This window comes from Phalacrocorax carbo, chromosome 3, assembly GCF_963921805.1.
Source record: "Phalacrocorax carbo chromosome 3, bPhaCar2.1, whole genome shotgun sequence".
Classification (NCBI taxonomy): Eukaryota; Metazoa; Chordata; class Aves; order Suliformes; family Phalacrocoracidae; genus Phalacrocorax; species Phalacrocorax carbo.
The window spans coordinates 23,260,512-23,404,690 of NC_087515.1; the positions used below are offsets into that span (position 1 = coordinate 23,260,512).

Sequence of the window (144,179 nt, forward strand, 5' to 3'; positions counted from 1 at the left end):
GTGGCTGCATACAGGTCTCAATCATTCTGTCCTTTGAAGTGAAGAACCCTTGAATGCCTGGCGTTGTCTTTTCTGAAAGTTTTTATGTGACAATCAGCTTGTCTTTCACTTTTTTGTTTGATAACCTGCATAGATTGAACTTGCCGGCTCTCGCTGTATTTTGTTTTCCACAGCACTCGAATCACATTTGCAGCCTCTCCAATTTATCAACATGCTTTTGAAATTGTCTCTGCTGAGCAGCGAACATACAGACCCCAGAGGATGGGCATGCGTGTTGCCACTAGTCTTATCAAGATACCCTTAAGGAGCTGGAATTTGTTTACCAGATGCTGCACTTTGTAGTAGCATCAGCTATGACTAGTCTGGTAGTAGTTTTCTGGGCTTGAATTATAAATCTTGCAGGTTTAAAAGCCAATATGTAGGAGAAAAGCTTTCCGCCCAGGCTTGGACTGCCTGTGTTGGAGAGCCCTGCAGGTGTCTGACTGAGAGGCTTGTAGACAAAGAGTTGTTCCTAAGGGACCACAGACTTTGGACTACACTTCAGACCTGCTACTTGTGCCTGAAATAGCTCAAAGCAGATGTTCAATATGCTTGGCAAGAGTTTTTTAGGACTGAACAGAACCAGCAAACTGTGGGCTTGGAGTCGGGAGGAGTTGTCCATTGCTGTCAAATCTAGGGAAGCTGCTCTGTTTGGTTTTGTGGGGTGGTGTTTAAAACTTGTTTCAAGTGCCAGCAACATTCAGGGACAAGGTTTGTCTTACAGTTCATTGGAGTACAAGACCACAATTTGCTGTAAAATCTTTAAAGATTCAGTTTGCTTGCTTTCCCCCACCCCTCCTAACCTACCTTTTCCTTCAGATTTGCTCTACCATTTCTGGGGTTAGTTTTTGTCTTTGGCAATGGTGCCAAAGCATATTGGCCACTTCTTGATCCAATTTAATTTCCTCTCTATGTTGTGCTTTCTGTTTTTACCCTCCTTGCTGATCCATAGGTGTTCCTCTTCTTTCACATATTGTTCAGTGTGCATCATTCTTTTTCTTTCTCCTTACCAATCTGTTTTCCATTCAGCTATGGCACTTACTGAGCTCAGCCTGAGATGACTGTCCAAGCCTATTCATCCTTCTTGTTCAGATTCACGTACTTAGCTTGCTCTTGTTTGAAATTTCACTCATCCCTTTAAGGGAGAAGCTCCAGATACTCCCTAGCTCCAAGACATTAACTGCACAGTGGGCACCTGGATGCCAATAGCAGAAGTGGTGACCACAGGCCATCAGGAATAGGAAACCACATACGCAAAATTTTGGTGGTTGACTAGCTGCGAGACTTTGCTGGAAATCTAAAGAGGCTGAGAAGCAATTTCAGAACATATTTCTGCAGCACTTAGTTGTTGAAAATTCCCACTTGAACTCCTCTCTGTTGATCAGATCAATTAAAGCAATACAGCCTTCCAGGTTATTTGACCAACTGGATTAATCCAGTTGGCAACTTGTCTCCAAGCTGTTTCTGCTGGTTTGGGTCAGTATATTAAGGTTGGAACATCTAACAACCCACTAATTTCTGGGTCTCATCCAGTCATATCCAAAGATTTGTAAAGAAAAGGAATCAGCCCCTCCTTTATGCAGCATTAAAAGTCAGATGATAATGTGATTCCAGTTAAAATACCTGCCTAGATAACTGCCTGATAACACCGAACCAGCTGTTGGTTTCAGCCAGAGCTGACTTGTTGGTTTCAGCAGTGCTTTCTGACGTGGCGCTATTTGTGCCTAATTACATGTTGGCTTGTGGCTTGGGTCCAAGCTCTCCCACCATCCTTGCTTCCTGTTTTTGGCTCATGTTTCAGCTTGGCCGCAGGCAAATCAACTCTGTTTTCTCAGGCAGAAAAAATCAAGCCCCACATGAGGAGTAGCTTGACCTTGAACCATGCCCCACCAAGCAGGAGGAACTCAAGGCAGGTTGAATCGATGACTTGAGGCCACACTTGGCCATGGCTAACAAAGGCGGTCTGGGATCTAGTCTGTGCAGCTTTGGTGTAAAACCATCTCCTAGCCAAGCAATTTCCTGAGCTGTTTCATGTCTATTTACCAGTGTCATCTCTTTCCACAAGAATTTCCGAAGTTTAGATACTCCCTTCTACACTGGAAAAATGCAGTGGAGCAAGAGTGAAAATTTGTCCTTTCATAGCCTTCTTATGCTTTCATAATCTGTTACTTTTATAGCGTTTCAGAGAATTGCCTCATTCTGGCATTTCAGTGAAACATAGAACATCAAATTGAATAACATCACATCCTAGGGATTTCAGGTGATAAATAGCTGAGGCATAATTTTTATGATTTATAAAGTCAGTAGCTGCCTGATATTTGTAACATGCATGTGATTAACATCAATACTTTAAATATCCATATATCTTATACCCTGACATGTATGATCTATAGATTGCTCTTATGTCACCTGACTTATAGTACTCTACACCTACCAGTCATTAATGATTCCTCAGTCTGTGCATAAAACTAACATAATGGGTAGAATTGCCGGTCCAGCTTCTGACTATGTGAAAGGCATGGACAAAGTCTAGAGATCATGTGTATGTGGGCTCTTCCATGGGGGACAGGCAAAAGAGATTATAGAGGGCTGCTGTGTGGCTGTCATACGAAGATGGGTAGGAAGGGTGTTGTGTTTGCTGCTTACACAGCAGCTGCATCCTGGTGCTGGGGACCAGATACTGAACAGGAGCCTGTCGCTTGGTCTTGCCCCTTTAGCCCTGGTTTGCTGCTAAGGAGATGGCTATGGTGATGGAAGTATGCCAGCATTACAGATGACATGTGCCACAGCTAGAAGCACAGCCCCAGTTAGTAAATAGTGGTAAAATTATTTTACCAGCAGTCTCCACATTTTGGGGCAGCAACAAGTCCCCTGTGGTTACGGGGCAGAGGGGTGTGCAGGAGTCTGGAGATGGAGAAGGAGGCTGAGGCGAAAGGTGCTGAAGGGAAAATCAGAAGTGCAGATCCAGCCTTCTGCTTGCCAGGTGTGCCTACACCTCTGTACTGGTTAAGAGGGACAGTAAGATGAAGGTCCATTCATTTACTTAGTGTGAACAAAAATCAGAAGTCAAATGGAAGGAGTGTTTAAAAATCCTGTGCTTTTAACCGCTTACCTGGTAAACTGATTTTACCCTGGGTAGATCTTTAGCTTAGCTTTTCTCTCCCCACCTTCTCAGTGCACTCCCACCTACATGCAATGATCATAAAGGCTTCAGGGTGAGCACCTGTTTGTGCTGAATACTGTGGATCCTGGTCTGTGCTTCAGGCCGCTGCATGGTCAGCATTAGAAGGGTGTCGATATTCTTGGTAACTTGTTTTTGATGGAATCAAGAATAGATGAGTCCGATAAATATACTCAAAACGTTACTTGCATTTGCAAGACACAGGAGGATTTTTCAATAAGGTCAAGCAATCCAATGTTATATTACCAGTTAAATGTAGAATCAGTGATTATTTGAACAAAAAAAATATTTAAAAGGGAGACTGGTAGTGGTGCCAGATCATTGGAAACCCAACAACAACAAGAAGAAGGAAAATTACAAAACCCAGAAGAGCTGGCTGAGGGATCTGGGGCCCAAGGCAAGCTGCAATTGTTTCCCCTTTTCTGGAGATAGAAATACCTTTGTCTCAGAGGAAATAGAGCAGACATTCTTTGTAGCTGATTTCCTTCTGACTTCCTCTGTGCTAGAGATGCATGTTTTCCTAGAGCTTTTTTAGAAACTAAATCTTTCTGCTGTGATTTCACACTTCAGCAGCTTAAGTCCAGCTAGTTTTCAGTGATATCAAATTTTGCTTATGTTAAGGAAAAAACCTACCTAAACTTCACTTTGCTTTCCCTAGCAGACCATTTCACCCACTTCAGAATATTCATATGCTACAGCTTGTGCTTTCCTTTATGATCAAGCTGAGTCTTAGGTTGCTGGTGGCAAAGTTCATGTTTGCATTGTTTTCTCCACTGTTTAGTCTGGCATCTGTTTCAATATCACTGCTTTGTGTTAGAATTAGCAGGGAAAAAAAGAAGCGTATTTATGCAGTACAATAAGTTTTTGTAATAATTTCCAGATGTCAGATCCCATCCTTCCTTTTCTTATGATTCACTGAAACTCAAAACAATGTGTGGAGTGTTCTGAAGGTAAAGAAATAGGAACAAAAATCATCTCAGGGAAAGGTTGGTATGACTTGCTTTTTGTGAAAATCTGTCAAAAGAAAAGAAACTTAAAAATAGGATATGAATCGGTAGTCACTGAGGGAGAAATGTATTGACCACATTAAGTGCAGAAAATGGCCTAGTAAACAGTATAATGGTAAGGTCATCATCACAGTATCATGGAAATGGGCCAAGTCCATAATCTTTCCTTCAGTCCTTGCCCAGATGAACCATCTATGTTTGATAACATACTAACATGCTTGTCCAATGTCCTTTTCTTTCTCTGTCAAGGAAAATACAGGATTTGTTGAGCTCGTGGCAGAGAGTTTACCAGGGCTAAGTCAGCCAGCTTGGAGAGCAGCAGACCCTGTAAGATCCAGGGAGACAGGCTCTGTTCCCACGTATGAGGGCTCATCCACAGCATACTGTTGCTGTTTGGATGGTATCTTTTCACTAGGCCTAAAGTTGCCTCACTGAGGAGTCTGTAAAAGTCCCCTTCCAGGCATGAAGATATGCTGAGATTCCCAGCTACCTGCCCTGCCTGTTTCCCCAAGGACTGCGTGCCAGCATTTGTTTTTAACCATGTCTGGTCTGTGGCTCTTTTAAAGGTTAGATGGCTACTTCTTGCCTTATAGAGAGAAGGAAGATGTGAGCACTTTGTGGATGTGAAGGAGGAGATTAGGAAGCTGCATAATACTAGGGGCATTCAGCGGAGTGGGGTATCTGTGTGGAAAGAGGGACACAAATAACAATTCTGTCTGATAAAAGCCACTCAAGAAAAAGTGTACTTCCTTACTTCCAGATGTTATAGAAATACTATCTCTTGGCTGTTCTTGTAGCTCGTGGCCTCTGACTTTCGATCATTGATACCAGAAGTTCATTTGTATTGACTAATATAGTGCCAAGAAATCAAGCTGAAAGAGGCTTTGTGACAAAGTTGATTTATTTTTCCAATTAACGTCATCTCCGTCAGCTTCAGAGATGATAAAACGACACACAGTTGCCATCCTACTTTTCACAGAGTTTGGCAAGATCTTTCTTCCTGATGCTATGAAGAGGGAAAATGTATTTATTTGTACATGTGAGATTTATTTATTCCCTTTCACTTCCACCTCCCATTCATTTATCAGTCCATGAAAGGAGCATGTCAGTTTAAAACAAACAAAATACCTGATATGTGGGTGGCTCCAGATTCACTGCAGATCCTTACAGAAGCTTTCATTGTGAAATACGCCTGTTTGGATGTGGTGGAAGCTGAGAGTTTTGTGGATTCCTGCTCCCCTCCATTTGGGTGGCAGTGCTGTACTCTTTAATTGACGAGCATGATTCAGTACATTTTGGTTTCTGTCTTGTTTCTTTTCGTGCTTTCCATATCCTCAGTAGCACTATGTTCTTCCAATCTAAAATCTTCCAACCTCCCATTTAGCCTGCAGATGTATTTTACTTCACCATTACTGGAATATCCAAAGAAATTAAAGGCCTCATTTTTTAACTCTTTCATAATATCTCTGTTGCACAAGGCACATCATAAAGAGCTTCGCATGCATAGTATAGTCAGCTTGATCGAGAGTTTTAAAGAAAAGTAAACTCATTTAGTAAAGCCTGATTTGGTGACTTTGTGTCTGCTTGTGAACTGGCCATTTTCAGGGCACAAACAGAACTACAAACTTGGAAGAAAAGGAAAAATAAAAAGAAATGCAAATTCTTCATCATATTTTGTTGTGGAAGAGATGATTTGCAACAAAGACACGGTTGTCGCCCAGGAAAGACTCACTGTTTCTAATTTCTTGAAAGATACTTACTTGACAAATTTGCAGACTGTGTGTGGGCTTTTTTTTTTTTCCTGGCAGAGATCCTGTGAAATACACAAGGGTCAAATGCTTCTCTTGGTCTTCCTTCGAGGGGGCCAGCTGGAGAGCTTTAGCGTAACAAAGCGCGCTTTTCCCTTCTGCGATTTACCTCTGCGTGAACTGGCAGTGGGCACTTGAGACTTGATCTCGTTCTCTCTGACTGCAAACCCTATCTCTCTCCTTCAACACACTGCCAAATGGAGGCCTTTCTGAGCAAGCGAAGAAGATATATTATTTAATGCGTCTGTCTTTGCCATAGTAATGTTATTTTCATGTCTGTGATATAAGGCACTGCTGTGTTTCAGTGTTATTTCAAGTTAAGTTACTTTGGGGTATTTCAAGTAGATGAGCTAGTAGAAAAATTTAGTGAAAGGAAGCCTTTCCTGAAAGTAGATGGGGAAATGCATCCAGTAGTCAGCAACTGTTGGATGTTCTGGGGTATACGTAGGCATACTAGAAAATAAAGGGAGAAACTAGGGGAGAGTAGGGGAGCACTTTTGTGAGAGACTGGGTCAGCTAGGAAGACACTACTGAACGGTTAGCAGGGACCTGCTGTCACTGGATGATCCCCAAGTGTAGCTTGAGGGTGTAGCTGGTATTTATCAGTATTTAATTTCACAATTTTAGCAAGAAGTGTGTCTATGATTGCACTCTTTGCTAGCAACTGTGAATTGGCCTCAGAAGTACAAAATAAGTATCAAAATGAGGACAAAGAGGAGCTTAAGTGAAATGTTAAATGTGCTAAAAATTTTTATTCACACAAATACCAAGACTTCTGTTGTATGTTCTCATTGTCTGTGAATATGCACCTTTCTATTTCATATATTTGGTGGGTTTTTTTTTAAGAATGGCTGGCCACTGACAGCCAGTTTCTCAGTATCTATCTTTCAAATGAAAAATGGCATCAGGAATTAAAGAAGTATCCCTAGAACATACTTGTTGCAGCTCACACTGCTTTCACAAAGAAAGGGGATCATCTCTTGGTGGCGCCTGCATAGACACATCTCAAAATGCGGTTGTACAGGCACCTCTTCTCCTTGGGGCATGCTGGGGGGGAAGTGTGTTGAAACAGAAGAATCTGAGATCTTTTGCTGCAGCAGATTGTTGTTACTTTTTCAGCAGAAAAATCTCTGAACCCCAGATTTAAAACTTTAGTGATGGAAGGCAGAAGAAATGTAAATATTCTCTATTAAATAAAGAATTCCCTGAAGCCTGCTGGGAATAACAGTTGTGTAGGAAGAGACTAGCAAAGCATGAGAGGGATAAGTGCTTCTGAGGAAACCTGAAGGCTTTATGGTTTGAGACTGCTTCAACAATAAATATGCAATCAGTTCAAATTATATGGCAAACTTAAATAACGTCAGTGTACTTTGGCATGATGGTTGAGTTTAAATGCATTAAGCTTTTCAGTGAGTACTAATAATATGGCATTAGAGCATTAAGAACGGGATGAGCTTTGCCAAACCTTTGCTTTAACCCTGTGCCTAAAGGCATGTTTAAAAGGTAATTTCAATGTGGTTTTAACTGGCTGCAGAACTAACCCAGGAAGGGCGAGGGAAAATCTGGCAAGGGCTGATGAAGTTTTGAGGTCTTAGCTTTTTGGATTACTGTCATAGTGGGATGCAGCTGAATTATTACATTAGCAGAGCTTTGTTGCAGCTTGCATGGCTGTAAAGTGAATGGTGTTTCACAAGCAAAGGAAAAGCAACAAATTAATATATAGTACCCGTGTAGGTATACATGGGCCAGAACCTTTCATAGCAGCAAAATAGCCCTTGCACTCCAGTACCTGCTAATGCCCCAGGCTGTGACTCTGCCACGAGGTCCTTTTCATTTTTAGAAAATACTCTTTTAGTTATTAGTTGCAGGCAGGATCCAAATAACCTCTGGATCTGACAGTGGGATAAAAGCTATCATTCATCAGATGGTTATATATATATATTCACCTAGTGAAGAGTCAGAGAGAGGCAGAAAAGGGGGCTTTTTTGGGGGAAGGAGGTCTGGCACTCTGTCTAGTCGGTGCTGAAGGAAGGCAGTTCCCAAGATGTTTTGTAGCTGGAGCCTACCAGAGCCCGAGGCTGAGGTGGTGATCCAGGAAGGCCAGCGCTAGCCTTGGGAATACCCTCTCAGAAAATTCTTAAATTGGAAAACCAAAGCCTCCATAGGAACATGGTTTTGATGTCAAATTAAGTTCCCCCACCCCTCACCCCCTTTTCTTTTTTAAAATATTCCTATTTGAGAGCACAGGAAAACAGGCTTTTTGTCAGATTCTGAAGTGCTACAAGGGTGATTGCATTGGATTTTGTGCAAATTTTCAAATTGGTATTCTGCTTTTCAGAATTTCATCAGGTTCAAGTTGTGCTTTGATTGATTTGCAGAGTGAATCTTTTCAGGACCAATGCAATTGCTAACTGCTTTCCCATCATGGTACCAGTGGATGCAGTACTGCTGTTGTTCAATGTAATTTTAATGGTCTGGCAATCAAAAAACTACACTTGAAACAGCTCCCAGAAACACTTTCAGAAGCTCAAGGTTAATCTTGAGTTTTTTTCTAGCTTAATGAAAATTTTGTAAACTTTTTGGTTAATGAACCCACACAGGATCTCTGCACTCAGCATTTGCAGCTGGCTGTAACGCGACCTGAAGTGTTTGTACTTATTTGCAAGTTCTTTGGGTATCATTTTTCAGCTGACCTCAACAAACTAGTCTACCAGGACTATGAAATGTTGGAGAGTGACCTAATGGCCACCTCTACAGGATCAAATCAATCTTCCAGCCTGCACAGTCAGCAAAGTGAGTGCCAGCACCTCCAGTTTATCCATTTAGATCAATATAATTTCATTTAAAAGAAGAAATTCTGTTGCCAGGATTATCTTGTCTGTTGTGTTACCCAAACTTCCATATGGGATATTGTACTGAGTATTGTATTCTTCCTAGTTTTTCAACAGGACATGATATTCTTGTATTATCTTGAGGAGTTTTCCTATGTGTGTCATCTCACAAATGGCCAGCTTTCACATAGGGTTTCTTTAGGCATGTTCCTAGACTAAATGCTAAATAACATTGTCCAAAAGGTCCCCAGGCCAAAGAGTTAATAATTTACTATAATTTCTAAAATTATTTTGGATTCTTCCAGGATGTAAAATCCTGTAGAAATATAGGCCACTTAAGAACTGCTGAGGCCATGTTGCACATTTAACCCATTTTCAGATACTTTGGACTATTTAGAAAATTTTCCATTATCTGAAGCCAAATTAATGTGGAATTCATGCATAAAATGCTTGATGGATATTTTTATAAAGTCCAAATTAGTGCCAAATACTTTTTTAAGGAAGCTGTTTTACCTGAGAGACCTCAAGCCTTAGCCAGTGCCTGTGCAGTCTACAACATATTAACTCTGAATTCTAATGCAGAGAATAAAATGTCTGTGACTTCTGCAGTGCCCTCTTATGCGACAGGGTGGCATTTTGAACTACTCCTTTAGTGCAAAGTACCTTGAAACATGTCCTTTGAGTCCCACAGTATATGAGAATAAAATAAGATAATAATGAAAAATATAGATTAAATGACATTGCTCTATCTATGTATCCATCCGTCTGTCTATCTATCTATCTATCATGACTGGTAAATCAAGTGTACAAACACTTGATCTGAAAAGGGACTACTTAGATATTTCTTGACCTATTTAGTACAGCTGTAAGAGCATTTCATATGAGAACATATTCTTCAAAGCTTTGAAAGGAATAACGTCTCTTGCTAAAATGACAGAATAAGGACATTACCGCTGATTCAACAACATAAAGAACTCAGAGGAAAATATGCCATAGATGATTTACAGATAGCAGAACCTACTGTAACTGGAAATCTGTTTGCCTGCAGAATACCTTATGGAATTTTCTTCCCCAAGGTCTGAATTACATTCTTTTTTTTTAACACAGCATCTGGGTAGAAAACTTTATTATAGACAGGATATTTTCTGAGAAAAATTGCTTATTTCTGTTGGAAAAGCATCCAATATTTTATGCTACAAGCAGACTTCTGTGAATATACATCTTTTGTGACTGTGAGCTCTTTGGGGCAAGGTCTCTTATCTCTTTCCATGTGTAAGATATACCTTACACAGAAGGACTCTGTTCACTGTTGGTCGTCTTTTCTTTTGTCTACATTGAGCCCTTTAATTAAATATGGAGTCTGCTTGTTTGGTATGCTGCACGACAGAGCTGAGACAGCCTGTCCAAGAGAAATGTGTAAAGTGAACTCCCTCCTGGGGTCTTTGACATTTGTCCTTTCTCACAGGCTGCCTTTCATCTAAAATAAGTCAGCCGGAGTGCAAGTGCATGATGGCACTTTATGCATAAAGAAATTGGTAACTTTCTGGATTTTAACTTCAGTGAACAGAGATTTGTGCACCCTTTTTTGTCTTGCAAATGAAGCAAAAGTAATCATCATATAATTCTATGAACACATAGCAGAGCACCCAAATCTCACCCTGTAATGACCTGGAAACTACTGTACAGGTGAAATAACCAATCTGAAATGTCTGAGATAATGATGGCCAAAACAGAAAAGGATGGGTTTCACAGGTACACCACTTATCTATGAAAAGCATAGCAAGTCCCAAGTTTCCCATGACACTTCTATGATCAAGTCTTTAAAAAAATGTCCTTTAAATCAATTTTTCTCTGGTATTTTCTTTAGCCCTTCATCAGCAATTATCTTCCACTTTTCCCAGTTAACCCAAACTGATTGAAGGCAGTTCCTTTCTAGGCTGTCTGAATCTGTACTTTCTCCTCAGGAAGAATAGCACCTTTTCACAGCTTGCCACTCAAGTTTTGGCAAAAGGTAGAACTGCAGCCATGAGAAGATTTTTGTTCTTTTTCTCCCCCAGTTATGTTCAAGCTTTGTGATTCTGCTGGAGGACACTTGCAGAAGTTACTGAACAGCAAATGGTGGATCAGCTGATTCAAACCTAGAGATACAATAAGTGAGGCAACAGTTTTTGCGAACAGATGATATTTGGGTAGTACTCAGTGATGTGTAACAGATATGAAATCAAAACAGACATTAAGGAGATTCCAGCAACACTCAGGCTCAACCAGCTGGAATAGTGACTGTAGCAAGCAGCCAAGTTCCAGGCAATGGAGAAAGATAAACAATGACCTGGTGGTGACGGGTGAAGTTAGGATGATGCCTATTTAAAATAATATGCCATTATAAAGAGTTTAAGATCAGAAGACGTAAGGAAACAAACTTTAAAAGCAGAGACCACTATGAGATGTTGAAACACTCCCTGAAAATGCCCCAGTTTTCTTTCTGGACCTTCAGTTCTTCCATTATAGGTGGTAGCAATGATTACAAAATGGCAGAAAAGCAAGAAAGACTTCTGGACAGCGTTACTCTACTCTGGTTTACCCTCGTGCTACTTCCAATACTAGAGGGGCCAATTCCCCTTCTGAACGTGTTGGCAGAAATTTTTTCCTCCCATTCCTTCCAACATGAATCTTCTCTGAATGCAAAAGAAGTAACTTCTGGAGGAGGGGAGAGAGAGACAAATAAAAGAGCACATTTGGAAAATTCTTCACAATTTTCATGAAGATATTCTTAAAGAAAGGACAAAGTAAAGAAAGGTAAAAGTGTGAGAACCTTGTGTGGACTTGAAGCAAGCAGCACTCAGACTCAGTCCTGTGAGGAATTTCCAGGTGGATGTTGAAGCGCTGCACAATATAGAGGATATCTGCAAGTGATTTGATACCTATTATGCAGAATCGAGCTTTAATCCACTTGGTGATGTATGGATAAGGACACCTGGCCAACATCTGGAAAAACTTAAAACAGGAGGGGGTCCGGTGCATTCTTTCAGATAGTTTTTGCCTATTACTCTTTCCCCAGAAATTGTTTCCTGTGTGTGCTTCATTTTCAAGTGCATGAAAATAACAATTCACTTTCCAAATCTCCATTTTGGCAGTTCAGATAGAGGAAAAAGGTGTACAAGAGTAGATGAATAAGAGTCAACTGTGAATCTGCCCTTCAACGTTTCTCAAGTGCCAAGCAAAGCACAATGACGTTGAACTGATAAGAGGGCGTAAATGAATGTCTGCTCTCACGAATGCTGGCACACATGAAACTGAGGTACCTGCCCCATTAAGATTAGGCAAAGTTGTCTTAACTGAGGGTCAGTGTGTCCTACTTATGGCAAAATGACTTACAAGTATGGAGACTTATTATATTCCTATAGAAGTAACACAAAGCAGCTTTGGAAGGCTATTGTGTATGTGGTTGGTGAGGTTTTTTTAAAGATGCTGAGTTTTCTGATGCAGTTAATGTGATATTATCCTGAGGAGAGTCAGAGAAGAAATAAATCTCTCCAGGTGGTATTCAGGAGAGCTTGCTCCTTGTGACATTGCTGCCTCTGAACTGGGAGCTGCTGTGGCAGTGGAAGGACGGGGTGGTGAAAATCTAATCGAAAAGGCACAGTGTGTCCAGAAAAGTCGTCTTCTTTAGTGTTGAGATTTGCAAGGTGTGAAGCTTGTCCCTTCTTCATTTCACCAAACTGGGCACAGGACCTGTGCAGCACTTTTGTCCAAAAAGCCAGCCTGCGACACAGAGGTGGCTTTTGTGTTAACCCGGAGTTTGTTGGAAGTACATGGGTTTTAAGAGTAAAAAGACTGCTGTAGGGCAAGAAACTTTTTAAATAAATGTATTTGGTCTCTGAAGCAATTGTTCTGTGATTGCCCGGCAAGGACATCTCTGCCCGAGAGCCTTCCACTGGAAGGCAAAATCAGCTGTGATGTGAGTGGTAAGCACCCCACTGGTAAAAGACTTGCCTTTCACTCAGTTTTTAGGGATCCTGTGCTTTTTAAGTAAGGCAGTCTGTCTTTAATAATGTTATGACACACAGAAGTACTGGGAACAGAATGATCTTTATTTTCTGGCTGTAGTAACGTGACATGGGCCTGAGGTTACAGCTAGTTACACTTTATACAGTGGCTCTTATGGTTATTGTTATAAAGCTTTATCCTTGTTATCATCAGGATGGTCTTGAATTCATTTTTTCCTATTCTCACAGTGCTGCAGCCAACATGGCCCATACCATTCTGTCAGACATAGTGGAATTGTATTGTGTGGTTTAAAGCAGATCTGGGAGAAACTTCAGCCCACATAGAAAATCTTCTGACTGCTTAGCCTTATTCCAGTCTAAACCAGCACCAGTGTTTAAAAAAACAAAAGTGAGTATGCAACTGCATGTTTGCAAATGGAGCACAATGTACACGTGTTTACAGAACGTAAAAAATATCCCATCTATTTTACTAGGCTATATTTACAAGCCACCAGGCACTTTCCTCTCTCCTGGGAGTTTGGAGATAGTCTTCAAATGATCCTTAGCTTTACAAGGCATGAAAATAAATTTGGCACCAAAACAGGCAGATTCTTGGCAGGGTTTTTCTTTCACTCTGCCCTATGCAACTATCAGTGCAAACCAGGGCCAATGTCTTTGGCTGCGAAAAAGAAAGAGCTTATAAAAATAGTACGACAATGTTTTGTGCAGGGTGTGTGGCCATAGTCATGTTAAAAGAATAGGACAAGTATTATTACAATAAGCTGTCTATACAAAGAATTTGCTAAAGTCGAATGATTGATTTTTAAGAGTTAACATTTACATTGGCCCATATGTTCAAGAATGATTGTTGCGTTAGATGAGAAAATGAAAGATCAACTGCTTCTAAGGATTTCTGAAATGTTACAGTCAAATTCCCATCTCTATTTGTGTATGAATTGGCTCTGACGAAGGAGAGCAAGGTGAAATCACTCCTTTTGTGGTTACAGGGTAACAGCAGAGCTGCTTCCTGGAGACCAAGGCTTTATCCAACCTGAACCTCCATGCATCAGGATCTGGCAAGCAAATCCTTGCAGCCACACCCCTGCCAGTCCTCTTCTCCAAGGATCTGCTGCAGTAAGATGGTGCAAAGCAGTGCCTGAGTTGCACCCTTTCCGAAAACAGCGAGAAAAGAACTGAGAAAGGAAAGGTCCCATCTTGCCCCAGGGGAATTGTGGCAGCTTTCTTCAGGGCCTTCTTCAGATGTTGGCAGTTTAAGCAAAGAACTTGCTCTTCCGCAATTAATCCAGTCCTGTTAACTACCAATTTAAAATCAGGTGGATAACTGTAGTTTTACAATACAGGGGACTTCAGGGAAAACAGAGAAATTGGGTAAAAAGATTATCCTTAATAGTACTGTTCAGAGAGAAGGAAGAATTGGAATATGGCCCAAAATATCCTACATTCATCAGTAGTGAAAAGTAGAGTTTATTTTCTATCACAATGATATCCTGCACCAAGAAACACTGTCTCCTGAAGCGACAATTAGTTACGGTGGGGTAAAAGTTGCACATACATTTCAAGAGTTCTCTCAGTGGTTTGCACTGAATTATTTGCTAGGGTGGGTAATAAAATATCATGCTACTTCTCATCCTGTCTGAACACATGTTTTCATTCTTCTTGGAAACATCTAAATTTCATAAAACATGAATTCTTTGTTATCCACCATAATACCTTCTGGCACTAGAAATTTATTTTAAAGAATGATTAATAAGGTTGAATGTTCCAATTCTTCCGCATAGCACAAGGCAATACTCCACTTCAAGGTGGATGGGATCGGATGGTGGGTAATTTGTCCAGTCTCGGTTTTTCTGGGCTGGATGCTGCTAGACCAGCAAAGCAGCAGGGTAATGTTGATTAGACACTTTTCATCTGCCCTCCTGAGGACAGATACACCAGTGCTTCCCTAGAACCAGTGACGTTCAGATATCTGACAAATGTAAATGTTTTGAAGAAATGTGGCATACTGCCCTTCGTACAGGCAGCAACACAGTTTTACTGATAGCAGGCTTAAGCCTCCCCTGGACTTTTGCAGCAGCCCCAAAACACAGCAGTTGCAGAAACACAGCATCAAGTAGCACACCAGGCTGAGAGCAAGGATAGGGAGCAGCAGCTCTCCTGGGCCCTTGTAGGCAGGGAGGAAACGAGGAGACAGCAGGCAGCTGGGGATCTGGGCATGCTGACTGCAGGTGTTGTGCAGCCCAGAGTGGGCTTCCCTTCACCAGGACTGTCCCCAGCTTCCTTTGGCAATGGCAGCTTACAGAAGGATGTTGCACAAAACCCATCCTTGGATCAAGTTAACTTTTCTCCTTGCTACCTATGTCAATAAAGCTGTAGCTAAGGAAGATCTGGGGAAAAAAATTTATGAGAGCCTGCTCTTGAAGGATCATAGCAAACACATTTCACAGGACTGCCATGGGGATCCTGGTGGGACTAATGATATGTGTTTGGCCAAATGCTTGATTATAGGAGAAAAACAAATTCAGAATTTGTTACTTTTTGAAATAAACCAAGAATGTCTCTTTCAAAAAAAAACCAAAGCTCTTTGAAACACAGCTTTCAAAAGTCAAAATAGGGTTTTCTACAATTTCTTCTGTTGCCTCATTGGAAGGCAATGTTGCAGTTAGTTTAAGTGCAGTCGGTACTTGTGTGGCTTGGAGGCAGCTGCCAAGAGGCTGTAAAGATTGACAGAAATTGGAGAGTAAATTGGAGACGAAAAGAAGGACTACGCTTCTTCAACCTTTTTAATGAGGTGCAGCAAATTTACAATGGCAAATACATGTAGAGACTTGTTATTCAAAAGCCTACATTGACTAATTAATGGAAAAATCATGATTTATTTAAAGAGAAGAGGCAAGACTGGAAGATAAATTACTGCTCAATATCCACTTGTACACTGTGCTTTCTGTTCAGTGGGAATTGTTTCTATCAGCAGTAAGAATTAGGTTTAATTAGAAAATTATCTCTTGTGATCATTTGAGTCCTGGTTTATTAAAAAAACCCAAAATGCTTTTGGCACCTGCAGGTGATCTCAGGGCAGAAGAATCCTGGCCTGGTTAGTCCCTGCCATTGCCCTGTTACCAGATACCTTTTATCAAAACAGCAATATCCTTGAGGGGGTTGCGTGGTCTGAGGACCAGTCCTGCACCAAGGTAAGCATGTGTGAAATGAGTAGTGTGATGCCAGCTCCAAAGTAATCATGGTGCCCCGAGCAGTCTCCTGAAGGGTATCTTAACTAAATATCGTCTTGTGAAAAAGATCAACGAGGCATCCTTTGCACAGTTATACAGACCAACAGCAGCTGCTTTAGGTGCTAAAATCCTATGTTTTGCTTTACACTCAGCTCTTCTGGACAAAAAAAAGGAAAGTGCATTTACCCTCTCTCTCAATGATATTGTTTTTGCAGATTTTAAACATGAAGAGCTTTCCTGGAAGAGGTTCTTGGTCTCATGGAGGCTGCGGAGGTGACAAGGGAGCTGCATTCATCACCTTGGGGATGTAGCTCCTCATCCCTGCTGTGGTGAAGCCAGCCCTTCGAGTAACCCTGCACCCAGATGGGGCCCTGCTTCTTGGCTGGGAGAAGGGCTGCACCGCATCTGTGGCTTCTCATACATTCTTGTGTACAAGCATTACAAAATGCAAAAAGAAAAAATGCAACGTGTTCAAAATGACTTATCGAATTGTGAAGTTAAGCAGGTCACTATCATTTGGTTAGAAAACAGTTTATTTGTATGCTCGGGGCTTTTTGTGTCCATATTGGTTTGCACTTCAAGGGCTTGAGTCCAATCCCAAAAGAAGCAGAGGGAAGCACCCATTTATAGCTACTTCAGTGGAATGGGGACAAATGGGAATTTGTTAATTACAAAAGGAAAGTGGGAGGGAATGAAAACCCAGGAAAATATTATAACAAACTGTTGACTCACCTCAACCTGGACTGTTCATGCAACTACAGTCTAAAAAAGCCCACCAAACCACATTTACAAATGCAAGCAATGAAGTTATTCTATTGACATTTCATACCATATCAAAAGAACTTTTTCTGCATTTTCATGGGTGTTTGTTTTTTAAAGGAAGTATTAATTAAATGTATTACAAACATAAGGCCCGCTTCTGCTTGTACCTTTCCTGTTAGCATGGAGCTGGTCCAATGCTGTTAAAGTCAATGGGAGAAGTATCGCAGTGACAGGACTGGTCTGGACCCACAGGAAAATACAGTGAGTGCTGGCAAGGTGTCAGAGTGAACTGTGCTTAGTAAGGTCATTTGCCACCTCTCCATTATGTGAGCAGCTGTGTAGTAGCTCTGTTGCAGAATCAGATCTGTAAACCAGACATTGTAAATACAGTATCGTGTTAGGCCATTGCTGGGAGATTTTTTTTTTAAAGTTTCTAGATTTGATAATTTATAACGCTTAAAATGATTGCACTTTATTTTCCAAAAATAAATGCCCCAAACTGTAATATTGTAAATTATTTTAGAGTTATTATCATGTTTTCTGTAGTTCTTCTTATGGCTACTTATCATAGCCATGATACAAGGGAGCATTTAGAGATGTACTTTAGTGTCTGCCTTTCCAGAGTACTATTTAAACATACTTTTCAATGTTTTTTTTCTAATTAGAGATGCAGATATGAATTAGGGTATATGGGCTGAGTCCAATGCTATTGAATTCAAGAGTAAGACTCTGCAGGGGATGTTAAATCAGTCACTTTAGCCAAACACTGAAATTTCAGTGTTTTCTTGTGAAGTGTTGAAACGCAGGAATCACTCTCAGATCAGATCCAGCTTTCTTGACTGTTTTTCATCCTTGGCTAAGCCTTCAAACAGCTTCTGTTGAAAATACAATGCTTGTTACCGTCTCCAGCATGAACAGAGTTGGTTAATTTCTGAGGAGTCATAGTATGAACAGTCTAGAAAATGAAACTCAGAAGTGAATATTCTTGTGTTGACAGTCTGCTTACAAAAACACAGCCTTGTGTGAAGGAGTGGTGCTCCATAAAAATAAGCATAAACACTATGAACTATGGTTGGCAATATTTAATAAATGCTGCAGTTTAGGCATAAACACTATGAACTATGGTTGGCAACATTTAATAAATGCTGCAGTTTAGGCATGGAACATATGTTTTGTGTGAGTGATTTTCCTTTAGTCCTAAACTAAATGATGGTATTTCTTATGAACTTTCAATAAGAAATCCCTGAAGGGTTAAAACATTTGATTGATTGCTATCTTTTTTTTTTTTTTTTCTGTTTTCCCTGCAGAATGAGCTTCAGAGTGCATAATTCTCATTCCTGGACAATTAAGAAGGCTAAAAAAATGCCCTTTTTATAATAAATATTTTGTAGCACAACAAGTATTCACACCATAAATGTATCGGATAAGAGAGCTGGGAAATTTGACCCAAATATCTGCTGAGAGGTAAGCAACAGTAATCAACTAGCACATTATCTGAAAAGTAAATTATGCAGCCAGACTAACTATGCTAAAATGAGTGGCAGGAGATGTCAAGATTTTTTTCTTTATGACCTCCATTGGTATGTGTTGATTTTTCTTGGCACTGCCCCAGGCCCCAAGCGTATACAGTTGAACAAGGGGAAAAGGCAGCAGATTTTATTGATTCATAATATGCCTTGCTGTAATGTTCTGAGGGGAAACAAAGGGCTTATGTTAGCTATAAGGTACTGTAATATATATTTAACTGGTATAAATTATAAGGTTGTCTCTCCATAAGGGTATAAAATATAAGGTTGTTTCAGAGGGGTCTGAAGTAAAAAATGATTAAAGCACTGTCCAAAGTAGACAAATTCATCAAACAAACTCAGTTATTAAAAGAACACAAACTTATGTATGAATTATTTGGTCCTGCTTAGTTTTACCAAAGGCTGCTAACCATTCCCAGCCCGAGATGAAGGGTAATTTTGTACTGAAGACAGCACCATGGCACATGATGTATTGTAGAATAGACCAGGTAACTTGACTCAGTTTTTTTCCTTGATGCTGTTTCCAGCCAAACTTCCTTAGAGTGGGAGGCATCATTTTCTCTAAAAGTTGGGTTCCTTTTGACTTAATACAGTGTGGGATTTGTATATATCCAAATAACTTCCAGAGATCCTTGCCTCTGTCTCTGTGTGCTGTCCTGAAATGTATCTATTAATGTCCTTCAGTACCAGCAGAGCTCAACGCAGTGGATGCACTGAACAGTCATGGTGCATGACGAGGTTTGTGTATGGGAGGGTCATTGTGGCAGATCTATTTTTGACATTGATCAAAATGTGAAATCATTGTCAGTCAAAGGGAAGTTACAGCATCATTTCTGGGTTTCGGTGGGTCTTAACAGCACCTTCGGAAGCAGAGGCAACAAAGGCTGAAGACTGGAGTGGATGCTGCCAAGTAGTCACACCGATCCAGGGTCTTGGTGCGTCAGGGACCCGCAGCATGGGGGCAATCAGTGGGTTGCCCTGGGACAGGCATAGGGCAATTGACGACCCGAGACAAGACAGAAGCCATTGTTTGTGTAAAGTTCTTGATGAGCCTGGGGTACCAATATTTTAAACAGTTTGTAGCCATCCCAAAACCTATGCTACTTCTTCTAAGCATCAAGAAGATAGTATTTCTGTAATTTGTCACATGCACTAATAATTTTTAGGCTGGAATTAATATGTGACCAAAGTAAAACGGCTCCAAACCTAATCAATTAAACATAAATCCCAAAGTTATACACACAGCATGAAGCACCATAGAATTTGCCAAACTAGCTATCTAAAGTGTAGCTAAAAAGGGTTATGAATATCTAGGGTGAAATTTTGGCTCAGTGAAAAGAGTGGGAATTCTGCCATTGATCTGAACAAGGCTAGAATTTCTCTCTCCTTAGACTTTCTCCCCTGCATCTTTTCATTTTATTAGCCATTCTGCTTGCTGTTTGCATGCATTTTTATTTTACATGGAGAGATTATATTATGTCAGAATATAATATTTCACAATTGGCAAGACACCCCGCATCCTGCAACTGCAGTTGTAGTTGCCCGTAGGGAAGCAGCGAGTGGCTAATAGCCAGCAAACTGCAGTATTGAGGAGGGGTTACAAGGGAAACAGAGTAGCGATGGAGCAGAGGAGGAAAGGGGCCCCTGCCTTGCATTCTTCTTGTGAGAGTCAGGGAGAAGCTGCAGCCATCTGTGCTCTTAGACGCTTCCTTTATGTACTTTGCAATGGTAAAACTGGCTGCTGCAGTGGTCATTCAGGCTCTTTTTTTCCCCAGTCATTATCCAGTGTGAGCTGCAGCAGTTTGAATCTTCCTCCAACCCACTCATTGCATGTGTTAACGGTGGAGCTAGAGAGCCTGCTCCTAAAGCTGAGAGGTAGGTGATCTGTGCTCCTTCTGCTGACATCTTTTACAAGGGATGTTTCACACATGGTGTCTGATACTTCACTGGTGACTGGGGAAACACAGGTAGTAGCTGCATGCAAAAACTACTTGTCTGGATCAAGTCCAGCTTTCTGACTTGGTGGAGAAAGATCCCATCTCTCCTTTTGTCAAATCTTCCAACCCATCCACCCCTATTCTTATTTCTTTACAAGGGAAATGTTGCCTTTAGTAAAAGAAGAAATTCTGTGAAAAATGCGCTTGGTATGTTTACTACTGATGTTTCTTTGCTAGCTTTTGTTAACAGTTTCAGGAAAGATTTCTCTGAGTACAGAAGGCTTTCAGGAGGCAGGCCAGCCCTCCAAAGGCACGGGCTAGAATGCTTTGTGCACCCCTTCGCTCACAGCTGTGGTCCCAACAAAGCTGCAGTCCTCTGTGGCATTCCACTGTATCGTGTTATATTTCCAGTCCTTCTGGAATGCTCTTTTTCCATATACTTTATCCAGAGTTTGGTCATATATTATCTGCCTGACAACTCGACACCTATAAAAATTTATGAATTTGTATTAAAACCAATACTTGATTATGTCAGTGTTTATGAGGCTTCCCATGAGCCCTATATTCTTCAGTTGAATCTAGCTATAGCCCCTCATAATAATAATAAAACAGGCCATATTTCACCATTTCTCTGTTAACATGACTCACTGCTAGCAATTACAGTAGCTACCAGCTCACACTTTCGTTGATTTTAAGGATTTGCTGCCTTGTAAGGGTCTTTGCTGATCTAAACACACATAGACATATATTCAGTGGGCCTCCTTAACTGGGCTAGAAATAGCTGTGGGTGCATTTTTCAGCTTTCAGAGAACCATGTCTATCTACAATTATTCATGCAGAAGTGTGTAGTGACTCATAATGAATGCGTAATTGTGGGTTTATGTACTGATAATAAGAAAAAATTGACATTACTAGGTCCAATGTGTTTGCAAATGCTCTGGATATGGAGACCGACAGAAAAATACAGAAGAAAAAGCAAATATGCTTCTTCCTCCCGTGGTAACCCTCTTATTTCCATCCCTTACTTGTCTGGATCAGCCTTAAGTACTTCATTCTGGGGCTTGATAGAGAACGTGTGTGGAGTGCCAGCTGCAGCCCATACACTTAAGCAATATATGAGTCGTCTTCTGGCTTCTGCAAAGGAGGGTGTTTCACCTAAAGTTAATATTTTACAGTCTGGTTTTGGTATTGTGCAATTCTCCTATCTTCATTATCCTGTTTGTAAAGTCAAGCCAATGCATACAGTGAGACCATAAAGGAGAAGTAAGAATCTGGCATTTTAAATTAGAAGTCAGTGAGTCTGGGGGATTTCTAAGCTTTAATGCTATCAATGGTAACATACTGCTGCTGTTAGGCTAACCATAGGCTGTACAACATGCTTGCAATATAAAGATTCTTGCATCCTAGGAATGATAAAGTTCTTTTGAAAAATGAATCAGGGAAATAACTTTTTATATAGATAAATACATACATATAAAATATACATCTATAGTATCTTAATTCAGGGCAACCTAATTACTAGAGAGGAAGAACATGGAGGGGCACAAACAGTATATGTGAAACACAGGAGCAAATATCTTTTAATTTCCATTTCTTTACTTCCTGTAACACATAACTATAGTATTTCTGTAATATGAGAACTCCACAGGGATAATTTTTGCTGGTTTGAAGGATGAACTTGATAGAAGTTGGCTCCAGAATTTATAGCTGTACATAAATTTAAAGCTCTTAGCAATGAATATGTAACATGCACACAACTTTTAGCCACAGTTATATAGCATTGTAACATATTTTATGGAGATGTAGAACTATGATGATTCTTGAACTTTTTAGTTCCTTCTGTATCAGATTGTATCTCCAGAAAAAGAGCAGATGACTTATGCCCAAGTTTAAATGATTTTGAATTTTTAAATTTAACAGATATAGGTAACACCAGTACTACTCCCCAGAGATTTTTTTCATGTCTCAAAAGACCTCGTACGACATAATTGTCTCAAGATAGTGCTGTAAAAACCCATCAGGATGATAGGTCATACTTTTCCAAGTCAGATTAAATTCCACTCTTATAGAAAGCATTTATTGAATTTGAAAACCTTGAGATTGCTGGCAACAGAAGTATGATGCATTTTGGAAAGTCCTGCAGGACGTATCTCCGTAGCCTATACAAAAAGCAGGATTTAGAAAATGGAGCAGACCATAGAAACTGGGAGACCATTCTATGGGTATAGAAAACCCTATCATTCATAGAAGCTCCAGTGTTCTAGAGCAATTCTATAAACCTCTTCTGATACTTGTGCCAAAAATGTGGGCAATGAAAGATCAATGTTTTTGAAAATGATAAAGATAAGTAATTCAAAAGTTGGGTTCTAGATTCACAAAAGCAGTTAAAAATCACATAGGTCAGGAGAAGGTGGTGGTTGCTTCTTTACATCTATTGCAGTAGAATAATTAGACAACCTTCTTCTTTTATTCAAAGCAGAGTTTGGAATCTGTATCGTCCATTTTGAAATAATATTTCCTAACTGGTCTGGTGGTCAGGATGTTGTAGTCAAATTTCTACTTTAAAGATTTAAAGAAACTGTATGCACATTTTCCTCACCTACGTAGTACTCTGACTACTGAGTAGAGAATATTAAAATGCCAGGGTTATTTATTTCTCTTCCTTATCCTTGTGAATGTGATTGATCGATTGTGAGTCTTGCCTTTTAATTCTTTTGAAAGTTTTCTCAGCGTGATGAAATTCTTACCCACAGTTCCTATGGTGTGGATATGGGAAGAGGTGGTGGCATTCACTCATACAGATGTATACATCAGAGCTGAAATATAGCACACTCCAGCTTGTGCCCTCACTCTCTTTCTGCTTCTCTTCCTCCTGCAGTTAAAGTCAAGACAGTTTCTGCATGGCTGTGTGAAGGTCTTAAGGGATGTTTGGATGACTGTGCAAAGCTGACTTGTAGTCTAGCTATATAATTAGCAAATACACAATTTACTTCACTAACATAAATCATGTTCCATCATAGAAAGAAATAATCAAGTTCGTAATCATTAAATTTTATAAAATATAAGGAACTAATTTCAAGGTCAATCTAGAAATGGCCTTCCTTATAATTATTTTGCTATTACAGACTTACTTTACTTTTATTGCACTATAACGGTTAACTAGAGACAATGGCAATTTACAATGTGATCCTATTTCCTTATTTAAAAACTAGAAAAATCAGTATTAGGCACTATGCTTTCTATTTGCTAGTAAGAGCTTGTAACATCTCCACCTTGTGGTTGTTTCTCTGAGTAACGAGCCTAGAGTGCTGCATCTCAAATGGTAGGTTATTTTGGCTCTGGGACTCCGGGTTATCTGAACACAAATATCACACATGAAGGAATTTTAGCTAAGAGATTCATGTATTAAAAATGCCTGTTGTACTGACTTCAGATTACAATCAGTTCCTTTTTCATGCTTTTATCAGACATTCTTAAAATTTTATATTTTAGACAACATCAGTAATTAAAGTCTTGAAGTCAGGGGTAAGTGGCTAAAGAACACTAAACATATAGAATGACTGAAACTGTCCAATTTGAAAAGAAGTGTTTTTTACGTAAAAAATGCCATCAAATCAAATAATAAGGTGACCCAAGAGTTGGGTCAAGAAGATGAATTCTGTTTTACATATCAAAATATTTACAGGTATCCTCATATTTGATGAAAAGAATGCACATTACACACAAAAATATTCTGTATGTCGAGTGGGAAAGTGTTACTGTCTCTGTCTCACAAGGGGAAAGCTAAATGAAGAGAGAAAGTGCCATTTCACAAGGTCACGGAGAGAGACAATGATGGAAAACAAGAGTAACCCAGACTTTCTGTTTTACAGTCCCTGGTTTTACTGTTAGATCTGCCATCTATCATCTTGATTTGCTATAGTAATAACATCAGAAAATTGTCTCCTTAGCTCTAAGAAACCTCAGATCACAGGTATTAACTCAGCACTAGTTGCAGAAGTTGAGCTGCTTTCTTTTTTTACTTTTTCAATTTACAAATATAAGAAAAATGTTCCATGATATTTCTGGTAATTCCCTCATCACAATCAGCCAGAAAAATTACAACATAAGCTCTTTTGTGGTATTTTGTCATTTCCTGCACACACCAGAATTTTAAACTGCCAGGATAGGCAAATAAATAAGTGTAATTATGTTATCTAGGCTTTCTAAAATGTCAGAAATACTTCAGCTTGGTATTTTAGATGAAGGTGTCCCCACCTCGTTTCCAAGTTCCAGTTCTCATTGTAAGCATGATTTTATTTTCTCTTTATTTATTATTTACAGCTACTTCACCTTTCTCCGTAGAAATCTTTCCTGGTTTTATTGTAGTCATTGTAACTTCCTCTATATCGTATCATTTGCGAAAAGCTATTCAGGAGCCTTTTGTAATGCATCATATAAAGGGAATATGAGAAAGTAATCTGACATAATATCATGACTATAAGCAGCATCATTCTTTTTCCATTTGTAGAGATACTTTACATCCAGAAAAGCTGCATCAGCTCTGGTCATTGACCTTCTATCTTTTGGAGGGGTTGGGGGGTTGTCCTTCTCACCGCACTAAAAGTTACTGCTCTTAGTGAACTAGTGATTTTAGTGAACTAGTGATTTTAGTGAACATACTGAACATTTCTTTAAAGAAAAAGTGCAGGTCCTGTAATTGCTGAGGTAGGATCTGAGGCCCAGGATGCCCCTTCACCCTCTGCTGATGTTTCTTTCTGTCTCTGTGACTCATCCTGAGACAGACAGTGGTACCCAAAGTGCCCTTTCTGTTCCCCATTCCTACTGGGCTCTGTCCAGTCCCTGAACTGAGAGGAACCATGAGCAAAACCATGAGTGAGAATGAGTACTTGCCTATTAGTAGAAAAAATTAGACTTTTTTTTTTTTTCCTATCAGAGCTGTTTTCTGTCCTCAGTGTCCCATTGAATATTTACCCAAAGAAGGTCTAAACTAGGAGAGCTCAAAGGCTCAGATACATCTCTTCTAGCTCCAGACACCACAGGTAGCGACAAAACTACCTCTAGTCAAAAGACTAGAAATTGAGTTTTTTATTTTTTTCCCTATCTGAATAGCCTTCTGTAGGCACGAAAGCTTACATGGTATGATTCTTTGTGGCAGCCTTGCGAAAGCATCAGTTTGGGTACAACTGTGGTTGTATACTCGGAGAGCTGATAACAAAAAAAGGTATTTTATTCTCCTGTCAGAAGTGACTTGTCCCAGTGAGTGTGAATAAGATTTTGAATAGCTAAAAAATGCTCAATAATGACAGTCCAAATTAGTCCAAAGTGTTAGAAGAAATGGCACTCCATAGGGAATGAGACTGCAAAAGATGAAGTCTTCGAGAGCTTTTGTTAGATTCAGAGATCAGCTGAGATAAATCTCACAGAGGAGGAAAGGAAGAGGTTTTGACAACAATAGCAAGGGGTATATCATGTGCATATGTAGTCTGAGCAGGAGGTAGAGTTTTGAGGTGGGGAAGAAAGCTGGAATGAGAAGTTGCAGAGGTGGTGGATGATGAGGAAAAGTGGTGAGTGTGGCCAAACATGGAACAGATTAACCTAGCTAAATATAGATGTCTTCACTGTAGGTGTCGATATCTGAGCTAGTCATCCCAACCTCATTCATGGGGCATTCTAAAGAGATTACTCAGAGAGGATGTATTCTTCGCTCATAACTTCACACAATTGCTTTCTAGTTGTCAGCATGTGAACTGGTCATTGACTTTACAGTCAGTACAGAAGAGGAAGCATTCTGAATGCATGGTTAGTGCTCCCATGAAGTAGCCATGTAAAATAAATCATGGGCAAATTATTCTAAAGTTTCTCTTTTCTTTATTGACTACAAAGAGAATGCAGATTGATAGCTCAGATGCAACATCTGAAGAGTGGTCTGTGATTTAGGCTAGAGAAACCATGTTCTGCACAACTAATCTCTGGAGGATCCAAATTATGCTCTTTTCTCACCAGTGAAAAAGACCTAGAACTTGCTGAAGGACTTCAACTCCAGAGCTGCAGTGCCACCTGCCCTGGCTGCCCTTCTCCCCTGGTGCTGGCTGCGTAGCATGGTGTAACCCCAACGCTGGTGTTCAGAGCTGTCCAGACCATTCAATAGTCTTAAGGTTCGGTACTGATGATAGGAGACTGAGCTCAGTGACACAGTCTGATTTCTGAAACAGAATACCCCAAATAGAAAATGTGGTTCTGGTGTGTGTTCCTTCATGTGCAGTACAGTTTTCATCACCATGTGGTGACTAAGCCATACTGCCCTGTTTCGCTGGTATGATTTCAGAATGCTACTGTATTAAATAACCGTGGAGCTTTGAAGAGCAGATCAGTTGAGGGATGGGTGGGCAAACTTTAAAAGGCTTAAAAAGTGTGCTCAAATAACACATTCAGATGCTTATTGGGAAATAATTGGTTGGGAAATCAAGCTTCAGTGCCTCCTCGTCTCAGACTTTTGCAATGCTGAAGGAAAACCACACCTTTCAGACTTGTGCTCTGCCGAAGTTCAGTGAGGCTCCAAAGAGTTTTTGAAATGTTAAACTTTTCAGCATTTTTTCTGAGAGAGAAAGTTTTGCCCTGTTCTGTTTGAAGAAGTCTGCCTGTGACTAATTAAAAGCAGCATGTAGCACACGTTGCAACAGTGCCATTGTTGCCGAACCCGCTAGGAACACCCTGAAGACCACAGGCATTTGCCTACTGTGGGCTCCGGCGGGCGAGGGCTAGTGGCAATGGTCCCATGAACAAGAACGCCCCAGCAGCCCTGACTCAGGCAGGACTGCCGACGAAGCCAGCTGGAGCCGTGCCTCAGCGAGGGCTGCGGGGTTTGGCCCTGAACACTTCCAAACAGGACGGATGCTTCAGCCCAGGAAACACAGTTCGCAACAGGCTGTCGCCCCCAGATCTGCTTGGTGTAAGTGGTATGCGGATACCACGTTAATCTACTGCCACAGGGTAGAATAAAGTTGACAGTACTGCCAACTGTACTTGCTTAGCCAAACCTCACTCAAGTCTTACTCATCCTGTAGACTGAGAAATGCTTATAATGGTCAAAATCTAAAATGTTTATTTTTAATCAGTGAAAGCATCTTCATTAGGTTTTAGGGAGTCATGGGCTGCGTGTACGTACGCACAAAATTCTATTACCCAGAGCATGAGCTAAGGAAATAAGAAAAGTCAACTCTGTGGTATTCAGAATGATCTGATGGAGAGCACAAAGGCATATAGCTTGTTCTCTGACTCCATTCAGCTGTCTGTAAAGTAGTAATAGCAGCATTTCCCTTCCAAGCTGTTCTAAGGTTTAGCTGGTCACCTACTATAGCACAATTTGCAATACCCATGGTGGGCAATATTAACTGGGGTAAAGCAATATCACTACAAAAATTTGAAAGCAGACTTTTTCTTTGCAGTTGAAGGAATGTTCTACTTAAAGCAATTGTAGTGTGACATGCAACTGCACTGATTATGGAGATATAGATCGGTTATCCTAGTTTTTACTGAAAGCCACGCCCTGCAGCAAAGAAAACACAAATACTGTTTTTTGACATTTACTTAAATTCGTACTTCATCTGCTAGAATACATATTTGGAAGTAATTCAATAAACCCATGAAGTTCAGAATTTGAAATTTTCTGAAACGGGATTTTTATACAGATGATTCTAGGAGTCCAAAACAAAACAATGTTCCTTTTGTAATTAAGCAGAGCAGCTATTTATACTGCTGGCTGCAGGCTGCATTCCAGTACAAAGTGCACTCATGGCATCAATTTAAAGGGCATATGTTGAAGGCAAACACACAAAAGTGGTTTGGAAATAGGTATGGAGTAAAAGTTTCTGGAGTGTCTAAGTCTGTTCAAGGAGTAAGACTTCAAGGACGCTTAGCTGACTTTGAAAGTTTTACCCAGGCTTACCAGAAACAGAAAATGACTTAAAGTTGGCTGCAATCCTCTGTAGCTGCAGAAAATTCCACACATTTGGGATAGGTTTTATCCCAGTTACTCCAGATATACGTGCCCTTATTCCTGTGTTAGAAGGAGGTCCAATTTGATTTAAAAGATTTGCTTTGACTTCAACAGCAGCAGGATTAAGTCCTGAATCATTCATTGGTAGAAGACTCAGAAATTTCTTTACCCCTTTTAATGTGAATATTTTTCTTGCAAATTTTAGCTTCCATACTTACTCCTTTTTAGGTATGTAAGGTGCATTATTAAAAAAGCTTATCTTTAGGAGAGCAAGGCATTTTTGCTCTAACATTTCCAATTTCCACCAGCCTAAAGAGGAAAAAGGCTAAATCTGCCCTCGAGTACATACATTTTACTGCATAGCTGAAACCAAATTCTGCATGGAAACATTTTATCAAGTACCTTATTATTCTACACATTCCTGGAGGACCTGCAAAGGAGGAGCTTGTCAGCTAAATTGAAAACATACTAATAAAGTTAAAAAGTTAATGGGAGACGTTTGCAATTTCCCAATAATTTTCCTAGTGACTTAAACTCGAAATAACTGTGTATACTTCTGCTACTGTTTTCCTTACATCTTTGTATCAAATGACATGCAGAAGAATTAGTGCCGGATATCTACCATTTGTCGCACACCTATCAAATTATAGTTTTGCTAGGCAAACTTACAGTTCAGGTGGCCAGATCTCTGTTTGTCTGGGAGGCTATTTTCAATTACTTATAAGTAATAATGTGTGTTTTATAACTCAAACCACTTGTATAAATAGAGCTTAAAACCTTGTGACTGAGGCAATAAAATAGAAGCAAAGGTTTAGCTGTTGTAACCTACTATGCAGTCCATTTAAGGGCAGTGGCTGAAATATAGTTCCAGAGTCTGGGCCATTTTTGTGCTAACTAGACAATATAAAAATAGGGATTTTTTTTCCTGTAATTAGGATGATTAAAGTGGTTGTAATGATTGCTGTTTCTTTCAGTGAGCCTTCGTTAGTTACTGTGAACCAAGACACTTTCACATGCTCTGCTAAAGGGTATGGCTGACAGTGTTACCTTTGCCTTCTATCTCCAGGCTTGCAAAAGGGTGCCATTTAAATACACAATTTTTATTTAAGGCTACACAGAAGGATAAATCTGTGGGACTCGGTTAATTCTGTCTCATGTTCTTCTGTGTCTTGTCTCCACCTCTCCATTTACTATGACTAGATTGTCGTATCTGAGTATCACATGGCCAGTCATGTATTTATACCAACTAATGCTGCATATCACTGGCATCCTGATTGAAAGGTCAAAAGAGAAATAGTTTTGTTGGACTGACTAGCTGTTTCAAAGGATATCTTTTGTTTTTCTTTTCCATTCCCTTCAGAATAAAATTTTCTGTTCAGGCACCTATTTTATAAAATTTGTGTATTTGCTAGATCTTTTTCACCTTAGGAAAAAAATTAAAATGACATCTTATTCCTTTCTTTTACCTGTCTCCAAGACTCCAAGAACATTCCTCTGCATTCTTGCCTCTACTGATAACATCTTTTCTAGCTGCTAAAGAGCTGACAGCATATTACAGGGGTTGCACAGTGCTGAGCCCTCCCCATTTAGATTTGGCCTGAATGCCAAAAATTTGACCTTTTCTGTATTTAATATGGCTTAGAAGAGGCATCTTTCCAAGTCTTAATATAATCTACTGCTGAACCTTCTCATCCTCCTCCACTTCCCCTCCCCTTCAATCTTCTAGAACTCCTAGTTCAATGTATGGGATATGGACACCCTACATTGCCTGGCATATCCTTTTACTTATATCCAGGGGATTCAGGAATTCTTTTGAATTCCTTAAGTGCTGCTGTATTTGTACTACTAGTCAGATTCCTTTATCAGTTTCTGATATCGGTCTCTGTTTATCTTTAAGGATTTAATAGTCTGTTAGTGTGAGTGGCTCATTTCTTTCCCACACAACCTTTTCTTGACCTGTCAACTTTTGCCCATGAGCTCTTTTGAGAGAAATTCTTTGAATAAGGACTTGGCCTTCTCATAAACAATATAGAATAGATGCAGGAACATACAATATAGTTTAACATTTTAACTTCTCTTCGCTATGAATGGGTACATATAATAATATCCCAGGCCAACTACCTTACTTCTGCTATGTTTATTTCAATATTTTATATACAAGAGTGTTCAAAACAGGCAAAATTGAATTATGTTTTATGATCTGGATCGTTTCTGAAACATAGAGGTGACCCATGAAAAGGCAAAACAGTTTGAATAGCTGCCTTTGGATTTGGTCAGATTTTGCAGTTGTACTAGATGATCATTGCAGGTCCCTTCCAACAGAAATGTTCTTTCCTTTCCTTTCCTTTCCTTGACCTTCCTTGCCTTGCCTTGCCTTGCCTTATCTTTCCTTGCCTTTCCTTGCCTTGCCCTTTCTAGATATGACTAGATATAAGTTGCCATTTTTGGCTGTATACAAGGTGGATGATACACTAATTGGCTTGCTAAGCTTTTTTTTTCAAGCTATGAAATCAAATTAAAATAAAGTTCTAGAACAGTTCTGAAAATTGGCATGTACCATAGAAATTTTTGTAAATAGCTTCTATTTATCATTTAGCACATGACTGACTTTGTCTTCACAGTTGCAATGTATTCACAATGATGTTTGCTGCTTACCTGAATGCCAAATTGATGCCTATTTTAAAAGCAGAATCTGGTTCTCATCTTGAAGAACAGTTCCTATAATATTCCTTTATAAAATCCTAGCTCAGAGTGGACCAAATGTTATAACTTTTACAGCTTTTATCCCACAGTCTTCTACCTGATTTGCCACCCATCCTGGGAACTGAGAAAAGTGGTTTCGTAAGCCAACAAAACAGAGCCATGTCCTGGGCCAGCTTGCTTCAAACAGCTGTCCCCCGTGAAACAAAATACTTAGATAATGCTTTCAGATATACTTTTCTAAATATCAAGATGCAGTTCTCAAAAGTCAATCCCATTAAAACTTATTCTTTTGAGCCAAACCCAAACCATGGCAGTACTGGGAGTGTACTTTCAACCAAACAGCACCAAGCCTATTCTTATTCTCCACAGGGTTTTGGAAAACTCCCTGATAAAGGCAGGAACACAGCCCATGGGAAAACCATGCCAAGCAGATGCTAGGATGTAATTTCTGTTGAGAAGTCCTATGGCCCCCAGAGATTAGTTCCTCATTCACTCAGCATATTCAACCTTCCTGATGGAACAAGCAAATATAATACAATGGAAGGGTTCTGCCCTTCTCTTTGTACACAGTGTAAGTTTGCCCTATTAAATCCTGAAAAAGAGACCCCTTCTCAAGCACAAAGACAGTCAAGGGGAAAGACATCCCTTATTTTAAATTACTGTATTATGCTTCAATTTAAAATGGCAGAGATTTTGGGGACTTCAAGCTGGTTAAAACTGGGGAATGTAACACAGTGGAGCTTCACTCTTTCAAATTTTCTTTTCATTGTTACCTTCACATATCTTTTTCTCTTCCATATCCTCCTTTTCTCACTCCACCTATTTGCCTTCTTGTAAGGCTGATCAAAAAAAATCACTTTCCAGCTAACATGGAGTGATCATCCCATGCCAGCCTCTGCCAGTGTTACATCAGTAAAATTCCAACAGCATGGGATAAACTTTCCAAAGAAAATTCTGTTTTGCAATCTGTAAAACTCACAAAATTAATTTAGCAGATGGAGAATACAGCCTTGTGTGTTCCACTGACAGTGGACTGCTGTAAGGTCAGCAGTTACCTTTAGATTAACAGCCAAGAAATGTATAAGCACTCATGGATGAGTCCACATGTGATGATTCAGAATTCGTACTAGGCATTATCAACACATTTCAGGTGTATTTCTCTTTCAGCTAGCATCAGGGTCTGTTCTTTCTAAACAAGGAGAGCAGGAAGTAGGGAGGGAAAACTCAGTTCTAGCTGTAAATTCTACCTTTCTAATCCCACTGACCCATGATTATTCTTTCATGCTGGGCAGATACATTACTTTTGAATTGTGTCCATCATATGATTAAAACCTATGGAAGGGCTGTTGCAGTCCAAAAATACTGAAAAAAAGGACAATAGATATTTCCACTGTCTTTACACTAAAAAGCAAGGTCTTGTGCTAGTTAAACTCTGATGCAACGTTTGGATTTAATTACAGTAGGCCAAATTCTGCCCTCAGATACACCAGTCAACTTGGGTAAGACTTGGCATGGAGGGGACATTTTCAAATCTAGTACCATGGTATTTTTATAATACCATGCCAAATAGGGCATATTATATTTTTAGAAACTTTCTCATTTATAATAATAAAATGCTCTTCAAGATGATTCATATTAAAAGAAACAATTATTTTGGCTTACAGGCCATATTTGTAACTATGTGTTGACACTTATTTGGATGCAATTCAGCAGCATGTAAATTCAGAACATGGATGTATGCCAGTGGCAGGGATGAAGAAAAATCTCAACGAAGTGTGCTGTTACTCAGTAGCTGTTGCTGTTTCCTTTGCCTGCTAGCTCAGAGCTCCCTATAGTTTCACAGAGATGAAGAACTGGAAAGGGCCTCTAGAGGTCATCTGGTCTATACTTCTGCAGAAGGACAAATTCAAACTGACAAGGACAGACATCTGTCATCGATGGTTTAATATTGAAAACATTTTAAAACGGCAATTTCCATGCCCTCCCAATTTCTTCAGTATTTTTGCAGATAGACAAGCTTTGCCTAATGGATATTTTGAATGGCTTTTGACACAGATTAAGCAGATTTCTTCTTTTTCTTTCCACTGTGGTCAGGAGGAACAGCTGAGCATGTGCTATCTCTCACTGGAAAGTTGTCAGTATACTGCCATTCAATCTCCTCTTTTAGAAGAGACATGGTAGAGAACCTTCAGCTTTTCCATCTCATTTATGTCCACATTAAACCCTCTCTATACTTGCTGCTCTCCTTGGGGTCCTTCCCCAGTTATCTCCATCTCTTTCAGTTGCACTGCCAAAAGCACCAGCTCAGATCTGACCATCAGTGAGGAGGGTATGATAATCATAGGTTGCATATAACTTTTCTCAGTTTGCAGTAGCTTCACGTTGTTGACTCACATTTAATCCATAATCCACCATGAACCTCATGTGGAACTACGTGTACTAATTGTTTTCTTCAGATTTTAGACCCTTTCTCCATCTTGTCAAGACCCTTTGAATTCTAATTCAGTCCTTCAAAAGGATTTGTGACACCCTTCAGGTTATGGTACTCCAGTCCATTATCCAAAACATTAACTTTTACAGAAAACCGGACCTAGGTAGATAATGCTTGAGTGGTTCCATATTTTTAAGAGTGAACAATGGCTAATTACTATTTAAAAGTAATATTTCAGTCATCTATGCAATATGACATTTCATTATAATATGTTTTCATTTATTTAATATATCATCAAAAGCCTTTCTAAGGACATATTTATTCTGTGTTTTTCTCGTAACCGGCAAAAAAACAAATTATTTCTTTCATTGAGTGGATGCATCATTTCCAAGACAAAATTTAAAAAGCTCTATACTTTAGGTGCATGATCCTAAGAAATAATGTTGTTAAATCAAAACTGTTACTGCTTATACTTTGTTAACTTGAGTACAGGCAGTCTATATATTAACATGGGTGAAAAATTATTACAGTTATTAAGCTGTAAATCACTGGTGTAATATGTTATTCCTTGTTATTCATTGTCTGGGAGGGTAGGGGAACATAAACAATATTTTAAAACTTATTTGTAATGCAACTTGCCATCTTTCTGTCAAAGTCACAAAGAGACTGTAAGGACAGCAGTTCTGATTTATCATTTTTTATCCCCTTTTCACCAACCTGGAAGCAGGGAGCACTCATATTCTGGGCAGAAGAAGTTGTTCTGCCTCAGGCTGTGTTATCTCCCCTTTCCCCTTCTGCCTTCTCACGTCATTCACAACAACAGAAGCATTTTTAAGCCATGTTTTAAGGAAAACTGCTACAGTATTATCCTGTGGAGAACATGGCTTGATGTTCAGCCCAGAAGGTCACAGAGCTACTGGATCAGCAAATGGTCTCTGATCCTACAAAGCTTCTGTTTGAACTTCTGACTTCTCCCTCCTGCCTCCACTTCACACATTCAGCTTAAAACATATTTGATGAAGGTTTGGGGTTTTTTGCAATGATTAGCTTTTTGTTTTTCAAAACCGGTTGATATTTTAATGCAACAAGTACTGAAATTAGATTATATTAAGCATCCCTGGCATACTAGACAATGTAATAAGATTTTCTGATGCATTAATATGTGTCCAGAATATTTTATTATTCTGTTGGAGTTTTATATGATGATGCACTATCTTCTCCTGGACAAAGTTTCCAGACAAGTAATAGCACCAAGCCATTTCTCCAGTGATTTCTGGAGGCAATAATTCCTCAGACATAGATCTCAGAGAATTAAAAGTCTTTTTTTTTTTGCAAAGTCTAGGATTTAGAGGGTGGATCCTATCTGTTGGTAACCCTTTAATGTCTGCAAGCATTCCCCAATGTGCCTCAGATCAACAGACCATGTTAAGTCGGTATGTTTATTTAGGTATGTGTAAATAGAGATATAAATATAGAAGAGGATAGAGATATATAGATACACATAGATATATCTCTTGTTTGTGTGTGCATGTGCACGTATGTGAATGAGGGGTGTGGAGAAAAGGTAGTGTAATGGAGGCCTGGACTTCTGCTTCTTCTGACCACATGCATCAACTTGCTTATGATTTTATTTTTATATAGACACAGGGCAGGAAATTGGACACCAGTCAGTTATACTCCTTTCAGTCAAAGAACGAAATCTGTTATTTGTGGGTGCTCTGCTTCAGAGACATGGTTGAAAATGCGCAAAGCCCAGCTGGGCAAGGTAGGCAGACCGTTCAGCTCATTCCAGCAGGGGAGAAGCCTGTCAACACCATCTCTGTGAACTACAAAGTGCTGATAAATTTGGGACTTCCCGTACTAGTCCACTTTCCTAGTGCACAGGCAAGTAAAGCAAATTAGGGAAAACATAGACATTTTTGTGCAAGGCAGTGTAGATTTAGAGCAAGCATAACTGGAGTTTTCTAGTTGATATAAGTCTGCTTAATGATGTATAAGGGATGGTATGGAATTTGCTTTGTTTTCCCATATATCTTCTTTGGGAAGTACACATAAGTTTCAGTGTATCCTTTCTGCCAGTCTTCTGAACAGACCACCTTGCCTCTCATTCAGCCTCTACCTTAGGAGAAGAGGAACTTTTCCAGGAGCACAAATAATCAGATCTCTTGCAATGTGTTCTCTGAAGAACCCTTAATTTCTCCTCCATCCTTTGGCTCCTCACTCCTTCATTGCACTTTCAGTGTATATTTACTTTGGTAATATGTATTTCAAAGCAGAAAAATTACAACTGATTGTAGCTTTTTAATTTCAGTTACACACCAGCAATAGGCATCAACTTTGCACTGTAGTCTCCTTCCTGTGGCTGCCCGTGGCTTTTCTCCTAGCACTGTGGCTTTGTTTCCGTCACTGTTTTGCCTTGCCCTCTTGCACCCAATGGTAAATGGGTCTGCTGCTGGCATGTCTCATTTGCTTCCGAACTCATGGTCCAAGAATATCCTTTTAAACCAGCATCCGTTTCTCCTGTGAGAGCTTCTAGAACAAGCATGACGATGTCACTACCTTTGCCTGTGCTGTGTACTTAACTTTGCTTCTCCATGCAGGAGTGTTTCAGATACTGAGTAACATTGGACAACAGGTTGGTAGGGAGTTATTAAGAACGAGATGATGAATGTTACTTTAAGTTTCAAAAGAATAAGAGTCCATGAATTTGCCAGGTGGACTTTGTGCTGGTTTGAGGTAGCTTCATACGAACATCTAGCAGATTAATTTGCCGACAGGAGTGGTTAACAGGGTCCTGAAGCTGTAAATGCAAGGGGATCCCCTTATGTGATGGGTATGTCCCATTTGCCAAGCATGCCTTGCATTTTGGATATCAAATTAACTTTCTAAAACTTGCAGGTTTTGGGGACAGAAATCATCACAGTGACACATTTGGAAAAATACCTAGCACATTTTGACTGTTGTAATATAAAAATATATGACAGTACCCACAGGCAGATCACATTACCTAGAGAGCAAGAATTTTTCACAAGAAAGATTTAGTAAATGTCTCAACATATTGAAGTGAACCAGACAAATAGATAAAGATAAATGTATGACATGTATTGGTATGTATAGCACTGTGACATGGGTTTGTAGCTATAATCTTCCCTGAAAGATTTATCAAAAAGAGGAAACATGGATGAAAGTTCAAATTGTTACCTGTTCTCACATACTGACTTTGAAAATGAACAGTGGAAGGGTCCTAGTACAGTTTACAAAAAGTAGTAGATGATAATATTCTCTAGATCATGAACTTTTTAAACCACGAGTCATTGGGCTGAGTTATCAGTAGCAGGTTTTCTGAGGGAGCCCTGGGGCTTTGCTGGCCCCAGGGTGGTCACAGAGTTACCCACCGTTCCTGGGCAGGCAGCCCCTCTCCCTGTGCCCCTGCCTCTGCTGCACACAGACCAGGGAGGGTGGCTACACAGGCACCTCGCTGTGGTCTTTGCTACTATTTCTGCTCTGCCATCATCCCATACTACGGCACCCAAGGTCAGTTCCCGGTGGCCACAGGCTGATGGGGGATGTACAGCCTCCCCCACCAGCTACAGCTTTCTCTGGGGCTATCAGTCTGTGAGAGAGAGGGCCTCAAACCTGAAATTCAAAATACAGGATTTTTCTTCAAACATGGCTTTATTGATAATTGCAATAGAATAATAGGGCCTAGGAGTTTTTCCCTGTGTTTGCCCTTTTAAAGATCCCACAAGGTGTGTGCAGTGCTGTTGTCCTGGTGGGGGCTTGCTGGAGCCACTCGCTATCATGACTTGGCACTGATCACTCAGGATAATATGTGGAAGGCTCGGGACCCCCAGTTTAGAGTTATTCAACCAAAATGCTGCATGTTGAAGTCTGCCAAAGTCTTGTGTAATTCTAACAAATTCCAGCATTGCTGTGGAAAACTAGAGGACATTTAAGAATTTTCTGGAAACCTTACTGTTTTCTTTTATATTCAGCTTTGTTTTCTGTAAACTGCCTGGCAGTTCTTATATGTAAGTTTGCATTACCTGCAACTTTGCATTTTAAATTTAAATCAATGTATAACTGAGTTTCTGGGAGCATCAATTAAATGACAAATTTTTTTCTTGTGTGTTTGCATGTCTTTAGACAGAGATACTTCTATTGATATCCTGAGGGCCAGCAAGCTGTTTGGATGGAAAGCGATTGAATTGCTACCTGTTTCTCGTGCTTCACCCCTCTCTGCAATAACAGCCAGGCTCAGGGCTAGTTCTTGGCTAATTGTTAGACAATACTTTTTATTATACTGCTTTCATAGTGAGCTGGCATCTCACCCATAAGTAGCATCTAAAGGTGAAGTATCAAAGAAAATTCCCTCCTTTGTTTCATGCTGGGAAAAGAGTAGAAGAAAATAATATCCCTTTTTCCCCCTGCTCTTTCTAATCAGGAGTCTCATGGCATATTAGATTATGTCTTTACCACTCAGCGTGTGGGCTCAAATATGCTACCCCTGTAGCAATTAATATTGCAGGGTTATAGTAGCAATATGGAAAGCTGAACCATGAGATGTCACAAGTGGAAAGAGGAATCTGACCTAACCCAAAACCGGTTTCACTCACTCAGACTCTGTCACCCACATACTCACAAGACCCAAGTCACAGGTGTCCTCGTAATCCGGCCACCACGCAGACACCAAAGCACTCATGTCCAGGCTGTCTCACCGTGGTTCCTGGCAGTGACCCAGGGGACAAGAGACATCAGCTATTGAGTCTTCATGAGACTTCCTGCTCTTTTCTTTGGATGGCAACCACATCTGCCACCATGACCTTCTGTAGGTGCAGAAGGTCTGTACCTGCCATGCAGAGACTGTCCTCACTGTCTGCACACATGGAGGGGTTTTATAGTGACAGGCTGGGGGTTCCTGGGTTGTTCCCAGCTCCTCCATGCTTGGTAGGCTGGTCTCAGTCTGACTACTGGTATAATTGCTGCAATAAGAAAAACCAAAAAGTACTAGTTATAAGTCTATAAATAGATATAAATCCATAAATCTGGATGCAAATCTGAAGTGAATATGCTGCTGAATCTGTTTTTATGCTGTTTTCCTAACCTCTCCCCTCACAGTTTAGATATAGTTCTGTGTTTTGCCCAATAAGACCAGGAGTGGAGTTTGGTTTCTAGCACATATAACAAACATCAGTGAAAGGGTCCCTTTGCTTTCTGTTTGACATACCAGTCTTGGGATTTGGTCTCATTTAATATTCTTATCAGAATTTGAAGTTCTTCAATTTATGATTGATTGATGCTTCTGAGCTTTAAAGAACACTTATGTAGTGTGATCTTTGTTGTTAACACGTCCCAGAGGGTGACCAAGAGATCCAGACTTTTCCATTTCATAGGGTGTCTTTTGTAACTGTTCTTTTGGTCTTTTGGCAAGAGGAGCTTAACTGGAAATCAAAATCCCCCACTAAAAAGCATGTAGAGTTTCACACTTATTAGTGTAACTTTAGAAACCCTCTGTCCTCACCAGAGGCCTGCCTGAGTTTGCTGGATGCAGCTTCTAAGTGTGAAAGTCCCTAAAATACTATATTCTTGAAGTCTTTCCCTGAGACTCTTACTGCCCATGGCATAAGTGGTGGGCTATACAAGGTTGTCCGATCTGACTGGTACAACCAACTTCAGGAGAGCTTTGCTCTGTTAAAATAGATTATTGAAAGCTATTGAAGGGCTCCCAGGTCCTTCGGTGGCTTCCAGGTCAGAGTTCTGTCTTAAAGAAGGAACAAGGAGTCTCCGTGGGCTTCATCAACCTGTTTTGGTTTCGAACCCTTGAAGGTGTTGCGCTGCTGCCCCGTCTCCGCCGTTAGATGGCAACAGCTCCCCGGCTAAACCCGCCGGGGCTGAGGGCTGGGGCCGGCGGATGGAAAGCCGAATTTCCTTCCCTGTTCCGAAATGCCTGCCAAACCCCGGGCCCAGGCCTTGTTTCTGGTTCGGGAGCGATTCTCAGCCCCTCTGCCGTGGGGCTGTGTCCCATTCCCTGGCCCCTCCGCCCCGGTGAAGCGCAGCAGCCTCTCACACCCCGCTGCAAAACACGACAGCCAACATCCCCCCCCCCCCCCCCCCGAATTAGGCGAGAGGTGGATTATCTGTGCTACTGCCTTTTTTTTTTTTTTTTTCCTAAAAGAACCTACACTGCAATAAAAGGAGAAAAATGTGCGCTGGTATCTGAGTCATAGAATTAATTACTTTTTCTTAAATTGAAAACACATAATTTATGCGTTTTGTTGCAGTTTGAAGCAGGTTTTCAGCCTGTGGAAGCAACAAAAAAAGTATCAGCTTTGAGGTACAGACTATGAATGTTTCATTCACCAAGTAATGGAGCTCATGAAAAATGGCATTAGTTGTTGTGGTGTTTTTTGTTTGGTTTTTTTTTTTGTTTTTTTTTTTGTTTTTTTTTTTTTTTACCTTGCATGCCTTCAAATGAAAAACACTAAGTAGCATCAGAGAAAATATGGTTGGAAGGAACCTAGAAAGTTCATCTTAGTCATTCTGCTACCCAGAGGTCAGATTGGCTATACTAACCTCATGAGCATGAAGGCTCCCTAACCTCCCAGGTAGTTGGGTCTTCCCCATGGCAGTGACTTCAGTAGCTCTCAAAGACCATTTCCCAAGAAAAGGTCAAGAGCTGAAGATAAAACATGCAGCCAAGTTTGACTTTCCAATGCCAGCTGCTCTGATTTTTCAAAATGCCTGAAGATATAAGATGTTTGAGTGTCTCAAATCATGTTACTGTCAATGAACTGAGAAGTAACAGAGTGCCAACAGAATTCATGCATTTGATTATATTGACATTTTCACAACACTTATGTTTTATTTTTTGCCCAAGACAGGCATTGATCAAAGCAGCGATATATGTGGTCAAAACAAACTAATACCACAAACACCTTGGTTGCCAGTAGTAAAATATGCAGGTATGTACAATGAATAAGCATTTTAAGCCTATACTTCAATATTAGCAGCTTTTCCATTATGGCTACTACTTTCATGTCTGGCCTGGATAAGACAACGAGGACAAGGTTTTCAGAAGTTCCTAATTTTCAGTGTTTAGGAAGTGTATTTGCCTTTCTATCCTACATGATATTATTTTGTTCTTCATCTTGATTTCAGCGTAGCTGGGTTATTCTCTCTCTTGCCAGCTCATTCCCCCATTCGCATACTCCTGTTTCAAGGCTGTACTACAACTTCATGCCCTTAATGTTCAGAGACATTTGGCTGTTCCGCAGTAAAACTGAGTTTGTGTTTGCAAGCATTATCTGTCACTTCTAATAGTTTCTGAAGCATTGAGGTGTTTTTGAGATGATTATCCACAACTTCTCCATTTGGGAAGGGTAATTATTCACCTGATCTTACAACATCTTTTAAATCATCAAACAGAAGTGCCAAATGATTGCACAATATATATTTGCTTACTTCTGTTGACACAGAAATTTAGGGCTTCCTGTGGAGGGAAGTGCTTTTATCACAATTTTTATTACAGTGTTCCACCTTCTGTTCTTCCTCTTTTAACTTTCTCTTGGACCCAAGGATACCAGGCAGAGAGCCGGTGGTATAAATACCACTTTGACCATCCTGAACTGGCTATATATTTGAGCTAGATTAATTGCTTGAGTTGGCTTCAGTTCTTCAGGTATGATACTCTCCTGCACCACCTGGATTTTGGATATACCAGCTATCTTCAGCAGCACCAGCTGACCCCCCCCCAAAAGCAAAACATAACGATGACAGAAATAACATACTGGGCCAAGAAGAGGCCCCAAATGTGATGTAAATATTTAGTTTCAATCACAGCAAGGAGGATAAGAGGAAAGTGCATTTGAGAATTTGTAAGTAATACCGCCTCTAAGCAGGATTTGCTCTATTTATAAAAGTTAATCATTAGATCAGTTCTAATTAATAATAAACACTCAGTTAAGCATTTCTCTGCATTTAAACTGGTGCTTGCATTCCCTAGTAAATTAATGTACTTGTTTTAATGTACTCCACAATGTATTGGCAGTCTCTCTCATAAAATTCGCCTCTTATCCGGAAGATAGCTTAGCTGCTGGCATGCTATAGAATGGGTTTTATGGAGTCATTTAGAAACAGTTCCTGCTACTATTAATTATTGTTGTGGGATTGCCATAATAATGAAAAGAGAACTGTTCTTTTTATAACAGCTGTTGTTAACTGACCAGCACAGTCATTGTGACAAATAAGAAAACAGCAGAGTGTAAAACATCACCCATCCATCTCAGGACTGAAGAGATGCTTGTGCAGCCATCCTTCACAGAGACAAACCCTTGACTAGACCAGGTAGAGGAATGGCATTAGAGGAATGGCATCCTTCCAGGGGATGCTGATTTACAGGACTCAGCTAATTCTAAGCAAATCTCCTGTTCTACAAAAGAACAATCTCACACATGTGAATAAAATATTAGGCAGTGCCCATTATTTAGGGTGTTAGGTCTTTCCTCTGTGTGTGACTGTGTGTGTACCTACAGACAAGCTGTGGAAACAGCAAAACTGGAGCGTATCACCACATATTTTTCCAGACTAAATATTCTGTTGCAACTGCTGGATTGATTTTGCCTTATTTTTGTTGTTGCTGTTTTTGTTGGTTTTTTTAAAGTGTGCTTTCAATTTGCTTCTCACCAAATAAACATAAAACCTTGTCAACAAGTTTCTCTTCCCCTACCCTGCAATCTAAAGTAAAGAGAAAGAAAAAATGCCCCATACTCCCTCCTGTCTCCTCCTTCATCGACAGCAGAAAGCTGAGTGAACAAATAATTTGCAGTGAATTACTTGGCAATCTTTGTCCCATGTCCATTGTCCATAGAAAGCCTGTGGTTTTCTAGAATATCTTTGTTTTTCAAAAAATATTCTCCAAATAACTTTGGCCAGTAATCTAGTTACCTGGAATACTTGTGGTAAATGAGTGCTTAGTGACAGCAAATATAATTTACCTTTGTATTTAAGTGAGTGCTTGTGGGACATATTGTAGGTATTTGTACGGGACAAAGCCCTTCATAAAGAAGGCTGGCTACTGAATCGCAGTCCTTCATGCAAGGCAGCTGAATGGGGGGCGTTATCAGTCCTCTGTCTGTGGACCTCCCACAGTTGCTGCAGTGTGATAAGTTGGCAGTTCCTCCTCGAGTGAGCCTGGCTGCCCCCAGCCACCCCTCAGCTGCCCCACAGTGGGCTTTGCCACTGCACCAAGCGTCACAGGGGAATGCAGCCTCAGGGCAGCAGAGGCTGAGGTGCAGCAACTCCTCTTCTGCTGTCTCTGCCACCAGTGTCTGCACTTGGCAGAAAATGGAGCAGGCCGCTGAGGAGCACGGGTGGCTGAAGGAAAAGTATTAATGTCATAAAATACGTAACCATTTGCTACAACAGAGGTTTCTGTTGGTTTAGTAGAGGGCACATTTTTCTGAATAGTCTGAATTCTCCAAAGGGTCACAGTATAGTAAATCCATTACTTCTAGCACTGGAACAAAGATACCACAGCCATTCGGTGCAAATTGCTGATGTAAACTCACTTTGCTGTTTCAGATTTGTTCGGTAACTTTTGATGGGTTAACTTTGCAATCACAGACTGCACAGATCAGATATTCCATGTCCTTGTGCAGCCCAAACAAAAGCATAAAGCTGGCATAAATTTCAGCTCTTGTTACTTCAAGAGAAATGTGATTGTTTGCCTATTTCTGATGTGAGTCAGATCTGTTGTGCCGTGATCGAGCAGTGCCCAATGTACAGCATCAGCAGTTGTGGAACTGCAGCCAGGGGATACTGGTGGGACCATCCCGAAGGCTGTGTTCGAAGTGTCTAGACAACACTTTACATCTGCTCTTGCTTTTGAATCACTAGTATGCAGAGTCAGTTTGCAGTTCTTACTCTTGTTGAGAGACTTCATATGCTTTGAAGCAATCTAATTAGATAGTAAATTGGTTCCTGTAAGCAATTACTTCAGAATCTGACTCCTCACACTAGGTCTTCCAAAGATGACCAAGTCAGACACATCTTCTTCCTGACTCCCTTATTCATGTGGAAAAACTTGTCATTCCTGTGCATCTGCTTTGAGCATTGCTACGATGGGAACTCAGGTGGTTGTAATTTATTTTTTTAATATAATGCTAAACTTGGCATTTTAAATAATACCATCACGTTGTATGCAGCATTATCAGCAATAATCATGTGTTTATTATTTCTTAGCAGTATTTGCTATTTCTACATTAGCAAGCAGTAAGGACCAATACGATTAGATGTATAGAGCAAAACAATGGATGTCAAGAACCTGACATCCAAGCTATACATGCTGCAAGGTGCTTAATTTCACACAAACTCCAGCCTACTCCCATTGACTAAAAGACAAGTCTTAGCTGGAGTAAATTAGGTGCACTCCTACAGCACATCTTTGAAAAGAAACTCAAGAAACCCAGTTCATGCATGCCATGACTACTCTGGGATGTAAATGAAAACACAGTAACTGGGGCAACTCTTCTTTACAAAAATAGGCCTAATTGGAACTAAAATACTAACATAAAGGTACTGGCTGATGACCACGATGTGGGCAACTCTGAGGTGTTCTATCTGGGTCGTTTGCTTAATATGCAAATAAGTGTTGCTGTCATTTAATTACTTCAAATCCTTTAAATTTTTCTCCAAGCTTTACCTGTACGGCTGTATGCTTGCTCCTAGACAAAGTGTAACTTTCTCCCTATATTTACGTTAGGGAAGGTTGACTAGCTTATAGGTTAGGAAAAAGTGATAAAAAATTTTTTATGATGTAAGAGATTTTAAGATTTTTTTAATGACTCTAGCACCTCTGCAAAAGGTAATGGAAACTTGAAATTTGGCAAGAGTATCACTCCCATGCTGGAAATCAGCTTTGTTCAGCCTGCAAGTTAACTGTACCCTTTTATGCATCACCTTTGCAATATGGTTTTTACTTATGCGATCACCAGGTATTTTCCTCTTCCAGGAGAAAGCACTGTCTCATTCACTCCATGGCAGAACTGGCTCATTTGCTGTAAATGTGCAGCGGCTAAAGAGCAAGTGGGGAGTCTGCAGAAATAGAAAGGTATGTCCAAGTACTGGGTTAAAAATTGAAAGTCTGGGTTCTGCTTCTTTTTCAGGCATCCTACCTGGCCTTGGATAAGTTGGTTACAGCTGACTCTTGGCACCTCTGCCAGCTCTACCATGTGGCTAATATGAGGACTGGGAGGGGGGCTGTACTTACCGCTGGCTGGGTGAGGGGTGTTCTCATGGTACCAACCCCTTCCTCAGCCAGTGCTGCACACCAGCTGCATCCGCTGCTGTCTTTATAACTACATCAGGCTTTGTGAAACTAAACTCGTTCCAGTTTGCATGGTGTTGGGCCTGCATGGGCAGCCTTGAAAATGCTTTTTATTCAAGCCAGATTCTGGTTAGTGTGCACAGAACATGTTCTGAACAGTGAAAATAAAATGAGGAAATTTCGTTTATAAAAAACCCTCTATGTGCGATCACCATAGCCAAGATTTGCAAAAGCACCAGTAGAACAATCTGCACAAAGATGTAGTAGCACTTTGTCTGTATTTGTAACACTGTAAAACTGCATCACACACATCTGTGATAAGGACTATATTTCTAGGACTATCTTGCACTTCAGGGAATAAGGGGATAAGCTATATTTTGAAAGCAGCAGAAGTTTGCCCACTTCAGTGGTTCCATCAGCACAGCTGCCTAGGGAAAACACTGATTTCCCTAATCAGCCCAATTGTATCAGTGTCAAACAGAAAAAGATTCTTTCCAGGGGCTTCCACATTACCAGATGATACTCAGAGGATGGCTGCTTCCCCTTTAGCATTGCTAATACATCCTGTTTTCCCCTGAAGGAACCTGATATGTAAAACTTCCTTTCTTGAACAGGTCAAAATAGTTGTCCTGAATGCAATATCTGATGGGTGACTGTCTATTTCTTGAGCCTTACAATGCTGAGTGTCATGATGCTGAAGTGCACTGATGGATCTACGGTTTGATTTTTGAAAGTGCTGTGTCTATCCACCTGTTTTTTGCAGACTGCTGTGGGGACACCTTTCTGCCACAAGTAGAAGCAAAGGACCAACTATAGATTCTTGACCTTTATATCTTCATACCACAGTCTGCCTTGTAGTTACATTTTAGTGTTACCCCATGCAACTCTACAGGCTTGGGGAAGAATGGCTGGAAAGCTGCCCAGCAGAAAAAGACCTGGGGATGCTGGTTGACAGCCGTCTGAATATGAGCCAGCAGTGTGCCCAGGTGGCCAAGAAGGCCAAAGGCATCCTGGTTTGTATCAGGAATAGCGTGGCCAGCAGGAGCAGGGAAGTGATCGTGCCCCTGTACTCGGCACTGGTGAGGCTACACGTCAAATATTGTGTTCCGTTTTGGGCCCCTCACTACAAGAAGGACATTGAAGTGCTGGAGCATGTCCAGTGAAGGGCAATGAAGCTGGTGAAGGGTCTGGAGAACAAGTCCTATGAGGAGCAGCTGAGGGAATTGGGGTTGTTTAATCTGGAGAAGAGGAGGCTGAGGGGAGACCTTATCGCTCTCTACAACTACCTGAAAGGAGGCTGTGGAGAGGTGGGTGTTTGTCTCTTCTCTCAAGTTACTAGTGCTAGGATGAGAAGAACTGGCTTCAAGCTGCATCAGGGGAGGTTTAGATTGGATATTAGGAAAAATTTCTTCACTGAGAGAGTGGTCAGGTATTGGCACAGGCTGCCCAGAGAGGTGGTGTAGTCACCATCCCTGGAGGTATTAAAAAAAATATGTAGATGTGGCACTTCAGGGCATGGTTTAGGAGGCATGGGGGTATTGGTTTGATGGTTGGACTTGATGATCTTAGAGGTCTTTTCCAACCTTAATAATTCTAAGATTCTATTCTATGATTCTATGATTTTTGTTCAATAGAACAAAAACCACACTGGAAATCAGATCACGGAATAGTGTAGGTAGGAAGAGACCTCTGGAAGTCTGCAATCCACTCCCCCTGTATAAAGTTTAGGGCTTTATCCCCAGCTGAGGATGGAGGCTTCACAGCCTCTCTGAACTCCTGTGCCGGTGTCCCGTTATCCTCATGCTAAATAATCTTTTCCTTACATCTAGGGAGAAATTCTCATGTTCCAGCTTCAGTTCTGCATACTGAATTTAAGACTGATATAATTTTATACCTTAATGAGGGCTAATTAAAATGAACTTGATATTTTTAACAGATCTCAAAAACTCACAATCATCTTCAATAAATGCCACTGCTGGTGGCAAATGGAAGAGCCTCTAGAAGATAGTCACAGAGACAGAAGGTATTCTTTGTCCCTGGAAGATTTCATGTCACATGTGATGTATACTGTCAGGACAGAGTGCAAAACTTGTGCAGAGAATGTGAAATTTTAAGGCCACCAACCTAACCAGATTTTTGGAGGGCATTAATCAAAGTATGAATCCAGTTTTTAAAACAAGCAATGTAAGTTTTGAATCAGAGAAGCTTGACATATTCATGTACCAACTAAACTGACCTTTTTGAAGTTTGTGATGTTCCTTCATGACTAAAATAAATTTCTCATAACACCCATCTCCTTCCCATCTTGCTGCATCCATATTCCAGGTGGAGCTGACTTTTTTGAGTTAAATGCCACTGGAGAGTCACGGACAAAACCAGAAAGCATGATGCTCGCATTTGAGAAAGGGAGGAACCAATTTTATATAGAGCAGGTGGAAACCAGATGTTCTAGAAACTGGGGTGAAAAGAAGCAGAAGTGTCCTGACAATTGAAAATGATCGTTTCCATCAGGTTACACAGCTCTGTATTTCCTAGACCACATACCTGGACTTAATTAGGGCTTTCCAGAAAGAACATTGCTCTTTCTAGTCTAATTTTTAAAAAATTAACTTAGTCATAATACTTTATTAGAAAATGAAGTCTGATATTTTTTCACAGAAATGACTGGAAAATTTATAGGTTTCCTAGGATTCTCATTTAAAACCTGGCTGCTGATTAGTATGTGGATCTGTGCCTTATGGGAGAGTAAGAGCTCTATTGTAGTGTAAAAAACTTTCTCTTTATATGGCACGTTTTTTTTCTGAATGTATTTTTGCAGCTTATTTTGAAATCTGGTGCCCTTGGAGGTGTTCTTGGTCCCAAGGTGACAGTTCCAAGGTGACAGTCCCAAGGCAACAGTCCCAAGGCAACAGTCCTGGATTAAAACTCTTCCTTAGGTCACCAATTGCGTGACTGTTCAGCAGCACTTCGCAAACCAAGCTGTAGCCCAGTGGGGCAGCAGGCAGCCACGGGGACATGGTGTTGACCTCTGTGCCGTGTAGGGCTGGCTGGCCATTTCAGTGAGCAGCCCTGAGCAGACCACTGAGTGAGGGGGTGGGCTGAGCGGTTAGCATGATGGCCATTGGCTGACCAAGGAGTGGGTGAGATGCTGTCCCCCACCCAAGCCATTCCTTCCACCCCATGGAAATGAAATGAGCCTGTCCCAGGGCAGGGGGTGGGTAGAGGGCAGAGAAAATCAAAGTTGCCCTTTACATTTTTTCTGGGTATGCCAAAAGCTGGGAAAGCCAGGGGTTCTAATGTGTTTTCAGCTTCCCTCATTCCCTCTGTTTGAAGTGACACTGGAAGATGACCTGATATATTGCAAAAGTTACCTGAGGTGCCTATTGGTTTTATTATTTGTTCTTTGGGGGAAAAGTGATGGAGATGGAGGCAGACAGGCGGAAGGGACTGACTGACCTTTGGGGGTAGAAAGAAGGCAAAAATGACTGCAGGGGCAAAGACATGTTTGAGAAAATGCTTGAGGGTTTGCTAGACCTTTGCTGAAAATAAGTGTGTAGTCAGTCACTCTGCATATCTGCAACCAGGTGCTTTGGATTTTGAGAGATCCAAGAGGCCTCTCTTGTTGCCTGTCCTCATAACAGAATAGTGTCACAGTCTGTAATCCACAAACAAGGATCTTTTTGTAGCTTATTTGTTCAGGTTCTGTTTTCATTCTTAATACTGAGTTCGCCATATTCACTTGAAAGGAACAACCTCACAATGAAACCTTAATACTGAGAACATTCTTTACAAAGGAAAGTCCTTCCACTGCATTTCTGGAGGGCTGATGTGACTGAAGCATCTGGAGAGAGCTTCAGTGCTCTGCTGTGTGAGAAGAGTCCCCTTGTAGCCTGCAAAAGTGGAAGACAGGGGAGGGGGGAGACAAGGGGAAGAGAAAAGCAGAGGCAGAGGAAATGCAGAGTTAATGCTAAAATGCCATAACCAACCTTTTGAAAGATCATATTGCATTTACTCTTGTCGAGTCAAACAGTTTAGCTCTGACCCAAGGAACCACCACCACTACAGTTAAGAGTAGGAAGAAAGGATTTGCTTTATGGACAATGCACAAGCGAAACAGTGACAGGAAAACACAGAGGGCATATTTGTAACTGTAAAAATAAGGGAATCAAAACTAGCTGTGGAGGTTAAGTTGTGTATTTTTATCCACAGGTACTCTTGCAACTTCTCTTTTGACTTAGGGTGATTGTTTTTATTATTGGACCTGTACAGTAAGTTCACCCAGAAAAGCAGCAATATTAGCCTACAGAAAAGAGCAAGCAGCACTAATCAAGATACTGTATAGCATTACATTATCTGGGCTGCATAGCAAAAGGTGCAAATGCTGGGCATATTTTGGAGCTGGACCACCCATCGGGACAGAGCAACAGATGTTCTGTGATTACACGTAACAAATATTTATATTCCTGGCACCCTTTATTCCTTGCTAAAACCTTTACCTTTATTACGTGCATGACTGGCTTTCTGCTAAATATGAAATGAGGACACACTTTCTCATTCAGTTACACAAGGAGGTTGCCAGAGATATAACTGGGTAAAGCTGTGGCTCCTCAGTAAGCATTCGTTGAGCAAAAATAATGAAGCTTTTGCAAAAATCTTATCAAAACACAGTTGATAAATGTGTCAGCATCTTCTGTTGCTAATATATTTCCTTATGTACGTTGGACTGAAGCTGGCTCTTACATCTTCAGGAGAAAACCAGAATTCCTTGTTTTCCAGCTACATCAGGACTATCACCTCAAAAATTAAAAATTATAATATTTTAAAAACATACATTTAAACAATAGCTATTATTTATATATTATATTTTGATAATAGCGTTTAAAAATAATTTTAGAATATATCCATATAAATTATATTATTAGTATATAATATAATAATGTTAATAATTATTTATTAAATTTTTTTATATTTTCTTGGATTTGTGGATTGACCTAAGATCTTGGCTCTGATTTTTTTAAAATGTGTACCTAACCTTTACAACTGACTGCAGAGAATATATTGAAGATATAAACCCCTGCCCTATTTACTGAAAAACTGTAAAGGAAATGAAGACAATCTAAAAACATGAGCACTTTTTAAAAGTAATGTCATGTTTTTGTTGCCTAATTTATGCCTTCTGAACTCTGGTTCAAAATAATAATGTTGAGAATTAAGTGAAAACTTACCTAAGTTCCACCATGTGGCACAGATTACTTAATATTTACTTTAATTTTACTTTATTTATAATACTTTATTTATAATTACTTTAATATTAATTTTATAATATGAGAAATTATATTAATGCATGGAGTCTTGCTCTTTTCCATAGCTCTTGTTCATTGTTCTTCATAAATGTTACCTTGTCATGGTATTGAAGATGACTGATTTATTGCATAAACATAATTTCTTCCCTGTTTCCACATTACTCACAAGACACTGGCATAATAGTGTCTGGTAAACATTTTTAGTAATTTACAAACTGTATTAAGATCAAATGTTTCCTACTTATTTTTCCTTACTTGTAAACTTCTCTTTACTGTTGTTCCCTATTTGTTTGGTGGTATTATTTCTGGTGATTAATTAAATCAACATTCAGAGAGCCTTGAAAGTGATGGCCTATAACTTTGGTTTCTGGAAATAAATACTCCCATGTATGAATAATATGTTTACATTTCTTCCTTGTGTGACAGCTCTTGCAAATGATATTCTGAATTCATACAAACTTCTGCAGGCCATGAATAAATTTCAACTCAGGCTAGATGAATGTATTTTTTCGCTCAGAAGAATACATATATAAAAAAACCACGCAAACCCATCTAATATTTGTCTTGCTTTAACTGATAGAATACCAGCCACTGGGAATTCATCTTCTAATCATGCACAGCTGAACAATGGTTACTAAAGAAAAAGTAAAAAAGCAGTGAAGAATGACAGAATTGGTATGACTGGAAAATTCCTTCTCCAGTCATCTGAGAAGCTGTGTATGTTCACAAAGCATATTTTTGGGAAGGTATGAAGTATTGAGAGAAACAAAAATGACCCATTGCTCTGATCAAAAATCTCAAATAGGTTATGATGTTATCTGTATCTCTATATAAATTTGCACATATATATATATTTGTTCAGCTATAGAAGAGGAAAGAGGGAACAAGAAAATTATATTTAAACTTCACAGGAACAAGCACTTAGGAAAGAAGAATACCCAGGGTTAGGGTGGAGGGAGATGGAAGAGGAGGAAAAGATACAGAAGAGAAAGAGAAGATATAAAAGAAGAAAACACTTTGAACTACCACAAGAAAAAAACCAAAAGATGCAAAGACTTCACTTATTCCCTAGCACACATTCACATCTTCTCCCAGCGGGGCAGGGATAGAAAAACTTCATCTTACTCTTCTGTCTGCCCACCTGGATTCAAAGCTCAAAGAAGCCATGCCAGAACATGAAATTCAGTCTTATTCCTTCATGGACACACAGTTTAACCTGTGGTCAAAGAGTAAGTGTTTCTTCCAGCAGTCATATCAACACTGCCTTTCCCTGACTTACGGGTCTGCTGGTGCAGATTTTCTTTCCTGAAAGGAATAGACAGTTCTTTAGACACAAGTGCCTGAGGTGGGCCTTCTAGTTCTCTTCTTGTTTTAAAAGAAACGAATGCCTTTTTTTGGCAGCAGCCCTTTTTCTTTAAAACAAGAAAAAGTTTGGATTGGTTATTCTCCTTAAAGGGCAACTGTCTGCTGCAGTTTTACTAAGCTTGGTCTTACTTGCTGTTTGCAAGCAACCTCAGATTATTCTATAAATTTCAGAGTAACTCCTGTTTTGCTGATTTTCTAGGAAAACACAAAGAGGAAATACATCTCTTGTATTTCAAAGCTTTTCATATTCTGAAAAATGTGTTTAAAACTTGGTTATTGTAAGACTAGAGTAGGAGAGTACTATGGGACACACTTGCTCTTCGAGCCGGCTAAAGGGCAGATGGCAGAAATGCCCTGCTGTTTCTTGGTAAGTGTCCTGATGACTGTGGTCATTCAATGCTACTTCTTGTCATTTGGTAGCTGTCATTCACTCAGAAATTCTGCAGCATGCTACTGTGACTGCTTTCTAAACTGTGAATGTGTTCCTCAAGTGAATGTCAGGAGGTGTGTCTTCATAAATTGTGGTGGTTGGCAGATGGAAGAAAGAAAATCAAGGAATGCTGGTGGTTTTTTTTTTTTTCCTTTTTCTGGGACATCCTTTAAATCTCTGAGGTTACCCTAGGGATTCTCACCTCATGTGCAGCTGAATTAAACCCTCCTAACAAAACTTATCGTTCTTCAGATCCTCTCCAAACACATGGCCTAATATTTCAGCAGTTGTTCTCTTGTTAGTATACATTAAACCTCATTAATTTCATGATGGATCATCTCTGCAGCAGCTTGGAGTCCATGACTCCATATTTGTTGATACAGCCTGTTGAGATCTAAGCTCTTTAATTTGCAATTGTAATATGCAATTTTCTAGAAATAAAATGCAATTCAGTCACAGGACATTCAGAATCACTCAATTCTAATCTATAATGTCAGCAAGCCCATTTCACTGACATTATTGTTTTGACACTGAGTGTAATAGAAATTATTAAGCCAGGAAGAGAGCAGCACTTACTTGACTGCTGTCAGCTACTGAACCACAATAGCCCAGCACACAGACTCTATTCAGCTGATGAAACGTGAAACTTGATATGCTGCTGCAAAATGTTAGTAACCACAATGCTATATTTCAATCCCTACTTGATTTTATAAATGTTTAGTCTCACTCCGTTAGACCCAGCCTCATACAAAAGCAATTCCTGTTTCACAACTGGAAGGAATAGCAACCAAACTTCTTTTAAATTTGCTGTATTCAGGCATGTGTCAAGGCCTTTTTTTATTTTTATTTTTTTTCAGATGGAAGAGTGTATTCAGATGTGGGATGAAAATGGGAAGGATACGAACAATAGTAGCCCTTGTGACTTTAATGTGAAGATTAAGATTCATGATGGTAGGAATGTAATGTGATAGAAATATATATCATGGCCCTTCCACCCTTCCAGCAGAATGTATACTTTGTTCTGAAATAATTTGTTATTGCTAAGCTTGGGGATGTAGGCACTTGAACTGAGTGCTAAGTGGGTATTTCTTCAAAATAGGTGTTTGCTTTCCTTTACATTTTATATAATTTTATATCATTATGCTGTCAAGTGTCCGGTGGTATAAAGCTTACAAATTGGGCACAGATGAAGCCGTGTAATGTTATAAGTAAATACCTCTGTCTCTCTTTTGTGTCTGAAGAGAAAACTCTCTTTTGCTCTCAGTTCCGTGCACAGCAAATCCATAGGGTTACTTCAAGATATTTCAGATTATACTTGCAAGTCTTAATGTTTTTTTAGTAATTTCATAGTTGAAAGATTTTAGTTTAGACTGATTGGTTGTTCACAAAAGTATTATCGACACATCATCTAAGGCACTGCAGAGTAAGTATTTTATTCACTGAATCCAGATTAGATTAAGAATTTGGAAAGAATAGGTGAGAATGAGACATGGGACAGCCTGTGAGACAGAGCTGAGTCAGAAGGTACTGAGCATCCTCTGTAGCAGGAAGAACTGTCACCAGTGGAGGTAGGCACCGTCTTGCCATCTCCACAGACCAGTGCTTGCCATCACCCTGGCCTGTGGTGCCCTTCTTCTGCTACTGCTGATAGAAAGGATCTGACTTTGTATGCAGAGGAATCGAGTGTTTGAAAACAAAAAAGCTGCATGCAGAACTTTCAGCGGAGTAGAAGCCCTCTGGTTTCTTATAAAGCAATTATATGGTTACATAAATGGCTTTATAAGCTTACCCCTTAAATAAAATATCACCTCAGGGAGGAATCTAATTTATTTTACTGCTTTGTAAGTAACAAATATGTTTGTATTAGTTAGATCACATATATAAGAACAACTATGATTGCTGTCTCTCCATGTACTGTAATATGTTCAATACTATAAATATCCAAAGATTTTCTTCTTGATGGGAGTGTAAGCATTTCCTACTGACCTGCAATCCACCATAAGGTGTTGTTCATAACTTCAATTCTTCTTAGCTTTGTTGTCTTCTCATTACCAGTACTTAGCCAGACAGTTGAAACACTGGTCCAGAAAAGAACGCAGAAAAGTTTCTATCTTTTACACTGTGGTGTATTTTTAGCATTATTTGAGCAGTGCTGTCACAGACAGAGGCAAACTTCAGCATAGGCTTAGTAGGTTTGGATAGGTATAAAACTCTGGATTAACTGGAAATGCTATAGTTGTGTAAATAATAAAATTGTTTACAAGTATCAATAATAGAAAGGGATACATGCAAGTGGGCAGTGGATTATATATTTTGGGATATATAATAATTGCCATGATTTATATGTTAAAGAAAGTAGAAAAGTACTGGCTAAAGCAGGGGAGCAGCATGAGTAGGGCATGAGTTCATGTTTTGGAGCAGGGAATTTTGAGTTTCATCACTGGCTATTGCTATACTTTTTGGAATGCCAAAAGTGAATAACTTAATTTTCCCTTCTGAGAAATGGTCATCGTCCTATGCAATTTCCAAGGCTGTAATGGGACTAAAGGAAGTGACAGTTATGAAGTGATATAAATTCTTCACATCAAAGCTTATGTAGGAAGGATCTTTCCTTCCATGACAAGTGATCGTAGCAGACCATAAGAGTGCTGGACTCTCATCAGAGGTGGAGCACATGCAAGGGGACATCGGGTAACCGTGCATGCCATTGCAGTGATTTGGCAAATGCTGCTGAGAGACCCAGCCTCTGTGTGGCTTTGCTCCCACGTCGACTGCACAAATCCAGGCAGAGAAGAGAGAGTGCAGTCTGGAAAGGGGCTGACTAGAGCTGGGTAGGAAACCATTCCTTCTTCCCTTTCTCTCATCTTGCAGTAATTTTTGAGGATTAACAAAATAGATCCCATCCCAAATGCAACTCAGTCTAAAAAAGAAAATTAAATGCTGAGCTGCATGTTGGCAAAAATAATCAGAAATGCTGAAATGGTTTACTTGTATACCCATAGCATTTTTAGGTTTAACTTTTTAATCTATTTCAACTTTTTAAGATATTTTATACATTTTCTTATTGTAAGTTAACTCACATATGACAATACATTCTGAATGAAAAGAAGGAACTTTTGCTATGGCAGGAATAGCTATGAGAAGGCAGCTATACTTTTCCTCAGTGGCTTGTGTGAAGTTCCTAGCTGAGAACATGCTGATATCTGTGTCCACATACACTTCTGTGCATGCTTTCAGTTCCCAGACATAATATATTGTTAGCAAAGGTTTGGGGTTTTGTGCTTTGGGTTGGCCTAGCTAGGAGTGAAGAAAGGGAGACTTACTTTGTGGTTTCACAATTGGCTAAGCCCATCTAACTGTGGGCTGTCACCGAAAGCAGTGCTCCCTCTCTTCCCCACTGTGGGAGCAGGTTGCTTTGCAGCCAGCTCTGCGAGCAGACTGCGCTTTAATCTTGCAGTATCTGCATTTTTTCAGGCAATGAACTAAGTCAATAGCGCTTTGGTAGGGACAAAGCACTTTTTGAGCGAGGAATCAGTAGAATCAATATTGGCCATGGATATGTCAAATTCTGGAGGGATGCAAACAGGCACTGAAACAATCATAACAACAATAGTCTGTTGCTTCTTGTCCTGGGCAGATTGGTTTTTACTGGTTGTAGAGAGCTGAAGTCTCAGGAGAATTTTGTGTGCATGTGTGTTGCTAAGGTCAGAGATTTTACAACATGGGGGAAAAAACAGGCTTTAGTCAGAGAGGTTTTAAAGTGGGTATCGAGTTTATTTGAACAAGGCTATATTGAGGAATTGTCAGTTCTAATAAATGAGAAACAATTCTAAAAAAACATTGTATGATGGCTTTATGAGGTAATAATTTCATGTCCGAATGATAAGGATGACAGAAGTAATGCTATTTTACTGATACAATACTATAAAATAAAATAAAAACTTCTAAAAAGAAGAAAGTAGCAACACAAACTGCAGACTCTCTCCTAATATCTCTTTGCATGTGTAGATTTGTTTCTTTTTCCCAAAAGAAAGATATGTAAATATTTCTAATGTATCTTTTAAATTCATGGTGCTTTTTTTGTCTGGTTTCCTTGGGCTTAGGTGTAGGATACTGTGTGTGTCACTTCTATTTTCAGAATTTGTCTTTTACCTCTGCTTTGCAGCTTCACACCAGTATTTTACATAGTATTTTAACAAAGGCTGGCTTCCCATGATATTAAGATATAATGATGTGTTACAGACGAAATGTCAGACAATTCGACTTCTTATTTATATTTTTGCCTTGTGCTTTCCATATGTATTCCTTTAATCTTGGTGCAAGTAAAATGCAGGGATGGGATTTTCATTTAAAATTGCAAAGCTGCAGTCAGCGCAGCTGAGGCCGTAGTCAACCAGCCAGGCTCAGTAGTAAGTGTACATGCCTGGTATCTTGCAAAAAGCTCTCAGCATCTTACAGAATGTGTTGTGTCTATCTAATACCACATAGAAAAGCTACACCGAATTTGTAGCCTTTAGCAAAAGTGACCATCAATGTTTGCAAGTCATCCACAACAAAATACCCCTGCCTGTGACTTGATAAAGCCAAAGGTAAGGCAGATATTTAGAAAGAAGATGGAAAATCTTGTGCTTTAGAGAGCAGATTACCACTTTGGTGAGCTGAATTCGGTCCCTTGCCATGCTAGTGAGCTGTTGGCAATGGTGGGCAAATTCCACACCAACACTTTCACAGGTGGTCACCGACTGTGTTTTCCTCAGATTTGAGCACCCAGCTCAAGATACCTGAGGTCTGACTTTTAGAAGTGCTGAGCTCTCAGAAAGGCAGCTGAGTCAATAGAAGCTGTGCTGTGAAACTATAACATGCTATAAAATGTTAAGTACTCCAAAATATCAGGTCCAAGTCATCTCCTATTAGGTACTCAGCCGCTTTTGGTTATTCCCATTTTTAAAACAGGAACAACATTATGCCTTACATTGGTAGATGCTGGATGATAAATTCAGTCATGCTCATAAAATGTCTAGATCCTATGAAAATAAGCACTTCATAGTGGAATTAATAGTTCTTCATTTTTCTCAAAGCTTGAACATATGGTTAAAACTAGGAAGAATTCTTCCACACTGGGTATTTATATTCTGCACAAACAATCCCAGTGTCTAGGAAGGCACTTAGAGTGGATGCCTAGCTATGAGTAGAAGGATGACTCCATTTCATACCAACAAGAAATGGATGCTTTTTAAATTTTGCTTCCTTTAAGTGCTTTTTAAAATGAGAATCTAAACATTTTAAACTGAGATTTTTACAGTCTAGTTCTATTTACAGTCATGTGATTATAATAGATCTGAGATTAACTGGGTATGGCTTTATGTTGCAAGTTTGTCATAAGAGGTATAAGGTTTTTTTTTTGCCTATGTTTTAAACTGATAAAAACCTGTTTCAAAATATGTACATTCAAAATATGTACATACATGCTAAACTCAGGACGGTACAGCATATCGAGGACCTGGTGTTACAATACTAAGTATTCGGTGTTGATGTTGAGTGATGATACTAGTTTAAAATGTTCCTTCTTCCCCTTTGTTCCACCCTTGGCTGCCAGCTGCACCTTTGCACAGGGAAGCTGTGTCCCCACCCTTGGTTGCGCCAGTGCAACAGTTGGTGCAGATTCTCTGTGAGGCACGTCTGACTTAGTCCAGCTGAAAACAAAACAGAAACATTTTTTTCAGAGGCAATTTCCTTGCTCAAAAAAATTGAGCCCAAACTATTGAAAAATAGCTTCTTTTAGACAGGGTCTGTAAGCGTATCCTATACGTGTTCATCATATTTGAATAAATGCTTCTCTTAATACTGATACAGACCTACATTTTCAAATCAGTCTGTATGCTGTAGGTAATTTATATTATGTCCCGTTATAATAAGTAGCTAGTGTCTATACATGATGGTTATTCTTTTGTTACTGTGTATTAAGCTGTCTGAACAGAACAGGTAGAACCTCTTCTCTGTTGAGGAGGACCTGGGAGTGCTGGTGGACAACAAGCTGACCATGAGCCAGCACTGTGCCCTTGTGGCCAAGTTGGCCAACAATATTCTGGGCTGCATTAAAAGGAGTGTGGCCAGCAGGGTGAGAGAGGTTATCTTCCCCCTCTACTCTGCCCTGGTGAGGCCACATCTGGAGTGCTGTGTCCAGTTTTGGACCTCCCAGTTTAAGAAGGACAGGGAATTGCTTGAGCAAGTCCAGCAGAGAGCTACAAAGATGATCAGGGGACTGGAGCATCTCCCTTATGAGAAAAGGCTGAGAGACTTGGGTTTGTTCAGCCTGGAGAAGAGAAGACTGAGGGGGGATTTCATCAACACCTATAAATATCTGAAGGGTGGGTGTCGGGATGGTGGGACTGGACTCTTTTCAGTAGTGCCCAATGACAGGACAAGGGGCAATGGGCACAAGCTGCAACACAGGAAGTTCTACCTCAATATGAGAAAAAACTTCTTTCCTGTGAGGGAGGCAGAGCAGTGGAACAGGCTGCCCAGGGATGCTGTGGAGTCTCCTTCCCTGGAGACATTCAAAACCCACCTGGATATGTTCCTGTGCCCCCTGCTCTGGGTGTGCCTGCTCAAGCAGGGGGGTGGGACAAGATGATCTCCAGAGGTCCCTTATGATCCCTACCATTCTGTGATTCTGTGATTCTGTAAATATTGCCTGATCGCTCTGTATCAATGACAAAGCTCCAATTAACCTGGAGCAAGTCCCTCCCTCCCTCCCTCCCTCCCTCCCTCCCTTCCTCCCTCCCTCCCTTCCTTCCTTCCTTCCTTCCTTCCTTCCTTCCTTCCTTCCTTCCTTCCTTCCTTCCTTCCTTCCTTCCTTCCTTCCTTCCTTCCTTCCTTCCTTCCTTCCTTCCTTCCTTCCTTCCTTCCTTCCTTCCTTCCTTCCTTCCTTCCTTCCTTCCTTCCTTCCTTCCTTCCTTCCTTCCTTCCTTCCTTCCTTCCTTCCTTCCTTCCTTCCTTCCTTCCTTCCTTCCTTCCTTCCTTCCTTCCTTCCTTCCTTCCTTCCTTCCTTCCTTCCTTCCTTCCTTCCTTCCTTCCTTCCTTCCTTCCTTCCTTCCTTCCTTCCTTCCTTCCTTCCTTCCTTCCTTCCTTCCTTCCTTCCTTCCTTCCTTCCTTCCTTCCTTCCTTCCTTCCTTCCTTCCTTCCTTCCTTCCTTCCTTCCTTCCTTCCTTCCTTCCTTCCTTCCTTCCTTCCTTCCTTCCTTCCTTCCTTCCTTCCTTCCTCCCTCCCTCCCTCCCTCCCTCCCTCCCTCCCTTCCTCCCTTCCTTCCTCCCTTCCTCCCTTCCTTTCCTTCCTTCCCCAACTAACAACTTCAGTGTATAGTTTTATGTTTGGAGGTCATGCTTAATGATGTACTAAAAAGTCTCATGCATCCTGACTGCTTTCAACAATCAATAAACAGTTTTTGATCTCTTACCACATATATGCTTTGCTAAAAAAAGGGCAAACCAAGAAAACCATCAGTGTGTTCAAATATGACAACCTTTGCAAACTTTTTCTTCAATAATAGCACTTCAAGACTTGTAAAGCCTTATCACATAAGTCAGATCACAGATTCCTCCTTTGTATCTAAAGGCTCAGTATCGTTTCCTAGTTATAATAAGAATGTATATGGGACAATGGTCACATCTGTGTTTCCCTAAATAACTCAGACCTCAGACAGGTTGATACAAATCAAAAATAACAGGTAATTTTTAGGATAAACTTTAAGGTACTTGTGAAGACTTTCTTTTTTGAGCAGCCATTGACAAATAAGCTGCCATTTTTCCTATTTAAGTTAAAGAAATGTATGTCAAAACTATTATTGTGATTCCTCTTGCTGAAAGCAAAACTGTTTTCCCTTTTAAATTAAATTTTAAATTCAGCAATCAAAAAAAACCCCTGTCCTTTGAAAACTCGAAGGGACCACTTCACGAATACACTGTCAAATGTGCAGACTTTTTGTATTGTCACGGATGGGGAGTGACTGGTTATAAGGTAAAAAATTTCTTGTAGATTCTCTAAATGTTTAAAGGAAACAGATAAAATACAGATGTTTCTTCACTATAAAACCAGTGACCATGACTGGGTCGTTAGTAGGGTCTGAATTTTTTAGATATATACTTGTGCACAAATCTCTGCTGCTTTAATGAACTGTATAAGTGGAAACAAATTTTGCAGCAATAAGCTGTTCTGCCTGAATGATTTAAATTCAGCAAATTAATAAATATTGAAAAACTGGTCCTTACAATGGGAGGTATGTGGGAAATCTAGCTCCTGTTGGTTCGACAAGCTCTGCCTGAAGAGCAGAGCTGATGCTAACCACTTGCGCTCCAACTTGACTCCAGCTGTCATTCACTGGCATTGTGTCCACTCATTTGAGCATTTTGGCCTCTGATTAAGGTACACAATTATAATGAACAGATGTACCACATTTTGGTACTGATAGCACGGGGGGAGTGATTTTAGATCTAGTTTTAACCAAGTCTAAATTAATGCTAAACTCCCTTATCCCTTCTCTGAATTGGCCCAAACAGCTGGAACCACGGACGATTTCTTCATCAAATCTGCACATTTAGGCTGCCATCTTAGCTGCCGAGAGGCTAATTTCTGGCTTGATGCTGGCCAAAGTGTGGTTAACCTCACAGAAACGTAACATTCCAGCAACAAGAATTCGTTTTTACCCACTGTTGCCACTAACCAAATGCTAACATTTTACTTTGGAGAACACAATATTATTCAAGCTGTCTTGCAATACTCCAAATGTTTGTACCATTACAAACTGATGACAAACTGATTTGTTCATTACATCTTAAATATAACTGCCAAATATTCAATCCCCAACTTAAATGCTGTGTTTTGAGGATAAGCTAACCCAGCCTGTGTGTATAGGTAGGCAGCCAGAAACAAGGACAAAAATCTGGCTTCGTTCTGAGCGAAACCTGCTATTTTTTTAAAGCTCTGTATGAAGGGAAAAAGGCTTTTTCTGAATGACTGTGGTGTTTCAGAGCATCCAGAGATCTGTCCCTGGTCAAGGCTCTGAGAGCTCATGTTGGAAGGATGCAGAATGGGCCATCCTGTAAAATACTCTGGGAAAAGGCAATGCAGTTCCAGGAGGCACAAAAGGGACATTGATTCTCTTCTCCTTCTCAAAGGTGGTCTGTAATTTCTTTCCTTCTAGCAAACTTTGAAAATACCAGACCAACCCTGGAACTAAAATGGGTAGGCAAGGTAAGAGAGCCTGAGCAGTAGAAATACCTGAAGAGAGAAGGGATCACAGGGGATAAAAAAGCCCATGTTATATTTATTCTTTGTCTTCTGTGCTGTTCTCTTTTATCTGATGAAAAAGCAACATCAAACCTACCAAACCAAAAGGGATACTTTACTGACAGTCCTTGAGAAGCCTTCATTACTAGTGTTTCCTGTAGCACACACTATCTTGTATATGCCATTTATTTCCTACTGTTATAATAGGGAAATCAATTTCTGTGGACTGGAATTTGATCTTTTAATGGGAATGTTTCTGTATATTTGGGAACATTCTGTGTTAGCAATGTGTCAGGCTCAAACCTGCTCCACTGAAGCCAACAGCCAATCCCCCACTGATTCAGGCTCTATCTCAGCCATAAGGAACATGGTGACTGTCTTTGAAAGTGTTTTCTCTTCTTCAACGCATAAAACTTTCTCATCATTTGGCTTCTTCTTTTATTCTTTACATGAGAAGAAGGTAGAAAGTGTGGTCAGGTATGCCTCTGTATTAGGCCTATCTAAACACTGGGCACACAGGTTTTCACACTTGAACTTTTGTGCTGGGGCCATGTTAAGAGACCAGCAACAAAGTGTTGTTTGGACAAAATGTGCTGGAGCATCTGAACACCAACTGTTTGCAGAGGCCCCGGGGCTGCCAGCGTCAACACCTCCAGGTCACCCCGGCTCCCAGCAGCACACCGAGCCCAGACCCTCCCAGGCTGGAGCTGAGGGACTCCTGGAGAACCACTGCCACTGCCACCCATGAACCCTTCTTCTCCCCTCTGAAATATGTGGTATGTGTTTTGCGGCTTTCAGCTGTGCAAGGGTTTGGTATGTATTTTATAAGCTCGCTTGAAGGTTGGGCTTACTTGAGCTATAATCTAGTTAAATGCTGTTTCTTTTAACTATCTTCCTTCTGGAATGTGCCAGGTTTATCACTACATGCTTTTCCAGCTCTGCCACTTTATGTAAATAACACCCAAACGCAGCACGCCTGAGTGTCAGCAGAAGGGACATGGCATACAGCAGCCTCAGCACTGAATGCCAGCCTGGACAGCCCTCCATCCAGATGACCCAGAATTTGGTGGCTACTTTGCTGAATGCCGCTCCGAGCTGAAGCATCTGCTTTGGCTCTGCTAGCAGTGAAAGTTTTCACAGCTGCCAGACTGGGCTCCATTTACTCCAATTTTACATGCTTTTTAGGAGCTGGCCTAACTTGCAACAGCACATAACTTTAACATTAAACTTATAAAATGAGCCTTTGATGCTTTGGAGCTCCATGTGTGTACTCCCTCCTCAAGAAGGAAGAGCTGAACAGGAAGCACAGGCTGATGGGCAGTATTACTGAGGAAGTAATATTAGTTGCTCTGTCTGTTTCATAATGTTTCTGAATGAAAGAAACAAAGTATTGACGTTCACAACAGAGAACTGAAGCGAAGGATATGTATCTCACATAAAAAATGGAGCTAGGTCTTGCTTTCCCAAAGGAAGAGACATTTGTACCTGTCATTTGTTCTGCTCAGAACAAATTACAAGTTACCAGACAGAATATGAATATGGTACTTTAATTTCTGTAGGGCAGAATTATGGTGAATGTAGGAATATATTAATTGTAAGTAATTTCAGAACTGAACAATTCTTGCAGTTAATGGTACAGTCCTTTTATTTTTTGTCACTGTTACATTGAAGTGGACACCAAAGATGCTGTGACTAATTGTATGTTTACCATCTGTTAGCAAGATCTCCATGTGAATTAATTAGCAAGGGTCTGAGAGTCCTCTGTTTACAGTAATCCATGAAAGTAATACTGATTGGCACTGACACAGTATTAAATCGCTTCCCCTTCTAATATGGCCATTTTGGCAAAAGATTAGCCCTGCCACCTGTCTCTGCGGCTGGTGATTACTTTTCTCAAGTATTTCTTTTCTGAGCTGAAACCTAATAAATACAACAACTTTTTACCAGTGTAACTGTTTATCGATACTGAAAGCATTAAGATGGTCCTCACTATTGCCAGCGTGCCACTCTGAGACTACTATTCTCTTAAAAACTGAAGATAGAAAACACTTTCAGCTAGATGTCAATGTTCCTGCCAGCCTAAATCAAAAGCATCTCTTACACTGAAAGTGCTTATTGCTTTATCTGAAAGGCAAACAGCAGAACATTCAGAGCTGAGGCTGCTTTGAGCAGACACCTACAATCTCCTGGTTTCCGGATGAGCCCGATTACTCTGAATAGTTTCACATGTGAGCACTTGCAGTCCTGAATCTGATGTTCTGCAAATATCCTGTGATACTGATTTACAGCCTACTACTCTGGCAATTGTTGCTGCAATATATTTCCAGAAAATGAAAAACGGTCAAAACCACAAACAAGGCAGGTTCATTAACCTTCCCAACACCCTTCCCCCTTCCCCAACCTCAGCTGAAATCCTTAGATGACTTTCAGCAAATATTTTTTGAAGTATTCCTTCACCTCTAATCAGATGGCAAAAGTGTTTGTTTTATTTAATCATGGCTGTGAAACTGAGCCTTTATTTTTTTCTTATCTTCTTTTTTTCATAAGGACCCTTTTGATTTGCCTCTCTCTTCATGACCACATGAAATTTGGCTAGTGATGAAAAGACCAAACGGGCCCCACTGAAAAATTTCAGAGCATGCAGAGTTCAGCTCAGGGGGCTGGCATGTCCCTGGAGGAGCTGCAGATTAACGACTACTCAACTTATACCCAGAAATCATGCTAATTTCAGTATGTGCAGTTACCTACTAAGCGTACACAGCCATGAGGGATCTTAGTAGAGAGAATGGAGTTACGACTATTTTGTGTAGGAAGTCAGTATAGTCACATAACTGACAATATGAAAATCAGGAGGAAGACTGTTTGTCTTTGAAAAGATTGAATTCTGAAAACTGCTTTTGCAGAAGAAGAGGTCACAGCCCTGAATGAAGTCTAGGAGGAAAGCAAGGTTGGGGAGAGCTGTTAACATAAAAAGTCCACCTCCTGAGTGCTCTCTTCAGGAGGCATCTGGTTTGGGGTCCCAGCTGAGTTGCTGCTTAATAGCTCATCTGGGTACCAAAAAGCTGTTTCATGACATTCTTGGCTTAAGCATTGCAAAAGCAGTGGAACGCTTTTTCCTAAATAGAGCCTTTAATCTTTAAATCATTGATTTCTGATTGAAAACCCAAGAAGGTTGAGAGCAATGTCACAATGCTAAAACTTTAGTGTTCGGTCAGACACAGTTTTGTCCTGCATCTTGATGGCTGGCTCCAAAGTTTCCTGTTAGCAAACAGTTGCTGTTTTCTATGAACAGTAATCTGCCATGACCTCTGAGCATCATGGATGAGCTTGTGTTCAGTCAAGCACACCTTGAAACACTACCTTAAGCTCAGCTAATGAATCTTGTGTTACTTCTAACATTAATACTTGGGAGACTTAAAAAAATTCACTAAATGGAACTTGCCCAATCTGCAGCTGGAAAAATCAGGACATATTATTCTTCTGGAAAAGTAATAAAACCTTGGACATCTTTCAGCTATATTTCCGTGCAGGATGGATCAACTGTTCTGTGCTCAGTTAAGAATTCTAGTAATGCTCATGAAGTCATTCCTGATAAGAGGAGCATAAACTACTTATTTTGCTAAACTCCTGTTTGCTTACAGGTCAGTTCAGTGACCTCTCATTTACTGCATGTGTGTCCAAGACACTTTCCAGTAGCAAATCTTTCATCATTTTCCTTTATAACTTTTTTCAGTCCTTCTGAATGCTCTGACTATAAGATTCAGTGCAACTAATGATGAGGACAGGGCGAAGGCATGTGGCGTCTTTTGGTCCTGTGGGGAAGAACGAGAAATGCACATACAGGGTTGGATCATTTCATAAATTAACCAGACAGATGGAAGTGACTTCCCCAGGATAACCCATAGCAGGAGGGTGCTGAACTAATGTTTGCAGGCTAGACCTCTTCTTACCAGCATTTTGTCTATAGTATTCATGTCTTCCATATTTTTTCACACTGAAGTTGTTCTCAAAGAAGAGCAACTGCACAGCAGTGTTTTAACAATTTCATATTGATTTGTGGGTTAAAAAGTTGTAATTAGTAAGACAAAATATGTTATCAATTTCACTTTATTTCCCAGCTGTGCTCACCTGTCATTTTTAATTATTATTTTGAGGACCCTGGTGATGATGTCACCCCCCTAAATTTCCCAAAAGCTCCCCAGTGTTCATTCCAAATGATTAATGAAGGTATGAAAACTATGAGTGTTTCCAAATCAAATATGTGTATAAAGGTAAGCAGTGCACAGGAAAAGATGATTAAAATAAAGAATTGTGTGTTTCCTTGAAATTCACCAGCCCATTGATACTGCAGCAGTTCAGATCTCAGTGGGACTTTTGTTCAAACCACTGAATACTTTTTCTATGGGGGAAAAATATCTAGACAAACTTGACTGTTAGACCTATTTGAATTTAATTTTGTGGCTGTGGGTTTCACATATTTGTGACATTAAAAGGACAAAAATGGGCTCTGTGCTAAAGTGATAGGTCTGGCAAATCCATACATCAATTGTCTTGAAAAGTGTGGGCCTTGACACTTATTTCATTTTGAATGTGCACTTTTAATGAAGGAAAATGAATAAATTGATATTCCGAAGTTTTGGCTTGCTTTAGGAATCTAAAAGGTAAGCTGTTGCAACGCAGTGTATTAATAAGCACTCATGAGTCAGATTTGTCAGGAGAGAAAGTAAGTGCAGTGCTTTTTATTAACTGAATGAGCATTGTATTTAGCTGGGCTTTGCCAAGGCCTCTGGAAATGTCTAATTCATGTGGAAGCAGGCTCAGATGCTTAACTACTAAAGTAGCATAGTGTTTTCCATTCAAACACAACATCACCTTAGAACAGTCATTCTCATTCTAAACTTTGTGTCTATCCCCCTCAATGTACAAACTTCAAATGAAGCAAAATTGTTTAAGTCACAATAAGAATGGAAAACCTGGAAATTATTATTCCTTTAGCAGGTGAAACATCAGATTGGTCCACAATTTCTATCAAACACAACATACAATTCTTCTGTATGAAATACATACTTTCACAGTAGGAGAGTTTATATGCCCTTTTATTCATATATCAAAATGTTCATCAACAAGGTCAGCAAAGTCCAGGAAAAGCCTTAAGTGGTAAAAGCATCATTTTTTTAGAACCAGAGGGTCTAAGTCCAAAAGTATCATTCAACAGGGCCTGTTCAGCTGCTGTCTAGCAGTAAAGCAAATTCAGTTCTGTATATATCTGGGGAGGGATTAATCACAACATACTGATGCCTACATTGTGGATAACAACATCCAAGTCAGACTGTCTTCAGTCAGTGGAAAAAACCAAAGTTTTTTCAGGACATGATTAATTTCCTAAAGTAGGTGCTAAAAGAAGTAAATGATACAATGGAAAAAAAATCCCAATGAAATCAGGTAAATACAGTGGATAGATAATTTATCATCCTAAAGCATTGAATGCCTAAGAATGTCTATTTCTCTGCAGTAGCCTTCAAGGGTCTCAAAAGCTTAATTCTTTTGGTAAAAATATCAGTTTTCCCTAGAATTTTGTGCCGGTCTAAACTGGCCTGATGTGACCAGCTAAATAATTGTGTCCCCAACCAGCACATATGGCATCCTGAAAACAGGTTTTGTTCTACTAAAATCTCTTGAGGGGCTTTATCTTGTAGGTATTTCCAGAGATTCATGCAGTGAAATAATCTGGTCCTTTACAAAATGTTGTCATGGTCACTTTCTCATGGGATGGTCATGATGATGGTACGTGGTGTTTCTGTATGGATGCTGTGGTGACAGTGCGTGCCCAGAATGGGAGATAAATAACCTTTATGCTTTCCTCATTTAGAGGAGGTTCAAATCCACGTCTTTTCACTTTTAAGTGTGCCTAAAAACAAAGCCATGAGAAAAGCAGTGGCATATAGCTCTATTAATGATGCTGAATGGTTTTACAAAAGAAGGGAATTAGAGAGTTGATGATCCAGAGATATGAAAGGAGAAAAACATACCTGTGTAACCTATTGCTCAGGTTATCTAAGCAGCAGGGTGAAGATCTAGTTTCCTGCCCCTGTTCGAAGAAATGTTTATGATTTTTATGGTCACTGATTAAAATGTGCAAATAGGCATTGGAGCAGAGATGCCCTCTTCTGGGTGAATTTCCTAACCACAGGCTGTTTCATGTGGGAGTGCTTTTGCGTGTTTCATAAACACCATTTAAAGAGTCAATAGCAAAACGGGGCCCCAGGCTCTTTCTTTTAAATGTAGCAACAACCTGCTTATTGAGGCTGAAAGAAGGTGGGCCAAAGATATATTTGCTCTGCTTTGTTTAGGAATTGGGTTTGCTGGGTTAGCCTTTGCTAATGGCCAAACACCCACCCAGCCGCTCGCTCACTCCCCCTCCTCCGGGGTACAGGGATAAAATACGATGAGAAAGTTCGCAAGTCAAGATAGGCAGCTTCAGTGCATGGAGCACCTCCTCCCCCTCCTCCTGCTCTCCCCTTGGGGCTCACAGGGATGTTTCTCACACATTTCCCCTCACCCCTCACTGCCTGTGTGGTGTTTTGCCCTTTCTGACACAGGCTTTCCCCAAGGCGCCAGTACCTTGGCTGCGGGTCTCAGCTGTGCCCTGTGGTGGGATGGTTGGAGCTGTGTCCTGCACAGGGCAGCCCCAGCCACTCCTCACAGAGGCTGCCCTGCAGCCCCACGCCACTGCCTGGGCACCCGCATCTGGTACATCATGGAAGAAGTTTTTATATTTGAGTTTAACCTATCCAGGCATGGCAGGATCTTATTCTATAAACGGTTCTCTACAGTTTACAGTCACTTGTGCAAATAACATGTCTAACATTTTGTTTAAAATTTCTGTTTTTCAGAATCAGAATTCAATAGCGCTTCTGAAATGCATGTCAAATTTAAAAGCTATAAAGCTAGAAGATTGTTTGGACTTCCCTTCATGTAAATATGAAGTGATGCTACTGTCTTTCCTGGAGCTTCTCCATTAACCACAGCTAGAATTCTGTCCTACTGAAATATATTGTTGATAGCTTGTTTAATACAGCAATAAATGACTGTAAATTGTGGCCCACTGGACCAAACTAGGTTATACTCCTGTAGCCCTGTCAGTATTTTCTACCAAAGAAATATATGATAAATAATTGGATAGCAACAGGATTTGTCTCAGTTGTTTACTCAGCAAGCATTAGGGTGGCAGACCTGGCAACCCACCTCTTCATCTTCTACAGAACATGACTAGTGCCAGTTACAGCGTCAACAAATGCCCCAAACCAACAGAGTGTCATCGAGGTCCTGACCAATCAATCATCTTACACAATTTTTTAATCATTTTTTGAACAAAGATGAAGAATATGATCCTTAGAAATTAGTTTGAGGAGTCAAGAAGGGGAGATTTTTGTTTTATTGTATTTTCATCCTAAGCTTGCAGGAGAGAAGGATTACCTAAGTGGAGACCTGAAGGTGATTTCCATTTCCTCTCACCCCCTCACGCATGTGTGACTTTTGGCAAACCAGCACGTTATGAAATCCAAACATTCACCTGCAGGTAGAAATCAGACTCTGTGTGTGCCACCGCTCACCCATCTGCCTTACAGACCACAAAGCCTTGTTGCACGGGTAGGTATGAGGTCAAATATCTCACTGCATTAGAAAATATGGTCCGTGCTAATAAATAAGTAGCTTCCTGTTGCCCTGTCTGATCTGTGCAAGCAGAGGGAGTCACATGCAGGTGTGACTGAGGACAGGTTTGACCAATTATTCCTAAGCTGTGTATGTTGCACAGCATGTAAGTACTATGGTCTCACAGGAACACAGTTATGTCCACGGCGCCTGCCTTCCCAACATGGCCTAATTTAATCCTCTATAAATGTCTGTGTAAACTGTGTAAAATAAAAAGGTATAAGCTGCAAACATTTTTCATTCAAAGATCATAGGAGAACCCTGGGGAAATGAAAAAGGAGTTTTGAGGGCCATGGAGGTGCATCCTCGCCCTGTGATTGTCCTGATGTGTGTGAGTTTCTGCAGACACACATTGCATTTCCTCCTGCTATATCGGAGTGAGAAAGCTAATGGAGATGCTAGGTAAATTATTTTGTAAAAAGCAAATGAACAAACCTGAGCATGTGCCAGAGCAATAAATATGGAAGCAGACATTGAAGTGGGCTCCAGTGGGCTGTGTGTTCATTCCCCTCTGTGTTTTGTGTTTGCTGAGCTGGAATAGTCTAGTACCAAGTTTCCCAGCAGGAACAGTCATGGAAGCAGGGAACTGCAGAACTGTTGCAGAACGCAAATGTTGGCTTTGTGACTGGGAGCGTATTTTCTAAACCATGATAGTTTGACAGAAAAAAAACCCCAAAACTAACTGGAGCTTGAATATCGGGTAGTACAGTGTGACAAAGCAAAGATATAGGAGCCTGTAAGGTCTGGACCAGGCTCTGAGAAGAAGGAGAGGTCAAGTTAAAGGAAAAAGGTGTACTCCCCTGTTCTGTCTTAGGTAGGAAGAATGTGGGGGAGCTGTACCCCAGACAGCTCAACTGATTTTGTTTTCCTGCTAATTGGTGGAGAGTAGCTTTGTCTGAAGGGTAAGGCTGGGATCTTTACTGCATTTTTTGCTTAACTGTAGCTACACAGGCACTTACCGGCAATGCCAGCACATAGTGGGTGAACTTTCTAACAAAGAATCTGTTGGAGGAAAACAGAACATAAAAAGAAGGTAAATTTGCTAAGTAAATTATTCATTGTCAATTATACACACAGCTTTACTAACAGTCATCTGGAAAAAGTTAACGAAGGAGAATGACTGAAGCAAGTAATAAATATAAATCAATCGAAGAGGCATGTAGGGTTACTTGTTGGTTGTGGAGAAGGATGGGATTGATTGAGCAATGCAGTGAAAAAAGCAGAAAAGCAGATAAGATAAACAAATAGGGGGTGGCATATTTGGCTAAATGGCATTTTCCTGTTCCAGAATATCTTATGGCTGCACTAGTGGCAGTTCATTCAGAGAAGTTTTGCTGATGGTTACTATTTTACACACACGGTGTGAAACTGAAAGCATGGCCTCCATTACTCTGCTTTTCCATGAGATTGACTGCTTTAATTTAGAAGTCAATAAACACCATGCATGCTCGCAGCATCCCAACCCAGAGCTGTTGGAAATTGGCACACTTGAACTTCCTCCCACTGGGAAACCGAGGCTTGGCTTTCAAAATTCATATTTTTATGTCCTTGGTAGTTCTGTTTTATTAAAACAAAATATGTGAATTTTCCCCCCAATTGGACGCTGAAAGCTGCTTTTGTTGAGGGAAAGCTAATTTTAAAAGCAAGGTTATATTCCATTTTGAAGGCAAGTGCAGCTTTGTGATAAGAGCTGAAAATGTGTTAATTAAAATTTTGCTTTTACTTTATCTTTAATGTCACGTTAGTGTTATCTCCAGCTCATGCAGGCTCTAGATGGTTTCATCTGGGGATTTGGCCATCTTTTGTTTTTCATTTTATTATTTCCACTTAAATATTTACGGCTTGAGCCCAAACCCATGAAACTCCATGGTAACACTCTTTGGAGTCTCACAGACTTCCCAGCCTTGGAGTAGATCCTTGCTCTGAAGGAAAAAAAAATTACAAAAATGAGCTTGTGGGTTTGTACAATTGCTATCTTCCAGAGATCTACATACAACACTATAAATAGGAGTCTTTTAGCTGCCAGTTTGATAAATGCATGTCACCGAGGTTACGTGGCATTCTACCCCCTCGGTCATCTTTAACAGCAATAAAGTGCCTGCAGGCCAAAAACTGCCCTCTGACACCTGTGTAAGCTCTGGAGTCTAACGGATTGAAATATAGTAAACAGTTCCTTTTAATGCTTTGCAAGAAAGAATATAACCCCTCTTATTAATTCTGCAGGGCTGAGAGGAATTGGGAGCTGTAAGAACATCTTCGGTACTCCAGTTTGCAAGTGCAACCCAAGAAGCATATAAAAGAGTAAGTTTCGAGTCACTTTGAGTTCCTTCCAGATTCTTTCATGCCATTTAGGCAATATTTATCTCTAGAATAATTCTACTCACAGACACACATGCTAATAGCATCACCATCTTCAGAAAATATCCCTGTAGACTAGGGCATTCTAGCACTGTTTTGCGTTTTGCATATTTGAGATTTTTTTCAGGGGGAAGCATGACATTTTACTGAAATTTAGAGAGAAACAAATGACAAAAAAGTAGGCACTGGGCCAGACAATAGCAATAGAGTCAGTGTCATATTTTTTCAAGGAAGGTAGGTATCGAACTTAGCTGTTAAGCTACAAAACATGGCTACTATATTTATCTTTTAAACATAAGTAGGTTGGGAAGATTTTCAAAAAAGGAAAGAAAGTCCTTGGATCATTCAACCTAGCTTTTCTTTTCCTGATAATTAACAGATTACGAACACTTTAGGCATATGAATACATTTTGTACTCAGGGAGAGGTGCATTTTCTTTAGTTCTACTTCACTGATTGTTGTATGAAGATGCAACACACTATAGTGCTGATAAAAGACTGAAATCTATTTCCTCTCCTTAACCAACAATCATGTGTCAAAAATCATTAAGTTAATTTTCCATTAAAAATATCCTGCCCATTAACTCCAGTTGTAAATCAAACAAGAAACCGATACAGACATTAAATTCTTAGATATCTCAAATTAACCATATCAGTGCTACACTGTGCCCATCTCTAATGGAAGGAGGCAGAGTTCAGCAGTAGGCTCAGCAGCAAGATTTCTTTGTGGTCTCGCAGCACCTTCAGGTGCCCCAAAATAGTCACAAGGGCCATGATAGATTGTAGGGCGCTGCAGGAATCTTCAGGCCGCCAAAGCCATGCTGGAGTCGCTTGGGCAAGGACAGCAGGAGAAATATGGAAACATTTGTCCATGTCCAGTTTAAATCAGATACAGCCTTTGGACAGATACTATCTTTCTGTCTGGTATTTTACAATAAGTCCAGTGTTCCTGCAGTTACAGCCGGAGCTCTTTGATTAGTACCAGCATGCAAGTGATCAGTATAAAAACAATGCAGATATTGGAAATACAGTATGTATATGATGTTTAATCAGGTGTGATGACAGAAGACAGAAGGAATTTCATACTGTTACCCAATAGATGCAAGCACACACTCCAGTAAAAGAAATGTTTAATTGGAGGTAATTTTGCTTGAAAACCCCCAAAGCAGATGAATTAGCTGATTAGTGTTTTGTGGCTATTTTTAAGAAGAGCTGTGATGAAGAAATCTGAATGAGCAGGAGAAGCTGTGATGGTTTGAGTAGAACATCCAACAATACTAAAAGGCTAAGAGGGATCAGAAGAATCAATAAATTACTTTTCTTCTTCTCTGTCTGGCCTCCTCTGTTTGTGACTGCTACCTTCTCAGCTACTCTCTGGGTAACAGTAATTGGAGCCAGGGGATTGTTTGGTTCAATGCCGAAAACAGGTTTTAGTAGCTATAAATACCGATTAGTAGATGACCCGTTAAAAATCGAAGGGGCATGTTAGATTCTTTTGTTTTGGTAAAGGAAATGTTTTCGTAAAAGAAACCCATTATATATATATGTATATGTTGAGTTTTTCATATAGTTATCTGTTTTGGTGTGACTAGTTTTGATGAATGAAGTGTTTTCAGCATAGCCAGCTAACTCGTCAGCTATTTGCCCCATTTGAGACTGGAAACTATATTCATACTCCAAGAGAAACTTGCCCTGAAGAAACTGGCTAAACATACAGCATCAAGCCACAGACACTGTGTCCAAGGTGCTCTACTGTATACGTATCTCCTCTGGGGGAAGATGAAAAAAGAAACGACACCAAAGGGATATGAAGTCATACTGCTTAACAAGCATTGGAAGGCACTCAAAGACTACAGTAATTATCATGGTGGAAGGACCAACTTGACTAGTGTGGGACAGGGTCAAAAATTATACTCTCACCACAAAGGGTGTCACAAACATTAAGAAGATGTTTGTGTGGTTTTAGTTTTGTACACAAGGCTTGGCCCCACTGGAAAGGATTAAATAAAAAAAAAAGTCTAAACCCAATTTTAGAGTGTTCCCTAAACCAATAGCCAGGGATGAATAAACACGTCCTGCTGCTGAAAGCCTGAGCTGAGTAATGTATTGGGATACACACAGACTCCAGACAGCAGTCCCCAGGCAGCTGAGTTGTGATCACACGGACACGCTCAGTCCTGGAAGCGGGCGGGTGAAATCAGTGACTCTGGTTGTTGCTCATGGTAGCTCAGCACATTCCCTGCTGACCTGGCTGAAAGAGTGCTTTTATGAAACACAACTGATTAAAGAAACAAATGATGTAAAATGAAATGTCATCATGGGTACAGGGTTTAGGGCTATACAAACAACTGTGGATTGAAATCATTAGACTCTCTCTGCTCTGGAATGGTTCAGTATTTTTAGAGGATTAAAATGCCTTTTCTACCCTTTGGTCTCCTGTACTTATTTGTATGTCAACATTAGTATTTGTCAGTGTTTTTCATGCTTTCCTAAGTCAGGAAATCTGTAAATTCATCATATAAAGGGACTGAGTCTTAATTTCTGGGCCTGCTAGCCCTGGATCAAAGGTTTTGATGTATTATTCCTAACTTCTTTTATTTGGAAAAATGTAGCCAATACCTCTAGCAGACAGCATGGACCTGATCCAGAATCCACTGAAGTTATTTAAAATACTCTGATCAAGTTCCATGAGTTTTGGTTCAGGTCCTGTGGCTCCAGTCCAACACAGCACTTGAGCTCATATGTAATTGCTCAGGAGCTTAACTTTACATATAAGTACCAATGCTTTACTAGAGCGACACATTCATATCAGCTGGTACAAGTAGACAGGCTCTGCGTAACTACTCAGATGGCAGATCCAGTGGCAGCCACTGGATATCATGCTCATTTGCAAAGTCTGAAATAGGATTTTTCACATGTCAGGCTAGTAAGTAGCCCTCTAGCTGATAAATCTCAGCAAGTCTTTTCTACAATAAGCCATGTGGCATTGTCACAACAACATAAGATATGCTTGTAAGGAGTGTTTCCATTGAGGGCTGGGGCACTAGAAAAAGCCCTGAAAATAAACAGAGGGTAGTATAGGAAGGAAAAAGTTGTTTGCAGTTAAACTCTTAAAAAGTAGCGCAACTTTAAGAAGTGAGCACAGTTTTTATGAACGTCTTTGCGGACGGTGGCAAGATTACGTTCTGTCAACTGGCAGCCCTGGCTGAGTTTCTTCTCTCTTTTTTTCCTAATTATGCTTTGATCTTGGCTGGGAAGAAACTGTATTTAAGGACAAAAGTTCTCTTTGGTACTTCCAATAAACATTACAGTAGTTGCCTCATTCACTGTAATGATCCGTTGCTGCTGTCTGTAGGGTGTAAAGAAAGGAGATTACAAACCCATGGTGAGCATAGCTGATCATCAAATAGCAATCAGAGATAATTACACTCTACTGGGTGCATAGCTCAGAGACACTGCTAAATCTGGTACATCATTATATTTTTCTGTAAGAGATTGCCATCAGACCTCAGAAGCAGCAGTTGTTCGTACTTACTCAGGAAGTCCTTCTGCAGTGTAATGCTGGGATTGGGCACTAGGGATGAACTCCAAACTGCTGGACTGTGATTCGTTAGCCACTGTGGGAGAGATTACCAAAACACAAATTACTGGGAAACATTAGACATCTGTTTCTCTTTAAATCTACCTGAAGGTGTCATTTCTGTTTCCCGACCAGATGAGTTTAACACAGAGAGCCTAGTGAGATTGCAACCAAAGTCAGTGCTCTGGCTGACATCGGCAGGTGCTGATCTCCAGGACGAAGTTACAGCTGCAAATCTTTCCACAGGGAGGTATCACTAGCTGTTTGCTGCAGGCTGATAAACAGGACTATTCTATTCTATAGAGTATTGTAAAATATTTTGAGAATTTCAAGTTGGGATGTTCTAGAAATGTGAGTTAATAACAACTGAAAGCAAATAATATAGTGTTATTCCTGTGTTTTTCCTAGTTCTCAGTGTAGTGGTGTAAGGGACCAACCTCAATCTTCAGGCAACTTTCATTGGTTTTAATGAGGTTACTCAAGAGGTGCATTTCATCTTCTCCTAACAATTTTTAGCCTTCAGAAAACTATTTACGCTTTGAGACAGAGGGCTTAAAGAAGTAATAGCAACATTTAATAGTGTAATTACTTCCCATTATTTTGCATTCTCTGACTCTGCTTAAATGAAACACATTGCATGCTGAAATAATCTTGTAGGGAGGATTATTCAAACAAGATAAAGTCCCTGCTGAATGTAATGTCAGTTCTTTTTATGCATGCTGAGTAACCTGCTGTGCTTTGGCAGCTTTAAGACTGAGCCATATCGTGCTCATATTGGAAGCACGCAAATGTCTGAGCTAGCAGTATGAAATGTGGCCGAGCAGTTATTACTTCAGGAATGTTAATTATTACTTTTATGTGGATAAACTCTCTGGAGCTGCATGCATTTAAAATCCAACCACAGACACTATGCACAACTTTGATTCAGTCTCAGCGTTATAATTTTCCTTTGTTTATATATTGGTAATGGTACCATGCTGGTGTCAACAGACTAAGACCTTATGAAGTGAATGTAGAAATAAATATTATTGTTAAAGAAAGGATGAATCATTTGCAGTCAAGCAAAACTGAAGATTGTCTAGCTGCAGAAAACCCTGACCTGAGGCACCAGAATACACAGAATGAACATCAAAATGTTAAAGAAAATTAATATGAATACAAGTGTGCAAGTACAATATTGTTAAAGAAAGGAAAGCCAACAGAGAGCCAGGATACAAAGCCCAAGCTGCAAAAGAACGTGCCAATCCAGCAAGTTTCCTTGAAGAGTTAGAGTTTCAGCTCCCCCAGGCTTCGACCTGACAGGTGGTTAGCGCTTGCAGCTCATGTGGAGTCCTGGAGATTTCCATAACAGAAAGTACTAGCACTAATGAATCATTATGCCCCAAGTTTTCAAACATGGATTTTATCTGGGTGGCTTAACGATTCAAGAGAGGCAGATGAAAAAAAGAGGTAATTTTTTAAAATTTGGATCCAAACCTTCTATCTCATTTTTGTATATTGTGCGCTGTGTCTGGATGTGCTTTCAGCATGAGATGTTACTGCTTGTAGTTTACAAAAAGCTCTTTCACCAAGTCTGGGAAGGTTTTGGAAGGCATTAGTGATGACCCTACTGTAAGTAAGCAAACTGTATAGGAAAAGGCGAAAAAGAGTAAAGGGAGCTAAGGAGAAAGAAGAAAGACATTTTGACCTACGTCGGTGGGAGTCCATAGAAGAGTTTCTTAAAATTGTTTTATCAGTTTTAGATTTCTGTACAAACCTCCAGGTCAGCTGCATGTGTATGCTCAACAGGAATTGCTTGTGTCTTTGCACTGCCATTTAGCTGGAAATAAAACCAGGACGCTGAAGCCAGAGAAAGGAGCACAGATCAGTGCTAATGGGGCTGCGTTAGAAAGGACCATTCTGAGATTGGACAAGAAGCTTGACTGCAGAAGAAGCTGAGAATGGCGCAGAAACAAAACATTTTTATGTCTATTTAAATGGGACCTAAAGTAACCGTGATAGTCATATTCCAAAATAATTGCCAATTAACTGATTAACCTCTAAAGCTACTGGTAATCTACAACAGAAAGTCAAGTCCAAGGTTTTCAACAGGCATTTCAACAGCAAACTCCTTTCACGAACAGGTGAGTTGTTGTGTCTGACACAGTGTAAAAACACCTACGGTGAAATGATAATTCTGTGATGCTGTTTGAGGCACACGATTAATTGCAAAATAGAGTAACACTACACACCTGTGCCCAATTTCACTTCTAATCTAATTTGCACTTTCTGTACTAGACCCCAGTGAAGGGAAGCATCTCTCCTCAGGAAAGTCCTTATACATGTTTGAAGTTCTGTGAAAATTTAAAACATATGTCGTTGTTGTTCAGAATAGATCTGGTTTAATAGCCTGAGCTCTGGCCTTTTTTCCACATGGGCCATGTTCAGAGCGCTTAAAGCAACTCCGTTATACCTATGAGTATTTTTGCAAATGCTGATTGAGAGATCATGACCCTGGTGGAACACAGATCAAGAGCACAGATAGGTCATTAAAAAATCCATGTAGAGTAAGACCTTACTTAATGTGGTAAAATCAGGCCTTAAGCATGAATTTGTGATAGCCGTGTACTGAAGAACGATAATAGAGTTGGTATGTGTATATATATGCATATTAGCTATAAATACATTCATAAATACCTGTATATATACATATATATACACATGTGTATATACGTAATACATAATAACAAATTTACCTTTTATTTATTTATTTTCAAAGTGATAAGCAAATACCAAGCCATTGCTACTTTTCTCATAGAATTAGAGTAAAATATTATAATTTTAAAGTTTTATCCTTAAAACATGAGCCAACCCCTGATGGGCTTTCTGACCTCCTAATACTGCACTTTTTCTCAGAGATGCTGAAATACTCTGCTGAATTCTCTGTGGCTTAGGTTGTCCTTGTTTGGACTTCAATACTTTCCTCAATTTATTCATTATCCTCAGAATACCAGGTCCAATTTTGGCTTATTGAACTTAGAATCTAGCTTAAATTAATTTCTCTTAAGTATGCCTGAGTCCCAGATTTTAACTGGATCCATACCCAAATGGAACTGGGCAAACTAAGATTGCCCTTTGCTGATATTATTACCGCCCATCTGCCAAATACATTTAGGTTGTGCATGATGTACCCATGAATGAACTGTCGTGTCAATGTGGTCTCTAGGTATTTCTAATAAATAGTCTTAGCCAAGAAGTAGCTATATGAAGAAAATATATGGAGGAGAAGAAGAAAGGGGAGGCTTTGGTCTCTTCTCTTGTACCAACCTAACTATGGTAGGGCAAATGGGTTTTGCAACACAAACCTTTTGTTTGCCCATTTGCATTATTATGATAAAATATAAATTCCAGGAGAAGGAGGAGAGCATTGTTTCAGCAGAGTTAAAAAGAGCAGTGGGGGATTCTCAGACAGGCGTTTGCACATTCCCAGGTCAGGAATGCTCTTTCGGAAAGCAGCAAGCTGTGAATGTGCAGCTGCAGACTTCGGCGTCCTGAATAATCTACATTCAGAGACTGCAAAGTCATCAATATTTATGGACTGGCGGGATCATCCCTGGCATGCAGCTACATCTGCCAGCTCTCCTTTTACTCCACATCCTTTTCTCTGCAAGTTTCAGGTTCTTATTTCCTGTGACTAGTAGGTTTGCACTTTGAAGGAGAGCTCCTCCAGTGAAACAGAGAAGACACTTCCTGAATCACACTGAGCAAGCATGTTAACCATCCGCCTCGAGAAATACCCACTGCAGCAGATGTTGTTGTGAGAAACGGGAGCTGCCACTTTCTACAGTTTCCCAGACTCAGCCCTGCTTTAGTGGATGCAGCATGCTTGCTCTGACTTATTTTCTCAGAATTGCTTTAAAGTAAAAGGCTCCCACACCCTGTTTCAGCAGGACCTGCCATTTTGTTTTCAGGCCGAGCCTGCTGCGGGACAGAAATGTCCATACAGTTGTATTTTCTCTCAGAGGTAGAGTCTATGACACAGACAGCATTTGGCTGGATCCTACAGTACCAAAGTAGCACTTGAAGACAATCACATCCAATGGGCCAGTACAGTTCATCTCACGTTGAGCCAATTAAATAATTCTTAATTTTCCAAATAAAGAAAAATTAAAAAAATAATTTTTATGTGGCCAAATCTGCATAGTTTCAACAGAGGACATTCATTTAACAGCCTTATCTATTAATCTCAGAAGGTTTAAATAGCAGGTTAACAATAATGACAAATTTTATTGTATTTTTTTTTAAATTAAGGTCATCAAGAATGGCAATGCATTATTAATCTTTGCAAAATATAAAAATATAGCATTTGTGTTCTTGCTTGCCTAAATTTGCATTTCAAGGCTGTATAAATGTAATTTGAAACATAGGCTATCCAAATAGCACTGGATCAGTAGTGAAAAACTTGTGCTACATCTGTCATCTTAGATTCTGGAACCATTTGCTTCACCCGATTGCACTTTTGTCACATTTTCCCATGAATATTCAGGTAACAGAATTCTACTAGTACAGGTCCTATGTATAAGGAGTCCTAATCTTGCATATTAATCACTCTCCAAAGTCCATTTTCAATTAATTTCTGTATTAATGTGCAATGTACTTTCACCTAAGACTGCCTGATCAGAAGTAAAAATTGAACCATTTGTCCAAACACAACTCCTTACTTCCATATTCTGTGCTTCTGATTTTCTCTGTAAGAGAAATGTCACTGTGTATAACAAAAAAGAATTTCTTTAACATAAAATATTCTGTGCAAGTAATTAATGTGGCTTCTAAAAGTCATCAAAATTTCATTACTCAGGAATTATTAATGAAATTTCAGAACAAAAAAAGAAGCAGAAGAGAAATAATATCTCTACATTTCCACATATTCATGTGTTGGTTTTGATTTGGTGTTTTTGTTTTGTTTTTATTTTCTGCATGGTACTATGGAGTAACTTAGTTTATCATTCAGAAGACAGAAAGACTGAAGGGAAGGCAATTTCTGTTTTCCCTGGCAAATAAATCTCTGAATTTGAGTTTGTGTGATCCAGTGGATGTACAGCATGGTACAACTTAAAAATCCTTCTGCTCAGTTCAAGTATATGATGCCAGTTTCAATCTGTTTGAGTCCTGAGTTCATACGGTAGTCGGGAAACTTTGCTTATTACATCAAAAGGTGCAAACACTATTTTTTAATTTTTCCTTTCTTATGGGACATTTCAATGCAGTGTGCAGGTGGCACATAAAATGAGCTCCAGTTTTGATAGGGTAACATGTTATATGTGAGTTGATATTGAGGCCTGGGATACACAGCTGACCTGTTGGGCTTCAGAGTGTCAAATATATTGATATACTCTGCTCCTGTTGACATGGGGCTGGCAAGACTTTGAAGTCCCAAGAAATATTTCACTAATGTTATGGAACATTCTGGATCATGCGTAATATTTTTGCTTTGTATAAATGATTCAAATTATGTTAATCTCACAAACAGAATAATAATTTATGACATATTCTTGCTAAGGTCTCTATAAAAAGATTGTAAATGTAGCTGCCTTGTAAAAGGGGGGTGCTAGCATCCCAGCTTTTCTGCCTCCACCCCAGCAGAAAATACCCTAAAGACAGGGCATATTCATCAGCATCTTGGCAGGTGTAACAGGAACATGGGAGGATGGGGCTTGGGAGCACAGCCCAGTGTGTGTGGGTGCTTCAGCAAGCTGCGTGGTATCTAGGGCACCTTCTAGTGAATGTGGGTACTATGGGGTCAAATCCTTTTTGACAGAAAAGGGAATGGGATTTTCCACAGCTTGGGAATGTGCCCTTGCCTTATCTGAAACTTCAGTGAATCTGACTCCAGTTCCTGGCTAGCTTCGAATTTACCAAAACTGCAATTTAAAAAAAACCAAACAATTCCTGAACGTATAACTAAATCACTGAGCACTATTTAAGAGGGGTAATCCTGGAACAGGACTGAATGCCTGCACCGGGGAGGAATTTTTTTTTTTTTTTAGCTGAATCATCCTTTATTAGCTGGATGTTTGTGGTACAAACAATGTGGTTTGATCTCAAGCTTATTCTTCTATTCTAAAATCCTCTCAACATGCCAAGTTCTAGCAATTACTGTTTTAGATTTTCTTTCCCTCTTTAAGTATTGACTTAGAAGTGACATAAACTTTCAGCCAGAAATCTGTTTAAACTCTCATTGCAATATCCTCATGTCATTCATATTGTCTGCTGGGATGACTGACAGATGCCTACAAGGTAGAAGAACACACAGCACAACAGTACCTGAGCATGACAGAAGAATTCAAGGCAGCTGCAACATAAGAGTCTTCCTTGTTTTTTTCCTTGGTTTTATGTTCTTTAAAAAGACCTTGCTGTAATGCAGTATTCTGTGGTTCAAATTAATTTGCTTTTTTAAGGTGGCATTAAAATTAGCTCATTCACCCACACCTTATGTGCTAGACGGTGGAGGGCAAAAAATATTTTAGTGGCTACATCAACTGTGTAAGAGTTGGGATTCCTGGGATCCTAATTCCATGTACTGAAGTTGTGTGGTGAAAGGAAAGAAATGTCTTTCTGGCAATATTGACTGGATTTATCACCAACGTGTGTGGGAATGCAATTGCATTTCCTACCTAGACAGAGGAAGCTATGATAGTACATGATTTACTGATGAGTAAGTTATAAGAGAATAACTCCTAATATTCCTTTCTGGGGTTGGTAGGAGCTTCAGCAAAAAAGCTGAAGATACACATATTGAATCAGAGCCCATTCTAGCTGCTGGCTAATGTCACACAATTTGTGGGCTGTCCAGCCACTTTTAGGGCTAAAAAAATAGTGAGGCACAGCCATGTGCTTTCACGTACACTCAGATCAATGGTGAAGAGGTTTATTTGTTATCACCGCTCTGAGTACTTTTCATTTACCGATGAGAGGAATTTTTTTTTTCAGTATCCTTCCTCCTCATTCTGTCTTGTTGTTTGATGCCATATGCAGTGGTTTCTCCATTAAATTCTAAATGCATTACAGAGTTTATGGTTATAAAACCCAAGTCTGGAGCCATCAGCTTCTTATGCTTTCTTCATAAGTCTTCAACCCTTGGTTTTTATCAGTCTTTCCTCCTTCTTTTCTATTTCATCCCCTTTTTACTCAAATCATGCAGTGCACTCTGATTTTCATCAGCCCACTCTGTACTTGAAGGCTTTTCAGCAGTTTGGCTTCTTGGTTTTGTTCCAGTAACTTTGTCTCTTTGTTTTCATGGTGTCAACTGTCATGCTTTGATCTGCAGCTTTTTTTTGTTAGTAAAGTGTGTGCTTTAAAAAGGTTATAACTAGAAGCTGAAAGATCATGGAGAATGATATATCACAAGTGCTCCTCAAGTATAATTCTGACATGTGAGAAAGGAGAAGGAATTACTCCTAGTATTATAATTTTCTTTTTCACGCTCATGTCATTCCAGATGATATCAGAATTAGACTGCTTTTCCAAGTATGCTTAACTGAGACACAGAGATTGACTGCATGGCTTTAGATTTAAACCAGTTTACAGACAGTGAGAGAGTCCTTATTTGTCCAAGGATTTTCTGTTGCCTTTTGCTGTAGGATCTCCTGACTCAATTCTTGACCCTTTTGTATAGATTTTATACAACCTGGGAAACTGGTTAAATTATGACTATTGTATGGTAAAAAAGCAGGCATGACTAATAATTTTTAGGAAAAGCATTAAGCAGTCAATGGCAATATTCCTTCAATAGCTGGGGAGAGCTAATTGGACAGTTTCCAACAGAGTCCATGGAAAAATGCAGATCATATCAAGCAAGCATTAGCTGTGAGAGTATCCAAGGTTAGAGGGAGACTCATGCTTCATTTATCAGCCAGGATTAAAGGCAGTGGAGAATGTTCATTGCAACTGTGCAAACATAAAACATATTAAAGGGCCAAGACGTAGAAAATGTCAACCACTGCTGTTCTGAGCCTATCCATCACAGCGAGCCGGGAGTCATCGCTGTATCCCGCAGCGAGTCATGAGTGAAGCAAATGTTACATAAGCTTTTTTTTACCCATGGGGATTTCAATTAACTTTTGAAATAGAGATGTATTGTGTTGAATGTCATGCTGATATTGAAGACCTCCACAATGTTGTCATGCCCGTAGACATTTTCAGATTATTTAATCAGCCTTGTCTGGAAGGAGTAAGGCAATGGGACTCAGATTTAGACAGTTTTGCCAAAGCTGTAGCTAGCGGCCCCCATATGATGGGCAACCCACCACAGTTAGCCTGATAGTCACTGATCATAATCCAGTACCACATGGTGTGGAGAATGAACTCACACAGCTTTGTGGTGATGATAGCTTTACTTTTACAGTCCTTACTGGGGGCCTTATGTCACCTGCAACTTGAAATCTCACTCTATCGCATTCCCCAAAAGGCTGTATCACTGTGCACCAAGGGTTACGTAGGCTGGAAGGTGTTAGTCATTCCTCTGTTACATTTCCCTAAGTTATTGGGAGGAATAACTTGAGGAGGACTCAAGAAGAAAGTTCTCAACTGAAAATCATGTAGTGTTCATGAGGTGCCTTATTGTAAGCAAACACTGAATGCAGTATTGAAGGAGATGATATAATTGTTTGACAAGGATGCCCACCTATCTTCTTATAGGAAACTTCTGGTGAGAATCTTAAGCCTTGTCAAGTGTGTCATCTGACAGACAGGAGGAACTTCACTGACTGGTGGACATATTTTTTTCTTCTATGAAACAGCCAAAATGGGTTACACGTCTTGATGTAACAGGGAGTTCAAGTTCTGCTTTGCTGAACAAAAATTCCTTAAACAGTTTTTGGGGTAGTCTTGCTTGTACTGCATCAAACCTTAAAGGAAGTTTCTTAAAGGCACTCTCAGTCAAAAATAATTATGTGGCAGTGCATTTTCTTTTCCAGAGCAGAAAACAAGAGCTCTTCTCTGCAAGTTCTAAATACATAGTGAGATTGATCCCATTTGCATACCAACTTGAAGGCATACTGAAGCAAAGAAAAGAAGAGGTAGTTTTAGCCCATGTCATTCTCCATGTCGATCAGCTTCACTCTCATTACTGATCCCTGAATCATGACCTCGTATGCTTCCCGTATGCTTCTTATCTCTTTTCATTCAGCTGTTGTCCTCATTCTCTCAGCTTGTCCTTCAGTTAGCTATCTCCTTCCCCTCCTTTTCTGCCAGAGGTTAGGGCATGGAGTGGGTGGAGAGGCAAGATTCAGATGCCAGTGCCATAACCCAGCAGCTTTCTTGAATGTAATAGATAAGGATAGCATAGCGTTAGGGAATAACAAAGAAGAGAAGAAACAATGGGGAATTTTTTAAAGCAACAGCCAAACAAAGGAGAGAAGAAAATGGTTTTAGAAAGGTTGTATTTGTGAGCAGAAGACTCTAGAGTGCACAATCTGATCAGAGGTAGAGGTATGTAAAGAAAGCTCCATTGGATGCAGATACCATAAATGCTATCTGTACAGTTACAAGGAAGTTGTAAAATACCTCTTGCACTGTTAACCACAAGAAATAGGGGTTTTGGGCTTGTTGTTTGTTAGGCTTTTTTATTCCAGACCTTCAAGTACTTACTAGTTGATTCATTTTAAGTGTAAAAGTGATCCCATTAATTTTAAGTTTGAGGGTCAGGACTTGATTTTGTCTACCCATAATCTTTCCTTATTAACTCCAGTGTTCAAAGAGTTTCAATGTCTGGACTTTTAAAATCAATTTTTGACTGCTGATTTTGCAAAAAAAAGTTTTCTTTGCCTGCTTCTCAAAAATAAACAACTGAAATGTCACACAAAATGGTTTTCTGGGTAAACAGGTAGTTTAGGATGTTCAGATGTATAGCAATTTGTTGAGCATTTTCTCTGTCCTCTCACGCAAATTTCTCTGCCCTTTTGTGAGTATTAGGATAAACAGAAAACACACCTCCCACATTATGGAATAAAAAACTTACTTTTTTATCTAATCAACATCTTTTTATAGTGAAATGTCTATAAGGAGGGTGTTGAAATTGAGCATGGAAACAGCAATGCCTCACAGGCACATTCTAGCACTATGCTGCAATTGTTTTGGGTTTGACAATGCCATTAAACAGTGAAAATTCTTCTTAGCATTTGCAAGGCAGTAGAAATAAATGTTATAGGCTTTCTTATTAGTTGAGAAATAGCAGTGGACGTATTGCTGGTGTTTTTTCTATTTTAGGATCTTCTGAATATCAGTATCATAATACACTTGAGCCAATGATTTTTAAAAAGTTTTTCCTTGGATTTCTCTCCCTGTTTAAATTCCAGCTGAATTTCATACCAGTTTCAAAATATTCTATCCTCCAGCACAGCAGGGTATACAGGAAGTCTTGTAGATTCGACTTCACTGTTCTAGCTCCCTGTCAAAAATGCCTACTTCAGGAAGGTTGGCAAGAAAATAATCTTTGGCTTCCTAAAGGAAACATTAAATTGGCACTGTTGGAATCTGTACAATTGCAACCAGGGTGGATTTCAAGGCTTAGTAATTGTGCTTTCCACACTGATTGGTACTCCACAAAGCACTCAAAGGGAACAATACATCAGACAGCAAGTCATCAAATCTAGAAAGTATATCAGAGCTAATTGCGTTGTCCTTTCCCTACAAAGCCACCATTCCAGCGAGGTAGGACTGATCCCTACAGATGGGGTCTGTCTGCACAGATGACTGTGCAGGTGTCAATGTCTTTAGAAGTACAGCTGTCTTTCCATCCAAATCTTTTCCAGGTTCTTCTGTTGTTTATGAGGTTCCTTCACCTGACCAAAGGCTGCATGAGCCAGGTCAGAAGTTTTTTACCTGGAAATCAGGTAAAAATGTACATGTATGTACGTGTGTCCCGGGAGAAGGTGTAAAGCTCTCAGTGTGCCTAACAGAAAACATCTAAAGGGTGATGTTATAAAATGTGATTACACTGTGCTGTGACAGTGGTCAGCAGTTCTGGGGGTAAGAGTCAGCCCGGTTGCCCCAAGGGTCATCCAGCTGACCTGTCCTCCTACGGCCCCGCACTGCTCCTAGCACCATTCAGTGGGATGAATGCCATATGGATGTCAGTTTATACCAGCCTCCATGTGAATACTGCAGGGAAAGGAAGGAGAATCAGTGGATTATCCTTATCAGAACAAAGAGAGACAACATGCCTCAGAAAGCTAAAGAGATAAATGCATGAGCTGGAAGAGAAGCAGGGTAAAGCAGAACCGCCCTGTCAACAGTCCACTTTAAAAGCAGATACGATAAATTCCCTTATTTTTCCTTCGAAATAAACTAAAAGTGTACACAAAATTGGGCACAGGTACAGTGCTGATTTTGTCTTCTCTCTTTAGGCAAAATTCTGTGCTTTAACTCAGAGTGGCATCAGATAAGTCTGCCTGTTGACTATAATTTCTATCCTGTATATATATATAAAAAAGAAGCCTATTAGGAGAAATGGTTTTCCGTGGATTAAAAAGAGAAAACCCTAAAAAAAAAGTCTTCCAGCATCTTCCTTCATGGTATTATCCATGATTTTGCTCAGCAAATTGAAATATTATAGATTTTTTGCAAGTTATCTACATATTCAACTGAAAATCAGAGGGGAAATGTAAATAAAACACCAGAGTTATTGACTTCCAAATTCAGTTTTGAATTGGTGCATTTAGGCTACCTTATTTTTACCTTATTTTCTAGGATTTCTGTGTTAGTTTGTTTTTTATTGTGTTTGCATGATATATATTACACACATCAGTGCATGTAGCCTCACATCACTCCTGTGAAAAGAAAAGTAGCATTAAAATGATCGGGATAGATACAGGGACCAAGAGGAATTTAATCAGCACACTGCAAGTGTGACCTGTGAGTTAGAGTGCCTGCTCTGAATGACCTCCAGCATACAAAAACACAAGGCCTCAGGGCATCTTAGCGAGGCTGAAAGTCACAGCAGCGGGAACACAGGGCTGTCTGTTAGACACAGAATGCCTGAGTCTTCCCCACTCCTTTACCACAAGATCTTCCCTGATCAGTAATTGCCTGAAATAAAACACAGAACCATGTGACCTTGATGCATTGTTTGCGGTCTAGGTTTTTGTGGCGTGTTTTGCCAATATTTCAGATAACAGCAGTTCTTAATTTATTTCTTGTAAAGAAATACTTCCTTTCAATAACTAAACAAGCTGGTCTCTGCTGCAATGATCCCCAGGTATCTTTATGTACAACTCATCTAATTGTGTAAGTGAATTGAAACAGTAGCATGCTTTTCATGTTGTTGAGATGCTAGTTTTTAACCTTAATTCCAATTCAAATAAATTATTCCAGTGATCTATGATTATGGCACGGCATGCCAAGAGAGCTATGACCTGCTTCTGAGAGTGAAGTAAAGACTCAGGATTCTCCTAATTCTTTCTCCTGTTGAGAAGGTCTGTTTTGGAAAATACCTTTCACCTGCAAGTTCCATAACACTAGCAGAAAAAAAAAAAGAGTATTGGGGGAGAAACAAACCCCCTTGGGGGAATATTTACAATATAACTCCATACAGTCTCATTCATCTCTGCACTACTCTTGTTTATTTCTGTTTTAACCACTGGTGTCAGTGGTTAGACTAATAGAAAACTGTATTTTGCAGTATGCAGAAAGGAGGGACTGATTATCCCCAAGGGCAAGGAAATTATACCACATGCTTTACTTTGAAGGCAAAACAGAGAGTTGGACTCTCTATTTGAGTGTATCTGCAGTGTAGAAATACAAAGTTTATATGACTCCTGCTATACAGCTAGCAAGTGTAGGTAGTTGTTATAATCATGAACAAATGACAAAATCAGCCAAGGATATGAAAACCAGAGCTATTACAATATAGACATTTTGGGTTGCTTCAGAGCCCATCTCATCCTTCTGTGATATGTGACATTCAGACACAGCCAGGCGACATGTGTGCATCTCCCACTGTGATGGGCAGAGCTCTTTGTTTTACAGGATAAAAAGAGATTTAAAAGATGTTATCCCTTTTGAGAATATTTTATTGAAGTGTCACTTTAAAGGATTGGGTTGGATTGCTTAAAGAAAACAAAATAGAGAAACCCTTTTAAAGAATTTTATTTTTCCCGAACAAAATGCAGTTGGTTGAGAGTTCTGCCTTCCCAGGACCTTTGTTTAGTAGCTGTAAGAAAACTCTGTGTGGGCAAAGACTCAGAAAACAAATACTGTATATCCAGTGTCTGATCTGTCTAGGTTTCCACAGCACACCCAGCTTTGTATTATCTCAGCATTTGCGTGTTATGAAAAAGAAGCTAAAAAAAATTAATGTTTTTCTTTGTTTGCACAATCCTGAGGCATTTTAATAGGGCAATCAGTTAGAAATGCATTTTTAGTTTGCCTTTTTGTTTCAAATGTTCTGAGGAAGAAAGCTTTTTCTCCTGCAGCTGAGCAGAAACCTGCACAAAGCACAGCCTGTTCGTGATAGAAAGAGCCAAAATTCAACTCAGGTGAGCTCCTCCCATCTGCACACTGGGTGACTTGTTTTGGCCTGCACTAGAGGAAAGCTGTCATGTAGGGCAGTGAGAACTGCCTGGCTGCTTGTCTTTAAAGCCAGCTGTGAGGTCAGTCAGCTGCCCTTCTTGTACTGCCAAAACAGCGCTGGTTTTTAACACATAGGAAATGTTAAATATTAAATGTATTTGTCCTCCATGAGTAGAGGTAATGAAGCCCGCAGACACAGCAGCTCTCCTGCAGCCTGTGCCCTTCTTCGCGAGGGTGGCCTGAGGGGGTCTCGGGGCAAGCTGGCTGTGGAGGAGGCAGCAGGGGATGCCTGTGGCCTGGCTCTGCGGTGGGGACAGGCACAGCAGGAAACCGGCCTTCTTCATAGCTACTGCCAAGTCTGCTTCCGAGAACAGTGCAGATGTACCTAGAGAGTCCTTTAATAAAAGCAAACACTCTCACCCTACCAAAAAAAAACACAACAAAACTTTTAAAATATCTGAATATGTCTCTTCATGACAGGAGCTCTTTCTGATCTGTCTGAGTACCCAAAATGACAGGATCTGCAGTCCTAGACGAGGCAGAAAGCTACATTGTCCTGTTTATCTTGTATGTTTATGATACCAAAAAGCTTGAAAGGCTTGGAAAGCTTGAAGCCAAAAAGCTTGAAAACTTGCAGGTCTTTCCTTTGGAAGGTTTTGTCTAACTGTTTACAAAGAGCAGACAGCCTACTACACTCAAATAGCTGTTTCTTTTATCAATAAGAATGAAGCATTTGGGGAAAAAAGATTTTTAGGTGCACGTATTTATATTATATAATACTATATATTCGTATAGTAGAAAGATATAGTCTATAATTATATAATATATAGCTCTTTATACTCTATAAAATTGTATTATCTTCTGTCAATAATTTGTGTAGCCTGACTTCTCTGAACACCCCCAAGAGGCCTCTCTTGGGCCATTTTTTTTTCCTTATATACCCATTAGCCCAAGCAATATATTCAGACAGTAAACATCCCAATTACAACATTAGCAAATCATACTAAGGAAATATTACGGAGCATTTCTCTTTTCATTCCAAGTGTTACAACAATAAAGTCTGACAAGCTACAACTCTGAAGAGCTTTATGTCAAAGCATATAAAACTCAGATCAAATTGTGGAAAAGTCTGTAGTGGCTGATGTTTAGGTCTGACCTTTTTATATACATTATAATCTGCTTTAGATCATTGTTAGAAGTTTTTATGCTTTCTTCTGACCTCATATAGTTAGATTCTTGACATTTAAGGTTTTACAGAAAGAAACATAAACAAATAAAATTGAATTTCCCTTCCTCCTTTTCTTAAAATACTTCCAAATAATTTTTCCACTGCTTAACTGAAAGTTACTGAGCATGTGACTCTGTGCTGTAAAGAAGACACATGACCTATTTGGAAGGGCCTCCGTCTCATTTTTTGCTCATTCAAACAGTGGGCAACTTTAAGTTTTCATTTAAGTGTCAGGCTTGTTTTCCCATCACACCATCATACAATTCACCCTCGTCCGCACATTTTATGTGTATGCAAGGAGGTGAACCCACACATATGTGTATATGTAGATAGGTATGTGTGTATACATTTGTTTATACACTTTTAAATAGATGCAGGTAAAAGCTGCGCGGATTACAGAATGACCACCTTGTTCAGCTTTAGTTGGTCACACAAAAGTTATAGTGCCTGGGGGGAAAAGGCTGGTAAGTACACTGCTGGCAAAATCTTCTTTCTGTTTTCTTTCCTCTGGCTCCCAAACTTCATTTGCTGTTATGTTGAAGCTTTGTTCTAGATTTGTAGCCTATGGCAGAGAATGGGATGGGTGAGAAGTCAAGGGAAAGCAGGACTTAGCACAGTGAAGCAAATTGAAATGCCAGAGATGTGTTGGCAGCCTGTGATACAAGCAAAATTAAACCCTCAGCTGGACAATAGATTTTATACATATCCACAGTGAAGTCCCAAGCATATGAACTCCAAAAATGTCACCACTGATGTCCTCGTTTGCTTTCCAAAAACCCAAATGCACTAATAAACATAAAGTAATATAAGTCATGGAGGGGTCTAAAGGAGAAAGTTTATTGATATTGCTGGTCCTTGGGATAGAAATGAACCTTAGTGAGTCAGAAAATAGTCTCCAGGAGAAGGCTCATGACTTTTATGACATGTAATATGACATGAGAACCACTTTGTGTGGAGGTACACAAACAGTTCCCAGTTACAGCTTACCAATATAAGGATGTGCACTTACCACAAATAGCTTCCACCGAGGTGGCACCTGACCGTGCCAGGGGTAGAGAGAGAAGCTGAGCTGCCTGCCAATGACAATGGCTGCGCCAGCAGCACCCAGCCCTGCCAAGCCAGCCGGTGTGCTGGATTGCATGACTGTCCTGACATGAAACTCCGAACGTTTACCCCCCACAAAGTGAAAGCAGAAAAATGGCCAAAATATGAAGTGTTAGGATTACATAAGACACAAGAAATCTAACCAGCGAGTTACAGCAATCCACACCAGTGGTTTTACACCTTCGCTGCACAGAGGGATTTAGTCCTAACCATTTGGAAAGTTTGTTAATTAAGAATTGTTTGGTAGGATGACAAAACATGGTGAATGACTGCAGCGGAGTGCACGTAGTGCTCCTTCTGATAACTGGGGCCAGCAAGAATGCTTTTATTTGTCAAAGAGCTTATTCAGCACAGTTAAGCAATGGATAAACACTACACCTACTGTATTTGTGAAGAACATGTTTCAATGGGACCCCCACTGTGTCAGCAGGCTTATTCACAGAACTTAATGAGTGTAAATTGGTATTTGCTAGTGTAAAAATACTTTCCCATATACAGAGAAAAAGAACTGATCTTTTAACTGATCTTTGAACTACATTACAATTGACAGTTTTGAGATGCCAGTGTGCAAAGTTAATTAAGTTGTCAAAGCTATTTTAAGAAGCTGAGCCCGGTTTTTTTTTAATGTCTCTGTCATTTACAAATTTGAGAGAGGCGCTGCAAAGCTGTGGGTGACGCTAGTGTAAACAGAGAATGAAAGAGAAGCAGTGTTATCTTTGTCAGGTTTGTTCTTTGTTGTGGGTGAGGATCATCTTATTCTGAAGCACAGAACTCCTACACAACGCCAGGACTAAAAGTATGCTTGAAGTCTATAAAACTTTAAAAATAAAATTCCTAGCCAGTGGAGGTGAGCAGAGAAAATGGACAGAGGGATTTTGTACCATCTCCCAAATTTCACATGTGTTTAGCAGAGGAAAGGAGAAAGGGAAACTAACAGAATTAAAACAAAAAAAAAAAAAAAAGGAAGATTAAAATTGCATTTAGACTTGTACCTAGCTTTTTGGGACTAGGGCCCTAGACATGCATTCCTTGAACATTTCCAACCTCTGCTTCCCTCTTTTGTGCTTCCATATTTAAGAGAATGAAATTTAACTGACTTTATTCAATTACTACAAATATTTGTGGAATGCCTTCCAAAGTAGCCCTAATACTTCGAGACTCTATCAATTTTATTTCTGTATGTGTGTGAGTGAGTGTGACTGCAAGGGTGTGCCCTGCGCGAACAACGTCTTTCACTTGTAAGAATAGTTGTCAGTTTGTGGTTGGATACAGTTTTCTTTTCTCTGATGGGTACAGTAACTACGCTCTTTAGTTTTATTGTCCTCACTATAATAAGATCATTCTGGCTGAATCAATGTGAAAAATACTTTTCCTTGGAAAAACAGAAGATTCACAATAATGTGTCCATCCTGCAAATCCTTCATGTGCAGAATTCCTTCCAGCTTGCAGGAGCTCAGTGAAGAGTGGGTCTACAATGTTTCTGATGATATAGAACTAGAAAATCAGCAAGAATGAAAGTAATATAATTTATTTAGAGAACTTTTTGCAGAGAAAGTAAAAAGCCAGCAAAATGTATGGACTGTTCAGAAATCATTGTTTGGCAAGTCAGAGGTGTAAGCAGAGTAAAATGGCAGGTTGAAAATGGAAAATCAATGCTCTGAATAATTGTTTTCCAGGGGTGCTAATAATGAATGAAGATTTAATTTCCCAAATTTCTCAACAAATGACCCATCTTTAGGTTAGAAGTATTTTGGGGGTTTTTTGATAGTTTCAATGACAAAAAAGTGCTGTAAAGGTGTTAAATTTGTGAATGTCTGCTTGTAGAGAAGGGCTGGGGTAACTCTAGCAGGAAAAAGCAAAAGTAACAAGGACTGTGTTTTGTTTTGCTGGTTAACAAAGAGCCACCCCACCATGATAAGGCGAGAGAGAAAGCCATGGTGTTCTTTTTCATGTACATTAACAGATCTATGCTGTTACATGTTTCAGTGAATACAAATTATGAAGGATGTTTGCAACACAATATTTGGACAACTTCACTTAGAAATTATTTTAACACCTTCAGATAATACAAATCCCTTGAGCTCCAGGAGATGAATAAATTCTTGTAGGTGGAGGCTTCTGGTGATGCATAGCAGGAGCTGTTTCACAGCTGTATCACTGATTAGCAGGACTCTCACCTTGCCAAGCCTTTAAAGCCTTGCAGAAAATGCACCAATTAAGTGTTCAAATCCTTCAGCCTTAAGCCATATGTCAGGGGAAAATAATTCACTGGCACAGGGCTTTGGGTCAAGCTTCTTAGCCCAGCAGTTGATGTGATAATGCTTTAGCATTGTGCTGCTTGCCCACCCAGGAGGAAGGAGAGGGAGACCTGGCTATTGTTTCTCTAAAGCAGAGCTCTGAGGAATATGAATGTAAGGGTGACTCATTAATAATCTCAATTTTAAGGAAAGGTAATGGAAGAGGAGGGTTTTAAGTATTCTTGGCTCAGCGAGTATTCATTGAAAAAGTGTTGCTTTGCTCTGCCTCACAGTTCTGCCTGCAGCTCAAGGCTCTTGCTGCCACTACCCTCTACTTGCACCAAGTAACAGTCAGTTTTGTGGGTAGATTTTGGGAAATGGGCAAGGAAATCAGATTTACTTATGGAAAGAAAAGGTTGATTTGTTAGGGGTTGGCAGAGAGCATGTAAGTGTTCGCTGAGGATAACCACATGTTTAACTGCAGGCTGAATTAAGACAGTCACTAAAAGTCCATGAAAAGCTCCTCAGCTGCCAGAGTTGCAGGGCAAGACTGTCTACCTCTGCCCCAAGTGCACCATCTTTAGAATGGGGCCACTAACCTTTGAGGAGGCAAAGAAAAACCCAGAAAACGTGGCTGAAAACTCACACTGACTAAAAGGGATTTCTGCCATGTCTCAAAGGTACGAGAAGAGCCCCACTATTCTGAACTGTAAAATTTGTTGCTTTTCCCAGCAGAGAAAGGGCAAATGCCTGGCCACATGGTCACTGCAGTGTTGCCATCTGAAGCCCCTCGTGTGTGCCCCAGCATCCGGACCCTGCAGTGGGATGCTGCAGCCTCAGCTTTAGAGAGCAAGAGGAAGCCCAAAAGCTTCATTAAAAAGAGAAAGCTAGAAATATTTCAGGCATCCTCCAATAGGAAGATGGCTGCTTCTGCACTGAGATGAATATTGGGTGTTCAACTATCACAGGCCACCTCTTCCCTGTACACCCACCTGCTCTTGTAGCTCAGCATCTCTGAAGTGACATGGGTCAGGGTTGGAAGGAGTCTGCAGTCACACAGGGAACTGAAGGTGGGAGATACCAAGTTTTAGGCCTATGGCCTAGCTGATAAAGCAACCTCTCCCAGAGGTCATATTTGTCCCAGGAACAAATTTCCTCTTAAGTATGTAGCAGCTCTAGCTCCAAGCAGTGCCAGGTGTGAAATCTGTATGTGTAGAGGGGAAAAAAGAAAAGGAGATTAACGTAAATTAGGCACAGACACAGAATACAGAGTTTAGATATTGTGAACAAACACTGAACATGGGCTTGGTTTAAAGTGAGTTTCTCCACCTGCCTATAGTTGTCTCATATATGACCAAAATACTGGGCATGGTTTTGCTTTTACAAGGTTTCTGCATAAATGTTTATGTGCTGTGAATTAAATCATGCACTTAAAGAGGGAAAAGGATGAAATGGAAAACTTACTAACCCTAATGATGGATGGATTGCTCATTACTCATACTAACGGATGGCCAGTCCAGGCAGGAAGTTTCCATCCAGTAAATGTATCTCTCTGAAAATTTGCCAGGTAGAGGTAAAGAAAAATGTTACTTTTGCCATTTTGAATTACCTCTTGAATGGTTCTGGACTCTTTCTGCAGAAGGAATAAAGAATAATGTATAAGACTAAGAAATATTGAACAACTGGCATAATCTGAGCTCAATAAACAAAGTTTTTTTATTTGTCTTTCTCTATACCCTGTTCTGCCTCCTGGTCTATCTGCTAGAAGTATTTTATAATGTGTATGTCTATCTTCATTAAAACTGATATTATCAATTAGCAGCTAAGGTAAAACCTTCATAAACCTCTCAGCTGAAAATGTAAGTAATGTAAAATGGCCAGTCTTGCAGTCCTCTCTGTCAATTATTCAGTTTATTTCAGTACTTTGGAAGATGAACTACAGCTGTATCTTCAGCCAGGCCCTTTGTTAAGCTAACCTCAGCTCTGCTAGACAGCTGCATTGAAATAATAATTTAGATCTTGGAAGTTAAAGCAGTACTTTATCTGTTGAAGTGAATCTTTTGAAACACATAATTTAGACTTTTTTTTTTTTCAAAGCAGTGTGAATTGACCCATAAATTTTAAGCATCCTTTGGTTATTTTTTTAAGAGACCCATAGTAATTTTTACCTCTGTATGCATGTGTATTTATACAGTATCTGCACATCAAGAATTCACAGGTACAAATAAATACACTCTACTCATTCTTCTATAAGCCATCTTTTTGTTATACACTTATACAGAGGGAGCCTGTTCTATGAGTGGCTTTTAGGTGAGAAGGACAAGGTGGGACTAGTCCAGGTTTCACACATCATTAAACTCTTTTAATAAATTGATAAAACTCCACCCTACAAGAAGTTGAATTCTTTGCCCAGACTACTTCTACTGGAAGATTATGGAAGAACTAGAGCTCCCATATGTCTGTTTTTCCACAGACATTTCCTGTTTTTCTACCTGATTTTTTTTTTCTGGGACAAATTTGCAGATTTCTTTTTCATGTTTTTTCAGGATTTCTGGCTGTCTGGCAGTCTGAACAGAGTATTGCTCACTTCTACACATTTCAGGCATTACTGCAAAGCCCACACTAGCCAACTACAAAGAACTGGTACCATAAATAATTTAACAATGATAAAAATAACCATCAACCTGAAACTCCATTCAGCTGAAGACCTCAAATGCTCAACTAATACAGGACCTCGAACCACAGTGCCTGAGAAAGGATATCAAGGAGAGGTATATACGGCAATCACACCAGCAACTGACCGATAGATACTCTTAGATGTTCTGTGCTGTTCTTACAATATTTGAATTGAGAGGGATGCATGCTGTCATGCTTCACTTTTACTTCCCTTCAAAGACTTGAATTTAAAGGATGTGCTGTTTAAATCCCTGCAAATATCTTTGAGTACAGAACTCTTGCATTTCTTTTCCAGTCATTAAGCATAAGCACGGGCAATTTTCAAAGCCTAGCCTGTGCAGTTTGCCTTTTCTACAGAACATGCTCTAAGCCAGTAGCTGGGGTACCCCACCCCCTGAGCTGAGGGTGTGAGTGGCCACAGCATGTGGGGATGCACTCCACACAACTCTTGGGGGGGACTTTGCCCCACACTGCTGGTGCTAGTGGGGAAGACCACTGTCTGCCCTCAGGTCATGGGGTTACAGAGGAAGAATAGCAACAGCCGGATTGAATACTACCTGGGGAACTAGAGGGAGACTTCAGTAAAAATTAAGGAGTTAGCTAAAACTGAAGTCTGAAAGGAGCATGAAGATTTGCAGCTGGTGGGTGAGACCTTGGGACTGAAACAGCAGCAGCCTCTAAATTATGTCTGATGAGCTACTTTGTCAATGAGATGGTATGTTTGGTTTGATCTGTGACTCCATAGCGAAAGCTTTAGGCAGATACAGAGTAAAGTATATGCTGGCCTTTTTTGTTGATCATGCATAAACCTTGTTCCCCAGTTGATAATGTGCAATATACACATGTATTTACATACATTTGTAAGTTTGTATGTATAAATCTGCATGAGGTTGGGAAAGACTCTGTTACTTCATGTATAGAGGGCAAAACCCTTAGGCAGTAGCAACAGCAACATTAGAGCTAAGCAGTAGTTAAAATATGATGAAAAAATAAACTATTGCAAGGTAAGCATTAGATCCAAAAGCATTACTGTTGAAACTGTGCACACTGCTGTTATCTAGCAGTGAAATTTGGACTTAAATCAGGCCTGGGCACAGGATCACTGTTCTGTCAAATTTGGCAGAGCACATGATACAGAGTTTACTCTGGCTGTATGCTTTCCTGATAGCTTTATGCTGGCAGTGTGGTGAAAGTTGGTACCTGATTAAGCTTAAAGCCTGTTGCTGCAAAGATAACCCATCAGAAATTGCATTAGTCAAGTGAGTTTGCATCAGACCAGTGATTTGTGTCATCTGTTGTTGGTGTTAGGAATTAGAAATTTAAGGTTGAACTTGTACCATTGAACCATGGCCTGAAGCTGGTGAGTTCTGGCCTTCACCATCTAGCCTGCATATGGGTCTGCAGCTCTAGTGAAACAGCTATTGAATCTCTGCAGTATCTAGCATTTCTGCCTTTTTTGAGTCAAAACTTGGTCTGCCCTTGGTAGTTTTTTTGAGAAGACAAATGAAAGAGTTTGAAACTTGAAGCAAGTAGTGCTTCTGATGGAAAGTATCATCTAGGAGGAAGGTTTTCTTTCTTTTTTAAAGATGGTCAGGGGGTGTATTCACCTGATGTTCATGGAAAGTTTTTTTCCAATGATGGATTGCCTTCAGAAAAACATTTTGTCCCTAGGTCCCAAAGGCTTCGTTCTGAGCCTCAGTGGGTTTGCAACTGCAGCAGGACTTCATATGCCAAAGGCCGTAAACCAGCATCAGGAATTACCTGGAGCTGAAAGAAGGACCTGAGCGCTGGCCTGAATTGATTACAGTGATCTAAGGCAGGCATAAGGCAGACGGCCTCCTTCTGCCGCATCTGGAGCCAGCGCGTTGTCTTACATTCGGCTTCAGAAACAGAAGGCTGTAATAACACAGCCGTCAGGTAACAAATGCAGAGGATATTGTGGCCTCAGCGGGAGGAAGGGATGAAACTCCCCATAAAGCTAAAGATGTGAGAAGGTATTTTTGGGATGCTGCCCAGTCATCCAGACTCAGCAAGGAGTCAGATAAGACTCCAAGGCTTCACACAACCTTAACAAAAAAAAGCTTGCAAGCCTTTAACGGGAGACAGCCAGCTGCACTTCCAACAGCATCATTTCAGCCCTGCGTAGGTTCGAGCTGAGCTCTATATTTGATTAAAACTGGCAGGCAGGAGGAGTTTCATGTTTCATTTTTGTAGCCAAAATTTCTGCTGTACTTTCAGAAAATCATATGTAGTGCTAATAGAAACAATTTAGAGATTTTTAATAAGCGATCCTTTTCATTCTAAGACATTCATTGCCTGAGGCTTCCTTTGCTGTTGAATTCTGCTTTATTGATGTGGACCTTCAATTTAATTTTCCTCCTCACAAATTCACGTGCAATCATTATGACTGTGTAGCCACAGTGGCAAAGGAGGTAGTCAGAGTTTTGCTGAGTTCATTTCATTTCTGTATGCAAGAATTCTGGTCCAGCCTGATGACTAGCTCATTTTCTCACATTCCTGAGGAATGTCCCAACCCATAAATAATACTCCATATGAATGATGTGTAATAACCTGAAGGCATCAATCAAGTATGGTTTAGAGGATATTAATCCTGGACTCCTACGTGTTCAGAACTTTATTCATGCTTCCTCTCTCTTGCTAACTCCCAGCACTTCTAAGTGAACACTTTATAATCCTAACTGCAAAATGCAGTGTCCATATTAAAGTATGTATTAGGGTATGTGAATTGTACGTATGTGCCTACAGAAGTATGGACATTTGTTTTAAATGCAATTTTTGTGCTTTCTAACAAACTGCAGTTGTGTTAATTTCAGTTGCTAAGGTATACAATTTAGTACACCCTGTATTATAAAATTTAAGTTCTTACATCCTTTTTTTTTTGTGTGTAACAAACCCAGGACTAGTATTTTGCCATCACTGCCTAATTTCTCGTGTCCCCCAGCTCAAGTTGCCATAGAATCACTCAGCAGCTCCTATTCCACTTTTTCCTCTCTCCTCTTTCTTAGTCAGAGAAAAACAGACCCACCACACTTGATCAATTCAAAGCCATTTTTTCTGGTATCAGAATATAAAACATTACAGAAATTTGAAAAATAGAGCTGATCTGACTAACTGCTGCAGTAGTGGCATTGTCCATGAAAACAACTGCAGTCTAGTCTCAGGATACGAGCTTGATGTAGACACAAAACAAACCCACGAGCACCACAGGAGACTGCTGCTGCTGAGTTCATTCTCCTCTTCCAGAGGTGTAGCAGGCACAAGTTCAGGCTTTAATCAGGTGTGAGATGGGCATCAATGTCCTAATGTGAAAGCAATCTTCTGGGGACACAGCGGTACAGGGCATGCAACAGTCCCCCAGTGTCCTTCCTCTCAGGGATGGGGACCTCAGAGGTTTCTGCTGGCCTTCAGGAAGGACATTATTTGCCTCTGAGCCTGGGATCACAGTCCTTCTGACTGGGGAGGGGTCTGAAGTAAAAGCCCAGGGACATGTTCAGTGCTGGGAAGTAAACTGGATCTTTAGCAAGTGGTGCTTAAAAAACAAAGTTAAGTTTCTGAAGTGGTTCACGTTGCAGCTCCACGCTTTCCATTTCACAGTTACTTCTGTAATGACAAAAATGTGCAAGGGCATCCTCTGTAAATTCACTCCAAAATTAATGTCTTACAGTAAAACAGAAGATGGCAATTCTGTAGCAGTTCCTTATAAAATGAAAAAGAGGACTGAACTATAAGAATGCGCTGCTAAAAAGTATAACATTTTGAGAAAGTATTAGAATTCAGAAATTCTACATGTGAATGGACTTATAGCTTTTTGTACTCCCTTTCACTGCAGACTGTCATACCAATTTTCTGGGTTTTGTTTGTATCAGGTCCTCACTGAACAGATAATTGTTCTGATAGATACTACATTTGGATAACATCAGCAAATTTTTGTGAAGCCTGAAATGCTGATAACCAGCAGAGTAACCTTATATTGCATGTATTTTCCAAGTATGGAAAGTTTTCTTCAAATAGTGGGTGGCTTGTGGCTTTGAATCTATAAATGAGGCTGTTATGCAGCCCAGTGAGTAGGTTTTGGTAGCTGCAGATGACACTACCTGGAAGACCAATTCAGTCCTTAAAAAACGACTCTAATAATCATTTTATCAGTCTATATTTACTGTTTCCCACTGAATACTTACTACATTTACTCACTTTTCATCTAAAAGATATTTTTCCAAACTAAAACCTCCCCAGGCTCTCTAAGAGCTCTCTTTATTTCATGCATCATCACTGACAATAAAGATAACACAAGCCAAATTACACTGCTAGCTCTATCTCTGTAACATCAGCTGTGGTTAGAATATGCCTTCAGCAACATCTGAAAAACCACACTGTTTTGCAGTGTGCTTGTTCGGCACATGAGATGGTAAGACTTGACTGACAGGTCTTTGTGAATTTGAAACTGAAAAACACCTCCATTTGCCAACTGAGCAAAATATATAGTGTAATGGATGAGACTTAATGAACCTGCATCTATGAATTCTGCACCCACTCAGGAAATTTTGGCAGTTAAACCTCACTCCAAGTTTGGCTTTCATAGTGGATGATATTAAAAGCATGACATGCACTTTGATCAGAGTGTTTTTAGCGTTGAAGGCAAAAAGCTTGGAGATTTTTTGCAACATTTTGATACAGGAGTATAGCAAAACCTCTCTAGCGAATACTTTCAACATTTTATTCTCATGTCCTCCCTCTTATTTATCTTTTAAGTTTTCTTCGCGAGCCATTGCATTTTGCTTTTTAGGTTCTTCTTATACGCCAGTCAATCAATCAATAATTCATTTAATTCATGAGAATTAATTCAAGTTTCAGGTCAGCTAATATCAGCCCAGTCAGCCAGAGATGCACATTGTGATCTCAAGGGCACTAAAGGCTTTTCTTTTTGTGAGTTTCTGCTTCTTTAAAAGATTTGGCAACATGTGAAACCAAAGGTTTTCACTTTCAGTCCAAAAGAGTCTTTGGATGTTATTCCAGGATTTCCTGTGCGCGCTACATGGCAAGAGATCAAGTCTGTAGATTGCATTCAATTAAACAGACCATCTAAATGAGATCATGAAAATAAGTGTGTGGCATGTATTTGTACAACAATCACTGTAGACTAGTCAATCCCTATAGTTAACAAGCACCACAGATTTTACTGTTCGTTTAGCAATGAACTGTCAAGAAACCAGGATCACGGTGTATTTCAGTATCCCAAAAATCTGGAACGAAAGTACCAACTGAGAAAAAAATAATGGTTTTTTTTTCTATGGATAGTAGTTTTTGTTTGCCTTCAAAGGTGCTGTCCTTATCGTTTACCCTGATATCGTGTGTGCAAACACTGGCAGGGTCAAGCTTAAACAATGGGAAACCTCCTTGTAAAGGCTGCCCATTGTGATGTTTTCCCTTAATGTGAAAAGTGAGCAACCACAAATGAGTGACTTGTAAGTTGCTTGTTAGGGCAATAACTCTTGCTGACGAAAGAGCCCTGAGTTGGATGGGGAGGAAAGACGGGGAAGTTCCGCAACCTCTTTTGTCTCAGTACAATGTGCTGGATTTAATAGAGGCTGGAAAGGCTGAGCAGAATACTGCTGATGTTTTGAAAAAAATGTAATAGTTTATTTCTAGCAGGGTTGAGCCAAAAAGAGATATAGTGTTTCTCCTACTTTTTTTTTTTCTTCCAGAGCAACATTAAAAATATGGACCTCGGAGCTGATAGCCATCACTGCACAGAGTTTATCATTTTCCACCTGCACGGATGCTTTCTCTTGTGCCGTCCCACTGGATTCCTGCCTTTTGTCTGCCAAGTGGAACTAAGTTAAAATACTTTTCTGCTGATTTGGCAGGATTAGGAAATAAATTAAAGCACCCTGACTGCCTAGAAATCTTGTTTTACCAGCTGCTTGAAAAAATCTACTAATGATTACATTTTAAGTCCTTTTAGCACTTTGGGTTCAGCAGGTTAAATCTACTGGACCTAGTGGCATGGGAGTCATGTGTCTCCTGTATCTGAGAGATCAATGTTTTTTAGCAGGTTGGCTTAGCAATAAACAGTGAAGAAAGAACCATCACTTTACACCTAGTCCTAGTAAACATACAGTACTACCTCTCCGATGTATCTAAAGGCTAAGTAGTCTCTCTGGCAGCCATGGTCACTGCTCAATGAGCTAGAGCTGTCATGTGAACTCATATAAATCTGTTCAATTTGTGGAAAATTAAAAACTCAAGAACCGTTAGAACATAAAGTGTCATTAGGAAGTCATTTCACCATCCATAAGGGGTTACTTCATTAAATTTAAACATATCTCTGCACACATTTCACTTAAAATCAACTTAAGAATAAGATGGTTTAAAAAGGTAGTAAAGAAACCAAAGCAAATATGCTGACCAGAGAGTCTTAAAACTATTTTTCTCCATTATTTTGCCACAGACTCCATTTTGTCTGGATCATTACCTCATATGTGTAGAGTGCCTGAAATGGACTGCAGTATTTGATAGAGTAGAAGTAGCTGGTGTTTTGTTCATGGGAAATCCAAATTAAAAACAAGACAGCTAATTTTACTGGAATTTGAAAAATTCAATGGAAAAAATTATTCTGTGCATCTATGCAAGTTTACGTGAGCTTATGCAGTTGTAGCAGTCCAAGAACCTTTCTCTCTAAGCTCAGAGTCTGTCTTGGATGACTCCATGCTCAAATTCTTAGATTCTTATGTTTGATTAGGACTGAACAATTTGCAAGTAGTTTGTGCTAGAAGATCTGTTTTATTTCAAAGCAGTTTTGTCAGAAACAATCAACAACCACAGTATCTTTGCCTTCTGAAATTAACCTGACTCTGAAAACGATATGCATGACTTCTTTGGACTTCTTAAATATCTGATTTTCAGAACCGGGATCAGTTTGGATAATTTGGGAAACCTGAGTGACATTTGCCAAAAACATTTCCTGATGGCTGAGCCTTTCAGAATATGCTAAGCATCCCTTCAGGTTTTAAGATACCCCATGGCTTACTGAGGCCCACACTGATGATTATCAGTTGAATGGACCCTGTCAGGAGAGATTTTGACCCATAAAAAGAAGGACTTCCTAGAGAATAGATAACAAAAACCAAAGGTTCATCCAGTCATATCTGTTTCTGTAGCTTATAGTAAACAAAGGGGCAATGTAAGCTGGCTGCTTAGTACCTCTTTTCTCCCATTTTCTTCATTTGAATTACCTACGTAGAGCTGAGTTGGTAGTCTGGTTGGCCTTCCATAATTAAGATGCATTTCTCTAGATCAGAAGCGAGATGTCTTAATTTGCTGCCAGGATTAAATGAGGACCGTTCTTGGTGATAACTTTCAACCACTGTGGTGAAGGACTGTTTTGAGCAATTTACTGACCTGGGACCTGGTGAAACAGAGGGTTGCAGGATAAGAATATGCAGGGCATAAAACAGGTCACCAATAAAAATATTAATAAGCTGTTTTATTTTCTTCACATTTTATATGTCCTACATCATTCATTTAAGAGCACTCCCTACAAACTATTGCGCTAGGTGATTACCACTGCGGTTTTCTGTAACAACCTCTTATTGCTGCGGCCCCATATTTCAGTAGTCCAGCACACTACAATAATGATGGTTGCCTGGTAATACTTTCTCAAAACCTCTTTATTAATAACAGTGAACTTGGGTTTCTTGCAGACAACTTGTAAGAAACCCAATAGGGATGATATATTAAAAGAAACCCAAACCTTTCACTGTAGATCTGAGCTTGAAAGTTTGCATCTGCAGAAAAGGGTTTTCTGAATCTGAACTTGGCCCAATATAAGAAGTAAAGATTATTAAACTATTTGGACCTGAATGTTGATAGTGTGTGGTTATATGCAAACACGGAGATTTAATTTTGGCCCAATATCCAATTCTCAGGCTTGCTGGAATTGCCTTATACAGTGTTAATAATAAGTTTCTCTACTAGAAAATAAAGTAGTACCCTCTGTAATCCAGTATAAAATAAACCAATCCCTGTATTCAGTATGTTGTATGGTCTTCCTCCAAATGTGAAGAAGGCTAATAGTTTCATATCCTACTGCATTCAATACTTGGACTTCTTTAAAAATCTTAAATCCATTTTGCATTTTCACATAATTTCCGAATGTGTTAATCCTATGAGCTTTTCTCCTGTAAAGAGGTGAAACAAACTCTTTTGGGTTATGTGTAACAGTACTGTTGGGATTTCTATAAGATTCTTTTTTAAATATGATTAAAATAAATAAAATACAGTGGTGTTGGGAAAAATATTTCCTGTAGCAGCAGGATATGCTTTTTTTTTTAAACGCAAGTCCCAAGCTGGGCTGGAGTCTGTGAAAATCAAAGGCATTTTTTTAAAAGATAGAAGACCATGTAGATTTGGCATGCTGACAAAATCTCACTTATGGAATCCATTCAGTGTCTTAGCCACAAAAATTGCAGAAAGAACACCAACAAGATTTTTAGCTTCCAGAATACTGCATTTCTTCCTCTCTTCTCCCTTCTCTGTACTCATTTCCTGAAAGTTGGCTCATTAAGGAAAGGAAATGATATTTTTTTTAAAGAGCAAATAATTAGCTGTTCCTGAAATTCCATCCCATGGGTTGTCCCACTGTCTTTGATGTACCTACAGTACCATAATTTCACCTGAAGGTCTGATTCCATAAGTTTGATTTTGTTATATAAAGTGTATTTCCAAAAGAAAACCATCTCTTTTTTTTCTCATATAGCAGATGCATCACCCTGCCACTTTAAAACAAATATATTAGGTAACTGAATCTTTTTTTAAAAGCTGGATTTTAAAAGTCAGTCTGGGATTACACTAAATGATGAATAAACAAACAGAAAGAAAACCTCCAAACGCTTGCACCTCGTTACATTTTTGAGAGGTTTTAGTGAGTGGATGAAAATAACCACAGAAGCATTCTAAGGGTAAGAAAATGAAAACAAAGACCTGAAGACCCTTTATATTCAGTGTATTTTGCTCATTTACTGACTTAATCCTTCATATTTTGTGTTTATAGTCAGGCAGCTTCAAACCACTTGCCTCTTCTGTTTTCAGCTGAAAGCATTGGGAACTCTGTAACTACCATCAGGCTTCAGCTCCATGAGCTTTTGAAGCCAGAATAAAGTGTAATGGCACCCTTCCGCTGTCTTTCCCCTGTCCCCGGCTGTTCCTGTGAGCCTTCCTCCCTTCTCTAGCTGGGGCTGGCAACGTGGATTCTTTTCAGGGCAGGAGCAGCCCTTGCCAGCTTCAAGGGTCCATGGGATAATGGTGTGAGCCTCTCACCCATATTACTGCTTCTTTGTCCTAGGTGCTAGGCGAAAGCATACATGGGCACACGTGAACACAAACCTCCCACCATCTAATTTTACTTGCAGTGGAGAAACCTGACAGTGGGGGAAGGATAACAGTAATCAGATCTCAGAAGCAGTTGCTCCAAATTATTCAAGAAGCTTTTCTTAAACTTAACAAATGTCAATTGTTTGCCACTGTCAGCTTATTCCTCTTCCACTGTCTGGTGGATAACGCTAGATGGCTGACCAGGTTAATCAAATACAAATGCTTCCAAAGTGGGTAACAAGAACCTGTGTGGGATACAATTGTTAAGTTGCACAAGTTAAGTGGCAGAAGTTCCTCTTCAGTTATGTAGGTTTTCATATTTAGCACTTGATTTTCAAAGCAGTATGGTGTGCAGTGGGACACAGAGGCAAAGACGATCGTGTCAAGAGTTTGTGGTCCTCCTATGTCCTTGACAACAGAATGATACTGTTTTGGCTATTGTTATTGAATGTGTACATAGAAAACTGAGCCTATAAACAGGTAGTTCGGAGAACACTGGGACCAAAGAGGCCTGATTTCCTGTAAATACTCATGTTAAGTTTTATAGACCTTTGTCCTTTAGTTTTTCAGGTGGTTGGAGCATGTATTTGGGCTCTTTTCCATGTGGATTCTCTGGTGTCTAACAACATTTGAGCTCACATTACCCTTTTTCCCTCACCAGTGGCATTAATAGGGTTTCTCTCCTCTGTCTGCTGCACACTTTCAAAAAAGTGGCTGGAATCTGAGACTCTGAAACCTCCACAAGTGTGGTTGAAACTGTGCTTGCTAACACAAGGTTTGAATTTGTCCACGAACACAGAGCAGTTTTAACTGGGCAAGGGAGCTATAATTCCACTGACTCCAGTGTGGTTGCTGAAGTGGCCAGGAGGCAAATTTGTACATATGTGAAAAATCTCAGGATTTTAGGAAATGTTCCTTCCAAACTGCAGTAATAAGCAAAAACACTGGAACTATTTCACGGAAGTGAAATTCTGTAACATTTTGTTACAAAACACAAATATTAAAAAAAAAAAAAGGTGCCTCTGAAGTCCTTTGTGGCAGGAATGGGATCAAATTGGGACCCTGGAGGCTCTGATAATCCTGCCTCCTACTCAGCTGACCAGGGAAGCTGATGGGAGTATGGTATACAGGTTGGCCACAACTATGAAGAGTGTGTTTTTCAGCAGAGAAGTGTTTAAAAAAATATAAATAAGTCGCTGGGTCCAGCAGTTGCTCCTAATTCACACAGTATATTTATGGGTAATATCAGACTCCAAACAGTGCCAGACCCTGCTGGCATCTCACATGATAACTTAGCAAACGGGGGAAAAAATGGATGATAACAGAGTACTAATATTAACTTTGTAGGAGAGAAAAAAGATCTGTTGCACATTGATCTCATTAAGTAAATGATTTACTGGAATTTCCTCTTGCTTTGCAACTTGCTTGAGAACATACTCGATCTCAGCTATCTAAGGGCTGGATAATTTCATCTGGTTCTCTGCCAACTATGACACAGCCATTTAACACTGTCACTTCTCTTGGCCACCTCCATTCAGTGTTTGTTGTCGGCCTCCGTTTCTAAAGTAACAGGACAGTATTTTCCTAAGATACCAAGGACATGTCCAACAGGGAGGTCTCATCTGGCTCTGCTTAAAGCTGGCTAATCATTGAAAATTTGGTCTGAGTTTGTAAAGGACAGCCGTAGCTTTTTGTTCTCTGTATAAGATTTGTTTTTATATATGCCAAGAGCTAAAAAAAGAAAATGTCAGGAGAAGTAACAGAAACTGTATAACCGTGGATGAATCAGACTTGATTAAGTTTGGTTATCTTAATTCCTGTCTTCAGCTAGTTGGACACAAGAAGCGAAGATCTGTTACCAGTTTCCTTGCAATTTGGAGCTCCTAGCAATAAAATAGAGTGCAAAAGAAGGACGAAATAAATTTGTCAGGGAGCTGATTTAGCATGAAAAATAATTAACAAAGTAATTTAATGATGAACCTGAGACTCTGCTGGCTGATACTTCACATTCTCATGTCTAATCTCCCTGAATATATAAATGTGCATTTAACAGTGCTGAAGACATAATAAGGATCGCAGGTCTGTGGGGAGGGACACACACATGCAGTGCATATGTGGTTTCAGTCCAGCTCCTTAATTGATAAGATTCTGGCATCATGATATAATAAAGGCATAATCAAGATACATTAGAGTCACTTTGGATATCCGAGCCGTGGGATGCCAAGAATTTAACAAATTACCTGATATCTACAAACTAATCACTTATGCATGTTATTGGATTAGAAATAGAAACAGACCTGATTACTAATTTGAGAATCAATAATGGTTTCTAAAACAGCTAATGAAATTACTTTAGTACTTGCCTACTTATCTTGTTTATGACACTGGGTAAAATTAGTTGCTGATAATAGAGGGACCCTGGCAATCCAGTGTTTGTGAAGATTGCTCTGTCTGCTTTTGCTAGTTAAAAAATAAAGGTATTATGTGAAATGACATTTTTATCACCAAAAGGGGATTTTTATGACTTGCAAATATTGTACGTTGGACAGAGGGAACATCTTTACTGACAAATACATTCAAACAGTAAAAACGCCTAATTAGTTTATAGTACCTGTATTTGTCTAGCAGAGAGAACTGATTACAGGGAGATCAATAGGCAGGACCATTCACTGCAGCAACACAAATGCAGTTGTGCCGACGGGAGTTCAGAATGAGCCAGGAATGTACCTTAAAGCCAACTCCCTCGCTGCTGGACATTGCTGTCTCACATCTAGCACTGACTGAAGATCTGTCTATGTATTAGCTTCCCCATTATTTATTACAGACCGCAACTCAGAGGTAAACCCAATATTTGAAATTATCAGTGTGCAGGGCAACAAGTTATGGCTGCAGCTGTAGCAAGGCTACTATAACAGGGGCAAATGGACTACCCCCATAAGTGGAGGGAGATAAAGGAGCACAGTGCTGTCGTGGGCCCCTGAGAGCTTAGACCTGCTCAGGCCTGGGTGCTCTCCAGCATTGCTGGGGGCACTGGCCAGAAGATAGAGGTGGGGAAGAGAATTTGATTGAGGCTACGCTAGCGTGCTGGGCAGAGGTGTCCTTTGAAAGGCTGCAGGGGACATCTCTTGACCCCTGCCCTCCCTCTGCTTTGGGCTTACTGTCGTTGCCATCAGAACTACGGACCCCAAGATTTTGTGCTGAAAGAGTGTGAGGCCTTTCCCTCTGCTCTTGTTTAGCACCTTTATAAAGCAAGCATAATTTCACCCCATGTGTGTTGTTTCCAGAAATTAAAAGCTGTGGTATGTATACTTCAAAGTAAAAGAGTATTTTTTGCAGCCTTTACTGTTGCTACGTTGACTGGCTTAACCTTGGGCTGTGAAGCCCCCAGACACACACTGCCTTCTTCTGTATCACTCCAGCCTAAAACATTAAAGAGATCCACTTATAACTTCTTATCAGCACAGCATGAAGACAGGAAGAAAATCACTTTTAAGAAACAGCATGCCTTTTAAAATAATCAGCTCAGACTTCTGGTTCAGATTAAGCACAATAAAGCTTGGGTTGCACCCGTCCTATATCCTTTGGGGAAGAAAACACCACAGAGGCGTTGTTCATAAGAATGGATTAGGCTTGCAAAGATCAGTAACTAGTATAATCTGGAACCTCAATTCAGATGCTTTGTTTTTTAAAAATAGGGTTCACTGGGGCAAATTTATGCCAGATGTAACAACCATGGCCAGAAAAACTAATTATTTCTATTTAAAAATTCCATTGCTAACACAAATGCTGCCTGGAATGGTGTGGGTTCATATTTTCAGCATATGAAAGGGCTCTGCAACTGCTGACATCTCTGGAAGCAGTTTGACCAGTAAAGTCAGGAGCCCTCTGTGGAAACAAAAGCCCTGTGATTCTTTTATTAAGTGTATCATGTTTTCCTCTGTGCATGGTAAATAGAGTTAGGACCCATGAATGTGGGAAAACACCCATTGGTGAGTCCATCATCAACTCATTAAGCTACATATAGCATATAAAAGGGCATTCTTCCCATAAAAATGTAAATTACAGCAGAGATAAAGTATTCCCTTTCTCCATAAACTTTTTCAAATGCTCCAGTTAGTTGTGCGTGTCAGCACATGCACATGTATGTGTGCACTCGCAGGACATGCAAGTACAGATTTATGGGGGGAAGAAGAACTGCAGAGTTTTATACTCTGTCCATTAACTCTGGCTCCTGTTCCCATGCCACACAATAGTACTGTGGGTAATAAAATCCCTTCTTCCTTCTCTCCACCATTTATAGCAAGGCCAGTCTTGAGTACAGAAGACAACAACTTCTTGACTTTTGACCATGCAGTCTACAGTGTTTCATTGCATAGTTGAAATATTTCACTTACAGAACAGGTATCAAGATGAACTTTCCAAAGTTTGACTGAAATTGCATTTGCAATCTATATGCTCTCTGTTTCAGTTACAGAGTGGTTAAACTGGACTGGCTAAGCTTTATGGATGGAGGTCTGGACATGTGAGCTGGTTAGCAGGCTTATAGATTTAGGCCCAGGGACCCATCCTAGCCCAACAATTTAGGCTTGGTTAAGGACACTTGAACTTGTTATGGTCGGTTGAGTGCCAGGTTTTCTTAAACTGTTTTCTCAGCTGTATTTTGCACTGAGGTAGGGCTCCAAAACTGTCAGAAACAGGAATTTGTGTGGCTTGCACTTATATACTCATTATCAAGGGTGCATAAAAGTTATGAAGAATATCAGAACTCAAGGTCCAGAATTTGTTTTTTAAAAAATCCTCAATAAAATCTATAGTTTTATAACTGTAACACAGAAAAACAATCTGAGAACCACCAGTGGGCAACTGTGCAAGCTATTTTCTTTAGATTACCTCCCATAATGTTTCACGAGTGGGGAGTTCTGTTTAGCCCTATTGACAGACATCTGCGATGGAATGGATGCTGTGTGCATGGCCAGAAGAGAAATAAGAAAAACTGATTCCAGCTCTATTGTCACTTCCCTCAAACACATTTGGACAGTCATTAGAAAAGTTCTTATCTGATTTTCAGGATGTTTCCTCTCAAATCAACAAGATCATGTCACAGTATTAAGAAATCCTTTGCTATCTGCCAACAAAATTATTAATGCCCCATGAATTCTTACTAAGACCTTGAATGGGAGTTTTATTTCCATTTACTGCCATCTAATTTAAAATCTTGCCAGACTGGTAACATTTTAGTTTCATCAGGTTTGCTAAGTCAGTGCTTGCCTTGCAGTACATATTGCTGTTCCCACAGGGAATGGTCTGTCACTGATAACCTGAAAGCAACACCTCAGGTTGTGCTGATACAGCTTCACTGGCAGCAAATCATAAACTAGGTGAAATGGTTGGATGACCAGAGCAATGATGAATAGCCCTCAGAATAACCTCATTACCTCCCTTTAGAAAAGATGATGAGGGATCAAGGCAAAGTGCATTTTGTTTGCGTTCTTTTCTTGACCCACCATGACCCAACTTAGACAGCACAGAAATTTCAGAAAAAGGCTGATGTTAACTGAGAACAAGCAATACTACTTAGAAATCCTATGAGAAGGACTTGATCAGGGAAGAATATTCTGAAATACAAAGTTGCATATTTGAAAAACAGCCCCACCCAGCATCGGAAATGTTGCCCAAATGAAAGAGTTAGTTAAGGAGTCTAGTTCAGCCGCCTGTAAAAATTTTTGTACTTTTAGATTAGTGAATTTGATTTTTCCAGTCAGTTGTTCACAGTAAGAAGTGAGATAAACTACTGTATCCACATCCAGAGCTGAATTCAGAATTCCCCCCAAATTCGAGGATATTTGGGGCTGAGATTTCAGCTCTTGTCCAGAAAAATCCCAGATTTGGATATCAGTAAAAAATCACTGGTCATCATATGCCTCAAATAATTCCATTCTGCCCAATATCAGTTCTTTAAGCATATAGAACATCTTGTAGCTGTGTGATTATTCATTAAATAGGGTGGCTTTGTGCATTGCATCTTAGCTTTCTAAATCTTGTCAATCAGAGTCAGACAAATAGTCTGGACACTGAACAGATTATGGCTGAGAATGCATAAAGGATATCCTCCTGTAATGTCTCTTTGACCTTCCTGGTTTGTTTTGCTTTTCATACAGATGAAGCATCACTCAAAAACTCTCTGGGGACTCCTGGGAGAGTATGAAAAAATGGAGCTCCCATTCTCAGCTGAGTGGTTGTGCTGATGGGGAACAAGGGTACAAAACCTGTGGTGAGGTTACCGCAGATGGTTTCTGGATTAACTGTGATTTTGCTAAATGGTCTGCTAGCAAATGCTTTGCCTCAGCATGCATAACTCGAAGGATTTCAGGCCATGCAGAGGTAATTAATTTGGAAAAAATTAGGAGTCATTTTAATCCAATCATATTTGAATATCTAATGAAAAGGAATCCTCTTTGCTTCCCCCTTCTTTCTATTTAAGCCGTTACTTTACTCCTGCTGATATATTTATTCCTGAAGCATGCATAGCTTTCATAGACTGAGAGATTTCTCCAACCACAGCCTTTCAGGGCAAAACCTAGTAATTCAAGAGATACTACACTGCAAAACTCTTCAAAGCACTTTATACGTGGAATAATGGGCTAGTTTATCTTTGTTAGAATAACAGCAGAATATGATAAAGCTATTCAATGCACTAAGATAATCAAAACAATTTTTAAAGCTCACTTTAAATAGGCTCTCGTGTTTCAAAGCATAAAGATTTATACCAGTACCCAACAGCAAGCACTTCTTCTGTAGCACACTTTCAGATATCAAATATTCTGCCTGTTTTCTTGGAAGAGGTTGAATCTAGTTCTCTCCTCACTTCCACCCTCTTTTTCCAGCTTGAACATGCTCTTTCTGCAGTATCAGCTCCAGTTAAATTAATGCTACTGACAGGAAAATCTGGTTCACAGTCTCTGTGAGGACTTCACTCTGTTTCTGCATAGAAGGAGGCCAATGCAAGGCTGAAATCTGCACCGCTTAGATTAAAAACATATAGGTAGCCCCATCAGAAGCTTGGGGAGACAACACTTTTTTTTACTCAGCAATAGATTGCAAAGCCTAAATGTGTTAAAATGCTACTTTTACAGGAAGGAAGTTCTAGCCAATAACACTCTCAAACAAGCTTTATTCTTTGCTCTTATCTCAATGCACCCACCTCCCCGGGAGGCTCCGTTCAAACCTCAGACGACTTCCCTGCAAAACTTTGTTTACGCTCACTTGAGATGCATAGTCCAAAATATGGCCTCTCATAAGAAATCATTACAAACCCTTCTGTAGCTGAAGAAGTCTAGCAAGAGTTTTCCAACCACTTGCTGCAAGTCTCCAGGCACAGAATTAGAATCTAGAGGAGCACAACTTGACAGAATTGATCTCCAAAGACATCTATCACTACCGCTCCGGTGACCCGAAAACTGGTTTTAATGTGACACTCAGCTTAAGCTATGATAACTTTATAAACGCCACAGACTAGAAGTGTAAGCCTTTATTTGTAAGAGCAGTGGTTCCTGAAAGAAACCAGAAGGTACCACCCCTGTTAATTTTCTAATTGGCAGATTCAGAAGGTTTGTCTGAACTGGAGAAAGTGCATCGCCTGGTTTAGTCATTAATAAATAATTCAAGACCAGATCCAAAGTCTGTGAAAATTTATGGAAAAACCTCCCAGTGATTTCAGTAAGCTTTGGATAAGGGCCTATGCATCTGTATATCTTCCTGTAGGCATTTTCAGTTTGAGGGTATCATAGCATTGTCCTTATTAATTTAGTGCATCATAAAAGTATATTGTCATCACAGGAATTTTAGCAGCTGAAGGTAAGAATGGAAGAACTCTTTTGTGAAGTATAGGGGCAGAAAAAAAGGAAAATTATCCGTCCAGACTCACTGTAAAGCCCCAACACGCTCTCTCACTACAGGAATGATACTGTCAAGTTAAAATTATAATTGCTGATGGGATTTATGCCAGCAGTTGACCCAACTAGCAAGTTGGTCATCCACTGAAATGGGGATGTAAACCTTAATAAGAATTGAAAGAACAGAACTGTTATGAGGAATTCCCCATGGAGCCCTTGAACAGTAGACAGTGTTATCTTTGCAGCTGTGCGTGGGAAGAAAGCATAGACATCGACAGCTCTCCAGGCTTCAGCATGCACACAATGGTGTATTTTAGATGAATGCATTTTTCTGTTATGGGCTACCACTAACACGGATCCATCCTTACATCTGGTGCATCTGTCCTTTTTATTTTTTATAGCTGATGCAAAGCGTACTCAGTAAGGAAGATGCTATCTTTGAAATCTTTTTTTTATTCTTTCTAAGGAGCAGTACAGTTATACCTTCATACGCCTACAAAGAGCAAGTGCTTAGTGGGTGGTTTCCTACACTCATCTTCTGAAATTACTTTAAAACATGCTATTTCAATGAATAGTGCCATCTAAAAGGCTTTCTCAGATATAGGTTATATACTCTTTTCAAGTCTTTCTCCAGTACACCCACTGGTATATAAATTGATAGTCTCCGTCACTTTGTAAAATTTTAAAAGCTGAAGCTTACTATAAATTAAAATTATTAGATATCAGAATATAAGTACCAAAGATGATGATTGAAGTGTATTATAGAGCACACAAAATGCCTTACTGGGAGGCAATTGGGTACCTTTGATTAATAAGAGACTGAGAACCAAATTACAGCCTGGCTATTTTCCACCACTGCAGAAGCACAAAGAAGTCATAAACTGAGGTTAACCAACCAATTAAATTGGTTTGTAGCTGTTTTCCATCACTAGAGCTGCACAAAGAAGCCAAGATATATTAATGAGTCTAAACCAAACCTTTAAATAATATTTTCAGAAAAATGTTTAAAAACTGATACCAGTATGCTCTCTTTAATAAGCAGCTTTCCTAGCACAAGTACCAATTTTACGTCATCCATAAATTTGTTAGTACTAAATTTAAAGCCTGTAAAGTTAGAAGTCTTTAGACACTGTTTGATTTTAGCAGTATATGAAAGGTAATTCCTATATTGCTATTTTCTTTTTTAAAAAATATATGGATAGTCTTATAGATACAGTGGAAAATTTAGTGGAATAGCTAAATAACCTGCAAGAAAAATGTGAAAAGTATCAGCCTGGTTGGTGTCCTACAGCTAAACTCCTTGGATATCACGAATAGTTCTTTGGGCAGAACATGTCAAATCACCACTTACTGTGGGTAAATGCTGCGGATTGCCTGAGCTATGTGCAGAACAAATCAGAGGCACAGGAGGCACAGCCCAGCCATCTTTATATGGCCCCCACTCTGATTATGACCACTATCCAGTTATATCCTCAAGATAAATTAGGACAGCTTCAGCGCTGCTTTATCTCAGAAAGTCCCTCAAGGGGCTGTTGCACTCGTCAAAATTCACCAGAGCTCCAAATCCTGCTTATCTCAGTGAAGACGAGGGTGGGCTGATAGGAAGGCAGCTACACCATCTTCCTGTTAACTGAAGATTTCCTCTGTCTGTTAGCACACGGAAGAAAGACTGAGTGGAGATGTGATAAACAGTATTCAAGGATATGAAAGGTTGTTGCAAAGAGGAAGGGAATAAGCCAATCCCCACATGCAAGGCAGATAGGACAAAAAAAATATATATGTGTTCAAGTAGGAGCATGAAAGACTGTGGCAAGAAAGATTAATTGTTTTGGGTGGCATTTTCAGTGAGGGAAGTCAAGTGCAGGAAAAGATTGCCTAAAGCAAAAGTGGAGTCTCTTCATGGAGCTCTTTAAAGGCAGGTAAGTAAAACTTCTGTCTGGAGTGAGATGGGCATGCTTTCCCCTGCCTCATGGTTCCTGACAGGTCTATTTTTGTTACAGTCCCTTATCACTAGAGGAGTTGTGTATACTTCCAGCTAGAGATCAATGACCCTATCTATTGGCATTTCATTGAGTACGTCACCAGAGTTAACTTAGCTAATCCTTGATCTGCAATTACTTTGTGGCTGCAAGAAGTTGCACAACTTTCTATGGACAAAAGAACATATCCTGTTAACAAATTCAACCATTACTTGTTCTCCCTTTGACAGGCGATCTACCACATCAGCAATTTAAGCTGTCCTCCATGGACATCTTTACAAAAATGCTGTATCTAATAAAAACCCAGCTGATTCTATCAAGAATATAATTATATTAGTGGAAATGTTTTCATTCAGGGCTGAAAATGACTGTGAGAGTGGGCTTGGTTTCAGTCTTGAGGCTCAGTTCTGAATGGTAAGGCTTAAATTTGGAAGGCCTTTTCTTATAGGCCTGCCAGCCATGTTTGGAAAGCTTTCAGTACTCGCTAAAACTAAAGTAGTAGGATCAAGTGAATGGGACCAGGAGAACTCAGCCCATGTTACTTCCCTCCCCCCCCCCCCGTACCTATAAAGACAAAAATTAAGGGGCTACAAGGAAACTTGAAGCTGAATGGATTCCTCCTCAGTGCTGGCAGAAACATCAGCTGGGATGGACACCTGGAGGTCCCACGCTTACAGGAAGGGTTTGTCTGTTTTGTTTCCTAGTCAGTGTTACTTGGACTCCATTTCTTCTCAGACAGTTGACATTTGGCTACATGTTTTGTTGATATTCAAGTCCAAATGTGAATAACATCTGATAATGGAAATTTTGGGACAGACTGCTGCTTTTGGGTGTGTGTACATCTGGACCCAAATATGACATGTATTTCTTACTCATAAGCTCTCAAATAAATAACAGAAATGCAAGTTAAAAGTACATGAAATGTATCTCTTTTCGTTTCTCAATGCCCTTAACTAAAAAGCAAACTTACAGAAGTGACTAAAAATCTATGCTGGCCTCAGGTATCAGACCACAGCTATTTTGCAACTAATGAAGCAACCATAGTGAGTGGCAATAACCAGGGGAGCACTCTCTTTCCTTTAGGCAGATGTTCAGGTTACTGAATCAGGCCAAGTGAGGTGGGATTTCTTCTAACCAAACATTCTGTCTACACCATCATTTTTTCCTCCTTACCACCCACTGAGTCTTAGCTTTCCACATCCCCCAGCTGCCAGCTACCACAGTTAACCTTCCCAGAAGCCAAGTCCCTCCCTCGACCCATGACTGCTGTCCATCATTGGCTTTGGAGCAAGTGTTCCAAACTTGTTCCCAAACGTGGGTCCCCTGCATGGTATGCAGCATGTTTTGCTACTAGCCAGGACATTGGAGTGGCCTTTTTTGGCTATCTGTTGGATTGGTTAATTCATTTCCCCACTGCCCTCAGGAGCCTTATGATCCCCATAGGCTTTCTCGATGCTTAGCAGGAAAGCAGAACTGAACAAGTGCAGACCTCCCTGCTGCTGAACTCGGACAATAGGGCTGCTCATAATACCAGCAGATGTTTTTGCTTTTTAGGCCATACAGGGCAAATTTATTTTCCTCTCAGGAGCAAATTCAAGCATAGCCAAGACTAAGAAGTTCAGAGCTAGCTTCCGGAAACCCAGTATTGACTTATGCCGCACAGCAGTACTTATGCTTAAGGTCCATCAATAATGAGGGTCTTCTGGTTAGTCCACTCAGCTGCTGGCTCAGCAAAAAGTGATGTGCCTTAAGCATCCAAGCTGGGCTTAGTTTCATACCAGGCTCTGCCTAAACGTAGCATACCGGATAATCTCTCTGCTTTGTGTATCACATTTGTAATGGCATAGAATTCTCTTCGCCTTAAGGCGTTGAGGTGTGAAAGCTGTATCCCTCTGAAGTCCCCATTAACATTATACATACCCAGCTAATGTATATCAATTTTTTACATTTATTAAAAAGGCGGTACTTTATACACTTTTTTTGGTCTTTCTTCTACCTCTTTGTGTTCATAAAAGCACTAAAGGTAAAGCAGAAAGAAAAGGGGAAAGACATTAAACTGTTTAAAGTCTAAAAACTTTTAACTGGATTTCTTGTTTGGATTCAAAGAGGCAAAGCATAAGACTTTGATGTTCTTCCTGTGCCTGTTAAAAGAGAGAGAAAGAGACCCACCAATAGGAAGAAGTTGGCATGAAGCCCTCTTTGACACAGCAAGCACAATGTAAAGGATTAAAGGTCTAATCTAGAAGATATATTGCACACTAAACAGCGGAACCATTTAGGAGAACATTAAATGGCACTTAAGCTAAACAGTTGTCCTTGGGAACTGCAGTTTATATGTGACTGCTCTAATATCCATTTTGAGCTTGCAGGACTTTGAAAACAAGATGTCATTGTTTTATGAAAACACACACATTTAATCTTCCCTTGTGAGGCTGTTCTTGAAATATCTGGCTGCTGGACTGGCAAAACATTTCAGAGGAAACAAATGGGGCTGGTGTCAAAACTAGTACTGTTGCACTTTATTTCTGAATTATTTGCATGTGCTCAGTTGATTTTTTTGATCCAAGTAAGCAAACCACAAACTTTTTCAATGATAAAAGTCCCATTTAATTTTTTTAACAGTATTCCCACTGTTCTATAAGCAAATAATAATAATAATACAGTTTAAGTAATATGAGAACACCAAGAAAGTGGTCAGTTCTACATTCACTTGTGTTCTGCGTTCTTCATAAATTAATATTTATGGAACTATTAGAAGGCTTCAGCCAAAAATAAAGACCACCCAGAGCAAGGTTTCAATTTTAGTATTCTAGGCACAAGTCATTAAAAAAAAAAATCTTACAAAAAAGCCTTCTTCTGGCCTAGGTACAGTTCATAGGTTTTCATGCACATCACTCAGTAGGTGTGTGAAGCATATTCCATTCCTAAAAAATTACAATGCATGCTTTTATAATTCATTTACTATTTTTCACAAGGGAGAAATCATCCTCTCCACCATGCAAGCCAGAAATAGAACAAGAAAAAAGGCAGCAGGGAGGGGATTGTGCCTAGCAGAATTATTCAGTCCAATTTAAAATCTTCCAATTTTTTACTGATGATCTAAAAAATGAAATGGAGAGAAAAAATATTTAAAAATTGTAGCTGTGTATCTGGTACCTTCAATCTTGTTACTTGCATCAATAATTATATTAATCCTTGGCATAGTGACTAATCAAGCCAGGATATCCCCTGGATCAAGTCATTATCCCTAAAAGCTGTCTGAAAAAAAATAGTACTATTGCAGCCTTCATGGATAGTTTTGGTTAAATGAGCTAGTGGTCTCCAGACAGTTCCTAGCAGACAGGCAATCCCGGCTGGTTGCCTTGCTAACTACTCCAGAAGAGAGTCCAACTGCAAAACTAGTGAGGAGAGCAACCATTTCCAAAAGGGCTGGGGTGGCTTGAAGTCACAAATGGCTCCTTGCTGAGGAGCACTCTACAAGGCATTGCTGGATAGACTGTACAGTGTCATAGCCACAGAGCAAGCAAATAGAAACCCTCTGACTCCAAGTAGCATTGCAAGATGGTTGCAGGAGAAAAGTTAAGAGTTATTTTTATTATAACCTGCCACCAGGCTCCTCAGTCACCAAGCCCGTTATGCTTACTGTCGTTGCTAGCATGTGATTAACTGCTGTAGTATCGATGAAGCTGCTCCTCTCAGGTCCGGTAGGAATCCACTTAACTGGTATTTAATTAAAAGCAGCAGCTGATACCTCATGGAAAGCATTCTTTGTGAAGACAACATGGACTCTGTCTGTGCTATGCGCTCGCCATAATTCTCCATCCCCATTTGACATCATTAGGTAGATTTGCCTGAACGCCGTGTTGAGATGGGCAAAGAGCAACAGCAGTCTGAGGCAAGCTGAGCCTTTGGCTTGTGTAGACCATAAACAAAATGATATCCAGGAATGTTATAAAGGCTTTACTAGAAAATAGGTTTAGATTTTAATTTTAAATGGTTCCAGTCTGAAATTTGGTAGTGGGGCAGGATGGTGTTCGTCCCGGTAGATCAAGTACTTCAGCCATCTTCCTATCTCTCTCTTGAGAAGTCTTCTCATGGTGATCTATTCTTTTCATTCCTTCTAGATATCTATGCCAGATACCACCCCATTCCCAAAGCCATAGCTTTCTTCTCAAGTAAGACCACTTCAGCAGCATGAAGGCTCTGCTGTGGCTGTTTCTATCTCCACCATGGACCACCCAGGCCTGAACTGGGCTCCAAGGAGTCTCCTGACATCTGCCCTGGATCCAGCTACAACACAGAGAGATCTCAGAGATCAAGAGAGAGCTGTGTCCTTAGCAATGGTAAGTCTTCTTCTTATAGAAAAATAGGAAATATCCGAGAACAGAAATAATATATTTGATTAGAACAATCAATATCCTCAGAGCAAATGCCAAACTTGCAGGTGCATAAGGCAGCCTTTCTGCAGGTCTGAAACAGAAAAAAAAAAACTTCAGAACAAAGGAGAATTAAATTTGATTCATTATGATATCTTAACCTGTAAGACAGAGAGAAAGTTAGTCTTCTTCCTGTCTACAGCCACTTGACTGCTGTCTCTGCAGCCTTTAGTAGTCTTTCCTCTGCTTTGCAGTGTCTGACTGAAAAGCCTCATTGTTAAACTGAATCTCAGCACACACAGATGAGTCTTACAAGTTCCTTGTTTGGTTGGTTTGTAGGACAACCCAGGCTTTTCTTTATTTTACCTTTTTGTTTTTACTTTATTTTTTACTTTATTTTTATGTTATAAAATGCCAGTTGATTGCAATTTCTGTTGCTTTGTACATATTCTGCATCAGAGTGATCTCTACCCCTGATCAATGATTGCACCAAAAGTTCTGGAGAGAACTAAAGGGCTCCATGGGGTAATGGGAGGGGTTGGCAACAGGGAGTCAGGGGGAGGAAAAAAGTTTGGCTTAAACAGGAAAAAATTATGCCACTTAAATGGAGTTTATTTAGGCAGAGTTATTCATTGTGGACTACGTAATTCTGGACATTGAATTTTAGAGAAATTAGACAATCTCAGAACTTCTCCAGATTCAGAATCTGGTAAACACTGGAGATAAAATGTCTGTGGTGAGCAAAAATTTCTCCCAGCTGCAGCTGGCTGCTCCCATGCTGGAACAATGCGTACCCACAAATAGCAAGTAACCAAAACACTTTCCATTTCTTAATAGGCTGTCTGCTGTTAATTATTTTAGTTGCTTGCTGGGAACAATGAAGGTGGATTGGAAATGATGGCTTAGAAATTATGATAAATAAATAACTATTGTTAATGTTTTGGACTTTACTAGTATACTGCACCTCTCATTAGAAGATCTCAAAACACCTAGAAAAGGGTAACTACTAGTATTATACTCAATTTACAAGCTAGTAGAGAGGGGCTAGGGAGTTAGTATGGTGTGTAACTTTGAACAGGGTGAAGGCATGGTTTTTGCTACAGCTATTTATAGAGGATTTACATGACTGCAGTGTTTATTGTGTCTTCAATAAAAAGCAGCTGCAGAAACACACAGCTGGCAAGCTTCAGTACCTGTGAGATACTGAAGACATTATCCAGAAAGCTGATGCACAGGTACAAGGAGATTCACATGGTCTCTGCAGCATAAGTATTGCTTTTCTAACAAAAGTCTGAACTAATTTTAAATGTTTATGTTGTTTATGTTCAAAATTCTCTTCCTCTGCCTGTTTAAAGCCAGATCCTCATCCTGATATAAATCATCCAACCGCATAATTCAAGCTCTTCAGCTAGGTCTTTCCTGTGGAGTTCTGCAGGCTCTGGTACAGGTATTGCTCCTAGTGATTCTCTCATCCATGCACAAAAATATTTCTTCAAGGTTAGCAGTGCTATTGACCCACATTTGCTTGTGTAGCTATGCATGTGATCTAGTGGCTGCGTACTGATTGCGCTGTAACTGACATGGGACCTTCTTTCTCATGAGAAAACAATGCAAAAATTTACTCTAGACCCCCTTCAAACCTCTTACAGACCCATCTTTCTATGAGTCCATGATCCCCTTCACTTCTGTCCACTAGCAATGTGGGCTATATACTGTATCTGTATATATATTAAGAGAGGTGCAAAGAAGAAAGGATCAAAGATGTGGCCATAAGCTAAACATCTGCTCTGCCCATGATCTGTTTTCCTTGACATTTTCTTATCTCAGATGCCTTTCATAAACTCCAGATCTTTCAAACCAATCCCTCCTGTCTTCCACTGCATTATCATGTCCCATGCTAAAAGAATGAATGCAGTTGATATGTATCTAGAGATTAAGACCGCATGGAGAGGTTGCAAAGGAGATATGACCACTGTTATAGCCAAAGGGCTAGAACAACACTGATTAAATTGCTGCCTAAATAAGAAGATGTGGTAAGTTTTATGTCTCTATTTTATATTGTTTATATTTTTTATTTAGGTTTCTGTAGGAGATGAGTTGGGGCTTATTCTTTAAGGGAGTCTCTTGTGAGAGGCCATGTAAAGGTCAGCAAAACTTGCTTTATTAAGAACGAATGAAGAGAAAAAAGATAAAAAGGGCCTGGAAATGCTTTGATTGAAAATTGCACGCTCAGTTGCAAAACTGCATCATGTCTTTTTATCTGGTAAGACAGTGGCTTCTGTGCTCACTGACTCTATTTCAAATCCTAATCCTAAGATTTCATAGTAGGGCTTATCCAAAAGCCATCAGGATCACTTCCACAGTTTTCTGTGAGCTTTGGATTGGACTCCGTCCACATGCATCCAATTAAAATGGTCACTCAGACTCTTGAGATCATCTTCCTTTCATCCTCTTGCAACAAGAGTTAGGGTTTCTCAGGACAATACGATATGCACTCTCATCAGCAATGCTGAGAGTAGTGGATGCATAAGAAAACCACTGGCACCAAACAGCTAATGCATCAGATTTTGCCATAACTTCACACTGTGTTCAATCCTATTGACGTCAGTCCTGTGCAGTGTTTGGCCCTGGATTTTCCCACAATGGGATCCCATTCTTCTTGCATGAGAATATGTCTTGGACAAATTGCCATGTCACATGCATTCAAAGGGCCATGATAAACCCTCCATCTTTGCACGGGGCTCCCAATTACATCAAAGGAATTTCTGCATACAAAACAAGGGTAAAATATGCCTCTAATTTAAGGTTAAATTATACCGTTAAGGCATGGGCTAAAATAAGAGAGAGCAAGGAAGTTGAACCACATTAGGGAGCACATCCAAAGCACTGTGTCTCAGAAAAAATGCAATCCTTTATACTACAGGCGTTTGGCACAAATGGGGAAGAATTCATGATATGCCTTTTCAGGGAGAAAGATATCTCCTTTCCTTCCTACCAGGCAGCACCACTGGAATGCAGAGAAAGAGAAGAAATTCATTATTTCGTAGGCTCTTTACCTCTTTTCACACTGATTCCACGCAAAGACTTGTGGGCCTGATCCCTGATTCCCGCACTTCAGCAATTCACAGACTGTGAAAAGACAAAGATGCTCTTACTCTCTTCCCCCTTTTACTGTATATGCGCTTCTGAGATGAACAGTTTAGCTTCTGGGGAAAAAATCCGAAGCTGGTTTAGCAGGGAATATTCTGATGATTTATGGGATCATATGGAAGAAATACTATGCATGTATGCGTGTTCCTTGCATATGTAGGTATGATTACAAAAGTAGAGATGAATCTGTAAGAGCCTGTGATGACAATTTAAATAGATGTTGACAACAGCACAAGCTTCCTAAACCAGAGTAAAATTTGAAATGCAACCTTTGGCTGAGAATATTATGAAAACATAACTGAGAAAGAGATTCTGCAGGGCCAGGTGTTTGCTGCCACTGTTCAAAAACTGTGTGCAAAGTAAAAGTAAAGGCAAGGGTGGCAGAATCAACTCCCTGCTCAGTCTTTTATTTCTCTTTTCTTTCATCTTAAATACGTTGCCTAGATATCAGTAGCAGGTACCTCAGGAGTTCACCTATGGCAGCCTTGCAAACAGCACTGTGCTGGGAGCTGCTATACTTCCCTCAGGCTGCATCTTATGGAGTAAGGGAAAGGATCTCTACAGCCCATGAGATTTCAAAACCATTCATGGTAACTCAGTTTGCTCATTGCTATCCACAGAGCTATAAAAAAAATATATGGATTTGGAAGATTTGGTGCAGAAGACTCTAAACTGTGTTACAGGAGGATTTTAAGGAGGATTCAGTAATTTATGATTGCATCTGACCTTAATTGGGGTATCCCAAGGTCGTACATATGAAAACCGATGCCTCTTTCCACGGCTTTGGTTTTATGAAAAACTCCTTGTATAGTTCATGACAGTTTTAACTTTTCACAAGACACTCACAAATTAGAATCATCTTCCTTGTAGGCCTGCTAATGGAAATCCCCTCATACAGTTATTAGTCACTGTCTTACAATAGCTTCTTGTCTCTAAGTACTTTGATGTTGTACATAAGAGCTGTGGATCAATTACATTCATTTTTCCCATTACCGGGCAAATATTTGGACATCTTCTGTTGAGTTGATTCAAGACAGAACTGAACCAAAGAAGTTGCATACTGTGCAGACATTTCTAACCTTCAGAAGCTGAAGGTTTTGTGACCTGGGAGAATTAATAGATGTTTATTCTAGCAGGATAAATGGAAAAAGACCATTTCTATTTTAGGGGGATAAATGAAAAGCAGGGAAGATGGGGTTTGTTATGACAAAATTGTTCACAAGTGGCATGCTGAAATGAGGAAAAGCAGTTATGTATTTATATTATAATCCTCATGGAATGTTTGTCAAGTGAAACTCAAGAGGCAAAATGCATTAGTAATTTTTGTGTTTCCTCACATATCAAAACAAGTATTTCCACTAAAACTAGTCTGCTAAGGTTGTTGCCGCTGCCAAGATTCGAAATACACCTATTTTCTGCAGTGAAAATCCAGAACTTTTTCATTAAGATGTGATTTCTTCCAACAAGAACACATATAGCTATTTCTTCTTGCCTGTTTCAAACAATAGCTGTAAGTCTTCCACCACTGTGTCAGAAACACATTTTGAAAATATTTCACTTGCCAGGATTCTTCTGCAGAACAGAAGAAGGAAGGCAAGCCAGCTGGCATGCCCAGCAGTGGCAATCTCAAGTGCTTACCACACTCAGGAATGTTATAAAGCAACAGCAAACAGACGGCATTCTCCAAACATGGTGCTGCAGTTATTCCTCAGCTGGTACTGCTATTCTAAACTTACTCAAGTCCATTACTACGCTTATGGGAACTTTGGCTCAAGCAAGGTTTTAATTGAGAAGAGACTAGTGCTCAATTTGGTCATCAATGTTTCATTAAATCTTTTTTCAGCAGACAAGATGGATTCCCTGAAACCACTTTTTCCATTATCCAGAAAGGAATTTCTGTGACTGTGGTATAGACAAACTCTGTGTTAATTCAGCTGTATTACCGCTCTGGTACTGGGGGTCAGCTGTACGGGAAGACCGAATGGCAGCTTGTATGGGCTTTGCTCTCTTCCTTCAGAGGTCATGAAGAGCCGAATGGCAGGGGTGGTGAATCCTTAGAAGTAAGCCCAAAAGAGGATTCCTCCCCAAGAAGACTAGAGGCTAGTCGGTGAGGCAAAAAGACATTAGTTTTGTCTAAAGGTTCAGTACATTCAGACAATGAAATTATTGTCAATATTATCTAAATAGGCAATGGATTTAGAGCCATTCAAAGAATGGACATGTGAATGGATGACGTGTTTCATGTTCACTGCAAGAACATGCTTATTTTTTTTCTGATAGAGTTTTAATAATTTTATTTAAGCCTTTCTGAAATAATTCAAGTTTGTATTGAGTATTTCCATTTACTGAAAAACTGGTATTCAGCCAGAAACCCTTCTTTGAAAAATGACAGCATTTCAATCAGTCTGTAAACTATTTCATTAATGTTGTGTGTTTGGAATAGAATATTAGGCCAGTTTGAACCCTGAAAAAGAAAACAATCAAAAACTTAGACATGCAATTGTTTTCAAGTCCTTAAAATGCATGGTACAAAATTATCGTATCTGTCATTTCCAAGAGAATATCTTATATCACGAATGTCAATGTCTTTAAACAGGAGAAGGTATAGTTTAACCCTGTTATCTGCTCTGACTGCCAGGAAGGGCATAAATCATGTTTATCTGAAGGCCTGATGCTTTTCCATTTGTGTAAATTTGAGTCAGGAGAAATACCACTGTAATCAATGGACTGTACAGTTGTACAGATAGCAGGACAAGGGTGCCCCAAACAGATTGTGTTTTGCACATTTTATCTTTCTTTACCCATTTTCCTGGCTTCACCTCCTTTTTTCTTATTCTTAAAATGAAAGGCCACAAAGAGCCACAACTAGAAATAGCCTTATCACAGGGAACAACCCTCAACTCAATGTGTCTTTTATTAGGCATTGTCTCGGCACTCCCTGCCAGGACTTGAAATGAGGGCAAGAGAAGTTGGTACATTATTGCATTAAGCCAATTGTGCTTTGTAGCTTAAAATGCATTATTTAATTTTCATTAAAAATGGATTTGCAGCATATGTAATTTCAAAAAATAGGATGAAATTTACTGTCTCTTTCCGTTTATGGCTCAAGCGCTTTGTTGGAGGCATCATCATTCATCACAATGTCATCTCATTATTATTATTTTGCCTGCTGGGTAGAGGCATTTTAGTTAAAAGTGAAAGTACCAATTGTGCTAACTATAATTATATGTTTGCAGTATATTGAAGAAAATAAATGTGGTCTGGGACTTAAGTTAAAAGCACAAAATCTGTGAGGTGCTGAGTACATCCTGCCAGATGCCGTGCAACCTCTGTTCCCATCCAGGGTGATGGAAAGCTAACGTGCCTTGTCTTTTTCAGGGTCAGACCACTGACGATTAAACAATTCTAGCAAATACAATCTCATTCCTATTTGTCTGGGACATTATGAAACACAACATGAAGGGAGTTCAGATGTGGTAGCAGAATACAAAGCACTAACACACCCAGCGTGGTGCTTGAAATGTGTTCCTTTATAATCCTATATTTCCCAGACAAACACTTGTAAACATTGAAGTAAAACAAAACACATTTCCTTTTTATTAAAAAAAAAAAAAAAAAAGGCCTTAAAAACCACAGGATTAACAACACCAGGGAAGGACAATCCCCTGAAGGGCCTAAATTTTGTTTCCAAAACTTGGGCTGAGTTAACTGTGTTCAAGCTGAAATTTTTGATGGTAGAGCATGGAAAACATTTTTTTAAAAGACACATCACGATCAAATATACTCTGAATAGATTCTGAAGTGATATCTCATGCTTTGAACACTCTTGCTGATTACAGAGGACGTTCCAATGGTCAGGGCGGGAAATGGGACTCAGACGTCCTGGATTTGGTTTCTGTCTTGGCTGCAGGTTTTCCTGCATACACAAGAGCAAATCACTTTATCTGTCCTGTATCGTGGTCTCGTGGCTAAAGAAAATAAATCACATTCTGCTTTCTTCAAGTCAGAAGCAATACAGGTGAAAGAACTTACCTGCCATTCCTGTCCCCACCCAAAAGCAGAGACAGAGCTAAATATATGCTGCGGCAATAAAAGCTGGTAATACTAAAATATCCGCAGAGTAAAGCAAAAACCTTTATGGAAAAATTCGCTGTGGTCAGTTGTTTTGTTTGTTGAATCACATTATTTTTGAAGGTAGACAGAAAATGATGAAATTATTTAACAGGTTTTTATTCAAAGGTTGCAAAAGGCTCCTTTTTTAGGCATCTCTCTCATGTTTCTCCTGCCCAGGCTGTGCCCAGTCGTCCAGTCAGAAGATGAAAACCCACACAAGTGAGCATCCCTGGAAAAGAGGAGAATTATATAGACTAAAATCCTAGTTCATGGGGTGAAAGCATAAGAAATATAGCACAAGCCCAGACCACAGTCTCTCTGACAGTGTTTTATCTGTGGCAGCAGGTTCGGTTAAGGTAGGGCTCATCCTGCACCCTTCTTCTGAGTGTCTGCTCTTCAGCTATTTCCTACTTTCCATCTTCCAACATTTAGCAACTTAAGTACTTTCTGAGCCAAAGGCTGCAGTTAAACCACCACTTATTAATACCCAACAAAGCACCTGGATCTGATCCAGTAATTTCAGGGGAAAAAAAATTCACCTGTTCATCTTCACAGCATCCATGCTGTACTGACCAAGAAAATCACTTCTTTTTTCTATACTTTCCTGTTGCCTAATAAGATTGCCCTTAGTTCCCATACTGTTGCAAAAAAATTGTGTCTTCATAATTTTAGGTATTTTTACCACGCTACCCTTTTGGTTATCACTTTTGCAAGTGGAAGACCATTATCTTTTTAGACTCCTTTATAGAAAACTCCTCTGATTATTCTTGTTCCCATTATCTATATCTTTTGTGTCATCCTGACACTGGTGCTGATTTGATCAATCATAATGACAGCTGACTGACAAATTCATATTTGAACTCTTCCAAATCTCCTGTGTGAATACCATATATTGTTACCTATTTGTTGTGGTACTGATTTATTCTAAAATCTCCGACACTTCGATCTGGGAGTTTGCACAGACTCATTCTGTGTAAAGAATGACCCTAGTGTGAAAGCCTCCCACCTCATTTACAGCTGGAACCAGTGCAAATCATTCATTTAGCTGTTCCATAATGTCTTTATCTTCCTTTGCTGTTGCTTCTCATCCTGCTCGTCCAACTGGGCTGCTTCTGATGTATATACAAAAGGCTTTACTGTTAGCTCTCATTACTTCTGCAAGTTGCTTCCACTAATATTTTTGGCTTGCTTTGCTGTGGTTTAACATTTATTTTTCTGGGGAATATACTCTTCCTCTGTTTTCTTTCTTTGGACACAGCTTCCATATTTTGGAAGATGTCTTTTCATTTTGAATGGTGTCTATTACACTGCTGTTTAACTATGCCAGCTGCTTCTGGCTGTGGCTCATTCAGAGCCCATTTTTATCAATGCTATTGATGACTGCTATACATTTATTCTTTTAAAAGTATGCATCCTGCTTACAAGTATTTTACTCTTTTAACTGCTATTTCCTATTCTTTCTTAAAGAGCTTCCTAATTTTAATATAATTCGCCAACTAACTATTTCTCAGAAGTATTTCGCTGGAAACTTGTATGTTACTAATGAACCCAAAAGTCTCTGAATTGCTTTTTAAACTTTCATTAAGCATAGAAATCAGACAACAAAACAAAATAATGAAGGGGCCTAGGGAAAGCTGTCATGAAAAACCTTTTCCATCTGATTCACATACTAACTCAGGGCTTAATGTTCCATCAGTGTTTGTTTCATAAATTTGCACAGATCTACATTAACATCATCCATGGCATCATCAGGGCGAGTGGGGGGATGGGGGCAAATGTAGAACCTAGCATTATATACTCACATACCAGAGCGATGGCATGCTGTAAGAACTCAGAGAGAGTATTTCTGGTTGTTCCTGAAAGTAGATGAATGTAGATTTCTATTATATTAAGTCGTAGTAAACAATTTGCAATCAAGGTATCATACTGAATTATTTGTCCTCAACAAAAGAACTTAAAATTATCTTGGCAAAAAAATCAAAGCATAATTAGATTCTGATGCCTGGTGAAATGGAAACGTCAGTCTGGTTGCATATATTTTACCTTCCCTGCAAGATGCAGTATGGTAAACCTCCTTCAGCAAATCTGTGTGTGAAGACTACGAATAAAGCTGCAACAGGTTCTGACTGCAGCTTTACCCTTTGTGCAGATCTTTAGGAAATCTTCACAGAGGTTTTGTGCTGTCTCTCTTAGCAAGTTATATGTGGATCTTCTGAAAGTAATAAATGGAAATGCAACAAAATGTAAATGTAAGGGACACATATGCAGCTACTAAAAAGAAGAATGTAATAGAAATAATGTCATGTTTGCATAAAACTTGGGACTTGATTTGACTGACTTGCTTTGATTTTACTTGATTTGATGATTTGATTTCATTTGACTTCCTTGACTCGACTGCTTTGTCATTAAGTATCCCTTGATCTTTTTGCAGGAATATGACCATGCTTGTGCCATACCAAATTTCTTTTCTTTAATATCTGTAAATGTAAACAAGTATATATGAAGCTACTTCTCTGTATTTCTATCTGCTTTAAATAACAAGTGAATCTGTATTCCTTTTTAGAGGTCACATTACATGTCTTTCACAAACAGGAGAACTTATGTAGATAACATACCATATACTTACTATATGTATATGTATAGGCAAGGTTATACAAACACATGTTTAAGGTTGCTTATGCATCTCTGTTCTGCATGCATAATGGTGCAAAGTATATTACTTTTTTTTTCCAAGAGAGTAGAATGACCCTATTTCTGCCAAAGGGAAAGAAGAGCTGAAATAGTTCTTCATTTTCCACTTTGAGATACACTTTGAGATGTTGAATCCTGCAAGGAAGCCAGTAATTTTTTAAAAATGGAATTATTTCTTCCATTTTTAAAAAATTAGAAGACAGGAAGACTGGAAAAACAGATGTCATTGTAAATGACAAATAAGAATGCAATCCTGTTCAGGAAGCTTGTCTGTTCAGAAATTTTCCAATCTGATGTGATTTTGTTTTCGTATGGAAGCTTGACTAGAGTATAAGAATAACCCTGAAGGAAACCTTACAGCTCATATAATGTGTTATTGACCTAATCAGTTTATTTTAAATTAAATTTAAATTTAATTCTTTTTTTAATTAAAACATTGCTTGGGAGAGGCAAAGCATGCATAAAGGAGAGCTTTTATCAGAGATTTTGTAATAAGCCTAGTTCTGAACTTGGTGAAGCAAAGTGCACAGCCCACAGCAGTTGACCTAGAAATCACTGCTCTGAAATGATCTGGGGAAAGCTGACACTATCCCTCCATATGTCAGAGATACTAGGGTTTGGGTGATCAAAAATTGCTTTGAACCATTCAGTATATTTCTGGGTTTGTTTCTCACAATAATATTGAACCAATTTTTTGTTACTACAGCATGAATCAAAAGCAATGAAACAGCAAAGACAGAAAGACTTGTATGTTTAGCCAGAGACACGCTTTGTCATTTTATCATACAAACTATGTCAGCTGGCGGCAGCATGAGTAATCTAAGCTTCAAACAATATCATTCTGCAGATAAATCAATGCATACAGACAGAAACAAGCTAAGTCTATTTTAGACAGCCTAATGATCAGTAGTTTTTTCTAATAGCTTGTCAGACTTCAACCTGTCAAGCCTGGAGATTTAGGGACACTGATTCACTGGAGATTTCCTGATTGCATTCCTGCTGGGCTATCTACGAATCACAATAGGAGACTCCTAGGGAAAGGGGAGAAAATGGATCGCCTTCAGGCCTTTATGAGGCACAGGTTATTGTCATGCCTCAACTAAATCCTAATTACTCTGATTAACAATGCAAGCCTGTCACTACTCATGCATAATAGTGGAAGAGTTTGCAGTAATGACTATGAAATTCTGCCACTTCTGCTCAGGCCTTCACACGTGCCTTACTGGGGCTTTGTCTGCCCTGCGTGCCATTCACCCAGCTGCTGTTTCCAAAATAATGTTGCCAGGGTGAGCTCCATTTGCAATTCAGACCAGACCTGAACATACTCAGTGGGATCAACTGACTCACAAGATGGGCTGCAGGATTTAAAAAAGATTGAGAAGTTACTGGCTCTGCATATCAGATTTCTTGCTTCTTCATATTATTTTTCCTCTTAAAATCAAAGGTCTATGGTAGGTTGCTACTCAAATTTAATGTAATCTTTCTGTATATACTTTTTTTCATATCTGATCTGTCTCAGAGTTTTGTCACTGCTTAGCTGTTAAATATCTTTGAGGTATAATGGAAATAATACTTCAGGCAGGTGTATGCAACAGCATATACACATCTACTTAGAAGAAAATGTCCAACAGCTTAGTGAGAGGTATAGCATTGCTTTCACTCGGGGGGGGGGGGGGGGGGGAAAGAAAGAGCTTTTAAAATAGAGGAAAGACTTCATTTCTAGGGAAAAATTGTATGTTGAAGATGCATACTCTAGGGCAGTAGATTGCAGTCATCTATACTACTTTACTAATGTCCCAGAACACTTGCCCTCTCATCTTCTATTAACTCTGTGGTCTAATCCTGCCATCACTAAAAATGACTGCAAAATTCTTTAAGGAAGTCCTGGTACAGCTGAAATTACCAGGGAAGTTCCCGTTAGCATCAGTGACCCGGTCCAGCACTGGGAAAGCAGGGGCCTGGTGTCCAGGAGACACGGGGAGGATGTGGCAGAGATGAGGGAGAAAAGGCTGTGTCCTGCCACAAAATTCACCAGTGGCCAGGGTGTGGGACTGGACCTGGGAACTCATTTTAGACATGCACAGTAAGAATGAATATCACTGTTAGTGGTTTAAGGTGGAAACATGTTCCTCCCTCTCTGACTTGGAAGCCCTGGCTTCTGCTAACTGCTGGTGCTCAGCACCTTGCAGGATTAGCCCATGCTGGCTCCACACTGGAGTAATGTCCTTCTTACTCCTCACCTCTGCACCAATATGCATTAACCAGAAAGTGTTGGAGTGTTCAGCAATGAAGCCTATAAAATTAAATCCTCTGTTATGCTCCAGTAGAAAAAAAAAAAAGTAGTAATTAAAACTCTTACTTTTTTCTTTTCCTATTTTAAAGGGCTTATCCTGGGAACTGCTGGATTCTTTTTTGCCACATCCCCTGGCTGAGGGCACACAACTCTGAAAGAGGGTTTTGTCCTGGAAGATCGGAAAATGCTGCCACTTCTTTTGTGCATACGTGCACCGTCTTCCTTCTGCCTCTCAGTCAATGCATTCCTTGGGCCTCTTAGGTTTGGAGTTTATCAGGTGACCATCTGAAAAGGAAGGGATGTTTGATTCACCTTGTTTAAAACAAAATTTCAAATTAAAACATGAAAAAACAAAACACAGTCATGATCTGCTTTGAAAATACAGAGCTGTGTGCCTGTCAGAAGTGGCATGCTGGTTTCATTAAACTTTCTCTGGAAACTGCCTGGGCAGCCAGGCCAGCTGGCAGCCCTCTGCCCCTTCCTGGTGTGCTTGAAGCCCATGGTGCTTGGTGCCTGGGTGCTGCACAGCACTGCCTGCCCGGCCAGCAGCTAAAGGGACTGACCAGCAGGAAAGCAGGACCGACACAGACTGTCCCATTTTGCCAGGTATTTGGAAATGTTGATGTTTCATTCCAGCGCAGAACAAAATGAAATGTTGACAACCTGGAATTTCCCACAAAACAGACATTTCCTTTTCCAGCCAGCTCTGACATACACACACACACGTCTGCAGAATTATTAACTGCTATATAATGACACCAGACTATATGCCCACTTCCACCGTGTGGTATGGAGGGAATCCAGCCCTCAAAAATCCTGTTAGAGCAGCCACCGGAGAGCCACGGAGCCTGGAGAGCAGTTAGGCGGCGTACCTCCTTCTTCACAGAGCAACCCGGATCTTTGCGCGGTGTCACGGTGTGAAGCATGTGCTGCGGCGGAAGGAGAGCACTGCCATGTCTGAGGAGCCTACAGAGAGTGACGCGACGCAGCAAAGTCTTACTTACAGAGCAAAGTACAAGAAAGAAGAAAGCCATCACTGTTTGGGCCAGCAGTGACTCTTTCTCCATCCCCTGTGAGTCCTTTTTTTTTTTTTTTGGAGCAGTTGCAAAGTGCCAAAAGCTATCGGAAAGTCTGCATTACATCAGGCAAGCTAAGTGTACTGACCCTCTGAGGTAGCCCACAGGGAAGAACAACAGGAGGGAGATTGCAGAGGAAGATAGGACTACTTAAGTAGCAATTCATTGTGAACCACTTTTCTAAGCTGTTGATAGAAGCATTAAGTGTGAGAGAGGAAGGGGACTTATCTTCTTGCCCAAGCAGAACCCTAATGACTTCATAATGACTGCTAAATAATGTTGCCAATAATCTCCATTTAATTATACAGCTCTAGTATGTCCTAAAGAGGAAAGAAAACACAAAAGGCGTCTGCAGTCCTAACATACCCAGTAATGCCTTAGCCCAGTTCTGTAAAATGCATGTGGATATGTAGCATGAGTTATTGCCTGGAAGATAACTCACTTCCCATCCTTCATCTCATCTGAAAAATTTAGTCATATGAAATAAATTTTCTCAGCTCTTGACGCAGCCATCAATAAATGCCGTGTCTGTTGTAGCTTCTGAGCATCCAGATAGGCTCTCCTTGAGACAGAAATATATGTGATTTCACAAATCTACTTTGGAAGGCTCTTCAGAAGCGCTTTATCTTTGACCAGAGGGGACTACAAAAGCAGGGTGTTTAATGAACACAGCACCACTTCATGTGAAAGTTTGAGGAATATTTTTCAGACAGACGCCTATTGTAAGAGCTGGTGACTTACACAATGGGCTTTTTAAACGCCTGAAAATATGAATTCCCTCTTTATCATTATTAATTTTTTTACAGATGCTGAAAGTCTGAAAATAGGCTGGTCTTTGAAATAACAGCTTAATAGTACACTATGTGTGCAACAGGCTAAGGAGAGTATTTTATTTAAGCACAAAAATCTATTTTTGGCTTAATATTCCAAAGCTTTCCTAATGCTCATTTCACTAAAATACTTCTTCAGGCACAGCCCGGATTCTGGCCAATAAAAATACTGGTTTCATCTGGAACATTCAGCAAGCTAATTGATAAAAACTGTGGCATAATAGGTGAAGGGTCTGTCATTTGACTTTCACCACCAGCTCAGGAGACTTATTGTTATTATAAATAACACAAATAATGGAAAAACAAAGAACCGGATTTCCACTTACTGTGTGGAGAGAGCCAAATTCTGGATTTTTGGGATTAAATTATAATGTGCAAGCCAGCAAAGCAGGAATGAAGAGCACCTCCAGAACTGTATTTTGATGAAAACATAGTGTGATTTCAACCAACAGCTAAAGCATGTTTAATTTTAGCCATATGTGTTAAATATGTTGCCTTTAGAGCTCCAGCTGATGAACTTTGTCGGTTGTTCTTTTTGGTAAATTTGCAGTCCATCACCTGTCCTACCCCTCATTTACACATATAGAGCAGAAGAAGTAGAAGTGTAGGTGTGAAAATCCTCAAACCGGCGTATTACCTCAAATTAGATGGGAATTTTATTACTATGGGAAGGAGGGGTTATGCTAAGTAGCATTCGAAAAACTGCCTGATGTTAACATCTTATAAACCTGATGGTAAGCATTAATGCCAAAACTGGGGAGAGATGCAGAAGGCCAGTGCAGGGAGCAGACCTGTCTGCAGGAGCTACCTTTCCTGTGCCTCCAGGGCCGCGGCTAATCGCCACCCCCCTAGGAAGGTATAACAACAGGGCCAGACACTGCACCTGGTTATAATACGACACTAACAGCTTTACAGAAGCACTAGTAAAGGAGGCACAGTCACACGACTCATCTCACTGCAAATATCACAGAAATCTGATGGCAAGCTCACGCAGCGTGGAGCCAAGCTGCTCCGCTTCTCCGAGAGAGGTGAAGGGAGAAGGGCAGGCAGAGAGGGGGCAGGAGGCAGGCTCCTTCCCAGCACCCAGCAGCTTCCTTTCTTTTTCCCTGTGCAATGGAGACAGAGAAGAAAAACAAAAGCAAGCAGAAGGAGACGCCAAGAGAAGAAGCTGAGTTTGGTGCAGAATACAAGTCCCAAAAGGTGATGGGAAATGAGGAAAGGCTCTGTATTCCTGCAGTGGAAAATATTAGAGCATGTACACAGTCTGAAATGCCCTTCTTAGACAAGCAGCAGCCATTTCTCTTTTCCTAACCTCATTTCATTAAAAAATAAAATAAAATTGGCCAGTTGATGTGATTCAGCTCCTGAACTGGCTTTTCTAGAGGTAATGCTTCCTGTCTGAGGTACTGTTTCTGGCTGGATGGATTTCCTGGCTGAGATTTTCAAAGTCACCTAGGGAACCGGTGTGTTCACACATGTACCATGAATTTAAACAGGAACTGTCATCTGAACCCCATGAGCAGATGTGAAATATTCTTTTTTATCCCTCTCTTTTCACACTCTTTATTTGCTGCATCTTTTATCAGTTTCTTTGCTGTTTTGTTCTTTCTTTTCCTAGTTTCTCTTTCCACTAAGACTCCTGACATTTCATTCCCTACTGATTTTCTCTCTCTCCTTCTTCTGTGTCTTTGACTTTCCACTGTCTCCAGATGCTCTGTCTCTCCCCATTATCACACCTTTGTACCATCAGTCTGCCCTGTCTGGCCTGTTGCCCTGTAAGATTCTCCTTTTCTCCAGCTCTCCTGTTCCCAATCTGACCTATAAAATGAGAATTCATTGCAGTACTCCCTTCCCAGCAAAGAGGCTGTATAGATCATCCAAGCTCCATGTAAGAACATCACCATAACTGCAGAAACACTCTCTGCTATATTCTGTAGGACAGTGGGGCAGGGAGGGAGAGAGACTGGGTGAAGAGCAATTGGCACACGTTTGCTTTTCTTGGTCGCAAATCGCTATCTATATATTGTTCAAAGGGCTTTGAACACTGAAACAGGCATCAGGTTGTCCCACACCGTCCCAGATTTTCTACTGGCATCTCTAGTGTGTTGCAAAGGCAAACTTGTGCCTTTACTTTGCAGGTTCAGATGCCTGCCTGACCTTGAATTCCCAGGAGCGCTCTTTAAGCCTCCCTATGTAGACAATTGTTGGCATTTGTACCCACTATCTATCACTGATTTAGAGCTTCCTCTCCTGTACCCAGATTGTTCGTGTGGTAAAATGGGAGGGTACAAGCAGCCCCTTTGCCAGCTGGGCTTCAACTGTTCTCAGGAATGCAGCTGTGTCTTTAATCCTGTTCCTCGTCTGGACCACAAGCATACCGAAAATAATGAAAATCTGGTAGCTGAATGAACTTTTGCTTCTTTATTCAGAAGAAACCTATGCACTGCTGTTGAGCCATGCAACATGTGATTATGCATTTGGCTCCATAGGCACAAAACCCCATCACTAAATTGAACAATGTCTAAAAAATTATAATTATGGATTAATTTCTAATGAAAAAAGAGATAATGAATGTGTCATACTATCTGTCTGAGAGAGTCAGTATTTTAATTCTACATTTTAGCCTAACACCTAAACCACTGCACAACTTCTTACTTTAAAATGCTTAGGTCCTTTGAGGTCAGGGCTTCTTTTTGCAGTACTCAGTTACAAAAAGCTGTTAGAGTCTGCCAATTCTACAGTACAACATTTATAGCAATGGGTCAAAAGACAGTTCCTGGAGGAATTCATCAACCTTTTGTAGTAAATCAGCAGCCATGTCTTTGATAAATGTCTGCTGAGTCCAGCAGTAAATGTTCCTTGGTGCTGAAAGATAAAACAGTGGCCTCATACAAGGCATGTAGTTCAGTGAAAGTCACACAGCAACAAGGAACTGGGAAATAACTTCTGAGGAAGTTATGTTTAACCCAGTGCTTATGGACACTGAACTTAACAGCTCTTGAAAACAAGAAGGAAGCCTACCTGGGCACGTGAATTCGGGTGCACTGCTCGAGTATAAAATGTGCAGCACCTCGGAGGATAATAAGGCAATTGCTCTAACCCAAATGAGGAATATAAAACTTTTTCAGGTGGATAAAACCCTCTCCAGACCTTCCTGTTTTGACAGTGTTACGGACTTCTGCGTTCAGCCTGTTACTTGATAATTCTATTAAAACATGGGCCCTACAAGCAAAGAGCAGGGGTTCCTCCAGGCTCCATTTTAATGCTCCAGGCACTGGGCCTGCAGCTGCAACCCATATGAGCAACCTCCACTTACAGGACCACTGTTCACACAAAGCTCTTTTTCGCCTTTCATGGCCAGATCTGCTCTACTGATCAGCTGTTCTCAAGCCAGTGAGAATATTTTCCATGGCCGTAAGCAGGTCCATGAAGAGATGCCACAGACTGAAGCAGCACAGAGGGGCCACTGGCCGGCTTGGGAGAATGAGGGTGAAGTTTCTGGGTCAGTTTTCACCCAGCAGAAGCAGTGCTCCCCTGGGAGGTGTCATAGCAGCCCAGCATTTCAACGCCATGAGAGGGTAGGCAGCGTTGGAAGCCACAGCAGCCTATTTGCAGCCTGTCAGTGCCTCATTATTTTAACCCCAGAGCGGGCAAGAGCTGATTAGTTCACACACTCCCACGGGTCGTTGGGGCTCTGGTACCCTCTGCCCTTGGCCAGGGTAAGGTTTTAAATGATTGAAGTACTTGCCACTGCAGTGGTTCACAAGTTTCTACCACTAGAATAGTAGAGCAGAAGATGCCGGTGGCTGCAGCAAAAGGAAAATGAATAGGCCGTATAATTCTTCTGGCTGAGATTTATGGGCCCATCTCATGAAGACTAAATTGGTAATGTAGACTCAAATGAAAACTAGGTGTGAGGAGCAGCTTAATTTGACAGCATGAAAATTTGTCCCCTGCTGGCAAACAAATTTCTTTACTTTTGCTATTTAAAAAAATTCAGTCTAGGTAAAAACCTGGATTAACTCCTATCCAAGCCATCAGAAAAGTCAGTCCAGTTTAAAAACTGGATTAACTCCCATCCAAGCCATCAGATCATCATCCAGGTACTGGAACCATGCTAGGAAAAATATTATTTCATATTCTTTTCTTCCCAACTCAGTATCTGGCCTCTTTCCACCAGGAGAGGGAAGGCCTCCCTCTGAGAGGAATGGCACCAAGCCCTCAGCAACTTTTTTTTTGCACTTTTTTGAGGATTTCTTATTATAATTTCTTTTTTGGTGACATTTCATGGATATTATCTCAGGAGCAAATGCCCATCTAGACTGGTTCATTAAGGATTTTCTGAAACCCCCCTGGGATTTGTGGTGATAGTCTTTTGTACCTACTAACGAGGGAGATGTGCCTTTACAATAGGAACAGAGCACACGGGTATTTCTGGAACCATTTCATTAACTATGCCCTTATGGCTGAGCCAAAATTACTTACATACAAGCACTTGATTCTGGATAAAAGTGACTGTATTCAGGGCTAGGCATTTACACAGGGAGGTTCTTCCAGAATAATAAATCATACCAGAAGAGATATAGAGGAACCATCATTTCTGGAGCAGTAACTTTTAAAAGTTCCCTCTGTGGATTCACACTTAATACACACAATGTTTTGTGGCCTGGAGAAGAAGTTTTAAAACACGATAAAGTGCAGGGCTAATGAACCACTGAGATCTGCAGTGTCTCTTGCCTCTTTATATCTACTATTTATAACTAAATACAACAAATAAAACTTCATGCACAGAGACCATTGAATGAAGACATAAAATGCATCATTATGGCATACTCTAAGGCCATTTTAAAGTTCTTTTTGTTGATGTAAAATAATATAGGCTATCTAGGACTATAAAGACTGTATGGATAAACATAATGCAGATGAATGTAAGGTTTATTGGGAAGAGATCTCATGGTCTCTGCTCTGCTGATGCTTGTAAGAAGAAGACCTGGTTATTAGTGTAATTCTGAATTCCCTCTCTGATGAGTATGCTCTCAAGTCTGCTGTTCTAGTGCATTCTGGACTACTAAAATTTCATTTTTTCCCCCAAATTCCTGTAAAAGCCTAGGAGCTCTGGTTCTCTTTAGATCCCAAATGAAATGCTGAAGCCCAGAATTTTCCCTCCCTCCCTTCTCTACCCCATTTCCAGCAGCATGCATGGCCTGTACCATCCTGTTTTGCGCCAGGGGCCTCCAGCCCACTCAGCCAGCTATGATCAATGGTATGGAGGAACCAGATGGGGTTTCTTAAAAAAATCCTTGCCTATTATCTGAGTAAAGTTTCCTTGAATACGGTAGTCCTTAGTATCCTCCTTACACATCTGCATGGGGATATTGGACAATTTAACCCCAAATGGGAAAGATGAAACAGAATAAAAATTTATTTCGACACCTACAAAGCATAAATTAGGACTCAGATCTCCTTGTTTATGGTCCACCATGCTATCTCAGACCAATACAGCCTGCTTCCATGAAAATTCACTGCAGTCTAGTGTTACTAAATCATCTTTGTCAAGCAATTTTTTTCTACTTGCCAGGCTCCTAACACACCCCCATACTAATACATAAGTCCCAATCAAAACAAAACATGCTTTAAAAATCTAACCTGAACCACCAGCAAGTACATCTTTATACATGTCCTAGTAAGTCAGCTGCACCTTTCTGCCTAACCCAGCTGACAAAAGCTGCATGAGGTACACCACTATATAAACAGGAAACTAAGGACAAAAGTTTCACAGAGACCTTTATGAACTTTACTATGCCTACTTGATTAACCTCTGTAGTACTCTGACGTTATTGTGCTTGGGGATACTCAGAAAGAAAAAAGAAACTCTGAAGTAGATTAGGTGTGTAGTTCAGTATGTTTGGGGAGGGGAGGAATGGTAAAATGTATGTCACAGCAGGTTCTGCCCATGATTGTGCCCATAACATCTTATTTATGCCTGTGGCCAGGTACATAGGCAGGCATGTACCCAGTCTCTTCTACAGTTTGGAAGTATCTACAAGCTTGGCCATTTTTTAACTTTTGTATTTGAAAATCAAAGTGTTCGGTAGCTGAATTTCAACCATGTGAGCCTAGAAACCCACAGGGAGGCAGCTCTAAAAAGCAGATTGAAAGGGAGCCCCTTCCCCCACCTCCTTCCCTGCAGTGCTCCCTGAGCTGGCTGGAGCAGCACAAAGCTTGCCTCTGCTCTGGGCTATAGCTTATGTAAACGCATTTCTAACTTTCATAAAGCTGATCTCAGACAGTGTGAAAGAACAGATGGGCAAATGAGGGATATAAGGTCAATAGGTGCTTGACATCCACAGTTTCAAAAGACTGTTTCAGGTGCTTCTATTCCTCCCTCTTGTCCCTCTTTCCCTCCCCTTCTGATTTCCGTGGCTTTGCAGCCACATTTGTCTCCCTTTTAACATACCTTTCTCTCCCTTGCTGCTGTAGGAAAGACTCCCACAAACCACAAGATAAACTAATTTAGGGCCAGGTTTTCTGGAGTGCTGAGTTCCCACTTAGGTCCCCAAGTACCTGCCAGGTTTTCAGGAGTTTGGACTGTTGGGTATTGAACATTTTTGCAAAATCTAACTTTCATTTACATGTTTAACTGGGATATGAGGTATTTCAAGGTCCTGGTTGCAGTCTGGGGGTCCTGGGATCCCTTGACTAGAACTGATGACACACAAGGATTAGGAAAAGCACTACCTGCAGATTGTTAACAAAGCAGTAGCCTAGCTTGTGCAGACGAAAATGGGATATTTCTTTTCTGGACTCTGTTACATTCATAACCTATTTTTATGTTATTTACAACAGAAATAGGCCAGAACGAACTACAGAAACGAGTCAGAGTGGACCAGGCAGAGAAGTGATTATTGAATCTACCTTGCTAGCAGCTCTACATTTTTGAATGAAGTGCACTTTGGTATAATGGTTTTACTGCAATAGTTCATCCCCACTGCTTTCTATGTTTCTCACTAGAATATTTTCTTTATGCAGAATGCTAAGAAAGGGGAATATAGCTTTCTGTAGTGTTGCCTTTTGAACTGATGTATGTCATAGCAGCTATCCCGATTCCCATACTCAGAAACATCTCCTGTCTCCCAAAATGATGAGACTTTAAAAACACTTAGTCACTATTCACTTCTTACTATTTGTCTCCTGCCTTTGAAGTCCATTTGAGGTCACATTAGCAAGTACCTGTCTATTTGTAAGGCTAGAAATGTAGCCTTACAAAAAAGAGATCTGGGATTCCCAGATAATTTGAGTACAGGAACCAAGGACTTACTTGTGAGACTCATAATAAAATCCTGAGAGCTGGAAACATTAACAGTGTGATTGTTACTGTGATTAATGAGAGTTTCAGGAACACTCATAGGAGATAACAGTTCCTCTGTGTGCAAAATATTTTTTCTCATAAAACTGCTGTAGAGTTTAGGTTTGTATGTAGCTGCCAGCATGAATTAGCCAAGAACAGTTCATGTCAAATGATCCTTATTTCCCGCTCTAGTCAGGCAAGAGATTTTGTGGGCAGAAGAGCAGCATAAGATGCTATATCTCAACTTCAAAAAGTTTTTTTTTATATTGTCTCAGGTAACATTACCATAAGCAAATTAGGGAAACAAAATAATATTTGATCCAAAACAAATGCCTATATGATTCAAGACTATTGTACAGAATTTGCTGAAAAAACCCCAATACTTAAAAAGAAATGAGCAATGGCTCATTGTCAGACTACAAGGCTATATAATGTGGCAATTCCTAGGCATCCCTCCTGGGCCAGTTTAATATTTTCATTAATAAAATTTCTTCTTACATTTTCAAGCATTGGGAAAGCTTAGAGGGGCTGCAGGGACACTGGAGAAGGCTTCAGGATGACAGAGGAAGTGGTCAAATGGTCTGAAAACATAATAGTAGGATGCAATTCTAAAAAAAAAAAATTGAATAGGGTGCAATTTCATATACAAAATGGCAGGGGTCTAAACAGGAATAATCATTTGCACAAATTCAGAACAGGGAATGATCACTTCTGCAGAAAAGGTTTTGGGTATAATAGTGGTTTACAAACTAGATACGATACCATGCAGTGGGAAACTAAAAAAAAAAAAAAAATAGAAGGGGGGAGGGGGGAACATCACATTGCATTGTATAAACACTTTCGTTGGAAACAAGTGACTAGTGCTGCCAAAACTGTATGTGAAGTTCTGTTCCAGGTTTTAGCACTGGATTTCAAGGAAGAGGTAAACCCACAGAAAAGCAGAACTGAAGAGAAATTATAATAATCTTCAAATGGATACAAGGTAGCACAAGAAAGAACAGTCTTACAACAACAAGGACAGAAAAAAATAACGAATCTAAGTAACAACAGTGTAGATTTAGGTTTGCCTTTAGCTTTAGGACAATTTCCAATAAAGATAAACAACTTTTATAAGAGCAATAATTAGACAACCTAAAGAAAGACACTACATATTTAACTATAAAGTAAAATAATCTCATTTTGTTGTGTACCATTCCTGCTGAATGTGGATATGTTCGTCTCACATCACATGCAAACTACTCCAGGAAGCTACTTGTAGTGCAGTTGAACAAAGTTTGCAATTAAAAAATGTTGCAGAGGTACAAGTTCTGGAGTATTTTTTTATAAAGTGGGGGGGGAAAAAAAGCTAAAAATACCTAGATCATTCTGTTTCCAACTATTTGCTTTCAGTTATTGTTTCAGGTTTTCTCTATTATGCACTGACTGAAATTAGCTGAGTGGTTATTTGTGGAACTGGAATCAGAGAAATAAATAACTAAACTAGTGTAGGCCAGTCCATAGAAAGAATTTAATTTTAGCTATCCTCTTAGATAATTTTATGTTGTTTGTTTTTTCCAATGTCTTTTCAATATAAATGCCCCAAAATATACCTGTGCAAAATTTGATCAGTTCTAACTGGAATCTAATTCTATCAACTGGAGGATCTGGAAAATTGAAAAGAAATTAAACTGAGACCAAATAAGTTTTCCAGAAAAACACTCACAGATCAAGCTGGATATTATTCACATTTTCTTAGATAACCAACAAAGAAACAAATGTGGAATAAATTAATAAACCAGGTCTTTTATAAAAGGTGCATAGTCCTCTTTCTCCATTTTGCATATCACCTTTAGTTGTATGGTGCCTACAGTTCCAACTAAACACACTGAGGAGCTGAACAGGTTGCAGAAAGATGGGAATCTCACTGAACTTGTTATTAGCATGCCCTGTTTTGGAGAAATCTGAAAAATTGACAAGGAAATTAAGAAGTTAATAGAATCTGCTTATTGTAACAATAACCAAAGGCAAAGAAGATGTATCTATGTTAGATAATAATGTTTCATTTCTTTCCTGTCCTGAAAGGCGATATGTGTTAGAACTAATGCCCCTTGGCACAGGAGTTTGCTGGAATGTACTGGTTTAGCATGGATCAGTGATCTTAAAGCTTTCCGAAGTGGGTGCAAATGTCAGTCCACTGAGTAATGAGCACCAGGGAGGACTGTGCCCTATAGGACCTGTCTAAATAAATACGAAACTACTAGCTGTCAGCCTGAAAATAGGGTCAAAGGTTATTTTTTTCATCTGATTGCTTGTTTGTCAAGCATACAGAACAATACCTAAAAAATACAGAAATGAGGAAATACCGATGGGCATATGGCAGAGCTTTATGAGATTGATCCGTGTGTAGAACTGATCCCGAACAGTCATGTGAATGTCATGAAAATTGCTTTCTTTCTCAGACAGAAAACATTTTGTCACTGCATTGTGGACATGCATTTGCATCAGTATTTGGACTAAGAGGATTTGAGAAGAGAAGTCTCTGCAACTGAATGACTGCTCATTTCTCATGAATAGTGGATTACTCTACGACAAAGTGGTTTGGTTATTTTTTTAATCTTGTGATCTGCAGAGCCGTAGAAGTCCATGCAATGCTTCTTCTCTGTAAGTCTGTGAAAGGTCACAAAGAAAGCAAGAAAGAAGAAATTGTCCACGGGCTTAAATACAGAGTGCCATACCTTCACTAGATGAATGTTAGAGGACCAGAAGTTGAAGGTATTTGAAAATCACTGTACTAAACAGTAATCAAATAGTTTGCAAATAATACAGAGGTTGAGATATATTCTTGGAGGAGCCAGTCCATCTCTTACTACCTTCAGTGAGAGCTGGGACGGCTCCCTGGTTCAAAGACCATTGGAGTCAATGTGAGTCATTCAGAGATTTCAGTGGACCTGGCTATATTGAATAACAAAGTCATTTTACAAAATATAAATTTGTTTGCAAGTAATTCATGTACAGGAGAGGAACTAAATTAGTCAAATAAATATTTTGCTGTAAATAATTTGCCCTAAATCCAGTGCTTACCTAATTTCCCTTAAAACTTCTGTATAATATCTGCAAACCTACGCTGTAAACTAAATGGAGTAGAACTGAATTCCAGCATTCCATGGAGTTCTTTCTGAAGGTTTTATATGCTACATATACACCATATTCATATTTAGAACAGCTGTTTAACATATGAGGATTTTACTACTTAGTTTACTTCTACCATTTTTCCATTAATAAATTCACCATATATGCAGGCTTACAAACAAACTAAAACAGACCCAAATGTTCTAAATACACAGTCAGTTCATTAATAAATGATAATAAAGAAAAGGAAAATGCACTTTTTTTTTTCTGTTCGTGCTAGCTGAAAAGATGTAAGAGAAACAGACTAATATCATCCAATCTCACAG

The 144,179-nt window shown here is 39.9% G+C and overlaps 1 long non-coding RNA gene across 2 annotated transcripts; it reads left to right on the forward strand.

Annotated features, from left to right (window-relative positions):
• The first annotated feature begins 20,069 nt into the window (after nt 1-20,069).
• LOC135312473 (uncharacterized) lies at nt 20,070-73,652 on the forward strand. 2 transcript variants are annotated; one of them, XR_010372017.1, is made up of 6 exons: nt 41,038-41,332; nt 43,476-43,588; nt 44,467-44,565; nt 68,058-68,814; nt 71,101-71,178; nt 72,442-73,652. It is a non-coding gene; the product is annotated as an uncharacterized LOC135312473 (long non-coding RNA). The 2 variants fall into 2 exon arrangements; XR_010372016.1 differs by lacking the exons at nt 41,038-41,332; nt 43,476-43,588 and adding an exon at nt 20,070-20,263 and having other exon boundaries at nt 71,101-73,652.
• The last annotated feature ends 70,527 nt before the right edge of the window (nt 73,653-144,179 follow it).